Source organism: Phocoena phocoena, chromosome 6 (assembly GCF_963924675.1).
Source record: "Phocoena phocoena chromosome 6, mPhoPho1.1, whole genome shotgun sequence".
NCBI classification, from domain to species: domain Eukaryota; kingdom Metazoa; phylum Chordata; class Mammalia; order Artiodactyla; family Phocoenidae; genus Phocoena; species Phocoena phocoena.
Window position 1 is genome coordinate 65,738,156 of NC_089224.1, and position 144,179 is coordinate 65,882,334.

Genomic DNA, 144,179 nt, shown 5'->3' on the forward strand with positions numbered 1-144,179 from the left:
AATGGAGCGTGTGACTGCAGATTAGCATTATTTTTGTTGAAAAAGATGAAAGTAGGTTCAAGTGATAGGGTTTGAAAAGGGTTCACAGTGCCAGGGAAACTATTGTAACAATGTGGACAGAACCCTTTGGATGGATTCATCATGTTTTTGTTTTTGTTTTTTTGCTGCTTCAGAATCTGTAGTAGAGATTGGTGTGTTCCATGATGCATTCCCGCTTCTTATAAGTTTTAGGTGGAATACCCCATTAGGAAGAAGTGCACGTAAGGAAGGTTAGTGAGTCAAACTCCTCTGCCCTCTGTCAGCAGTGGGTGCAAAGGGATTTAGACCAAGTGCTTTCATCCTTTGATGTGCAAAGTTTTCACTGTATAAATGATGTTTTGTTTGTTTGCAGGTCAGGAGCCTTGGTCTCAATATCCCTGTTTAAAAAGTGTTATCACATGTCTGCCAGAAAGAATTGCTGATGATAATGGAAAAAATTGAGAGTTATCCTTAACAATTAAGGGTTTTGGAGAAACATGGATGGACCTAGAGATTGTTATACTGAGTGAAGCAAGTCAGACACATAAAGACAGATATTATCATTTGATATTGCTTATATGAGGAATCTAAAAAAGAAAAAAAAAGGTACAAATGAAGTAATTTTACACAACAGAAATAGAGTCATGGATATAGAAAACAAACTTATGGTTACCAGGGGTTAAGTGGGGAAGGGATACTTTATAGTATCCTGCTTTATAGCACAGGGAACTCTACTCAGTGGTGTGTACTGGCATATATGGGAAAAGAATCAAAAAAAAACCAAGGGTTTTGGGATTATATAATAAATATAAATGTGCAGACCTTTAACATGAAAGGAAAAATCAGTTAACTCTGTGGTCCCTGTTATGGTGTAAACATTTTGTACCTATAAGTTTAATATTTTGAAACCCAGCTCCCATGTTGATGGCATTAGGAAGTGGGGCTTTTGGGAGGTGATTAGGTCATGAGGCCAGAGACCTCAAACATGGGATTAGTGACCTAATAAATGTAGCGCACAGAAGATCTCATGCCCATCACATGATTTCATTGCCGAGCGAGAAGACCCACATTATGAACCAGATATTCTTCCCTCACCAGACACTAAGTCAGCTGGCAACTTGTTCTTTTTTTTTTTTTAATTAATTAATTAGTGTTTGGCTACGTTGGGTCTTTGTTGCAGTGTGCGGGCTTCTCATTGGGTGGCTTCTCTTGTTGCGGAGCACGGGCTCTAGGCGTGTGGGTTTCAGTAGTTGTGGCACACGGGCTCAGTAGTCGTGGCCTGTGGGCTCTAGAGTACAGGCTCAGTATTTGTGGTGCATGGGCTTAGTTGTTCCATGGCATGTGGGATCTTCCTGGACCAGGGCTCGAACCCGTGTCCCCTTTATTGGTAGGCAGATTCTTAACCACTGCGCCACCAGGGAAGCCCCTGGTAACTTGTTCTTGAACTTTTCAGCCTCAGCAATTACGAGAAAACAAAAATATTCTGTTGTTTATAAAATACCAAGTCTCTCGTATTTTGTTTTAGCAGTCAAAGAGCTGGCTGAAGAGAAATATCTGTGAGCTTGAAGACATATCAAGAGAAACCTTTAAATCTCAAAAGAAAAGAGAAAATGGGCAGGAAAGAAATCAACAGAACAGAGTAATCAATAATTGTGGAACAATGAAAATGCTGTGACCTATACATAATGGGTATAGCAGGAGGAGAATAAAGATAACAAAGAACAGAAGATATTTTTAAAAAATGACTGAGAATCTCCCCAAATGAATGTCTGACACTAAATCAACAACATCCAAACTTAGAGGAACATATGAATAGTAAAGAAAACTGACCAATATCTCTCAGGAACATCAATGCAAAAATCCTCAACAAAATATTAACAAATCGAATCCAACAATATTTTGAGAGAATTTTATATCATGAATGAGAGGGAATAATCCCAGGTATGCAAGGCTGGTTCAACATTCTAAAATCAAATAATTATATCCATCATATAACACCCTAAAGATTATCATTAGCATATCAATAGATTCAGAGGACCTTTGAAAAAATCTAACAGCCATTCTTCATAAAAACTCTCAGTTAAAGAAATAGACTGGAGCTTTCTCAAGTTGATAACAAAGATCTACAGGAAACTTTTATCTTACATCATGATTAATGGTCAAAAACATGAAACTTTTCCACTAAGTTCAGGTAAAAGCAAGGATGTCCCCTTTCATGACTCCTTTCCCATATTTTACTCCAAGTCCTTGCTAATGCAATAAGGCACGAAAATAAATAAACCAAATACAGATTGGGTAGGAAAAAATGAAAGCAGCCTAAATAAAATGTGGACCAATATACTTTATGGACACCTCACCAAAGAAAATAGACACTATGCATATAAGTATACAGAAGAATAATCCAGATTGCATGCTGCCATGAAAAAGCAAATTAACAATACAATCACATACGATTTTAGCCATTAGAATGGCTAAAATGTGAACAATGACAAGAACAAGTTCTGTAGGGGATGTGGAACAATAGGAAATGTCATTTGTTATTGGTGGAAATGAAAAATAATACAGCTACTTTGGTAGTCTGATTGACACTTGCTATAATATTGAACATCCCGTTACTGTACAATCCAGCAAGTAGGATACTGAAAGTAGTTTAAAACATGGATATTTACTGAAAGTAGTTTCAAACATACTTCCAGACGAAAACCTGCATCTGGATATTTATAGCACCTAATTCAATATTGCCAAAATGTGAATGGAACTAAGGTGTCCTCCAATAGGTGAATGAAATGATATAGTATTAAGATAGTCTGGGAATGGGATAATATAGAGCACTAAAAAAGTAACATATCAAGCCATAAAAATATATGGGAATTCTTTTTTCTTTTGAAATATAGGTGATTTTCTTTATTTTGTAATTTAAATTTTCTTGGAGTATAGTTGATTTACAATGTTGTGTTCATTTCAGCTGTACAGCAAGTGATTCAGTTACACATATGCATATATTCATTCTTTTTCAGATTCTTTTCTGACACAGGTATTCCCAGAATATTGAGTAGACTTCCCTGTGCTATACAGTAGGTCCTTGTTGCTTATCTATGTTATATATAGTAGTATTCGTATGTTTCCCCCAAGTTCCTGATTTGTCCCTACCCCCCACCTTTCCCCTTTGGTAACCATAAGTTTGTTTTCCAAGTCTGTGAGCCTGCCTCTGTTTTGTAAGTTAGTTCATTTGTATCAATTTTTAGGTTCCACCTAGAAGTGATATCATACAATATTTGTCTTACTGTGTCTGACTTACTTCACTTAGTACAATCATCTCTAGGTCCATCCATGTTACTGCAATTGGCATTATTTTCTCCTATTTTATGGATGAGTCATATTCCATTATATATATGTATCACATATTCTTTACCTATATTCATACGTTGATGGACATTTTGGTTGCATCCATGTCTTCGCTATTGTAAAGAGTGTTGCAGTGAACATTGGGGAAGATGTGTCTTTTCGATTTATGCTTTCCTCCAGATATGCGCACAGGAGTGAACTTGCTGGATCATCTGGTAGCTCTATTTTATTTTATTTCATTTCAGTTTTTTGGAGTATCGTTGATTTACGATGTTGTGTTACCTTCTGCTGCACAGCAGAGTGAAGCAGTTGTACATGTATCCAATCCTTTTTGGATTCCTTTCTCATACAGGTCATTACAGAGTATTGAGTAGAGTTCCCTGTGCCATACAGTAGGCCCTTATTTGTTACCTCTTTTATATATAGTGGTGTGTATATGTCAATCCCAATTTCCAGTTTATCCCTCCCGCCTCCCCTTACTCTGGTAACCTCCATTCTGTGCTCCATAGTGGCTGTTACTAATTGGCATTGCCACCAGTAATGTAGTATTGGTGGCGCAGTGGTTAAGAATCTGCCTGCCAGTGCAGGGGACACAGGTTCAAGCCCTGGCCCAGGAAGATCCCACACGCCGCAGAGTAACTAAGCCCGTGCGCCACCACTACTGAGTCTGTGCTCTAGAGCCCACGAGCCACAAGTACTGAGCTCACGTGCCACAACTACTGAAGCCCGTGTGCCTAGAGCCTGTGGTCCACAACAAGAGAAGCCACTGCAAGCAGAAGGCTGCGTACCACAACTATGAGTAGCCCCTGCATGCTGCAACTATAGAAAAGCCGCACGCAGCAACGAAGATCCAACACAGATTAAAAAATAATAATAAGTAGTAGGTTTCTCTTTTTTCCGCACCCTCTGAAGCATTTCTTATTTCTAGACATTGTGAGGATGGCTATTCTGAGTAGTTCCAGGTGATACTTCTTTGTACATCTGATTTGCATTTGTCTAACATAAAGCAATGGTGAGCATCTTCATATGTGCTTTTTTTTTTTTTTGAACAGTGTGAGTAAAATTTACCCCTTGAAAAAGGGTTATTGAAAGGTTGCCTTGTTTTGAAGTCTATTTCGATTACCTACCCCAAGACATTTTTTGAGGGCTGTTGTCATTTACAGCTCCCCAGGCATTGTGAATATGAAGTGCCTATAAGGTCCAGTTTTAGAATTGTTGTTATGGGAAACAGAAGGCGGCAGGATTTCTACTGTCCCTCTCTGGTTACTGACACAACCTTAGATGTGGGGAAAGTCCTGTTCCTGGGTTTTAAATTAGAGTGGAATGTGCCTGACCAAACATGTAAGGGCTTCTGTCCCAGTCCTTCTTCCCCGTTACCCTTCATCCCCCGAACTAGTATATACCCCTGCAAAATCACCTGTTGAGGGTGCTGTCTTGTAGAGTGGGATGACCCTAACGAAGGAGTCAGGAGGTCGGAACCCAAACACCAGGGTATGTTGAGACCAGGTGATTTTCCAAATGTCATCCAGCCCAGAGAGTCCACCATCCTTTGGGTGTCAGAGGGTTGGTTTAATAGTATGAGGGCACACTTAGATCTGGAGATTGTGATCCCATGCAGAGGGGACCAGGTACTACATGTTCAAGGGGTTGAATTAGCTGGTATATCCTCCCGAGGTCCTCAGGCCCACAACAGTCCAGCCTTGGGACCAAATTGGGTCTATGTCCAGGGATGTGACACTAGCACATTCACCGCGACTAAACGAATTTAGTGATCATTTTTCTTTTCTATAATTTAATTTTAAATTTATAATGGAGTATAGTTGATTTACCATGTTGTATTCGTTTTTGATATACACAAACATTCATTTATACAGAGATGACTATATATTCTTTTTGGAATTATTTTCCCATTGAGGTTACTAAAGGGTGTTGAGAAGAGTTCCAAGTGCTCTACAGCAGGTCCATGTTAATTACAAGTTTTTCTCTCTGTAAATATGTATATACTAACTCCAACCTCATGATTTATGCCTCCAACACACCTTTCTAGTTTGGTAACCATAAGTTTGTGTTCTAAGTCTGGGACTCTGTTTCTGTGTTGTAAGATAGTACCTTTGTATCAATTGTTAGATTCCACCGATAAGTAATATCATATGATATTTATCATTGTCTGATTTATGACACTTAGTATGAATGTATCTATGTCCTTCCGAGTGGCTGCAAATGGCCTTATTCCATTCATTTCATGGCTGAGTAATATTCCATCGTATATATCTACCATAATTTCTTTATCCAGTCTTCCTTCCAAGGACATTTAGGTAGCTTCCAATTAGAGGCTCTTGTAAACATGGCTGCATAAATTTTGGAGTGCCTGGGTCCTGTCAATTTACATTTTTTCCAAGATATAGGCCCAGGAGTGGAAGCGCCATATGCTCTGAAGCTCTGTTTTTTAGATTTTTAAGGAATCACCACCCACTTCTCCACAGTGGCTGTTAGCAATTTACATTCCCACCATCAGCTTGTCAGGGTTCCCTTTTCTCCACGCTCTGTCCTGCGTTTCAGGTTTTGAACTTTGTGAGGTTGGCCATTCTGACTGGTGCGAAGTGATACCTCTTTGTAGTACTAATTTACATTGCCGTCTGTTTTGTTGGCCAAAAATGGAGTAAGGGTTTTTCCTGAATATACTAAGGAATAACGCATGCGGCCTTTTTGGCGAACTGCATCATTGGCGATGTTCAGCACCTTGCATGTGCTTCAATGGCGAGTGCAAACTACCTCTTGAAATCCCTTTCCTGCAATTCTGCCTTGCTTACAAGGCCTTTACGAATACTTGACTCAAGAAATGACTCCATTAGAGGTGTCAGTTACAACCCTGCATGTTTGTGAATTGCAGTGCCCCTGAGCACCAGTTTTCAACTTGTTGTTTAGGGAAGCAGCCACAGAGGGGCAGGATTTCTACAGACCCGTTCCGGTTACTGGGGCACCTGAAGGATAGGGAAATTCTTCTTCCAGATTAGGAAGCTAGAGTGGCATATGCCTGTCCAAACATCTAGGGCTTGTGTCTCATTCCATCCCCCCATTCCCCTTCTTCACACGGAAAATTCCAAGCTGTGCAAAACCGGCTGCTGAGTGTGCTGCCTTCCCAAAGTGGGGAGACTCTAAGCAAAGGAGCTGGGGAACCCGAACGCCAGGAAAAGTGGAGATGAGGTGACTTTCCCAAACTCTTCCCGAACAGACGGTGTACAATCCTCTGGATGTCCCATTCATGTTTTAGCTGTAGGAAGGGTCCCCTGTACCTGGAGATATAGGACCCATGGAATGGGGGACAGGCAGTATTACTCTAAAAGTGCTGCATTTGCGGTCCCATCCTCACCAAACCTCTCAGACCCAGGAGTGTAGAGGCTTAGGTCCCATCCAGCTGTGTGTCTAGATGTGTTCAGTCCAGGTTGCATCACAGCCCTTGAACAAATTTTGTAAGAATTTCTCTCTCTCTCTCATTGTCTTTTTTTTGGTTCTTGTTATTTAATTTTATAATGGGGTATAGCTGATTTTCAGTACTGTGTTTCTTCCTGCTCTACATCTATCCACTTGATTCACTTAAAGAGAGACATCAATAAATTCTTTTACAGATTCTTACCAGTCTTCTATGTCCTTTTCCAGTGACAACAGTGTGCTGAGTCCAGCTCTTTGAACTATACAGTTGGTCCTGTCAATTACCTATTTTGTTGCTGGAACCGTATCTATGCTAATTCCAACCTCCTGGTTTAAGCATCACCCCACCCCACCATTCTCCTTTAGCAACCATAAGTGTGTTTTCTAAATGTGTGACTCTGTTTCTCTTTTGTAATTGAGTTCATGTGTAGCCACTTTTAGATACCATCCATGAGTGATGCCTTATGATAAGTCTCTTTTTATGTCTGACTTATGTCACTTAGAATGATCGTACCTCAGTCTCCACGAGTTGCTGCAACTGGCCTTATTTCACTGATTTAATTGCTCAGTAATATTCCATCATACATAAGTACCACATCTTCTTTATCCATTTTTTACTTCCAGTGACATGTAAGTTGTCCTGAAGTCGAGGCATTTCTAAACAGAGCAGCACTAAACGTAGGGGTGCCTGTGTCCTGTCAATTTTTGGTTTTCCCAAGATATACGCCCATGAGTGGAAGTGCCCTGGGCTCTGTAGCTCTGTTTTTAGATGTTTTAGTAAACACCATACACTTCTCCAGAGCAGCTGTTGGCTATTTACATCCCCCCCTCCATCAACAGAAAAAGGCTCCCTTTTCTCCATGGCCTGTGCTGCTTTCTGGTTTTACACTTTTCCAGGATGGCCCTTTTGACAAATGCGAAGTGACACTTCTTTGTAGTGCTGATTTGCATTCCGCCATTGTTTGGATGGCCAAAAAGGGCGTATGCGTTTTTCCTGAATATATTTATTTTTATGACGGGGTTTAACTGATTTTCACTGCTGTATTTATCCTGCTTTACACCCACTTGATTCACTTACAGAGAGATATCAATAAATACTTTTTAAGATTCTTACTGGACAGATATATTCTTCTGCGGTGAATAGGGACTGTTGAGTCCAGTTCATTGAGCAATGAGTAGGTCTTGTCTATTACATATTTGGTTTATGGAATGGTATCTGTGCTCATTTCAAACTCTACTTTTATGCATCACCCCACCTCACCTTTCCCCTGAAGCAGGCATAAGTGTGTTTTCTAAATGTGTGACTCTGTTCTGTTTTGTAATTCAGTTCATGTGTAGTGATTTTTACATTCCCTCTATAAGTGATATATTATGATAGGCTTCTTTTGCTCTGTGACTCATTTCACTTAGAATCATCATACGTAAATCCAGTCATTATGATGCTACTAGCCTTATGACATTGATTTCATGGCTGAGTGATATTCCTTTGTACATAAGTACCACAACTTCTTTATCCATTTTTCTCTTTCTTGGGATATATAAGGTGTACTGAAGTCGAGGTTCTTGTAAACAGAGCAGTCCTAAACTTTGGGGTGCCTGAGTACTGTCGATTTTTGGTTTTCCGAAGATATACGCCCATGAGTGGAAGTGCCCTAAGCTCTGTAGCTCTATTTTTTTGAGATGTTTTAGGAAACACCATACACTTCTCCAGAGTGGCCATTGGCAAATTACATCGCCACCATAAGCCTAACAAGGCTCCCTTTTCTCCATGGCCTGTCCTGCATTACTGGTTTTTACACTTTTTCAGAGTGGGCCTTTTGACCCATGTGAAGTGAGACTTCTTTTTACTGCTGATTTGCAGTGCCCGCTTGTTTGGTTGGCCAAACATATGCCTGTCGAAACACCTACAGCTAGTCTGTCATTGCTTCCCCCAATTCCCGTTCATCCTCTGGAAAAATTGCAAACTGTGCGAAACAAAGGGGTTAAAGGTACTGATTCTCCAAGTGGGGAGATTGTTAGTAAAGTGGCTGGAATGCCAAACCCGAGCACCAGGAGATGAAAAATGAGGTGCGTTGTAGAAACTAATTTACATCCCGCTCATCAGCGTAACAAGGCCTGTTCTCCATGGCCTGTTCTGCCTTTCTGGTTTTTACACATTTTTCCGATAGCCCTTTTGACCGGTGGGAAGTGAGACTTCTTTGGAGTGCGGATATGCATTGCTCGCTTGCTTGGTTGGCCAAAAAGGGCGTATGCGTTTTTTCCTGAATATATTCAGGAAAAAATGCATACGCCCTTTTTGGCCAAGTGCATCATTGTCGAAGTTCTGCCGCTTTTCATGTGCTTTAAAGGCGACTCCAATCTACCTCTTGAAATCTGTTTCCTGCAATTCTGCCTTGCTTTCAAATCCTCTTCGTTGCCTTATCTCAATATATTTTTGGACGATAGTTGTCCTTTATAACTCTGCAGGTTTGTGAATTGCACTCCCCCTGAGCTCCATTATTCAACTCGCTTTTTTGTGAGCTGGCCGCAAAACCGCAGGATTGCTTCAGGCCCTATTCGGGTTCCGGCGTGGCAGGCTGAGCCTTTGGTTAATTCTTCTTCCTGATGGGAAATTAGAGTGACATGTGCCCGTCCAAACGCCTACAGCCAGTCTCTCATTGGTTCCCCCGCACTCATTCATCCTCCGCAGAAATTGCAAACTGTGCGAAACAGGAGGTTAAAGGCGCTGACTCTCCAAGTGGGGAGATTGTTAGTGAAGCGGCTGGAATGGCGAACCCGAGCACCAGGAGATGAAAAATGAGGTGTGTTTTAGAAACCTTTCCGGAACACATGGTGCACCATCCTCTGCATTCCCCATGCATCTTTTATCTGTAGGAAGATTCCCTTAAACCTGGAGATTTGGGACCCATGGAATGGTTAGCACGCAGAATTTCTTTAAAGGGTCTGCCTTTGCTCACCCAACCTCACCAATCCTGTCAGACCCAAGAGTGTCCAGCCTTATGTCTCATCCAGCTGTGGGTGTAGATGTGGTCATTCCGGGTTGCATCACAGCCCCTGAACGAATTTTCTAAGAATTTTTCTCTCTTTCACTGTCTTTGTGTTTTGTGTTTGAAATTTATTTTTATAATGGGGTTTCCCTGAGTTTCACTGCTGTGTTTATGCTGCTCTACACACACTTGATTCACCTACGGCGACATATCAATACATAGGTTTTAAGATTCTTACGAGTCAGATATATTCTTTTGCGGTAAATAGGGGTTGTTGAGTCCAGTTCATTGGCGACATATCAATACATAGGTTTTAAGATTCTTACTAGTCAGATATATTCTTTTGCGGTGAATAGGGGTTGTTGAGTCCAGTTCATTGAGCAAGGAGTAGGTCTTGTCTATTACATATTTGGTTTATAGAATGGTATCTGTGTTAATTTCAAACTCTTGTTTTATGCATCACCCCACCTCACCTTTCCCCTGAAGCAGGCATAAGTGTGTTTTCTAAATGTGTGACTCTGTTCTGTTTTGTAATTCAGTTCATGTGTAGCGATGTTTATATTCCCTCTATAAGTGATACCTTGTGATGTTTCTTTTTCTGTGTGACTTATTTCACTTAGAATCATGGTACCTAAATCCACTCATTATGCTTCTACTAGCCTTATGGCATTGATTTCATGGCGGAGTGATATTCCATTGTACATAAGTACCACAACTTCTTTATCCATTATTCTCTTTCCTGGGATACTTAAGGTGTACCTAACTCGAGGTTCTTGTAAACAGAGCAGCCCTAAACTTTGGGGTGCCTGTGTCTTGTTGATTTTTAGTCTTCCCAAGATATACGCCCCTGAGTGGAAGTGCCCTAGGCTCTGTAGCTCTGTTTTTTAGATGTTTTAGGAAACACCATACACTTTTCCAGAGTGGATCTTGGCAGTTTACACTCCGCCCATCAGCGTAACAAGGCTCTCTGTTCTCCATGGCCTGTCCTGCATTTCTGGTTTTTACAATTTTTTCGGATGGCCCTTTTGACTGGTGGGAAATGAAACTTCTTTGTTGTGCAGATTTGCATTACTGGCTTGCTTGGTTGCCCAAAAAGGGCGTATGCGTTTTTTCCTGAATATATTCAGGAAAAATCGCATACGCCCTTTTTGGCCAAGTGCATCATTGTCGAAGTTCTGCCGCTTTTCATGTGCTTTAAAGGCGACTCCAATCTACCTCTTGAAATCTGTTTCCTGCAATTCTGCCTTGCATTCACATCCTCTTCGTTGCCTTACCTCAATATATTTTTGGACGTTAGTTCTCATTTATAACTCTGCATGTTTGTGTATTGCACTCCCCCTGAGCTCCATTATTCAACTCGCTTTTTTGTGAGCTGGCCGCAAAACCGCAGGATTGCTTCAGGCCCTATTTTGGTTCCGGAGCGGCAGGCTGAGCCTTTGGTTAATTCTTCTTCCAGATGGGAAATGAGAGTGACATGTGCCAGTCCAAACACCTACAGCTAGTCTCTCATTGGTTCCCCCTCTTCCCGTTCATCCTCCGCACTAATTGCAGACTGTGGGAAACAGGAGGTTAAAGGCGCTGATTCTCCAAGTGGGGAGATTGTTAGTAACGTTGCTGGAATGGCAAACCCAAGCACCAGGAGAGCAAAATTGAGGTGCATTTTGCCACCTTTCCCGATCACACGGTGTACCATCCTCTGGGTTTCCCATGCATGTTTTAGCTGTAGGAAGATTCCCTTGAACCTTCAGATTTGGTACCCATGGAATGGGTACCAGGCAGTATTACTTTAAAGGGTCTGCATTTCCTCATCCAACCTCACTAATTCTCCTAGCGCGAACAGTTTCCAGCCTTATGTCTCATCCTGCTGTGGGTCTAGGTGTGTTCAATCCATGTTGCATCACAGCCCCTGAGCAAAAGTTGTAAGAATTTTTCTCTGTCTCACTGTCTTTTATTTTTTTTAATTTATTATTATATTGGTTACAGCTGATTTTCAAAGCTCTGTTCTTGCTGCTGTACATCCAGTTGATTCACGTATAGAGAGACATCAATAAATTCTTTTTCAGATTCTTACCAGTCGTATATATTCTTTTCCAGTGACTTGAGTGTGCTGAGTGCATTTCTTTGAGCTACCGTGTAGGCCCTGTTGATTATCAATTTGGTATTTGGAATGGTATCTTTGCTAATTTCAACCTCCTGGATAATGCCTCACCCCTCCCCACCTTTCCCCTTTAGCAGCCTTATGTGTGTTTTCTACATATTTGACTATGTTTCTGTTTTGTAATTTATTTCATGTGTAGCCATTTTTGATTCCACCTTTAAGTGATATCTTATGATATGTGTCTTTTTCTTTTTGACTTATGTCACTAGAATGATTGTACGTAACTCCTCCGGAGTTGTTGCAACTGTCCTTATTACATTGATTTCTGGGCTGAGTAATATTCCACTCTACATAAGTACCACATCTCTTTTATCCATTTTATCCTTCCAGGGACATTTAGGTTATATCCTAGTCGAGGCTCTTTTAAACAGAGAGGCGGTAAACGTTGGGGTTCCTGTGTCCTGTCGATTTTTGTTTTTCCCAAGATATATGCCCATGAGTGCAAGTGCCCTATGCTCTGTAGCTCATTTTTTAGATGTTTTAGTAAACACAATACAATTCTTCAGAGTGGCCTTTGCAATTTACATTTCCACTATCAGCCTCACAGGGCTCCCTTTTCTCCTCGCCCTGTCCTGCATTTCTGGTGTTTACACTTTATGAGGATGGCTCTTCTGACTGATGCGAAGTGATACATTTTGTAGTACTGATTTCCAGTGCCCACCTGTTTGGTTGGCTAAAAAGGGTGTATGCCCTTTTTTTGAATATATGCAGAAAAAACACATACGCCCTTTTTGGCCAGCTGCATCGTTGGCGATGTTCAGCCCCTTTTCTTGTGCTTTAATGGCAAGTCCTTTCTACCTCTTCAAATCCTTTTCCTGCCATTCTCCCTTGCTTACAAGTCCTTTGCAGTGACTTACCTCAAGACATTTTTCGACGATAGATATTTTCAACTCTGCAGTTTCGTGAATTTTAGTGCCCCTGAGTTCCATTTTTCAACTTGTGTTTTTGGGAACTGGCCACAAAACAGCGGGATTTCCTCAAGCCCTATTCTGTTTCCGTGGGCAATCCTAGCCTTTGGTCAATTCGTCTTCCTGATTTGAAATTAGAGTGACATGTGCCTGTCCGAACACCTAGGACTTGTCTCTCATTGTTCCTCCTCCTTCCGCTTCATCCTCTGGACAAATTCCAAACTGTGCACAACAGGATGTTGACGGTGCTGACATCGACAAGTGGGGAGATTGTTAGGAAAGACGCTGGAGGGGTGAACCCGAGCACCGGGAGATGCGGAGATGAGATGCCTTTTCCAAACTCTTCCCGATCAAACGGTGTACCATCCTCTGGGTGTGACAGGCATGTTTTAGCAGTAGGAAGGGTCCCGTGCATGTAAGGAGAACACCAGGGATTTTTCCAAATCAGTGTCTCCCCGAACCCCAAACTGGGGAATTTTTAAGCTACGGCTACACGTATGTTCATTAAGGGCCTTGGGCAGTAGGCAGAGTCCGAACTTCAGATGATTGAAGTCTTCAGGGTCAGAAGCGGTCACCATTGGCTTCCCTTAGGTTACATTTTATCTGTCATTGACAGATGATGTCGATAAAAATATCTATTCTTTTTCAGATTATTTCCCCTTGTAGTTTATTGCAAAATACTGAGTGTAGTTCCCTGTGCTATACAGTAGTTCCTTGTTGATGATCTATTTTATACATAGCACTGTGTATATGTTAATCCCAAACTGTTAATTTATCCCTCCTCCCACCTTTCCCCTTTGGTAATAATAAATTATAAGATTTTATACTTCTCAGAAATGGGGGAGCTGAAAGAGAGGTATCATTTTCAATGGAAAAGAATTCAAAACAAGATTGAAGCTTAGATGTACATCCTTGGAAAGAAATCACTTCATTTCTCTAATGTTGACCTGACAAATAAGACAAACCTCTTCACTGAACTTGCTTATAATAAAGTGATGGAAATATCAAATGGAAGTGTTAGAAACATCTTATTTTACCCGAGCCTTATACACTGTTCTATGTTAATTGCAGTTTGGCTCACACATCTGTTCATTGAAGTTACAATGTTCTCAATTTCTGTTACTGATCCTCCAGAGTGGGCCCCAACACGGGTCCCCCTGCCCAGTGTCATTGGAGCCAACAGATCAAGACTGAGTTTGGTTCAGAAGCAAAGGAAACTATATTTTGATCAGAGAATGGAGACGTGAGAGCATGCGCTCCGCAGCGGGCTGTGGGCGGGGCTGTTGTGTAGGGATCCCGGCAGCGTCAGCGGGAGGGAGGGGGCGGAGCTCTCGAGGGCCGGATTGGCTGCAGCTCAGGCTCTCTGTCGCGGAGTCTGCTTGGGACCCCGCGAGCTGAAGTGTCGACCCAACCATTCTGCATTAGGAAATCGGGTCTGAATTGATAGGTGTGGGACTTCTGCATGCGGAGCCCTAGGAGCACGTAAAATTAGACAAAGCACAAAGGAAAAAAAGGTTAGACTTTATTTTATTGCCCAGATTCTATTTTTATCTCCCAGGAATTTTTAATGGGCTTTGCCGGTGGCAAACCCCTCCTCTGCCTTTAGTCCCGTTCCTCATTGTTGGGGTGCTGAGGGTGCAGACCCCTCTTCTGTAACTGCTTCGTGCCGAGTTGGGAGTCCTCATACCCGGGGGGGAGGGGCAGAACTTCTCCCCAGCAGCCTCCAGGTGAGGTTGATTGTCCCCAGGCCTCCTGCCTCACTGCTCGTCCGCCTGAGCGCCAGCATTGGAAGTGCTATAGATTCTAATGACCTTTAAGGGTCCAAGAAAGAGATGCGCAGAGACGCTGGGGGGGCCGGTTGTACCCCGCCCCACATTTGTTCGGCCACCTAAGGCTGACGGTTTCTGCCAGCCTAGATGCTCTGACCGGTAGTCTGTGCTTTCTTCAATTAGGACCCTGAATTAACGTACAAACAGCACCAGGTGTCAGAGCCCTGCCTGCTCAACTCCCAGTCCAGGGTCGGTGGTGATCCAGGACCATGACGGCCATTGAGTCAACGGCCTTTTGAAGTAGCCAGGAGTCCAGCCGGTCTTATTGGCCGCCGTCACCGCGGTGTCTGTAGGCTTTTCTATGGTGATAGCGTGATAAACGGTTCCCCCACCAAACTAATTAGCTCCCCTCTGGGTGCAGTAAGTCCTGCAAGCAGCAGTCTGCTCTTTTGGGGCACACTTTTGTTGTTTTCTGAGAGAAACTCCAGGTCAAGTGATGGTCACACGAGTCGTCATGGGGGCCCGTTGCCCCCAGTTGTGTCTCTGGAGGTTGGAGTTGGAGGGCCTCCTCACTCGAGGTCAGTGTGCCCACGGAGCGACCCCTGCAACTTCAGGGCATGGTGGGTGGTTAGGATCACCACGTGGGGTCCTTTTCCCTTAGGAGGGAGCTGGCCTTGCAGGCTGCTGATTTCCAGGTTTTTAGACACCGCCAGTATCCTGGCCGGATGGGGCAGGAGGCCAAGTCCTTGGTGACCGTAGTTTATCCTACCTGGATGGCATTCTTGCATTGTTCCATTTCAAGTGGCCCCAGTTTTTGCACTAATACTCCAAGGGTGATTCACCTTTGACCGGGAATGTAAAGGTCAAAGGGTTTAGCTAAATTAGGGAGTTCCAGGGCAAGGATCTGAATTAACTGCTCTTTCCATTCTTGAAAGGCCGCTTCTGGATTCTATTCAAAAGGATCATCATCTTTTCCTTTCAGTGTTTCATATAGAGGCCCAGCTATTAGACTGTAGTTAGGGATCCAGATGCAGTAAACCCCGGCCTCCCCAGGAACCCCTAAGCTGTCTTCTAGTTTTAGAAGGGGTAAGGCTGCAAATGGCTTCTTCCCTTTCCTGGGATGGGCTTCTCCGACCTTCTGTGAGAATGAAGCCCAGGCAGGTCACCTTAGTCTGTGATATTTGAGCCTTTTTCTTGGACACCTTCTATCCTTTACTGGCTAGGTAGTTCAGAGGCTTCCTTAGTAGGGCTGGCGATCAGAATGTCGTCTGCATATTGAAGGAGGGTTCCCTTTTCCAGAGGTAGAACTTTTAGGTCTTTAGCTAACATTTCCCCAAAGATGGTGTGGGAATTTTTGAACCCTTGGAGCAGGACGGCCCAGCAGTATTGTTTTTGTTGTATGTTGACTCCTGGCACTCACAAGCCAAAATTTCTTGTGACTCTGGGACTAATGGAATACAGAAGAAGGCATCACTGACGTCTAATACAGAATACCATGTCCTGGTGGATGGTAGAATGAACAGCAGTATGTAGGAATTAGGGACTACTGGATGTATATCCTCGGTCGCTTCACTGACTGTCCTGACATCCTTTACTAGGTCCCCAGTAGCCCACGGGGCTCTCATGGTCAGGCCAAACCCAGGATATGGAGCTCACCTGGGCAGGTCCCCAGCAGCCCAAGGGGCTCTCGTGGTCAGGCCCCTCCCAGGGCATGGAGCTCACCTGTGCAGCTACCCAGCAGCCCATGGGGCTCTCGTGGTCAGGCCCCTCCCAGGATACGGAGCTCCCCTGGGCAGGTACACTGGAACCATGCACATAGCCCTCATTGTAGAGCACTCCCAGCTCACCTGACGCTCAGAGCTGACACAGAGCACCTCAGAGCAGGACTTAAACTAACAAACAGCAGCTCCGACAGGTCTGTGACCCTGGGCATCACTCGGTGCGGCCTCCCTCCGCCTGGTCTTCCAGAGACTTCCACTGCAGCCAAGGCACCAGGCCTCTGTCTCCACCCACCACCCCTCCTCTCCCTGAGTCCTGGGTTCCTCTCATTAAGAGTGTGTCTTCTTGAAGTTGTCTCCCACGTATGGGCCAGATAAAATGATTAGAAAACAAGCCGGAGCTGCAACCCCTTGTCTATCCTGACTCTCAGGAGCCCACACCTGTTCCTTGGACCTGGCCGGTTCAGCAAGGTCCATTTTCTGCAACTGTGAGCCCCTGAGGGGTGAGGATTGGCTGACCTGGGCAGCCTGACCCTGCCGGCCAGCCCTCCCCAGGTGTACCTGGGTTGAGGTCAATATAAACACCGCTCCAGGCAGCAAGAGCCCCTGCAGCTGTGCCTGACGCCGTATTCTCTGCCCCGTCAGCAGTGTCGGGGCTGGGCTGGTGGGAGGGAATGAGGGGCCACGGCTTTGTGGGTAGCCCGGTGTGAGTGGGGCTCTGCTGGACTTTCTGCAGGAGTTGCCAGGCTGCCACCTGCTAAAGAAGAGGATGTGTCACCCATACCTGCCGCTGGAATTTCTCCCCGGGCAGAGGTGAGGAAGGAAAAAAGTAGTGGGGGCCGGGACAGGAGGGGTATCTCAGGCAGGGAAATGGAAAGTTTCCAGAAGAGTGCCTGAGGCCAGGACCATCCTGGCTGGTCTGCAGGCACCAAGTTGGACGGCGTGCTGTCGCTGCTGTGGCTCCACGACCCTTCCTCTAGGCTTTTAAGTCCTTGTACATATTCAGGTGCTTTACCTGGGAAGGGTGGGAACAGTTCAGCAGCAGCTGGCCTGGGGCTCAGCTCACGTTTACTCAGAGACACTTCGGCACAGTCCCCCAGCTTTGCAATGAGGACACTCCTTGCTGGGGGGGGGGGCTGCTAGATGCATGGGAGACGATTCCCCACCTCTGACCAACTTCAGAATTGTTTACCACTGGAGCAAGTGCCCTGATAGGGTTTTCCTCTTTATAACTGGTGGGTTCTGTTTTTTTTTTTCTTTTTTGGTTCAAGGTAGATTTTATTCCTCTTTTTTGTATTTATAGATATAAGCATGGAAATAATTCATTCATATAAATACATCTATGTGAAGGGAAGAACTTTTTTTTCTGTTTTATTTTTTGAATTTTATTTATTTTTTATACAGCAGGTTCTTATTGGTTATCTATTTTATACATATAATTGTATACATGTCAATCCGTTTGTTCTCTACATCTGTGTCTCTATTTCTGCCCCGAAAACCGTTTCATCTGTACCATTTTTCTAGGTTCTACATATATGCATTAATATACAGTATTTGTTTTTCTCTTTCTGACGTACTTCACTCTGTATGACAGTCTCTAGATCCATCGACGTCTCTACAAATGACCCAATTTCATTCCTTTTTATGGCTGAGTAATATTCCGTTGTATATATGTGCCACATCTTCTTTATCCATTCATCTGTCTGTGGGCATTTAGGTTGCTCCCATTACCTGGCTATTGTAGATAGTGCTGCAATGAACATTGTGGTGAATGTGTCTTTCTGATTTATGGTTTTCTTTGGGTATATGCCCAGTAGTATGATTGCAGGATCATATGGTAGTTCTATTTTTAGTTTTGTAAGGAACCTCCATACTGTTCTCCATAGTGACTATCAATTTACATTCCCACCAGTAGTGGAAGAGGGTTCCTTTCTCCACACCCTCTCCAGCATTTATTGTTTGTAGATTTTCTGATGATGCCCATTCTAACAGGTGTGAGGTGATACATCATTGTAAGTTTGATTTGCATTTCTTTAATAATTAGTGATGTTTAGCAGCTTTTTATGTGCGTCTTGGCCATCTCTGTGTCTTGGAAGAAATGTCTATTTAGATCTTCTGCCCATTTTTGTATTGGGTTGTTTGTTTTTTTTAATATTGAGCTGCATGAGCTGTTTATATATATTGGAGATTAATCCTTTGTCCATTGATTCGTTGGCAAATATTTTCTCCCATTCTGAGGGTTATCTTTTCGTCTTGTTCGTAGTTTCCTTTGCTTTGCAAAAGCTTTTACGTTTCATTAGGTCCCATTTGTTTAGTTTTCTTTTTTATTGCATTACTCTAGGAGGTGGATCAAAAAAGATTTTGCTGTGATTTATGTCAGAGTATTCTTCCTGTTTTCCTCTAAGAGTTTTATACTGTCCGGTCTTACATTAAGGTCTCTAATCCATTTTGAGTTTATTTTTGTGTATGGTGTTAGGGAGTGTTGTAATTTCATTCTTTTACGTGTAGCTGTCCAGTTTTCCCAGCACCACTCATTGAAGAGACTGTCTTTTCCCCATTGTATAGTCTTGCTGCCTTTGTCATAGATTAGTTGACCATAGGTGTATAGGTGTATCTCTGGGCTTTTTTTTTTTTTCCTTTTACACCTTTATTGGAGTATAATTGCTTTACAATGGAATGTTAGTTTCTGCTGTATAACAAAGTGAATCAGCTATACATATACATATATCACCATATCCTCTCCCTCTTGCATCTCCCTCCCACCCTCTGTATCCCACCCCTTTAGGTGGTCCCAAAGCACTGAGCTGATCTCCCTGTGCTATGTGGCTGCTTCCCAGTAGCTATCGATGTTATATTTGGTAATGTATATATGACCATGCCACTCTCTCACTTTGTCCCAGCTTACCCTTCCCCCTCCCCGTGTCCTCTAGTCCTTTCTCTATGTCTTTGTCCTTAATCCTGTCCTGCCTCTAGGTTCTTCATAAACTTTTTTTTTCTTTAGACTCCATATATCTCTGTTAGCATACAGTATTTGTTTTTCTCTTTCTGACTTACTTCACTGTGTAGGACAGACTCTAAGTCCATCCACCTCACTACAAATAACTCAGTTGCGTTTCTTTTTATGGCTGAGTAATATTGCATTGTATATATGTGCCAGATCTTCTTTATCCATTCATCTGTCGATGGACACTTAGGTTGCTTCCATGTCCTGGCCATTGTAAATAGAGCTGCAGTGAACATTGTTGTACATAACTCTTTTTGAATTATGGTTTTCTCAGGGTAAATGCCCAGTAGTTGGATTGCTGGGTTGTATGGTACTTCTATTTTTAGTTTTTTAAGGAACCTCCATACTGTTCTCCCTAGAGGCTATATCAATTTACATTCCCACCAACAGTGCAAGAGCATTCCCTTTTCTCCAATAAATGCCTCTCCAGCATTTATTGTTTATAGATTTTTTGATGATGGCCATTCTGACTGCTGTGAGATGATACCTCACTGTAGTTTTGATTTGCATTTCTCTAATGATTAGTGATGTTTAGCATCCTTTCATGTGTTTGTTGGCAATCTGTATATCTTCTTTGGAAAAATGTCTATTTAGGTCTTCTGCCCATTTTTGGATTGGGTTGTTTGTTTTTGTGATATTGAGTTACATGAGCTGCTTGTAAATTTTGGAGATTAATCCTTTGTCATTTTCTTCATTAGAAAATATTTTCTCCCATTCTGAGGGTTGTCTTTTCGTCTTGTTTATGGTTTCCTTTGCTGTGCAAAATCTTTGAAGTTTCATTAGGTCCCATTTGTTTATTTTTCTTTTTATTTCCACTTCTCTAGGAGGTGGATCAAAAAGGATCTTGCTGTGATTTATGTCATAGAGTGTTCTGCCTATGTTTTACTCTAAGAGTTTTATAGTGTCTGGTCTTACATTTAGATCTCTAATCCATTTTGAGTTTATTTTTGTGTATGGTGTTATGGAGTGTTCTAATTTCATTCTTTTACGTGTAGTTGTCCAGTTTTCCCAGCACCATTTACTGAAGAGACTGTCTTTTCTCCATTGTATATCCTTGCCTCCTTTGTCATAGATGAGTTAGCCATAGGTACATAGGTTTACCTCTGGGCTTTCTATCCTGTTCCATTAATCTATATTTCTGTTTTTGTGCCAGTACCATATAGTCTTGATTACTGTAGCTTTGTAGTACAATCTGAAGTCAGGAAGTCTGATTCCTCCAGCTCTTTTAATTTCCCTCAAGACTGCTTTGTCTATTCGGGGTCTTTTGTGTCTCCATACAAATTTTAAGATTTTTTTGTTCTAGTTCTGTAGAAAATGCCACTGGTAATTTGATAGGGATTGCATTGAATCTGTAGATTGCTTTGGGTAGTATAGTCATTTTCACAATACTGATTCTTCTAATCCAAGAATATGGTTTATACCTCCATTTGTTTATATCATCTTTGATTTCTTTCAGCAGTGTCTTATAGTTTTCTGAGTACAGGTCTTTTACCTCCTTAGGTAGGTTCATTCCTATGTATTTTATTCTTTTTGTTGGAGTGGTGAATGGGATTGTTTCCTTAATTTCTCTCTCTGACCTTTCATTGTTACTGTATAGGAATGCGAGAGATTTCTGTGCATTAATTTTGTATCCTGCAACTTTACCAAATTCATTGATTAGCTCTAGTAGGTTTCTGGTGGCATCTTTAGGATTCACTATGTGTAGTATCGTGTCATTTTCAAACAGTGACAATTTTACTTCTTCTTTTCCAATTTGTATTCCTTTTATTTCTTTTTCTTCTCTGATTGCTGTGTCTAGGACTTCCAAAACTATGTTGAGTAATAGTGGTGAGAGTGGACATCCTTGTCTTGTTCCTGATGTTAGAGGAAATGCTTTTAGTTTTTCACCATTGAGAATGATGTTTGCTGTGGGTTTGTCATATACAGCCTTTAGTATGTTGAGATAGATTCCCTCTATGCCCACTTTTTGGAGACTTTTTATCATAAATGGGTGTTGAATTTTGTCAAAAGCTTTTCTTGCATCTATTGGGATGATCATATTTTTATTCTACAGTTTGTTAATATGGCATATCACATTGATTTATTTGTGTATATTGAAGAATCCTTGCATCCCTGGGAGAAACCCCACCTGATCATGGTGTATGATCCTTTTAATGTGTTGTTCAATTCTGTTTGCTAGTATTTTGTTGAGGATTTTTACATCTATATTCATCAGTGATATTGGTCTCTAATTTTCTTTTTCTGTAGTATCTTTGTCTGGTTTTGGTATCAGGGTGATGGTGGCCTCATAGAATGAGTTTGGGAGTGTTCCTTCCCCTGAAAATTTCTGAAGAGTTTGAGAAGGTTGGGTGTTAGCTCTTGTCTAAATGTTTGATAGAATTCACCTCTGATGCCATCTGGTTCTGGACTTTTGTTTGTTGGAAGATTTTTAATCACAGCTTCAATTCCATTACTTGTGATTGGTCTGTTCATATTTTCTATTTCTTCCTGGATCAGTCTTGGAAGGTTATACCTTTCTAAGAATTTGTCCATTTCTTCCAGGTTGTCCATTTTATTGGCATAGAGTTGCTTGTAGTAGTCTCTTAGGATGCTTTGTATTTCTGTGGTGTCTGTTACAACGTCTCCTTTTTCATTTCTAATTTTATTGATTTGAGTCCTCTCCCTCTTTTTCTTGAGTCTGGCTAAAGGTTTATCATTTTTGTTTATCTTCTCAAAGAACCAGCTTTTAGTTTTATTGATCTTTGCTATTGTTTTTATTTCATTTATTTCTGCTCTGATATTTATGATTTCTTTTCTTCTACTAAGTTTGGGTTTTGTTCTTCTTTCTCTAGTTCCTTTAGGTGTAAGGTTAGATTGTTTATTTGAGATTTTTCTGGTTTCTTAAGGTAGGCTTGTATTGCTATAAACTTCCCTCTTAGAACTGCTTTTGCTGCATCCCATAGGTCTTGGATCATCGTGTTTTTGTTGTCATTTGTCTCTAGGTAGTTTTTGATTTCCTCTTCTTTCTTCAGTGATCTCTTGGTTATTTAGTAACGTATTGTTTAACCTTCATGTGTTTGTGTTTTTTACGTTTTTCCCCTAGTAATTGATTTCTAATCTCATAGCATTGTGGTCGGAACAGCTGCTTGATATGATTTCAGTTTTCTTAAATTTACTGAGGCTTTATTTGTGACCCAAGATGTGATCTATCCTGGAGAATGTTCCGTGTGCCGTTGAGAAGAATGTGTAATCTGTTTTTGGATGGAATGTCCTATAAATATCCATTAAATCTGATTGGTCTAATGTGTCATTTAAAGCTTGTGTTTCCTTATTAATTTTCTGTCTGGATGATCTCCATTGGTGTAAGTGAGGTGTTAAAGTCCCCCGCTATTATTGTGTTACTGTCAATTTCCTCTTTTATAGCTGTCAGCAGTTGCCTTATATATTGAGGTGCTCCTATGTTGGGTACATATATATTTATAATTGTTATATCTTTTTGGATTGATCCCTTGATCATTATGTAGTGTCCTTCCTTGTCTCTTGTAACATTCTTTATTTTAAAATCTATTTTATCTGATATGAGTATTGCTACTCTAGCTTTCTTTTGATTTTCATTTTCATGGAACATATTGTTCCATCCCCTCACTTTCAGTCTGTATGTGTCCCTAGGTCTGAAATGGGTCTCTTGTAGACAGCATATATATGGGTCTTGTTTTTGTATCCATTCAGCGAGCCTGTGTCTTTTGGTTGGAGCATTTAATCCATTCACGTTTAAGGTAATTATCGATATGTATGTTCCTATTACTATTTTCTTAATTGTTATGGATTTGTCTTGGTGGGTCCTTTTCTTCTCTTGTGTTTCCCACTTAGAGAAGTTCCTTTAGCATTTGTTGTAGAGCTGGTTTGGTGGTGCTGAATTCTCTTAGCTTTTGTTTGTCTGTAAAGCTTTTGATTTCTCCGTCAAATCTGAATGAGATACTTGCTGGGTGGAGTACTCTTGGTGGTAGGTTCTTCCCTTTCATCACTTTAAATTTATCATGCCACTCCCTTCTGGCTTGTAGATTTTCTGCTGAGAAATCAGCTGTTAACCTTATGGGAGTTCAGTTGTATGTTATTTGTCGTTTTTCCCTTGTTGCTTTCAATAATTTTTCTTTGTCTTTAATTTTTGTCAATATGATTACTGTGTGTCTTGGCATTTTTCTCCTTTGGTTTATCGTGCCTTGGACTCTCTGCACTTCGTGGACTTCTGTGGCTATTTCTTTTCCCATGCTAGGGAAATTTTCGTCTATAATCTCTTCAGATATTTTCTTGGGTCCTTTCTCTCTCTCTTCTCCATCTGTGACCCCTATAATGTGAATGTTGTTGCGTTTAAAGTTGTCCCAGAGGTCTCTTAAGGTGTCTTCATTTATTTTCATTCTTTTTCTGTTTTCTGTTCCACGGCAGTGATTTCCACCTTTCTGTCTTCCAGGTCACTTATCCGTTCTTCTGCCACAGTTATTCTGCTACTGATGCCTTTCAATGTATTTTTCATTTCAGTTATTGTATTGTTCATCTCTGTTTGTTTGTTCTTTAATTCTTCTAGGTGTTTGTTCCTTAATTCCTCTAGGTGTTTGTTAAGCATTTCTTTCATCTTCTCGATCTTTGCCTCCATTCTTTTTCCAAGGTCTTGGATCATCTTCACTATCATTATTCCAAATTCTTTTACTGGAAGCTTGCCTATCCCCACCTCATTTCGTTGTTTTTCTGGGGATTTATCTTGTTCCTTGATCTGGTATAAAGTCCTCAGCCTTTTCATTTTCTCTATCTTTCTGTGAATGTGGTTTTCCTTCCATAGGCTGCAGAATTGTAGTTCTTCTTGCTTCTGCTGTCTACTCTCCGGTGATTCAGTCTATCTTAGAGGCTTGCGCAAGCTTCCTTATGGGAGGGACTGGTGGTGGGTAGAGCTAGGTGTTGCTCTGGTGGGAAGACCTTTAATCTACAGAAACCTCTGGTGGAGGGGACTAGTGCTTGTATTCTGGTGGATGAGGCTGGATCTTGTCTTTCTGGTTGGCAGGTCCACGTCTGGTGTTGTGTTTTTGGGTGTCTGTGACCTTAGTATGATTTTAGGCAGCCTCTGTGCTAATGGATGGGGCTGTGTTCATGTCTTCCTAGTTGTTTGACATAGGCTGTCCAGCACTGTAGCTTGCTGGTCATTGAGTGGAACTTGGTCTTGGTGTTGAGATGGAGATCTCTGGGAGATTTTCGCCGTTTGTTATTATGTGTAGCTGGGAGGTCAGTGGTGGAGCAATGTTCTGAACTTGGCTCTTCCACCTCGGAGGCACATCCCTGATACCTGGCTGGAGCACCAAGAGCCTGTCATCCACACGGCTCAGAATAAAAGGTCGAAAGAAAGAAGATAAAATGAAATAAAATAAAAGTTATTAAGATAAAAAATAATTATTTTAAAAAGTTTAAAAGTAATAAAAAAGAGAAAAGGAAGAGATCAACCCAACCAAAAAAGAAATCCACCAATGATAAGAAGAGCTAAAAACTATACTAAAGAAAAAAAGTCGGAGAGAAAGAATCCTAGGACAAATGGTAAAAAGAAAGATATACAGAGAAAATCACACACAGAAGCATACACATACACACTCACAAAAAGAGAAAGAGGGAAAAAAATATCTATATATCGTTGCTTCCAAAGTTCACCTCCTCAATTTGGGATGATTCGTTCTCTATTCAGGTATTTCACAGATGCAGGGTACATCAAGTTGATTGTCGAGATTTAATCCTCTGCTCCTGAGGCTGCTGGGAGAAATTTCGCTTTCTTTTTGTTCGCACAGCTCCTGGGGTTCAGCTTTGGATTTGGCCTCGCCTCTGCTTGTAGGTTGCCTGAGGGCGTCTGTTCTTCGCTCAGACAGGATGGGGTTAAAGGAGCCGCTGATTCGGGGGCTCTGGCTCACCCAGGTGGGGTGGGAGGGAGGGGTACGGAGTGCGGGGCGAGCCTGCGGCAGCAGAGGCCACCATGACATTGCAGCAGCCTGAGGTGCGCCATGCGTTCTCCCGGGGAAGTTGTCCCTGGATCCCGGGACCCTGGCAGTGGCGGGCTGCACAGGCTCCCGGGAGGGGTGGTGTGGATAGTGAGCTGTGCTCGCACACAGGCTTCTTGGTGGCGGCAGCAGCAACCTTAGCTTCTCATGCCCGTCTCTGGTGTGTGCGCTGATAGCTGTGGTTTGCTCCAGTCTCTGGAGCTCGCTTAGGTGGCGCTCTTAATCCCCTCTCCTCGTGCACTCCGAAACAATGGTTTCTTGCCTCTTAGGCAGCTCCAGACCTTTTCCCAGACTCCCTCCCGGCTAGCTGTGGCGCACTAGCCCCCTGCAGGCTGTGTTCACGCAGCCAACCCCAGTCCTCTCCCTGGGATCCGACCTCTGAAGCCCGAGCCTCAGCACCCAGCCCCCACCCACCCCCACGGGTGAGCATACAAGCCTCGGGCTGGTGAGTGCTGGTCAACACCGATCCTCCTCCGTGCAGGAATCTCTCCCCTTTGCCCTCCGCACCCCTGTTGGCTGTGGTCTCCTCCGTGGCTCCGAAGCTTCCCGCCTCCGCCACCCCCCTTCTCTGCCCATGACGGGGCTTCCTAGTGTGTGGAAACCTTTCCTCCTTCACAGCTCCCTCCCACTGGTGCAGGTCCCATCCCTATTCTTTTGTCTCTTTTTTTTCTTTTTTCTTTTGTCCTACCCAGGTACGTGGGGAGTTTCTTGCCTTTTGGGAGGTCTGAGGTCTTCTGCCAGCGTTCAGTAGGTGTTCTGTAGGAGTTGTTCCACGTGTAGATGTATTTCTGATGTATTTGTGGGGTGAAAGGTGATCTCTACATCTTACTCTTCTGCCATCTTGAAGCTCCTAGATCTAACCATTTTTAAGTGTATAGTTCTGTGGCATTAAGGACATTCCCACTGTTGTGCAGCCATAACCACCACCCGTCTTCATGACTTTTCCCATCTTCTCAAATGGAAATTCCATACCCATTAAACAAAACCTCCCCATTCTGCCCTCCCCCAGCCCGTAGCAACTACCATTCTTCTTTCTGTCTCTATGAATTTGTCTTCTCTAGATATCTCCTTAAAGTGAGGTCATGAAGTATTTGTCTCTTTGTGACTGGCTTATTTCACTTGGTATAGTTGTATTAAGGCTTCTTCCATGTTGTAGCATGTGTCAGACTTTGCTTGCTTTTAAAGGCTGTATCATATTCCATTTTATATGTATACCACATTGTTTATTGACTAACCCTTTGTTAGGTACTTGTGTTGCTTCCATTCTGACTATTGTGTATAATGCTGCTATGAACATGGGTGCCCAAATATCTGTTCGAATCCCTGCTTTCAGTTCTTTTTCTGTGCTTTATTTTTCTGTATAGCATTTATTATCATCCAACAGTTCTCCTTCTACCCCCAACTAGAGATGCAAATGATTTTTGCTTAGAAAAGATAATCCCAAAGTTATAGTTGTAGGTCCTTAAAGGACATTAACCAATTATATCTAACCTAGTAATTTCATTCTAATTCCTTTTTTAAAAATCTGTAAATACTTAATTCTTCAAAATACTCTTTTGAACAGCTTTACCATCTTACTTGTTTCATCATAAATAATTAATAAATCTTTAATGTGTTCATTCTATATTTGTATGAGTTAGATTTTTGTTTTTTAATTATTTATTGAAGTATAGTTGGTTTACAATGTTGTGTTAATTTCTGCTGTACAACAAAGTGATTCAGTTATACATATATAGATATATATAGATATATAGATACATTCTTTTTTAATATTCTTTTCCATTATGGTTTATCACAGGATATTGAATAGAGTTCTCTGTGCTATACAGTAGGACCTTGTTGTTTATCCAGTCTATATATAATAGTTTACATCTGCTAACCCCAACCTTACACTCCATCCTTCCCCAAACCTCTTCCCCCTTGGCAACCACCAGTCTGTTCTCTATGTCCATGATTCTGTTTCTCTTTCATAGTTAGGTTCATTTGTGTCGTATTTTAGATTCCACATATAAGTGATATCATATGGTATGTTTCTTTCTTAGTATGATAATCTCTAGTTGCATCCATGTTGCTGCAAATGGCATTATTTCTTTCTTTTTTATGGCTCAGTAGTATTCCATTGTCTATATACCACATTGTCTTTATCCATTCATCTGTTGATGGACATGTAGGTTGTTTGCATGTCTTGGCTATTGTGAATAGTGCTGCTATGAACATAGGGGTGCATGTATCTTTTTGGATTAGAGTTTTGTCTGCATATATGCCCAGGAGTGGGATTGCTAGATCATATAGTAGTTCTATCAATATTTTTAGTTTTCTGAGGAACCTCCATACTCTTATCCACAGTGGCTACACCAACAGTGCAGGAGGCTTCCCTTTTCTCTCTCTAGCATTTGTTATTTATAGAGCTTTTAATGATGGCCATTCTGACTAGTGTGAGGTACTACTTCAGTGTAGTTTTGATTTGCACTTGAGAGTCAGATTTTTGACTTTTAAAATTATGCATTGACATTCCAGAAGTGTTTACTAGGAACTAAAATCTGCATTTGTGGAAAATTAAATGAATTAGTAGTTCCTAGTGCTCTACAAGCAAGCTAGGCTGGGGCTGCAGGTGTGCTGGTGTCCCCTGAACTAAGTGGAGACACCAACAGCATATACTCTCACAGGGTTGGGGGCCCTCCTGAGTCGTGGCCACTGCTTGTACAGTCCGGGGACATGCAAATCCTGGGGGAGCTTATGAAGACCTGGATCTCTGGGGCCCCTGATCCTCACATAGTCCCCATGAGGTAGATGCCATTTTGCAGATGAGGAAACAAGCTCCGAGGGATTAAGTAACTGAGATCGTGGTATAAGGGGAAATTAGAGACGAAAGACTAAAGTGAAAGTTCTGTGATGGTTCTCAGTGAATGGTTCTGTGTGCATTGCAATGGTTGGGTGGATTTTTTCTGTCTTCTGCAGTTGCAGCAGAGATAAAAGCTGAGAGGGGAAAGCATGAGGTCTTATCTGTGGTAGAGGCAGCCTCAGCCATGGGGGCAGACACCACCCGCAGGGGACAGCACACCTCCAGGGGGCTTGCTTAGAGGTGCCAAAGAAGAGGATCCATCACCAGCTGCCGCTCCCACGTCATCCTGGCGACATGAGGATCGCGGCAGGGTGCTGCCATTGGGGGGAGGGCAGAATGTAGGAAAGGAGCTCTTTACATCCCTTCTTCTCATGGGGTGAGGAAAGAAGTATTTCTCCTGCCCCAAGCCGAGGGAGGCGAACCCCAAGAGAATCACTTGTGAAGTTTGGGTGCCCCAGCCCTCCCCCCACACTGGTGACCATCTTATCTGAGGGACTGGCTGGTGGAAAGCATTGTTGGTGGAGACATGGTTCATGGGATGGCCAAGTGAGAGAGGTCAAGGGTCCCTGGCCACGTGTCCTCTGAGGGATGAGAGAAATGGATGTCACATGAGTTTGCTGGCTGGTGGGACTGGGGGCTGCAGACTTGCTGGGGACACAGATTGGGTTGAGGATGTGTACACTTTAGAGAACTATGGCCTGAGGGGCCAGTGGGAGGATGGGGTCGAGGGCTGGAGGGACCCCCAGTGCCTGGGGGCTGCTCACCGTTTGTCTACGTGGAGTACCTAGTCAATGAACTGGATCAGCAGAAGGACCCAGACAGGGAGAGGCCTGTGACCTTTCCAAGCCCAGCATCTAAAGTTGGGAGATCTCTGCCCAGCTCCCACCCATGACCTTTCCTTAAAGGGGTCATGCAGAGAGGGAGGGAGATGGTGGAAAGCTAAGCCCCACCCCCAGAACCTGGAGCCAAAGTCTAGCCTGGAGATGGGGCAGCTCTTTTCTTTTTTTAATTGAAGTATAGTTGATTTACAGTGTTGTGATAATTAACTACTATACAGCAAAGTGATTCCATTATACACATATATACATTTTTAAAATATTCTTTTCCATTATGGTTTATCATAGGATACTGAATATAGTTCTCTGTGCTCTACAGTAGGATCTTGTTCTTTATCCATTCTATAATAGCTTACATCTGCTAACCCCAACCTCCCACTGCATCCTTCCCCAACCCCCTCCCGCTTGGCAAACACCAGTCTGTTCTCTATGTCCATGATTCTATTTCTGTTTCATAGATAGGTTCATTTGTGTCATATTTTAGATTCCATGTAGAAGTGATAGCATATGGTATTTGTCTTTCTCTTTCTGACTTACTTCACTTAGTATGATAATCTCTAGTTGCATCCATGTTTCTGAAAATGGCATTATTTTGTTCTTTTTCTAAAATAAATTTATTTTATTTTTTGGCTGCTTTGGGTCTTCATTGCTGCATGCAGGCTTTTCTCTGGTTGCGGTGAGCGGGGGCTACTCTTTGTTGCGGTGCGTGGGCTTCTCATTGTGGTGGCTTCTCGTTGTGGAGCACGGGCTCTAGGCGGGCAGGCTTTAGTAGTTGTGGCTCGTGGGCTCTAGAGTGCAGGCTCAGTAGTTGTGGCACACGGGCTTAGTTGCTCCAAGGCATGTGGGATCTTCCTGGACCAGGGCTCGAACCCATGACCCCTGCGTTGGCAGGTGGATTTTTAACCACTGAGCCACCAGGGAAGCCCCATTTTGTTCTTTTTTTATGGCTGAGTAGTATTCCATTATATACATATACCACATCTTTATCCATTCATCTGTTGATGGACATTTAAGTTGTTTCCATGTCTACGCTATTGTGAATAGTGCTGCTATGAACATAGGGGTGCATGTATCTTTTTGAATTGTAGTTTTATCTGGATATATGCCCAGGAGTGGGATTGCTGGATCATATGGTAACTCTATTTTTAGTTTTCTGAGGAACCTCCATACTGTTTTCCACAGTGGCTGCACCAACTTACATTCCCACTAGCAGTTAGGAGGGTTGCCTTTTCTCTACACCCTCTGCAGCATTTGTTGTTTGTAGACTTTTTAATGATGGCCATTCTGACTGGTATGAGGTGGTACCTCACTGCAGTTTTGATTTGCATTTCTCTAATAATTAGTGATGTTGAGCATCTTTTCATGTGCCTATTGGCCATCTGTATTGCTTCTTCAGAGAAATGTCTGTTTAGGTCTTCAGCCCATCTTTGGATAGGGTTGTTTGGTTTCTTGTTGTTGAGGTGTATGAGCTGTTTGTATATTTTGGAAATTAAGCCCTTGTTGGTCGCATTGTTTGCAAATATTTTCTCCCATTCTGTAGGTTGTCTTTTTGTTCTGTTTATGGTTTCCTTTGTCGTGCAAAAACTTGTAAGTGTGATTAGGTCCCATTTGTTTATTTTTGTTTTTATTTCTGTTGCCTTGAGTGACCAAATTAAGAGCACATTGGTACGATTTACATCAGAGAATGTTTTGCCTTTGTTCTCTTCTAGGAGTTTTATGGTGTCATGTCTTACATTTAAGTCTTTAAGAGGTGAGGCAGCTTTGATTGAATAGGAATTGAGGTTTGCAAAAGATAGAAACCTGGAAAGAAAACAGTGTAAGAACCAAGAGACCAAAACGTATAATGCTGAGTTCATCAGCTGTGACAGAACGGGAAGTCCTAGCACAGTTGGGAGCCGTTGGAAAAATAAACATAAGTCCTTGAATTCTCTGTGCCTCAGTTTCCTCATCTACAAAATGGGCATACTAGTGGCATCTACCTCTTTCAGGTGCTGTGAGGATTAACTGAGTTAATCTGTGTAAAGTGCTGGAACAGTGCCTGGCACATAGAAGGTACTTAAAGACAGGCTGTTGGTCATTTTCCAAGTTGTAACTTCTCCACACATCAGTAAGATGTGTTTTCTTTCTGATTTCCTTGACAGCAGGCATCTCTATGTGGTGAGATCTACCTTCTGTGAGAGGGGAGAAAGGAGGGGAGGGAGCCCCTGGGGCCAGGCTGCAGGACAGTCAGAATGGACATAGGCTGCAGGACAGCCAGAATGGCCACATTCTTTCAGCAGCCCTAACTCATGGACCCTCAGGAGCTGGGACTAGGCTTTATAGAGGGAAGACTGGGCAGTTGTGTCCATAGAGGAGAAGCATTAAGGGCATTTTGCTTTAGAAACATGGCTAGATACTCTGTGTTGGGGAACTGGTTGCCCCGAGCCCATCATTGGCAGCAGGGAAGTCATGCGCAGCAAGCTTAAAAAGCAGAATTGTAAAGAGCACCACAAGAGCCTTCAGCCAGGCCAAGTGGGGGAAACGGGACAGGGCAGAGTTTCCCTTCCACTATCCACTTAACCAAGGCTACCTCCCCTATTGGACATTTCTTGAGGGAGGTAATTAACCTCTATTTCTCTTCCTTCCCTTAGAAGTCCAGAGGGTTCCTCTCTCCCATTCAGAGTACTCCAAGGAGGCTGACAAGACTGTGGATTATCGGCTTTAACAGGTGACATAGCCTATTATGTTTTTTTTTTCTCTTATATGTAAAAGTTTTCTGAGTTGTGGTATACAGATGAATTTATTTTTTATTGGGGTATAGTTCTTTTACAATGTTGTGTTAGTTTCTATACAGTAGGTTCTCATTAGTTATCTATTTTATACATATTAGTGTATATACATTAATCCCAATCTCCCAGTTCATCCCATGCCCCCCTTTCCCCCCTGGTGTCCATATGTTTGTCCTCTACATCTTTGTCTCTGTTTCTGCCTTGCAAACCAGTTCATCTGTACCATTTTTCTAGATTCCACAAATATGCGTTAATATATGATATTTGTTTTTCTCTTTCTGACTTACTTCACTATATATGACAGTCTCTAGGTCCATCTATGTCTCTACAAATGACCCAACTTCGTTCCTTTTTATGGCTAATATTCCATTGTATATATGTACCACAACTTCTTTATCCATTCATCTGTCGATGGACATTTAGGTTGCTTCCATAACCTGCCTATTGTAAACAGTGTTACAGTAAACACTGGGGTGCATGTGTCTTTTTGAATTATGGTTTTCTCTGGATATATGCCATTGTTACTCAACATAGTTTTGGAAGTCCTAGCCATGAATATCAGAGAAGAAAAAGAAATAAAAGGAATCCAAATTGGAAAAGAAGAAGTAAAACTGTCACTGTTTGCAGATGACATGATACTATACACAGCCACCAGAAAACTACTAGAGCTAATCAATGAATTTGGTAAGTTGCAGGATACAAAATTAATGCACAGAAATCTCTTGCATTCCTATACACTAACAACGAAAGATCAGAAAGAGAAATTAAGGAAACAGTCCCATTCACCATTGCAACAAAAAGAATAAAAATGCCTAGGAATAAACCTACCTAAGGAGGTAAAAGACCTGTACTCAGAAAACTATAAAACACTGATGAAAGAAATCAAAGAAGACACAAACAGATGGAGAGATATACCACGTTCTTGGATTGGAAGAATCAATATTGTGAAAATGACTATACTACCCAAAGCAATGTACAGATTCAATGCACTCCCTATCAAATTACCAATGGCATTTTTCACAGAACTAGAACAAAAAAATCTTAAAATTCGTATGGAGACACAAAAGACCCTGAATGGCCAAAGCAATCTTGAGGAAAAAAAAAATGGAGCTGGAGGAGTCAAACTCCCTGACTTCAGAACATACTACAAAGCTACAGCAATCAAGACAGTATGGTACTGGCGCAAAAACAGGAATATAGATCAATGGAACAGGATAGAAAGCCCAGAGGTAAACCCATGCACCTACTGTCAACTAACCTATGACAAAGGAGGCAAGGATATACAATGGAGAAAGGACTGCCTCTTCAATAAGTGGTGCTGGGAAAACTGGACAGCTATATGTAAAAGAATGAAATTAGAACACTCCCTAACACCATACACAAAAATAAACTCCAAATGGATTAAGGACCTAAATGTAAGGCCAGACACTATCAAACTCTTAGAGGAAAATATATGCAGAATACTCTTTGACATAAATTGCAGCAAGATCTTTTTTGACCCACCTCCTAGAGAAATAGAAATAAAAACAAAAAATAAATAAATGGGACCTAATGAAACTTAAAAGCTTTTGCACAGCAAAGGAAACTATAAACGAGATGAAAAGACAACCCTCAGAATGGGAGAAAATATTTGCAAATGAATCAACAGACAAAGGATTAATCTCCAAAATATACAAACAGCTCATGCAGCTCAATATCCAAAAAACAAATAACCCAATCAAAAAATGGGCAGAAGGCCTATATAGACATTTCTCCAAAGAAGACATACAGATGGCCAAGAGGTAAGTGAAAAGATGCTCAACATCACTAATTATTAGAGAAAAGCAAACCAAAAACTACAATGAGGTGTCACCTCACACCAGTTAGAATGGTCATAATCAGAAAATCTACTACAATAAGTGCTGGAGAGGCTGTGGAGAAAAGGGAACCCTCTTGCACTGTTGGTGGGAATGTAAATTGATACAGCCACTATGGAGAACAGTATGGAGGTTCCTTAAAAAACTAAAAATAGAACTACCATACGAGCCAGCAATCCCACTACTGGGCACATACCCTGAGAAAACCGTAATTCAAAAAGACACAGCCTATTGTGTTTTACAGCTGTGTTGGTTTCACAAAACCTGCCCGTTTAGGAAATGGTTTCTGGGCTGTGAGCAGGTCCCACGGGATGGGTAGGAGGTGGCCTTTTGGGACGACGACATCTTTCCCCCACTTTCAGTCTTGTCCCTCCCCCGAAACAGTTAAGACACTCAGCCCGGGCCAAGAGGTGAAGTTCTTGTTTATTGTTGCAGCAACTCTTACAGACATTAGCGTTCAGTTAAATAAAGGAAGAGAACACATTAAATACATCACAACCCCCAAAACGGTATGGAGGAGGGGAGGGAGGGCCAGCCCGGTGACCAGACTGTCAAGAGGAAGTACATTCAGTGGGTGTGCGGCATCAACATTCCAGGCTCACGTGTATATAGATCTTATTTATATATTTATTTATATTTATATATAGAGATCATTGAGTTTTGTGTATACAAAGAACCATATTGTTACAAATACAATACTATACTTCTCCCAGCGCTTTACAATAAGCTCTATTTCACCCTCTTTACAGAACAATAGTACAAGTTCATACTCTAGGGACTGCTGAATATGTACACGGAATTTCCTTCCCACACGGTCCTCACGACTGCCTTGATGGAGGGTCGGGACGTAAGGTCAGTGTTGTGTGCTCAAGTCGGACTCAACCAGGGAAGGAGCAGACAGACATGAAACTCAAACCAGCAAGTGGCCTTGTAAGTGGGAGAGTAAACACACCTAAGAGGAGGTGCCCTTGGTTGTAAACATTGTTAACAGCCTCACCGCTGGGCTGAGGGACCCAAGAAGGGCTTGTGGGTGGGTATCATCTGCATGCGGACGGGGTGACGGGTGTGAAAAGGGGTGGTGGGAGTGATGGGGAGGTAGTAGGTTACTCTGGGACTCTCTGAGGCCAGTGCTGATGGGCAATGTTCAGAAAGCAGACCCGGCTGCAGGGACTCGGAGTCCAGTGCCCCGTGTCCAGTGAGGGGAGCAGGCTCCAGGCATTGGTCTCTGGGGGCTTCGTCCTCTCGTGAACCCAAGGCTGATGGTGGCTCCCTGAAATGCTCACATTTGAGAAGGCAGAGGCAGGGTGGGTTCTGGTGCATCCTGGCTGGACCAGGAGGGGTCGACGGATCTAGGAACCTGTCCCCAAATCTGAGTCACCAGCATGTCCTAGCCAAGTGGCAAGAGGGGCTTTCTGCCTGGGGCCATGTTTGGGAAGGCTGTTCTGTACATAGTCTTCCCCATTACATGGGGTTTCAGATATTTACATATGTAACTATATATACTGGGATGTCAGAAGGGAAACAGACCACCACTTCCCGTGGGACTTTCAAAAACAGAGTTACTATTAAGATTCTGGCTCCTTGGTTAACTTCCATATGTGGGCTGATTCCCTCCATCCAGTGGGAGCAGGGAAAAGAATACACTACAGCCCGCTGAACCTGGACCAAGCTCCGGAAACATTCACTATCTGGGCGTGAGGAGCCACTTTTACGAACACAGAGGTACGTGGTGGGTAATCTTATGCTGAAATGTTGGCCTTCTAGGAGAGTTCACCACACTGGCCTTTTCAGCACCTGTCAAACTTCCCAAGATTTTTGTGCAGTTGCAATAGAAAGTATATTCTGTCTCTTCTCTCCTTTGGGTGAAGAGCCTTATATAATTATGTGGGAGGCTGCCCAGGGACTTGCTGGTGGGGGTTCCCGTCCCCTGGCCGAGTGCGGGGGCTCGGAATGGGCCCTCGGGTCACCCTGGGAGCAGATGGCATGAGCCTCTCTCCAGTGACTTCCCAAGGCTCCTCATGCCTGAAAATACCACCCAGAACGCTTCATTCCTATTTTACCCGCTCCTTCTGGCAAAGGAAAGATGAACTTAGGACTCTTTAGTATTTAATTATATGTCATCAGACACTACGGTTAGTAAATGGAGCTGAGGTTCCCGGCTCCTCACGTTTGCAGTGGCTCAGCCTTGAGGCTGGTCTCCCAGCAGCATTCAGCTAAGTGTCCTCAAAAGTCATCCAGGGGTCCCAGACTGCCCAGCCTGGACCCTTGGAGAAGGGGCAGCCCCTTCCTAAAGGGGACATGCGGGCAGCACAGCCACTCTTCAGCAGGGCCTGTCCCACGGTCACACTGGGAGTCCAGCCACTGACGCCACTGAAACAACCGGCTTTCCTGACTCTAAGCAGAAAACTCAAGATGGCACAGAGATCGCAGGGGCACTGACCACACAGCTCTCTGGCACAAGTATCTTGTTCCCAACCTTTTCATATTCACTTTCTCCCTCCCTGAAATCCCTCCATTCGATGTATAAATCCATACTATCCAACACGTGCTCACCGGGTTCCTATTTCCATGGACACAACATAAATAACACAGATGTTGAGAAGAGGGACTATATTAATATCACAAAATATATTAGTTTCTCTTCCCCTGTCTTTGCAGAGGTCACGAGCAAAACAAAACAAAAACCAATCCAAGCCACACCCCACCCGCATGAAAACAAAATGCTCTTTGGACCAAGGGTAAGTGAAAACTGGCTCAGAATCATGATATTACTAAAACATCTGCACCAAACTGAGACAAAAACCCATGGACATGAGGCACCTGATAAAACACGTAATGTTCCACACCAAATAAAAGCTTTTTCAGGCCCACAAGGCAGCAAGACATTTCTGGAACACATTTGGGGCTTCTTAGGCATCCCCTGAGGTCATTTTTGTGGTTTATTTACTGTTCTGGGCCCTCAAATGTCACATCCTGCCTCATGGTCCTGAGTGGAGAACAAGGCTGGTCCCACCTTGGGCCAGGAAGCATAACATGATTCCACCGGGCCTCACCTTCAAGGGGAACAGTCCATCGCTCCCAGACTCCCAGTGTGGGATGTGTGTGTCGGGTGGAGGCGCGAGGGGAGTCCACCAGAACACTTCTAGCCAAGGCGGTGCTGGCAGGGCCAGGCCTCAGCCTCAGCGGGGCGGTTCTCTCCAGACAGGGCTCACCAGTCCCTGCAGGCCTCACCTGCTGGGGGAAGGGGCCTCACAGGGAGGTGACGTGGGTTTTCCAGGGGCTCTGGGTGCCTCACTGGCGGAAGGGAGGAGGGAAGGCTGAAATATGTGCAAGTGAGACTGTGCACGTACGTGTGATGTAGAAGGAGGCAGGAAGCACCTGCCTGTGTTTAGCTAATGGTTGCTAACCTTGGGAAGCCACGGGTGCCCTGGGAATCGCCCAGTTCTCTGCAACACGAAGGTATTCTTGTCCACGGCAGTTCCCCTTCTATCCTGGGTGAAAAGGTTTGCATTAGAAAACACAATTATGTTGAAACTAAAACTACAGAAGAGGCATAAGGTTGGCTCAGAAATTCTGGGCAGAAATAATGTATGATGCCCCACGTACATGGTGGGCAGGCATATCCATAAAGACACAGGCTGGTCCTCCCTGTTACTACCATATTCCCAGAAATTGACTGGAAGAGAGCAGAGATCAGTGGTTGGATCGTAGGCACTGCTGAATCGGCTTTTTCACCACCCCTAGGAGTTCCTTCTAAGAGGTCTGCACCTCTTGGGAAGGGAAGATCCTTCCTGAGCGGTGACAACCCTCTCCAGGACCCCCAGGGGTCCTGGGCAGATTCTGGGTGGATACTGGCTGCTCTCCAGCCTCAAGGGAGTGCATACAAAACTTCCCTGGTGGTAAAAACAACAAAAAAACCAAACTAGAGAGAGACAGAGAAGGAGGTCTCTGTGGATTCTTTTCCTTCTGTGTCAAACCGAGTGCTGGGTATGAGAGGGGAATGTCTCAGTGGGCACACAGATGTAGCACGAGAAACACAACCACAAGTGAGGAGAGTCCTCCATGCATGCTGCCCGGGGGCGGGGGCGTGGCTTCAGATGTAGACGGGCTGTTCCTGGGCCGTCAGCAGCCTGTACATGGCAGCCGGCATCGTCTTCATGTGAATCTGAGGGCAGAAACGCACTTTAGCGGGGGGACCGAGGCTCTGAGAGCTGTGTGGGCACTGCCCCAGGGCTAGCGGGAGAGGCAGCACCTCTTGCCGTGGGACGCCTTTGAAAGGTACACCCCTCATCCCCCCACCATTCCTAACAGGGGCCTGACCCAAGTGGCCTCCAGGAAGTACGGAATCCATGGGCTTCTAAAAAGTTAGGGGTGACAGAGAGTGAACAATGAAAACCAGGTAAGGTGGTTTATTTCCCAAAATCTCTTGCTCTCACCAGGCCTGTTTTTTTTTTTTTTTTTTCCAAAAGGACAAAACCCTTAAAACAGTAGGACCACTGTGGGGTTTTGCTGCTCCTGCCTCCCTCCCTCCCCCTGGCAGGAAATCAGCCCCAGAACAGCTGTTCTGACCCCTGCCCAGCCATACCAGGGAACTGTCTCTGGGGAGCTGTTGATTAGATTTGAATCTGACTTAAAATCTTCCAGGCACGTTTGGCAGGATTAGCTGGGAAGAATGGAGAGAACTTGGGCAGCTATGGCGGGAAGATGCCCAGGTCGGAGAATTAAAAAGAGGAGGTGGGCAAGTGATGCCAGAGGAGAAGGCTGAGGGTGACGTGACGGGATTTTGAGGAGCAGCTCTAAGATAACCACTCGTTACCAGGTTTAAATTCTGGTCCGAGACAGACTGTTCAGTGTGGAGGTGTGCTGAGGACAGGGAAGGACACTCAGGAGGGCTTCGTGGAGGGGGCGAGCGCACCAGGGGACCCCCAGCCCCCGACTCTCCCTTACCTCCCCAACAGCATTGGAGAGGATGTACACGATCTTCTCGTGTGGGGTGGCGACCACGCTCTGCCCGTTGATTTCAATGATGCGATGTCCCACGCGGACACCTCCTCTCTCCGCTATTCCCCCTCGCATGAGGCTGCAGATCTATCAGAGTCAAAGGCCAAGTTACCCACCCTGGCCTGCATCGCCTGCTAGGGAACTGGGTGGGGGTGGGAGACTATCTTTTCTAGAATCCCCCATCCCCAGCACTGTCATCTCTGAGGAGCTGCCATGGTCAGGCTGTGGACATTTACATCTCTTTGTTTCTTTTTATAAGAGCTAGGACTCTGGATGCCCAGATGGCCCCCTTGTTCTCGCACTCTGCACAGGGGACGCAGCACGTCACTGGATGTCACGGCACAGTGAATTCTGAGTACTTTTCATCCCAGCTCAGTCTTGGTAAAAAGAGCTGTTTGGGCCTGTCACAGAGCTGCCAATGGTTTCAAACTGTCAGCCTGTGTAACACAGTTTAGTATTATCTGGGACTCAAACACTGAACTGTGTAATGCTAGCAGCCCACTTTTTAGGGTCACAGTTACCTGAGTTAAAATGGGGCTAGAACCTGCTAGAACCCCACTTCGTGTTCCAAAGTGTGGCCACCTAGAAGGCAGAAGCTCCCTTTGGCTGTCCCAACTCAGTGGTTCTTGTTCAAACTCCCTCTGGCAGAAATGATAACATGGCTGGTTTTCGTCTCAGTGCAGCCAGGCACTGCGGTGGGCAGAGGCTGCAGGCTGGGGGAGGGCTCTGGGCTCAGCGCTGCAGGCTATAGCCACCCCTACCTCACACACAAAGCAATCGGAATTTCCCAAAAGAACGTGGTTTGAATTTACAGAGCTGACCTTTTCACTCCTGACCGTGCACCTTTCTTTAAAAGCCTATGCAGGGGACTACCCTGGTGGGGCAGTGGTTAAGAATCCGCCTGCCAATGCAGGGGACACAGGTTCGATCCGTGGTCGGGGAAGATCCCACGTGCCACAGAGCAACTAAGCCCGTGCACCACAACTGCTGAGCCTGCACTCTAGAGTCCGCGAGCCACAACTACTGAAGGCCGCACGCCTGGAACCCATGCTCTGCAACGAGAAGCCACCGCAATGAGAAGCCCACGCACCGCAGCGAAGACTAGCCCCCGCTCGCCGCAGCTAGAGAAAGCCCATGCGCGGCAACGAAGACCCAACACAGCCAAAAATAAATAAAATAAATTTATAAAAAAAAAAAAGGGAGGAAAAAGAATAGGGTTTTTCTATCTGCAAAGATGAATGCAGAGAGAAGGAGGGCACATCCAAAAGCTATAATATCAAGAAGGTTACAGATTTGTCGCAACGAAGACCCAACACAGCCAAAAATAAATAAAATAAATTTATAAAAAAAAAAAAGGGAGGAAAAAGAATAGGGTTTTTCTATCTGCAAAGATGAATGCAGAGAGAAGGAGGGCACATCCAAAAGCTATAATATCAAGAAGGTTACAGATTTGTCACCGAAGCCCAGATCTACTATGAGTCCAGAACAAGGCAAACCAGGACAAAAAGGGAGTAGTCTTGACTATGGAGTTTGTGTTTGGGATGAAGAAAAAGTTCTGGAAATAGCACTGATGGACACAACCACTTTTGGAATGTACTTAAAGGCACTGAACTGTATGCTTAAAAATGGTTTAAATGGCAGACTTAATGTTGTGTATGTTTTATCACAATAAAGGAGAAAAAAAAGGAAAGTATTTGAAGGCAGACATCCAGGTGATGAAAGTACTCTTTATCTCCCAAGTGCCAAATTCAGGTTAAAAAGGCAAGGCAGAGATCATCCAGGCATAACCCACAGGGCTGGGTTCTCAGCCTGGGCTGCGCTGGTATCACCAAGGGTTTGGAAGCCCAGCCCCCAGGGCTCTTTGCCCACCGCCCTGGGAAGCTGCTGGCTGGGGGGGGGGGGGGGGGGGGCGGGGTTGGGAAGGTGCGTACCTCAAACTATCTCAAGCTGGCAGCTGGGAGGGTCACCCTGCGCATCACAGAGTCGCTGGGCTCTGGGGCACATGGATCTGGGAGGGTCCCTCTCTTCCCCCACAGAAGGCACAGAATTCTCTGCCCATGGAGGAAGTGAGTCTGCCTTCAACCATTCGTCCCTTCCTTGCTGGATTCTTTCTGGAAAATGACCAGCTTTCAAGAACAGCCCCAAAACCCAAACCCTGGGCCACGGTTTCATGTGACAGACTTTTGGAAAAGGTGTGGGGTTGTACTTACGATTCCGTTCTGGACACTGAACCCCAGCTGGTAGCGAAGGTCTGGTCTCCTGATCAACACGGTGGTCACTGGGGGACACCTCACGATATTCAGCTTGACCCGGGCCTGATTCTTCAAGCCCTGAAATGTGAATAAAGCACAGGGGATTCGATGACCATTGATGCCAACAAGAGATAAATGCAGACGGCACCAAAGGCAAAAGATGCTGCACTGAGCCTCGGTTTCTTCGTCGACTCCACAGTGCCCCGCGTCCAGCCTGATAGCGCCTGCGTCGGACAGTCCAAGCTAGATTCTGTCAACCTAGGGGAGAAAACCATTAGGTTTACGTGGAGCCCTTTCAGCCCACGCAGAGACCAGTTTCCGTGGGCAATGTCTTCATTTTGGGAAATGGGCTGCATTCAAGGCATCTGAAAAAGGCGATCGTCTGTACAGCTAAGAGGGAAACTGCCGCATGTGCATTTTGGCTTGAAAGATGAAGGACGCACAGTCTCTCTCCTGGTCAGGTGGGAGACAAGCACGAAAGGAACTTTTTCTCTGAAACGCATACTCATAGCAATTCCTCCTTTTCTAACAAAGGACAACGAATTCACACGACAGCCCAATTCATCAGGGCTTGCTGTCTCTCGCCCCTGGTGGTCCTGCTTCCCCATTCTCTCTGCCTGTCAGGGATTCTACAGTTTATCGACATTCCCACGAGCATCTGGGGGGAAGCAGGGCACAGAGGCAGGACTGCAGTCAGTGAAGGCCTCCTTGGGAGAATGAATAGGGTGGTAGGACCAGCGCTGGTGGAGAGGGAAGTAGGAGGAAATAGGGCTTAATGGTCATCTCCGATCTCATGCTCCCTGGTAACTCGTCCCTCCCTCTAAATTGGAATGGAGTATAGAGGCAAAATTGGTTTTTAAAGATAAAGAGGGACTCCATCTGGTTTCTGAGCCTATTTAGAGAGCTTCCTTCACCCCACTCTGATCTAAGCGGAGCTCAGGCCTGTCTTCCTGCCCCTTGAACACACGCTCAGCAGGGACCAGAGCCCGGGTCTGCACAGGAGAACCCCTAGAAAATCATCACAAAGCTACGCTTTCCCTCATTCAGGCGGTGGGAAGCTGCTTCTCCTGCTGGTCCCGCCACCGACTTGTGAGCCTCACCCAAGAGGAAGGTGCCAGACAAAAGTAATTCAGTCCCGAAATGAACTCTCCCCGCCCCCCGACATCTCCCCAGCCTGTGTGCTCTGCCTCAGGCAACTCCCACTTGCCAGATGGTCCAGACCAAATGGCCAACAGCAGGTGCTTTCCAACCCGCTTCCATCATGGCACACAGGGAAAGGGCCAGGGTAGAGAGACCACACCGCTTGTGACTGGAGGACCTGCTTTGAGAGCTGAGGCGGGGAGAACTCAGCACTCCCGTCTGATGCCTGTCCCACTGCACTCCCAGCTCGCGAGGCCAGCTGATTGGGAAACAGCGCCAGGCCTGCCAAGGTCCACTCCTCCAAAGGGCCAGAGCTGAGGGGAGAAGCTCTTCCTAAAAGACGGTACTGTGGGGTGAGTGGACAGCCTCTGCACCAACAGAGGAGGGACTGGCAAAGGTAGGCTCTATTCCACCAAGTCCGTCGTATCCCCTGGAGATGCCCCCCTCACCCCCCCTGCCCCATCAATTCACAGACCGGTCCAGTGTGTGCCCTCTATCGGCGAAGTGGGAGGACAATGACAAATCCATTTCAGCCCAAAGGGTGATCGCCTCTTAGTCTATAAATAGAAATCTGTAAATTCCACAACCGCTGTGGCCAACTGTCACCCTCCGAACAGTCTGCAAACACTGTCTCTGCAGGAGGTCAGGACTTCTGCTTCACATTTTACGGATGAGGACACAGACGTGGACATTAAACCTGCCTCGTCTGAGGCTCAGTGGGGGCCGGATGGGGATAAGGGAGCCTCTGCCTTCCTCACAAGCACCTTGGCAAGCAGAGAGGTGAAAGTGGTGTTAGATGACTTTGGTGCCAACAGAATTTGTGGCAAGAGTGTAACATGCCCCTCTGAGTGGCAGGAGGGACCAACAACAACTTTTGCTTCTAAGTAATGAGGATACACTCTAGACTGAGGGATGGATAGGGGCTTTTTTGGCCCCTGTGCTTGGCCAACAGGTCCTCAAAGTGGGGACACCCCACACCAGCAGCACCAGGACAGTTTTGTTAGAAATGCAGGGTGGGGGCAGGGGTAAATTAGGAGGCTGGGATTAACATATACGCACTACTATATACATAACGTAGATAACCAACAAGGACCTACTGTATAGCACAGGGTACTATATCCAATATTTTGTAATAGCCTATAAGGGAAAAGAATCCGAAAACGAATGTATATATGTATACACACACACACACACACACACACATATATGGATAAATGAATCACTGTGTTGTACACCTAAAACTAACACAATATTGCAAATCAACTATACTCCAATAAAAAAAAAAAGCAAGAGTCTAGGGTCCACCCAGACCTACAGAATCAGAAACACCAGGGGTAGGACTCAACAATCTGTGTGTTAATGAGTCTTCCCAATGACTTGATACACACTTCCTGGCGACACACTCAATTTTTGATAACTGGTACAGACCACTGCCACAGAACAATGAACTCACATGCAGTCAGGGATGATCAGAGTCAAAGATGTCAGTTTACTACTCATACCTGTGGCCAGTGTGCTACATGAGAGCATGGGCTAGCCACGCCAGGGGGAGGGTGACAGAGCCAGTTGGCCTGGTGCTCAGTCAGCCACCCCCATGTGTGTGAGCACCCCTGAGGTCACTGTCCATTAAAACCCATCCTGATGACGAAACTGGCCAAACCACCTGTCACTGCACGCTGACTCTTGCCAGGCACCGACCTGGAGTCACAGGAGCTGTCTCCTTTAATCTCCTTGGCAAACTGGCAGCTCTAATTATGCCCATTTTATAGAGCAGGAAACTGCGGCTTCACCACTCACCCAAGTTCACCCACAGCAAGATTCTGTCCCACGTCTATTTGTATTCAAACCCAGAGCATTTTCACCTACACCGTGATTCCCCATATAGACAATGGGAGGGTGTGTGTTATTCATGAGTAAAGCCTACTGGACAGAGAAGCCAGGGAGAGTGACAGAAGGATGAAGCTGTGCCCCCAACCTTTTCGCCCAGCCTTGCACGGGGCCGTGTTTTTAGTTTACTCGCCTACCTGGCGAGACTTCAGGGCTCCGGCTCCCTGGCTGCCCCACTTCCTTTGGGTGATTCCAGCTTGTCCTCTCAGCGTGTGAGTTTTGAGGAGGTCAGTTTAATTCCCCACCCCCAGCTGTTTCCTCAGTGTCCTGAGTTGCTGTTTTCTGCAGGACGGGAGCCTCCCAACGGCTGTGATTTGGCTTGTGGTGACGTGTGCGCACTCGCAGGCAGCTGTTACCGGCATCCCTCCGTGGTTTCTGGAACAGCTCTAGGAAACCTCTCCGGTTCAAGACACGTTTTCAAATGAGAGCAACAGAATGTGCAGAGGGCGACTCTCCTGGGGTGAAGGAAGTCTGCGGAGGTCCGGGCCTCCCGCACAGCAGCAGGTCCCGTCACCCATGCCCACGGGGATGTGCTGGAATTCCTCCCCTAACAGTGGGACCGGCGGGGCTGGGTGAAGAGGCCTCTGCTTGGTCAGGAGACCTGGGCTGCAGCTGTGTTTCCTCCACCACAGCCCGGAGGGTCTTAGACCCTCTATTCCACCTTCTACCTCAGTCTCCACATCTTCAAAACAAATGCTGAAACCTACTAAGAGCTCTTCCACTTCTAATTGCTACGATCTCAGCCCTTGTTATGCATTTTTATTCTTTCCTAAGCATGTCTGCTGACAACACCACATCTCAACCATCATGCTCAGAAACAGCTATTTCTAACATTACAAATTGGCTTCTCTTTTGGGGGTGTTGCTCAGATACCATTCGTGCATATATTTCTTTTTCCCTTGAGAGCCCCCTCTTTATCACTCAATCAGTAGATATGTATGGATCACCTGCAATGTGCCAACACATGTGTTAGGCGCTGGGAGTTGGCGGAGCCAGGCCTCCGGAAGCTCAGGGGAGGGCTGCGGGCACAGGCAGGGCAGCCAGAATCCATTCCCCTTTCTCTCCCCACGTCACAAACTACAAGACCAGGAGTGTGTGGGAAACAAGAGCAAAGGATGATGAAAATAAGGAGCATGTTGTCAGAAACACAACCCTCCAGATAGAGCTACCCGCTTTAAATATCTGCACCTATGAAACACTGGGGTTGTTCAGGTATGTCTGTGAGGTACAGGAAAACCTTGGAGAGCTCCTGAAAAGCAAGAGAATGACTCTATTTTCTCTGTTACCTAAAAAGTCCACATCGCTCCGGTGGGTTCTTTTGTGTACATTGATTTAAGATGCTGATCTGTCCCTCAGTGAAAGAATTTCTAGACTGGGGATATCTGCTGCAAGATGAAGCCCAGAGAGATGGCAAATCTGAAACAACCAGACCACGCACTTGCTCTGCTGTTCCCCATCAATGCTTCAAGTTGGGTCCCATTAACTCGGATTTCTCAGCTGCCACTTTATTGGAGGTGCCAATTAAATAAATGGTCATTTCGTCCCCATGACAACAGTGGAATGGTGTAGCAAATTAAGAAGTATGGTGGGAGGAAAGAGTAGGGAAGAGGGAACGGGAGAGGAGAGAAGCCAGAATGGTCTCTATAGCAACGGGAAAGCAGACCCGTGATGATCCTGTGGAAGGTAAGGAAGCGGTGCTCTAGTTTCAAAAAGAAAACAAATCTGGAGGGCACGACCATAGAGGCGATGGCACGAACAGGCGGTCTGCTAACATGCTTTGCCTACCAATAATTATGCTTTAGGAACTATGACAGGAAATATAAGAGCTAGGGAAGAAAGAAAATAATTCAATACCTGTAATCTATTCTAGAAACATACTCTATTCCCTATAGCCAGGGGAGAGAAAAGGTCAACATGCATTAAAGTGGCAAGATGCAGAACACTCGAAGCCCATTATTGGCGATGTCATCACCGGGGAGTCTGTTGAAAATGCAGAAGCCCACCCCAGACCTGCCGAATCAGAACCTGCAGTTTAATAAGATCCCTGGGTGATTCAATCCAAGTTTGCTAAGCACTGATTTTCCAGGATGAGAGCTGCTCGCTAAACTCATCGCAAGGAGCACTGACGTAACACTGAAACAAGCGATACTGATGGGAAGCCTTGAAGAAGCCCAGAATGCCCCCCTGCGGGGGCCTAGGGGTGAGGGTGGGGCAGTCTGAGTACCTGCTCAGGGGCAGGCAAAAAAGATACGTTTTTACAGAACTTAAAAACAAGGAGACAACCCATTAAACGTCTTCTTCGGTACTGGCAATTCTAGCTGGAATCAGTAGGAAGATTCTCGGGGTTGGGGGGAGAAGGGGACAGGGCCAATCACCCTTTTCTATTCGACAAGGCAGTGCATCCTGCAGTGCTGAGAAAGGGCAGCTGTGTCCCAGCTGGGGCCTGCCTGCTAAGTACTTCTCTGCCGAGGGTGGCCACAGAGGTGCTGGCTTTCTTCCTCTCCATCTTCATCAGTTACATCTCTTTCATCAACACATGGCCTTTTAATTTTCCGATTCCAGAGAGACTCCATTTATAGACATCAAAGGTCAGCTACTCTTGCAAACAAACCTTTTCCCCTTAGGAAACTGCTCAGACAGTGCGCCAATTACGCCCTGTGCTAGTCTGTTTCCACCTTGATGTGTGATGCACTGGACAGAAGACCAGTCCCCGTGTGGTACCAGGGGAAGGCAGGCCATGGGTCTCACAGCCTCCCTCACCTCGTCTGCCTCCTTTGTGCAGAGGCAGGGAGGGGTGGACGGGGATCTGGACTCCGTCAGCTGGGGTGTCCTGGGCATGCTGTCTGCACCTTCTGAGTAGCTGATGACTCATCTGTGAACCAGGCATTTGCCATCACCCTCCCTCACAGGCTGTTTTTTATGAAGAGGAAGGGAGGTGACCAGTGCCAAGGGCTGGGCACTGCCGGGCAGGTGTGTAAATGGGCTCAGGCATGCAGCCTTGCCAGTCCTCAGGAAGGTCTGCTTATTCCCACCCAGGCCCCAGCCCCACCTGCACTCAAGTTATCCTCTCTTCTGGCTCCTCCTCCCCAAGCCTTTCCTGACGTAGATCAACTCCCCCGCCCCGACCCTCCCTCCCTCACTGACGTCCCTTTCTCCAGATTTCTCTCCCACACCTGAACTATCTCCCACAGGCAGGCTTTCTCAATCTGTTGACATTTGGGCTGGATAATCTTTAGTTGTGCGGACTGTCCTGTGCATTGTAGGATTTCTGGCAGCATCCCTGACCTCCACCCACTGGATGCCAGTAGCATCTCCTTCTCCCTAGTCGTGACAACCCAAACTGTCTTCAGACATTGCCAAATGACGCCCCGGGGGTCAAGGGGTCAGGATCCCCCAGGTTGAGAACCACTGCCCCAGGGTCTGACCACAGACACCGCTGGAACGATATCAGGGTGGCCGAGTGACCTGGCTGCACTACTGACACACTGTGTGGCCTCGAATGATTATATCATCTCTCTGTGCCTGTTTCCTAACTTACACAATAGTACCTACCCTACAGAAGGCTGCTGTAGGGTTCTGCGAGTGAACACACACATTCTCAGAATGGTCCAGGCGCACAGCACTCAGTCACTGTTATCATCAGTCCTTTCATTCCCTTCTCCCCATCGAGGCCAAGCTCCTTAGGGTGCGGATTGTGTCTGAGGCATCTCTGGCTCCCATGGCCCCTCGACAGTTCTCACACGTGCATCGGTGTTTAATAAGTAACTTGCTCCCTGGTGTGAGAGGGCATCTGTGAACCTTGGCATGTGTGAGTGAGAAGCCAAACGTGGGTGGGTCCTTTCTCCCTACTCCTGGCCCTCCCTGGCTTCCGCACATTATCACACCATCAGATCAGCCTTCTCAGGCTGGCTCAGACCTACCTCTCCCAACACAAAGCCAGTCCACCATCCATCAATTCCAGAAGAAACTCCCAAAGGCCACTTTCCTTTCTGCTAGCCACCTGAGTCTAACTCCTCCTTCAAGGCCCACCTTAAAAATCAGGTAGGGCTTCCCTGGTGGCACAGTGGTTGAGAGTCCACCTGCCGATGCAGGGGACACGGGTTCGTGCCCCGGTCTGGGAAGATTCCACATGCCGCGGAGTGGCTGGGCCCGTGAGCCATGGCCACTGAGCCTGCGCGTCCAGAGCCTGTGCTCCGCAACGGGAGAGGCCACAACAGTGAGAGGCCCACGTACCTCAAAAAAAACCCCCCAAAATCAGGCAAGATTTTCCGCTCCCCCACTCCAAATACTCTTAGCATTTCACCTCTATGTTGCCATTAGGGCCCACTGAACCCTTTCAATTATAAATTATCCTCCATGTGCATACTGTCATTCTGGCTTTTTATATTTATTTTTTTTCATTCTGGCTTCTTCACAGTTCAGCTCAGGCTAACAGAAACCCAATTAAACATGTTTGAATGAATATACATGTTCAAACTAGGACCTTTAATCTTATCTTTAATGTACGTTAAGCAAGAGGTAGAATTTATTTATAACAAAAAGAAATGAGCCCAAAAAGAACTATTTCTTTCTGGGTGTGATTATCTTATGAGGATTTAGATTTGTTTCATTAAAAATAAACAGGCAGGGCTTCCCTGGTGGCGCAGTGGTTGGGAGTCCGCCTGCCAATGCGGGGGACAGGGGTTCGAGCCCTGGTCTGGGAGGATCCCACATGCCACGGAGCAACTCGGTCCGAGTGCCACAGCTACTGAGCCTGAACTCTAGAGCCCACAAGCCACAACTACTGAAGCCCGTGCACCTGGAGCCCGTGCTCTGCAGCGACAGAGGCCACTGCAATGAGAGGCCCTCACACCTCAACGAGGAGTGGCCCCCGCTCGCCGCAACTAGACAAAGCCCCCATGCAGCAGCGAAGACCCAACCCAGCCAAAAATATATAAATAAACTTAAAAAAAATAAACATGCAAAACAAAATGAAAAGACAACCTACAGAATGGGAGAAAATATTTGCAAACAATATGACTGACAAGGGCTTAATTTCCAAAATATACAAATAGCTCACACAGAAACAAAAAAACCCAATCGAAAAATAGGCAGAAGACGTAAACAGACATTTCTCTAAAGAAGAAATACAGATGGCCAATAGGCACATGAAGAGATATTCAACATCGCTAATTATTAGAGAAATGCAATCCAACTACAATGAGGTACCACCTCATACCAGTCAGGTTGGCCATCATTAAAAATTCTACAAACAACAAATGCTGGAGAGGGTGTGGAGAAAAGGGAACACTCCTACACTGTTGGTCAGATAGCCACTGTGGAAGACAGTATCGAGGTTCCTCAGAAAACTAAAAATATATAGAATTACCATATGATCCAGCAATCCCACTCCTGGGCATATATCCAGATAAAACTATAATTCAAAAAGATACATGCACCCCTATGTTCATAGCAGCACTATTCACTATAGCCAAGACATGGAAACAACCTAAATGTCCATTGACAGATGAATGGATAAAGAAGATGTGGTACATATACACAATGGAATACTACTCAGCCATAAAAAAGAAAGAAATAATGCCATTTGCAGCAACATGGATGCAACTAGAGATTATCGTACTAAGTGAAGTAGGTCAGAAAGAGAAAGACAAACACAATATGATATCACTTATATGTGGAATCTAAAACGTGACACAAATGAACCTATCTATGAAACATTAACAGAATCACAGACATAGAGAACAGACTGGTGGTTGCCAAGGGGGAGGGGGTTGGGGGAGGGATGGAGTGGGAGGTTGGGGTTAGCAGAGGTAAACTTTTATATATGGGATGAATGAACAACAAGATCCTACTGTATAGTACAGAGAACTATATTCAATATCCTATGATAAACTATAATGGAAAAGGACGTATTAAAAAAAGAATGTAAATATATGTATAACTGAATCACTTTGCTGTATAGCAGAAATTAACACATTATAAATCAACCATACTTGAATAAAAAATACTGATAAAAAAAGCAGGAAAAAGAAAGAAAAAAAGATGAATTCCTATATAACATAAAAAACAAACAAAAAATGCAACGAGGTAGACATGTCTGGCCTATACACTCACCTTGACCTCCCCTCCATCCCAGGGCCCTTGGCCAAGGATGTTCTTTTGTGATTTTCTTCTGCTTAGAATAACTATTCTATACATTCACATTTATTCTCTCTCTCTCTTTCTCTCACACACACACATACAGAGCTATATTCTAGTTAGCAGTCTTTCAGGAAACCCCAAGGAACCAAAGAAAGTCATAGGATCCTAGTCTGCCTGTACCACACTGCTTGGTACAGAGCTGGCAGGGTCTACAGATACTGTAGTGAAGGAAAAATATACTTGTTCCTACTTCCCATGCAATCAGCGAGTTCCAATGCACTCAAGAGACTACACATGGATACTTCACTTCTAAGAAAATCTAATTTCTTGCCCTCAAATACTCATATTCAATTTTCCTTTAAGTAGCTCTTCTCAGCCTCACAGAACAGTATCAATTCAGGCTGAACAAGAAGTAATTATGTTCAGGTTTTAGAAGGAGTACACAGACCGTACCAGTTTCCTTCCTTCTACGTGGCATGTGTGGATCATGTTAGGCAGGCTCTGGGGAGGATGCACTCACCTGGATCACAGTAAAGGAAAGTGCCCGGGGATCTGAAGCATTTCCATGATTTGTAACAGGGATGGCAAGTCATCTCAAGAACACCCAGCTGGCTATAAGTGATTGCCTTGATTACTGAGCTGAGGAAAATTCTGTTGAGGCTGAGTGGGGGCTTAATGGGACAGAATGCTGTGATTGATTAGTGATGTCTGCGAGGGCATGGTGTTAGTGAGTGATGCCATGTGAGCCAGATATACCATCCCTGAAAAAACAATTTCAGGGAGGAATTGGTAAATAGCAACTTGATGGTAAACAACCCAAGTGCAAGTCCATGCCTTTTGTATTTGTGTCCTTCTCAGTGCCTGACACTTAAAATACGCTCAAATGTTGATGACTTCATATCACTTCAGGTCTACAAGAGAGTTTGATTTTTCCCATCTCCAGTTACCTTAATAATGCTCTGGCAGGTCGACAGAGGCAGGCCCACCAGGCTGGTGCCATTTATGGACATGATCTGGTCCCCAATATTCAGCTTCCCCGATTTCTCCGCTGGGCCTCCGTGCATCATGTTGGCTATGATCACGGTTGGCAAGATGGATCCCCAGCCAGACTCCACAATCACCACACCTAGGATTTCCCCTTTCTGCTTCTCTATGAAGACCTGAAAGGAGGAAAACATGTAGAAAGCCTGAATCAGCAACCATCCAGGGTAGCAACAGAAATCAAAGCATTTTCCCTATTCCTGTCTTGACTAAACATGACAGACATTTCCCTGATGACTCCAACCCAAATGCGTCCTGTCCTCTCTATATTCCATGGCATATATTACCTTGTTTGGAGATAAGATCTTCTCACAGGCAGTCAAGTTAAAATAAAATAATTAGGGTGGGTCCTCGTTCAATATGATAGGTATCCTTACAAAAGGGGGAAATCTGGACACAGAGACATGCACAGAGTGAAGACACAGGGAGAAGATGACCATCTACAAGCAAATGAGCGGCCTGGAATGGATCTCCCCCCTCAGAAGGAACCAACCCTGCGGACACCTTGATCCCGGGCTTCCAGCCTCTAGAACTGTGACACAATACATTTCTGTTGTTGAAGCCCCACCTGTCTGGGGAACTTTGTTACAGCAGCCCAAGCACCCTAACACACCTCCGTCTGACCTTGGTGTCAATGATTGATTAGTACAGGCTACAAAGGCCTGCTAGCTCTTTTGGCTCTAGGTGGGACAAGGTCCGTCCTGCGATGTGTGAGCTGGAGCTTCCCTTTGGATCGGAATGATGCTCATCTCCAGCAAGGTCACATTGCTCCCTGGCATCCCCACCACCCTGCCGCCCACACTCACTTTTTCCTGAGTGCACCCTTCCCCCAAATCCCATGTACAAGAATTCCCATCTCAGGCTCTGCTTCCAGGGAGCCTAGGACACTTAACATTCATTAGTGGATAGAAAGATCACTTTCTCACACCTAGTGGATAAAGTCCAGGCCCCTCACCACAGCTGGACTCTCAAGCCCTCCAGTTCTGACCCAAAGCCTGTACTGGCCTCTTCACATCCTCTCCTATGCACAACCCCTGCTGCAGCCTGGCTGCCTCATTCGTGGCTCCCCAGACAATTCCTGAGCTTTCGGACCCTCATGCTTCTGTTACTTTGGCTCAGCCCTCTGCACTCCTCTACACTTTCCAAAGAATACTCAGACCTCAGACCAGATCAGATGGCCCCGTTTTCCTCCAGACACTCCTGCAGAGCTCGGTCCCTGGGGGAGCACAGCACTTATCATCGGAGACCTGAGAGCCGAGATCGGCTCCAATCTGCCAACTACAGCTGTCTCTGACGAGTGCCTGTACCAGCACCATCATCTAAAATCTGTGCCCTTTCCTAGACTGTGGGCTTGGTAAAGGGCAGGGTTCAGGTCCCGTTTGCCTCTGGAACCCACCCCAAAGTCAGCTCTGGATTGCAGGGAGCAGACGACGCCCTGTCTCACTGGCCACGGCCCTCGGCTGCAGTCCTTATCGGGCCTCATGTGAGGTGAGACAGAGATGGGCCTGAGCTCACTCTTCAGCCCAGCCACTCTGCCTTCACTTCTATCGCGGGTGGGCCCGGCTGGCCCAGCTCAGAGAACAGCTTCTGGAAAGCACCTACATCTTTGCAGTTTTCCGACTTGGAGAAGTGGATCAGGTCATCGTTGTACATGTCCTGGGTGTTGAGCAGGTCACTGTATTCCTTCTGGCTGAGATCTTCGGGGTTAATCCCGTTGGCCCTGAGGAACTCCTGGTATGCCACGCTGAATGCCTGCCCGATGGACTGTGCAATCAGCTGCGCCTGGAGAGGAGCCGGAAAGGGGAGACGGGGTCAACAGGGCAGCACTGCTGGTGGGCGACCTGGGTCCCTCAGGACTACAGAGCCCTAGGCAGCAGCTGGCCCAGTGGGTCGCCATGGGGCAGCAGTGCCTGCTAGAGGTCATTTTCAAAATTAGTGGGGACAATTTTGTCTATGACAATGGTCCTGATGGAGCTCCTGGCATTTGACGGACAGGAGTCAGAGATGCTGGACCTACTGCCGTGCAAAGGATAGTCCTACACGGGACAAGCTGTTTTACATCCTGCACAACTTTCAAATATCCCACTGGACATTCATGTACATATAACAACTGTGTCTAAAGGCTGGGACTCAACTCTAATTTATATAAAAACACAGGACTTTAGCTGCATGCTCTAATACACACTGAACAGTCCAAGAATACAACTATTCTGTAAATTGAGAGAAGACGGTATTTTGTTTTGTCCAACACTTTACCACGAGTAAGCTTCATGACTTTGGAAAATCGTCAGCATCAATGCTATTCATGGGATGTGGGTTGCCAATAAATCACATTCCCATCAGCCTGCACACTGGCCGTAGAGCATGGTGGTTTCTGCATGTGTGTGTGAGTGTGTGTCTGTCAACCTATTTTATTTAGCTTGCTTTCCTTTTATTTCTCCCTTGTGTTATATTTATGGCAATACTTTGCTTATTTTGTGAAAAATTTTTCAAAAAGGGAGGTTACATTATCTATGAATTTCATTTCATTCATATTATCTATGGATGGGACATTACAAATTATTATGCATTTTCCAGGTGAGGAGATTGCGGCCCGAGACGTGAAGGAACCTGTTCAAGGAAGGTCACACCGCTCACAGGACAGGAGCTCTGCTTCTGTTGTTCTTTCTCCTGCACTGGGCTTTGATAACCTTTCCCTGCGTTAATTAACCAACATTACAACCTGGGAGACACACCAGCAACTGAGCCTGTGCTGTGTTAAATGCTGTAGAAGCACCGTCACGTAAATCCTCACAGCAAGTCTAAGACGTCAAGTATGACTGGTCCATAAGCCCTCATCCTAAGCTCTGAAGGCAGTGTTTCAGAATTCAGAAATGTTCACATTTTAGAAAGGTAACAGGGTGCATTTATCATACATTGTGTAAAAACCCCATTAGAGCCTGAAGAAGTGCCTAAACACAGTAACGTTCCTGCAACAAATGTGTAAGATTCATGGTAAGCTGGACAAATCCTATAAAGTGTCTCATGGCAGCTCAAAGCAGGTTTATCAACCAATCGAGCACAAAAATCCCTTGTTTCTCAGAGCTCTTAGACTTTGGATCTGTTTCCTTTGCTCCCATTGGGCAGATCAGGAAAACGAGGTTGAGAGCTTAAGCTGGGGTGGGGATGGCGGCTGAGAGTCCTGGCAGCCTGATTCCGGAGCCCACCTCCTGCCCACCACTGGGACTGCTGCTCTAATAGTAGTGGGTAGAAAGCCCGCAAAACAACAAAAAGCTCTAGGGCAATGTTTCAAACACACACAACTCTAATCTGCACTCCTCCTTTCCCTACCTTTGGTAATTTTTGCTGAAAGCAGCTAATTAACTGTGATATCGGAAATTTCTGCGTGGCTGGCGGTGGGGAAAGAAATGCTCAACTTTTCTCACTCTGAGGACCTGGTGACGTCACATGCCACAAGTCACATCAAGGACCACCATGCTGCCTCCTGCCGAGGCATCACCGAGGGCCTCAGAGGCTCGTGTGAACAGACGAACTAAAAAAAGTGTGTCTGAGAACACGGCCAGCGGTCCTCCCGACCGTCACGTGTGGATGCACCGGGCAAACACACACAGGCTACTTATATCCCTGCCGTGTCCACCTGAGCCGCACGGCAGCCCGTTCTACAGAAGCTCAGCAGCTGCACAGCCTAAGCTTCTGTAGAATGGGAGACGGGATCCACCAACAGTCCTCCCAGTTCTGCAGCCCGTGCTCTCCCCGTTCTGTCCTGGCCTTTGGAAGCAAAGCAGTAAGATTCCCAGGTGCACCCTTGCTTCCTCATTCTTCCCCTTCATCATCTCCCCCTACGGACCCAAAGGAGCCCCAAGGGAAAGAAAGCCCTCCTCAGGAGCACCAGGCCAGAGGGAGGTGGCAGAGGGTCGTACCGGGACCCTCACGTCTGGTGAGCAGAGCTAACTCCACCTTTTCACGGGCCTGCAGAACACATGAAACTTAAGATTCTAAATGTAACTCCTTTGGAACTTTCCGAGAACCGTCTAAACTCATTTTCTCCCAGTTTGCAGGTCTGGCCTCAGTTTTAAAGGAAAAGCGGGGAGAATGGCCAGGACAGGTGCTTCAAGCTCTCTGCCTTCTCAGTGACCGTGTCCCTGGGACTGCTTTCTAGAGAACCAGACAAGTAAAAGATGGTACAAAAGTGTAAGCGTCTCCTCCTGTCTGTGGCTACAGCCATGTCAGCTCTGTTTCCCTGGAGAAAAGCAGCTCGCCTCAGACTCCTAACTCCTCAGAGGAAGGCCATTTAAAGCAGCTGCATGAACACTCTTCTGGAGAAAAATGGCCCCTTTTAAGGAGCCAAGGCTACTGTAGGCAATTTTCTTTGAGTATATAAAGGTTCCCTGCTCAACATGAGAAATACAGCTTATTCCACTGTGGCAGGAGGAAAAGTTAGACCAGTCAACGGCACCAACACGGCCCTCTTGGGGAGGCTCTGTAGCTCAAAACCATCGTGGGGGGAATCCCCTGGTGGTTCAGTGGTTAGGACTCTGTGCTTTCACTGCCGAGGGCCCAGGTTCAATCCCTGGTTGGGGAACTAAGATCCCGCAAACCTCATGGCTTGGCCAGAAAAAAAAAAAAAAAAAAAGCAAGGCCCAGAGTGAGTTTCCAAGGCCTGTCGAGCTTTGGGGGAAGCACGGTGCTAACACAGCTTGAAGCCTGGTGTTCTCGCCGGCAGTTCTAGGGACAACTGGGTAAGGAGGCTGAATGGAAGAATGGGCCACACCTCTGTTGTACGCTGATTTCCTCTGCTGACTTTATCACCTGGAGCGATGGGCGTTAGGGATCACTAGCTTTGTGACTGGAGGAGCAGCTGGTTTTGCTAAGGAGCGGGTGGCTGGTGCTCTTGCCATTTGGTGGGAAGGGTCAGGGATGCTAACTTTCCTGTTAGGAAAGGGCAGTCCTGCACATCCAAGAACTGTCCTCCCCAAATGCCCTAGTGGCCAGGTGAGACCTGTTCGGGCCCCTGTGGGTCTGGCTGAATTCTTCCCACCCTTCTGTCCTCTCTAGTGGCTTGCCTCCTTGCCTTTCCTCAACCTCTATCAGCAGGTCCCTGTCTCAGGGCCTTTGCACCTGCTCTTTCCTCTCTCTACTCAGGTCTCTGCTCAAATGTCACCTCAGAAAGGACTTTGTTCATCACTCTACCTGAAATAGCCCCTGGCCCCTCTATCCCTTGACCTAGTTTTTCCTTATCAAAGCTTCCACTACCTAACTTTATATTAAGTATATTTATCTATCTATTTTCTGTCTCTCTACAAGCTTTACAATGAGTATCTTGTCTATTTTACTCGGCCTTATATCCCTAGCACTAGAACAGTGCTTGACACATAATGAGTGCTCAATAAGTATTTGTCTCACATATGATTAAGGTTCTGAGAACTAGAGGGAACCTGGCCACCCAAGGGCAGCCCAGATCACACGGAAGGGAGGCCGCCCTTACGTCCTCAGATTCAAAGACGTGGCAGATCATCTTGTACTGCCTTTTTCCATCCTGGGATGGGTGGGAGGCTTCCACGTTCTCCTGGGAGTTGGAGCGGGGCATCCGCCGGCGGGCCATCAGCACAACGATGTTCCCGATGTCTGCAATGTAGGAAATGGTCCTCAGAGGGTGGTCCATCATTGTCTCCTGGAAGGCAGCAGGGAGAGGCTGGTATGTCCAGTGTGGCATCGAATGACCCATGAGACAGCCTGCCACCCCACAGCCCAGCCAAGTGCAGTCCACACGTGGGAGCTCGCTGCAAACACCCTGTTGGCAGACTTACATGCACCCACCCAGGCCTGGGAGCAATTCCCTTGGCTTGTGATAACCCAGAGCAGGAAGTGGTCTGTAGTATGTGAAAAGGAGTTTCAATCATTTTACAACCAGTAGAATCTCTGGTGGGGAAGTTAAAAAATAAAAAATCTGCATGTGATGACTGGATGATTGTAGTGTGTGTGTGTGCGCGCGCGTGTGTGTGTGTGTGTGTGTGTGTGTGATTTTAAACAAAATTTCTTAAAAGGCTAGTTTGTTCATGAATCTTCTGATAAAAACTTATGAGAATTATTAGCAAACAATATCCAAGGCTTATTTTTTCCTTTGATCTTTAATAGCCCCAATCCTCCCTACCAAGTCCCTTCCCATCCCCCAGCCCAGCAGCAGGCACTGCATACACAACCTTCTAGCTTGTGTGGAAGCCAGCATCTGGGGACAGCTGCTCTACAGACAAGGGCACAGTCTCCTAGTTGTCATGCTAAGCTTCACCCCCGAGGAAGGTGGGAGCCAGCTAATACCTGCGTGTCGGCGTTCAATACTTTGATTCTCTGGGTAGAAATGAAGAGATCCACTTCAGTCATTGGCTGAGATTCACCTTCAGGGGCCTGAGAAGGAAAATGCACAAGAGAAAGCTCAACACGTTACTCTGACCCAGGTGCGTGCAAGCGAGGTTAGCTCGTACACAGAGGCATTGAGACACAGTCACCAGAACAGGGATGCAGACTTCAGAACTAGACTGCCAAAGCTGAAGGGACCACACAGAGGATGACACGGGGACGGGAGTGAGCATCTCCAGGTTACAGGGAGAAATGCAGACCCCTCCTTGCTTCTTCCGCCATGGAAGCAGTAACTGTAGTAGATCTGACTCCACGAACAATGATCGTGAATGGCACTGTCTGCAAGGGTTTCAGAGCCCAACAGATTGAAGGAACAAGGGCAACTGACTCATACCCCCAGGACCTTGGAGACGTCAGAGTTTGCTCCTGGGGGACAATGCTTACAGCAGGTGCAAACAAGGCAGCTGTGGTAAGAGGGTCTTCGTGTTCCCACACACCACACACCACAGAAGCAGTACCCACTCCTGAAGCTACCCCAGTAAGAGCGAGCCCCAATGCCTCAGTGTCCCATGGGTAGCTCATAAGCACCTAGAAGCTTCACAACCAAAAAAGCACATTAGTCTGCTTCACTCAGGGCTTGACTCTGCACACGTGTGGTTATTAGCGAGTTTTCTTTTTTGCATCCAGCAATCTGACAGATCCACAAATCAAACATGACTAGAATTGAGCAGACCCAGGTCCCTGCCACGTGAACGCTCCTGAATGGTGGGCACTTCCCTTCAGCATCCCCAATCTGCTCCCTGTCATTCCTCTGGAGTGAGATGACTAATGAGCAACAGAAAACAGCCACTTTGGGCAACCGAGCTTTGAGAAACGTTGGCTTATGGAGCGGTTCAAAAAGAAATCTGAACAAAAACTTGCTGGATGCAGAAAACAAAAACACGAAATAAGAAAAAAGGCAAAACGTAAATAAATGGGAAAAAAAAAAAAAACAGGCAAAACATCAAGGTGATGACGTTGTTTGTACTGCACCTTCTTCCTGCTTTTGGCTAATTTCTGGGCCATCTGCTTAGCATGGAACAAACAGAGACAGGAGAACAGTTAGAAAAGAATTTGCAGAGACTCAGTTGAAAAGGGAATCAACAAACTAATACTGACAGTGGTATAAAGCATTTCTGTGGGAGGAGGACTGGCTTAAAAAAATCCCACTCTGTAATCGATTTCCTAGATCAGAATTTAGTAGCTGCCAGGGGTAGTAGTAGGACGGACATGTATTGAGGTGCTTCCTACACTTCACTGCACTTGATGTTTTCAAAGAACCAACTTTTGATTCTGTTGATTTCCTTTACTGTATGCCTGTGTTCTATTTCGCTGATTTCAGCCTGTACCTTTATTCCTTCTTTTTTCTTTGGCTTTAGTTTGCCAGTTTTTTTTCTAGCTTAAGATGAAAACGTAAAGTATGGATTTTCAAACTTTTTTCGTTCCTGATATATTTATATAAAACTACGAGCCTCCTCTAATCTCTGCTTTTAGCAGTATCCCACAAATTTTGGTGCTGCAATTTAATTATCATTTCATTCAAAACACTTTCTAATTTCCACTGTGATTTCTTCCTTGAACATTATTTAGCACTGTGTTCTTCTTAATTTTAATATATTTGAAGATTTCCTAGTTATCTTTTTGTCACTGATTTCTGACTTGTTCTCCCTCTTTATCTCTAGTAATACTTCTTGCCTTAAATTTGTGTAACATTAACAGAGCCTCTACCTAACTAGAAATGGATGTAATATTTATTCAAGATAGAATAGTTGATAAAAAGTAGAAACTCTGAGGCCAGACTGTCTAAAACTGAATTCTGGCTCTGCTACCTACTAGTTGCGTGACTCGGAACAAGCCACTTAATGTCTCTGTGCTGCAGTTTCCTCAACTGTAAAATGAGGGTAAAAACAGTACCGACTTCATAGGGCTGTTTTGAGGATAAAATGAATACAATTGACTCTTGAACAATGTGTGCGTTAGGGGTGCCAAAACCATCGCAGGTCAAAAATCTGCGTATAACTTACAGTCAGTTGGCCCTTTGTATATGCAGTTCGGTTCCTCTGAATCTACAGTTCCACATCCTCGGATTCAACCAATCACAGATTCAACCAATCTTGGAACATACAGTACTGCAGTATTTACTACTGAAAAAAACCCACATGCAAGGGGACCTGTGCTGTTCAAGGGTCAACTGTATATACAATGCTCTCAGAACAGTTCCTGGTGCATTGTAAGCACTCTATTTGTGTTTGCTCTTATATGATTATGATGTTAGATGATTATAATCTGCCCATGTCGGGGTGCAACCTCTTGGCTTTGGTAGGGCTTGGTACATATACAGAGATCTTACTCAAACGATGCTGAGTCAATGGCCAAACCATGTAACTGCTGTGGGGATGGGGGTGGGGTACAGGGAGAGCTGCTCCCTCACATCCTTGGTACTCACCTGGTGGGAAAGCTCTTGCTCTCAGCAGCGCGTCACTATTTCATTAGGGACTACATGTGTTGTCTGTACTACCTAAACTGGATGAGTCAGCTATCCAAACACCAAATGGCTAATCTTGGTGCACCAGGAGACTAGGGCAGCCCCACTCCCACAGAGCCACCCCACAGCTTGTACTGCTGGTCATGAGTTCGAGGTGAACAGCCTACTCTGGAAAAGTCTGAAGGCAGCAACTGCAAGCATCATCCTCACCACTGTGCATGACGGTGGAAATACCCGCACATCTGAGGAGTGGCCCTGTGCTCATGCTGTGCCGCGGGGATTACTGGGTGGGATCTTAGCGTTCTGCCAGGGATGCTCTGATCTGCACCAGGTATAATCCTCAAGATAAACAACTGCTGTGAGATCCTAACATCTGTTTGTCTTCTACTACCTCCCCTGAATGATATGGCAGTAGTATATAAATTTCCTTTATTTTTGATGCCAAAACCTAATAGCTATTGGTCAAAATTCTTCACTCTCGGGAAGAGTGATCTGAAAGGGCCCTTTTCAAGGGAAAGTAAGTCTGCCACCAATGGAATGCGCACATTCTGTTTTTTACTGGAATGGGTGATGAGGAGGAGAATCCAAAGGCAAACTGAGTTTCATGAAAGGCATTCTGAGACAATTTTTATGAAGCTAAAAATATTTTACGCACTTAGAGTGACACCACCTTTAAATCGCTTTTGATATTCAAGTGCCCTGAAACAAATTAAAAATTTAGACATAACATTGGAAATGATGATGGGGTTGGGGTCAGAATGAGAAGCTGGAACAGCAGAGAAAGGTCTAAGAGAGCCTTAAGGCCAGCATGCATCTTGAAGCAGGGAGTGACAACATCCATTTAAATCCTTGTGTTTCACGAGACTGATTATGGCTTACCACCAGCAGGCTGTGGTGCACAGGACATACTGCAGCACCGTCCAACCTATCACTCGATCTGCAATGTGTACTGGGTATCTGCTGTTGTTAAGACCCTTCAAGTTTAGTTATGCTGGGGATCCTCCTGGCTATTCTAGCTTTTCTTTCCCCAGCTGACATTTACTGAGCACTTGGTATATGCCAGTATCCTTCTAAGCATTTCATGTGTACCAATGTAAAAGCTTACAACAACCCTGTGAGGTAGGCGCTACATTATCCTCATCTTTCAGGAGAGGAAACTGAGGCACAGAGAGGCTAATTAACTTGCCCGAGGTCACACAGCTATTAAGTGGCAGAAGAGATATTCCAACCCTGGAAATCTCACTCTATATTCCAAATTGCTACTGTGCCATCTGGACAATTTTCTCATCTATAAACTTCTAAGGCTGTCTGTAAAATGGGGTTAATGATACCTACCTCACAGGATTCCCCACCCCCTCCATTTGGAGGAGTAAATGAGATCATGTACGTGAAGGGTCTGCTACCAGTGTCAATATCGTCTTTATCAACCACAGACTTCAAGTCAGATGGGAAATCAGATGGCTTAGACAATGCTACACTGATAGAAATTTTCATTCTACAATTAAATCATAATTTTTAACTCTTAAAGAAAATCTCTCTATAAAAGAATGGGAAAATCTGATCTTTTGGGGCAGGCTAGTAAAGACAGAATAATATTTGATAATGCATGCTTCTTACAAAAATGCATGGACCAAAAAATATCAAAACGCCATTTGTGAGCTTCACAAATGGAGAAAGAAAATGGAGACAAACACCACACTCTGCATGGACATGAAGCAGTTTCTACGGCTCAGGCAGAATTTAGCACATCACCCCGTCTTCCCGCTGAGGAGCAGAGAATGAAGTGGGAATGAGGGTGGAACAAAGCACGAGATGTAGTGAGAGGAAGGGAGGTGAGTGAGCTAGCTTCACTGGCTTCCCGTTTGGTTCTCTAGGTAGGGTTAAGGCAGGATTTCCACCCTGGGCTGGGGTGGGGGGCTGTCTCTGCATAGTGCACTTTTTTTTTTTTTTTTTTCGGTACGCGGGCCTCTCACTGTTGTGGCCTCTCCCGTTGCGGAGCACAGGCTCTGGACGCGCAGGCTCAGCGGCCATGGCTCACGGGCGCAGCCGCTCCACGGCCTGTGGGATCTTCCCAGACCGGGGCACGAACCCGTGTCCCCTGCATCGGCAGGCGGACTCTCAACCCTGAGCCACCAGGGAAGCCCCATAGTGCACTTTTGATACTGATAGCATGTAGGGCAAAGCTCTCTCCAGAATTTTTCCCTAAAACGTGTTTAAAAGAATCCTCGCAACAAGACTATCAGGTACCACCACAGCGATAATGTATTCTGCATTCAAGTAATTGTGGAAGCATCTGGTTAAACAAACTGAATTAAATTTCCTCAGTACAGGACTTCTCAGAGCCTTTACTAGGAAAACACATGTGGCAAATACCCAAAAAGATCCGTTTGGCAGCGTTTCTTGCGCTTATTTGCCAATGGAACCCCGTCAGCGAGAAGCACTCGGCTTGCCCGGAACGTGCAGAGCACAGCTGGAGAACAGAGGCTCCTTCAGGCTGGATGACCCACCCGTCTCTCAGGCAGTGGCTCCCAAACTATAGCATACATCACAGCCTCCTGGAGGGCTTATGGAAACAGATTCCTGGTCTCTACCCCCATGAGTTTCTGACTGGGGTGGGGCCTGAGAATCTGCATTTCTAACAAATTCCCAGGTCCCACTTTGAGGACCATTGCTCTAATGCATTTCTAAATCATATGGGAAGCTTCCTGGAAGGATACTACTACTTCTCAAAAATTAGGAACAAAGGCAGAAAGAATATATTAGGGAGGGTGCAAAGATGAAAAAAAAAAAAACTTAAAAAAAAATGGCAGATGTCCTGTGATTCCGCTATTGCATTCAGATGCACCTTATTTCTTACATTTTGGTGGATGGAAATGTCTTTTAATTTCAGATTCCTCAGCCTGCCTTGTATTACTGTTACCTAAACATACTTCTTGGCTCCCTTATTAAAATGCATGTTTCTCAAGGTCAAGGAATTGGTTGATTTTTATCTCCTAAGATGCCTATCACAGGATCCTGCACAGGGACAGTTTGCTTTTTGAGCCAAATTCATATCTAGCCAAACCACAACTCCAAATTCGCCTCCCATTTTGGCAAATAAACCTATAAATTCTTTGTTAAATTAGGAAAATCATAATTCTTAAGACTCCAAGTATAAATTCAGTATCATTATTCAATTCCAGTGCACGGTTGCTGCTATGTGAGTGACAGGCACCATGTAATTGACGGACAGACCAGAAATTAAAGCCTGCTTTGAAATGGAAACCCAAACGTCAGGTTCAGTGCTTGCTCAGAAAGAAAGCACCAAAAACACACAGCCACAACCGGACTCCTGGTGAGGTAGGTCTCACTGGCATCCACGTCAGGTCAAACAAAGAATGCAGGCAGAGGAAAGAGAGGGGCAAGATGGGATCCCTGCGGGGAGGAAGGGAAGAAGGAATCGGAAAAAGAAAGGAGGAAACTCCTCTGTCTCTGTGCAGGTGAGAGCACCAAGCCAGGAATTACTCATCAGTTTGTGGTGAGGTTATTACTGAATGGACTTCCAAGTAAATTTTTCCCCCTTCCTTCCTGGATGGACGTGGCTATAAACTCTGTAGCCTCATTCTGTTCTGCGTGTCTTTAGAGGTGGCCCAGAGTAACTCACTCCTGAAAGGGCAGCCTCTCTTTAGGAAAAAGCGTGGCACCACCTCCCTCAGAGAAGGGAGCTTGAGTGGGCACCGCAGTGCACACTCCCCTTGAGACCACCTGAGTGATCTGGAGAAATGCTCTCGGCCCCTCGGTTCCCTGTGCATGCAATGCAGTCTCTGTTCACGATCCTGACGGTAACTTTCTAGAGGGCGTGGAAATAAACCATGGGTTCTAGACGCAGCCTTCTCCACTTACAACTTGAAAAAGCGTCAGGCTGGGTGTAAAGGCAAACAATCTGACAGGCATTTAAACGGTGTAAAAGGAACATGAGGCAGAAAATATTTAATGTTAGGCGACAGTTCCTTCAGATGCAAGAAGCACATTGTGAAACGATACTTATAAATGAAATGCAACCATTTAATCTTACTACTCTATAATGAATTCCTCACACTAGAGTAATTTGCTGTAAAAATAAATATACGTTTTCCAAATGCTTTCTCTGCTCTAGGCAGGTCTAAAATGGATTTATAATCAGAGAGCCTCTGTGTTGCCTGTTCTGATCGACAAAGCTGTCTAATTTTTTATTCAAATGACCTGTGGAACTTCTGGATACCAATCCTTTGAAGATTCAAAGTAAGCTTTCTGGTTTTTCACTAGGGAGCTGCACTTTAAAGAAGGGGAAAAAACACTGTCAGAAACCGCTGTGGAAATCAGAAAATGCACAGAACACTTGGCACTGGGCAGGATCTGGTACTGAGACGCGGCATCTTTCCTAAGCGCTGCTCTATGTTCAGGTGATGTGTCTGTCTGTGCCTGCTCTCCCCTCAAGGTCACTGAGTACACATATGTGTCACAGGGCAGGGGAAAGACAGAGAGACTCTAACTGCAGGAGTCAAGGGGACCTGTCAAGAGGCCAGTAAACAGAACCTAGGAAAAACTCATCTAAAAGCAACGTGCAGTTTTTGGTCTCAGGGGTCTTCAGTACTATCTGGGGGGTGGACTGTTGCTTTCTTCTGGAGGATTTACCTGAATGGGCCCTGGTAGTGTTCCTTGACAGGGAAGTGTTCTGGCATTCTGGAGGAGATAAATCTCTGTCATGTGGCTCCGTTCTGGACATTACAGGGTATCAAGTATTTCTGGTTCTGGCCACTAATGCCAATATAAATGTCCCAGACACTGTGACAACCAAAAGCACCACCCCATTTCCAAACACATGGTTCTCTGACAGGGGGTCCCCGTCTGTCAGAGAACCACGCCGGCTCATTGCACTGACCCTGGGGGAGCTGACAGTACCACTAACCTGGGAAACTAAGTGCTGGGTTAAGAGTTCAGCTAAGTTACTCCACGGTATTACTGCCTCAGCATCCATTTGGTTTGGCCAAGCAGCTGGCGTGGGCCTTAAAATGACATTGGCTCCTTCATGCAAGCAAATGCTATGGAGAGCAGCCCGCAGAGTCACGTGCAAATGGAAGCTCCTGAAAAGGACCCCCTCGATGGCCCTTGTGAACAAGTCTCCCCCTGCCTCCCAGGGCCTTCCCCGTTGGTGCCCCTTAGGTAAGACCCCCATGGAGCTCACCAAAACCCCATTTTGGTTTGAAGTGAACAATCCGGCCTTAGTCTGGCAACCTCAAAGCACTCCACCCACAGACCCCAATAAAGAAAGGCTTATGCCCAGGTCCTGCCTTGACCTCCCCACTTGGCCCCTCCAGGTGTGCAGGTACTTCCTCCAGGACCTGTGAGTCATAAACTTCTCTATCTCAATTTCTCTTGTGGTGTTTTGCTCACCATCTGGCACCCTGGGGGTTTACTTAGCAAATGTTAATGTAACAAAATCATAACATGTTTGGAAACTGTGGGACAGGAGGGGTCAGAAGTACGTCCTTAAAGACTATGTTTTTAAAGTTCTCTGCTCTGTATGAAATAAGGCAGGACAATGCCTGAAAAGCAGCTTGTTCTCTCAGAGAGGTTTGTGTGTTCTTGTTCTGAACGTTGTGCCTGGAAGATACTAAATTAAGATGGAGAAGGCTGTGGGGACATCTGTGGGTATTACTGTCACCTCTTTATGATAACGGAGACAGTGAAAAAGAATCAGGCCAAGCTTGGATGGGCAGCTCAACAGGAACCTGATGTTCTACCAGCAGCATTACTGAGTCTGAGAGATGCGGAGGGCAGGAAGGTCAGCTTGATACATTGTCAGGGAGTTGTCTTGTTGGGAGTCGCAGGATAAGATGCATCTCTGGGGGTAAGATGTAGCTGTAAATTACTCTCTGGCTTATACATCCTAATTCCTAAAATGTCGATAATATTATCAAAAGTTGCAGTGTGGGCTTACTGTGCTGTGATGGGTAGTGAAGGGAAGGGCCAGCGCTGCCCTTGTTTAATATTCAGGGCATGGCACAGCCTGGGCATGTGAATAAGATGGGAATCAGCCCCGACCGGAGGACCAGAAGCACGGCCCCTGCTGTGTGACCTCTGTGACCTCCGTGGTTGCTGCTCTCCCCTCCCTTGGGCTTTCAGGCAGCATCTCATCTCTCAAGGTCTCTCCGCACTCCGGTGGCCCTTAGTTCCTGACACCCCTCTCTCCTCCTCTGGCACCCCCTGCACGTGCGCTGGCTTGATTCACTGCTCATTTGTACTGCTGAGCTTGAGGGTAAGGATCTCACTTTACAAATCACTATTTTCCCTCCCTCAGGGGACCTTGCACAGCCTTGCACACATAAGCGCTCAAGAAATATTCTTCCCTTGATGGAGACAGTAAAGGACTCTCACGTATGGCCTTCTACTCGTGCTTCTCATTCCACATGCCACACGAAGCCCAGGATGGAACTTGGGGATGTGTGAGAGAGAAGACATGAAAAAGGGACTGGTCCCTTGAGGAGGGAGTTGATTCTGGCCAGTGGACACCAGACAGAACCAAATCTGGGAAGTCATAACCTATCCCAACTCACTCGAAACACCCGGCTCTGATTTCAATGGTGATGCGATGCCTGTGGCTCTACACGGAAACAGCCTCAGGGGTTCTAGGTGCTGGTGGCACTTAATGGCACTTGAATTACGTGATGGCACCATGAGGGTCCCTGTCCTCTAAGCTCGGGACATGAGGTTCTAGGTGGCACTAGCATCGTGGTGGAGATTCTAGAGCTCTGCATTTCCATGGGATCAAACCAGCTCTGGCTGGTTCAAACTAGCTGTGAATGATTTAAACTAGACAAAAGTGCTTCTTCAGGGATCAAACAGGCTCGCTGCTTTTAAATCTTGATAAGGCAGATTCAAACAGGTTACGACTGGTTTGCACCGAGTTACCCTTGCACTGACTTGGTTCAGACTAGCCAGGGTAGATCTGATCAAATGGCTCGTTTTAGGTGAAGCAAGCCAGTTCAGTCTAGCTTGAACAGGATCAACCGGTTCGAATGCAGTGACAGCTAGTTGGAACCACACTGTATCACGGACGTTTTAGTCACTGGTCTCTAACCGTACAAGGAAATACAGAGATACAGCTCTCACATATTATATTGGAAATATAACACTTGCAATGTTATCCTTCCTCAACTTTTCAACTTTTCAAAGCTTTACACTCTTTCCTCAAGACTGGCCATTAAGAACAACCAAATTATGTAGCATTTATACATCAGGACTCCAGCATACTTTGGAAATCTTTTTTCCGTTTAGAACTGTTGGCAGGTACGTGTATAAGCACTGCCTGCCACGTCACCTCAATCTCCTCTCCTCTAAGCTCGGGACATGAGGTGTGGGGTGAGCACTACGGCCGGCTCAGGCGCCCACATCTGCCCGCCGCCCCCCTCGGAGCACACGGTGCGCCCTCACCTTGATCCTGCTCACTGCCTCCTGGGCCTGCATCATGCGCACGTTTTTGGAGGGGGTTTTGTCTGAGAGGAGCTGGGTGGAGCCCAGGTAATTGGCAGCAAAAATGATTCCATCGATCAAGTCCTCAGGGTCACAGGGTCCAGGAACTGTAACACACAGAGCCACAGCGGTGAGTGAAGCCACGCTCTACACCCCGATCACACCACCTCTCCCCCACCGCTCACCTCCAGCACAGGTGGGCCAGTTCCAGAGACCCCTGAGCAGGTGCATCAACCTGCGAGTCTAGAGCATCTCTCTGGTCTACCTTCACTCAGCCCTCATTTGCAAATAGAAGGAACGATTTCTTCCTAGAGAAGCTTATTTCACCCGGTCCATTTATTGTGAGAAACAATGTGAATATTTATTTAAACATGAAGCATAAAGTTCAGTGATAAAGGAGCTCGCAGTCTAACAGTGTTTTGCCTGTTAGACTGCGAGCTCTTTGGGACAAAGAGCTCGTCACAGTCATCTCTGGCTGTCCTGTGTCTAGTCAGTGTCTGTCACCCACGGGGTATCAAATAAATGTTTGCTGGACAAATGGTTAGGTGAGCAGAAGGCCGTCTTATTAGAAAAACTCATTTTACAGCAGTTCCTTTACTCGCCACCCATGCATATCACCCCCTTCCATCTTATCCATAATGGGGGAAACAGATTTTATAAATCAGAAAAATGAGTACTTGTTGCCACATGTTTGGATTCCCAAAATAGCCTCTAACCTGAAATCTGCAAGACAGGTAACATTACCCTAAAGCCATGGTCTCATGCTGCTACCTTGCTGACTCACAGGCTGCAATGTTCCCGGCCTGCGTCTACATACATATCAATTCCAAGGAAAACTGGAATTTTCTGTTCTCATTCACCAGCCTTTTAAATCAAACCTTAGTTTTAAATATTTAAAATGGGGGCATCTGATTCTAACCACGATCACCTGTAAACCCTACTGGAAATTAAAACACGTTTCGGAATAATATATAACTTTACAACAGATGTGCTAAGAAAGGCGTTTTAATTCTGCAATGAAATTATATGTATTTTCTTTGGCTCGAATGCCATATTTGGAAAGACTGTTAAAACCTCAGCGTCGTAAATTAGATAATTTGAAATGGAAACAATTTGCTTTTTCCTCTTGGAGAGCTAATCTGAAATGGTTTTTATCTTTATCCTTACACATCCAGCTCATCTTGAGCTTAAACAGCTGCTTCCCACGATAAGCTACTTATCAGGGTACAGCCTTAAAGTAATCTATTCATTTTCCTAAAACCAAGTTGGTGGTGGAAAAAAAGAAATTTAACAATGTTTTAGGAAAGGCCTTCACAAAGCGTGTGTGTAGTAATTAAGTCAGGAAACCTGTTAGTTTTCTGATTCTCATTCTTTCTGAGACTCTGGATAAACACTGAGTGGTACACAGCCAAAGCTGCCTCCACCACATACCAGTCACTTACATGCTTCTCAACAGCTACACCCTTCCTACCCTGAAGCTTTTATAGATGTGAGAAGGATGCAGGTTATTTACAATGTACAACTTTAGGTATATAGCAGGGAAGCACTGTCAACCTAAAATAATACATGGACAAGTTTGGATCCACACTATGCCTTGTAAAAAGTAAGAGATTATCAGTCTTCTCTCAAATTCCAGCGATAGATTTATAACGTTACACAAACATAATCATTTTTGACAACCCGGTATTGAGGAAAAAAAGGTCTCACCTGGAATAGCAACTTTTAAGAAGCTTCCATTTATTTTGTGAAAATAATGAATGTTAAAAGAAAAACAAAAATGCAACATCTTCTCTATGGGACTTCCAATATCATATATTCATCAGTGGATTTAGCTCTACTTACTGAAAAGGGTCCTTCTTTAACCATAATGAGTATGGATATGCAGATATATTTAAAAGCAATCCAGATATATTTAAGTGACTGTATAAATGTCAGGCAGCCAAGAGACAGAACTATTGGACCTAAACAAATATATATTTGAGATATGATCTTATGTCAATTATCCTCTGGGGAAACTGACTAAAATCAAATGTCACGGTATTACACTCACAAAAAACAGCCTGAATTACATAAGTTCATTTTAGGCTCAGTGCTAGTGGATTTTTTTAAAGTTAAAAAAAAAAAAGTTATAATGGTCCTAAGTCAAAGAATTGCAGGTTTTCCTTTTCAGTGATGCGTTTATGCTGCTCTGTGGGTGAACGAGCACACGTTGTATCTTCACACTCATGTTAATGCCGAGCTTGAAAATCTCTAGGCCTAGAGGGATGGATGTGAAGAATAGTTTTGACTATTCTGAAACAGTCAACTTCTGAAAACTCCCCGAGGTACTCTTGTGGAGTTTTGGAGCTTTGCAAAGATGGTGGAAATAATTTCCAAGTTACTCAAGAAAGAAACCTGAGTAACAACCAAACCTATGAGCTTGTCCTGGGCTTCAGGCTGGTTTATGAATCCAGGTAATTCATTCTTGGGCAGTGGAACACACCCACGGTTCATGCACAGGACCCAAAGGCCAGACACGATGTCCGGGCATCCTCTGGCTCCCAGAAAATCCTCCTTCAAGGGAATGACAATCTACCCTGCCCCCCAAATCATCTGCTGTCCTCCCTGGTAGAGGATCAGTAGCACGCTCCAGTTGTGTGGCCTGACCTCAAGCTGGGATGTCTAGCCTCGATTGAGTTGTGGCCCCACCAGGCTTGTTGACAGGATACATTTGTGCAGTGAACAACCTGCACAACCATGTGTGGCAGTCCTGCGTCAGATATTTTTTTTTTAGGTTAATAAATTGTAATTTTATTATAAATGAATTGAGAAGTCAGAGGAGGGTGTTAGACAAACATTTACATAATTTGTTTAGCATTAAAAAACTACTTTGGAGGGTTCTAAGAAGATGGTCGTAGTAGCATAGTTTTTTATTCTCTCTTAATCACCACCTAAAACAAAGAAACTAGATAGGGAAACCAAAAACCACTGGAATATATTTACAACAAAACTAGGTGACAAGATATTGCCAGGAACACCAAACTACAAGCAAATCGCCAGAAACCATAGGACCTGCATAATATCAACATTTGTGTGGCAGAAAACAAAGGCACTGCATCGGATATTGATTACAGGGAGAATGGTGGAGCCAGACTTCTGGTTCCCAGCCTGTCTCTGCTACTCTAACTGTGGGATCTTGGGAAGGTTGCTCACACACCGCATGCCTCAGTTCTCTCGTGCATAACACGGGGATAATGATAAAACCCACTTCACAAGGTCAACGTGAGGATTCAATTAGTTATTACATAGAAAGTGCTTAGAACAGTACCTGGCAGACAGTAAGAAAGAGCTTGATAAATGTTACTATCACTAGCTCATCCAAGCAAGAGACGGGAATTACTGGGAAGGTCTTTTTATTTATTTTTTAAATGAAGAGCAAAATTTCTCCCTTAGTTAAACATCATTCCCATTTGAATGGGCCTTGATGGATGCAAGAGGTATATTGGACTAGAGATAAGGAGACTTGGGTTTTGGATCCAATATGGCCAGTTCTAGGCTGGGCAAAGCCCCCAGCCTCAGAGTCTCCTGGACAGAATCAGCAAAGGCAGGGAGGAGGGTCTTTGAGAGGTTCACGGCTACTGCTGTTTTAGTCTAAGATTCTAAGACTTAAGACTGAGAATAGGTGACTCTGTGGTCTCTTTTCCCCACTATCGTCTTACAGCCCAGGGCTTCCAATACCCAAAATGCTAGAAGATTCATGAATGACTCGGTGTTCAATATTTCCTTCTCAGCTCTTACCTTCGACGTAGGTTGGGAATGAAGCCAAGCTTTTTCTTGACTGCAATTAAGACAAAGAGGTTTCAAAAAGAGCAAAGCATGATGAAAAATGCATTAACACAGCCATCTGTGCAACATGAAAAATAAATACATCCCCAATGACAGATATTAACCAGTTGTCAACCATTTTGGGCTACAAAAAGTGACGTGTGAATAAACATATGCATTTATTATTAAAGGTTACCCAAAGCCCAGAACCACCCATTCATATTTTAGATAATCTAAAAATCCTACATTCTACAATCAGAGAGATGTCTGTCATCTTAAAAAATAACCCATGGGCCAAAATTCATAATCAGTAATAGCAATAAAAAGGACTCAATTTGTATTCTTAAGAATTTGGGTGTCTAAGTGAGAAACTGCCGATTAGTAAAGGCACCAATGAAATGATTATATGCTAAAATTAAGAATTCCCTTTGAGAATTTTATTCCACTTTATGTCTTTGCTACACTGATCTCTAACTGTGCTAAAAATGATTGCTACAGTTTTTATCTCTTCCTTTCATCCCTTACTGATGTATTTTAGTTTAAAAAACCCATTACATAAGTTATTATTGTGTTACCTTAAAATAAGAACCCAATAAACAGAGAGGTAATTTAAAAACCCTGGAATTTCTTATACTAAGTAAAACCTCAAAGCAAACGTCAGTCTCCCAGAGCATCCTTGGAAGTGGATATAATCAGCTAGAAACCTTCTAGAACCTGATTGGATGGCAGTTTAAATGCTAGCTCTCAGAGGAGCAGTACTTACCACTTGGTTCCTTTCACAAGCAAATGTCCTAGAGTTAACTCTCAGTGGAATAAGAATAGGTAATTCATTCCTGCTCCAACCAGTGACAAAATTTGCAGCTGGTTTGTCTAGGGCAGGGTGATGAGAGCATTACAGGAGAGTGGAGAGCTAATGTAAAAGACAAGAGTCCCTAAAATGGGCAAAATCAGGGTTTGCATGGCCAAGGGTTATCTTCAAAAAACCTAAAGATTTTCATTGCCAAGAATCTACCAGGTGTTAGGTGATCATTTCAGAACAAGACTACCTAGTACAACATAGCTGCTCAGTAGGTTGACTTGAATTGATGGTATACTCTGAGGTGCCTAGTGGACTCGAAGACTGAAGGGCCCTAGATGATGGCTGGTATATCATGGGAAACAACTCCATATCATAGCACTTTATACAGTGCTCTTCACTTGGAAGATGGGAATGGCTAAGGAATGATTAATTAGTTAATATTTGCACAACATGCTAAAAAATATTAGTGTTAACTGTTATGTGAAAAATTGGAGGCAGTCGAAGAAACCATTTTAAGACTCTAAACTCAATCCAGGACAATGACAAGAATTCAACACTAATCACACAATACACAATGCAGATGAGTCTCAGTAAACCTGCTGCAGATGTGCTCACTGGGATGAAATGGTTCCTCACACCAAAGAGGGTGGGTTTCTGGTTTCAGAAAGGATCACCTTTAAAGAAACTAAGGACACAAGATCACCAGGAACGAAAAGTTACTGGCTGCTAACGCATTTATGGAAAGAGGCACACCTAGTGAAAGCCAAGATTATGTGGATAGGAGAAAAGAGGCCTCCAATTTCAATGGTGCTTCACATTAATTTTACTTTCCATTTACTCAAGTGAGAAGATAGGCCCAGCTGAGTGCCTGTTGGCTTAAACTCTGTTGCTTTAAGGAAAAAAAATCCGTAACTTCATGGTATGCAGATGAAAGCTAGCTTCTTCATAAGAGCCAAAGACTTTTAGATTATTATTCCCCAACCATTTCCCCGTCCTTGCCCTCAGCATCTAGGGGCAATGAGGGCTTTACTTCATCTAATCAAAATGGTTTAGCCTCCAGGTACAACCAAGAAGCCAATTTATATTTATATTTTCTTGGGCTATTAGATTTAGATTTTAGCAGATGCTACAAAAGAACTGCTTTAGTCTATGGCTCTAAAAGCTGCTGTTTTATTTAGAGCCACAACGGAGGGCATTTGGTACATTCACTTATTCTCTATTCATGAACTCATGACTGGCTTTCTTTAATCTCTGGAGTAGTAAATTTTTTTTTAAAGAGTTTTGTGAAACGAAAGAGTCTCTAATCTCTAATTATTGCACACAAAGAGGATTTTCATCGTTATTTCTAAAGATATGCAGAAACGTGTGCCAAATGAGAAACTTGCTTATTGTATCTGATGAATAATCAAACGCTGAATATTCAGATGTCTGATTAGCCCTGTGTTTTCCCACATGTGGACAGAGATGAACATTAGTTGATCCTTAACATTCAAGAACTAATAAAGCCACATTCAAGAACTTAAAGGCCAAATCTCTGGGATGTTCCAGGAGGTCACATAAACCATGTGTAGAGTCCGGAGGCTTGAAAACTGCAATAATAACATGCAAGCTACCCTGTCCATTCAGTGTGTGACCGGCAAGTACTCTTCATTGCAAGGATAGCAGATTCTGGTGTTAAGAGCCTGGGCTCTCCGGAGCTCTGGATTCAAAACCTGGCCCTACCACATGTGAGATCTGGGACCTCAGGTAAGTTACTTAACCTCTCAGCTTCCTCCACTAACAAATGAGGACATTAATTCCTACCTCGCAGAAGTATTTTAAGGACTAAATGAGATACTATGTGACTTGCTTGGCCTGGTGCCTGAACACCATAAATGCTCAAGAAATGGTAACTCTCATTACTGTTATTATCACTGTGGCTTTTCTTCTTGCCATTTGTTCTTACCTATTCGTGTGCTATGAATAATAAAGTACAAGGTGACGTTGTAGGATGCAGGGCCAGCAGAAACCGTAAGCCCATTACTCCAGTTCCTGTGGCCTGATGAAGACCAGAGAAGGACAAAGCATATTTCAAATCTAAATTCTAATGTTGGTGCCGTTTCAGAGAAGGTCTCCTCATGTTTGTTTGGTTTAATATGAATAGATTAATGAAAAAAATACTTCTCCCCTGCATGAATATTTAATGGCAAACATACGTGAATTCAATGATATTTTAAGGGTAAATTTTAACTAAGGCTCCTTTTGGAAGCGATCTGCCACTCAGGTTAAAATGGAGGTCGCTTTCTTCCATCGAATTTAATGGAAAATTATTAGCAAAAGGAAGGAAAAATGAGACACTTATTCATCATGTGGTTTAGCTCTTTAACGCCTGTCCTCAGTGTTACTTAGGCAGCATCTAGATTTAGAATGAGCTGAGCCCACATGCAGATGATGGTGCAGGCCAGTGTTTACCTGTTGCTAGTTCATAAGTAGGTGAGGGTAGCGGTTAGTCAGGTGTCAAAGGACAACAGGTGCTGCAGAGGGCAATGGCTCCCTCTCAGGGGAAAAACACCTGCCCGTTTCTAGCCCCAGAACCCTTAGTGGGAGCAAAGCAGCATCTTCTGTCTTCAATATTCTCTGCCAGTGCTCAGCATGGCCTCCATCAGTAGGGTGACCATACGATTTGCTGTCCAAAGAGACACTTTAAGGCTGCACTGTCCAGCAGCCCCTAGCCACACACAGCTATTGAAGCTAATTTAAATGGAATAAAATGCAAAATTCATTTCCTCAGTGCCACTAGCCACACCTCAAGGGCTTGCTAGGCACACGTGGTAGTGTCTACCATATGGGACAGTCCAGAAGTAAAACATTCCCTGCATCACAGAAAGTTCTCCTGGACAGCGCTGCCGCTTTCAAACGTGAGACGGGGTGCTCACCAGGTGTACTGCTTGGACAACAGGTGTGAACCGGAACCACCCCAGGTAAGCCAGGACAAGCAGTCATCCTGTTGTCATGAAAGATATTTCACTTGGGCCTGAAATAAATTAGTATTTAAGAAACCAGCCCATTTCCCAAACCACAGAGCAACCATAATGCCATGGCACTGAGGCTCATATCACCTCTAGGAAGGATGCTGCTAAACAGAGCTTTTGACGTCCCACGTCCAAGAGAAGCTTCTGCCATCATGGCAACGTTCAGTAATCTCTGCTTCCAGTACAATAGCCACTAGTCACGTGTGGCTGCCGAGCCCTTGAAATGTGGCTCGTGTGCCTGAGGAGGTGACTTTTTCATTTTATTTATGAATTAAAATAGACACCTGTGGCTAGCGGCTGTCAAACTGGATGGCATGGCTTTATCACCGAATTCCACGCTGGAGAGATCAGAATTTTTCTCCGCAGGGTAATCTGGGTCAGCAGCTCTGTTGGAGGCTGGAGAAAGCATAAACCAGAAACAGAATAAGACATAACTTTTGAAACAAAATGGTACCCTACCTCTTTATTTGTGGAGGCTTCCGTGGGGTCACTGGGATGAAGGGGTGTGCTCGAAGACTCTGCACCCAGGGGTGAGGAACTGCCAGGAGACGGGGACTGCAACACAGACAGCAGAGGAAATCACAGTGAGCATCACAGAGTGAGGGACTGGGTGAACCGCCCAGCCCTGGGGGACACAGAGGTCATATCTGAGGCACATTTCAGCAGTGAGAAAACTTTCTTGGAAAGGAACTGCCAAATGTACATAGAAGCCTTGGATTTGTCGAGCTTTCGTTAGATTCCTGCCCTGTTTCCAAAGGAGCCCTTACAGTTCAGCCTCACCCGGCCCCGCACCTTAGGCCAAGTGTTCAAGCATCGCGAAAGTTGAATATCAAACTTAAAGCCCTAGGTGAATAAAGCTAATAGTGATACTCAAATGTTTCCGTTTTTAAAACATTTTTCTTACTGAGGGAAACAAAAGACTTTGGGTGCTAAACGTCTTATAAAATCACCTGCCCAAGATTACCTGAAAGGAAAGGGGAAAATTAAAACATGAATTTTTAAAGAGGCAGCCGGGACTGATTCTGATGACTGGAAACCACACCGCCTGTGAAATATTCTGTCTGAAATAATCCAAAGGCCACTGAAAACACAGAGATATTTCGGCATCCAAAAAACATTACCGTGATACTCTTAGAAGAGTTAAAAAATTCTTTGTTAAATGGTATGTTTAAAAATAAGGCATAGAAAAGGTTTGGAAAGCATAGTCCCCAACCTGGTGATGGGCTCAGGCTCCCTGTGCAGGTCCTGCTTGAATGGATTTGAAGCTCCAGGCCAGCGCCCTTTAAGCCCTGCTGATTGAATGACCAAAGAAAGAAAACAAGCACAGGGATGGGAACAGTGCAGGCGCTGAAAACCCTCCCCAGCTGGTTCCCAAACATTTCTGCACGCTCCTGAAATCTGGGGGGATGAAGAGAACCTTCAGGGGAGCCACAGGGATGCTTACGAAATCTGCAGCCATGGTCCTCTGAGAGGAAGGACATGCAGCTTCACAGTCTGTTGGTGATGTTTGATAGAAGGCATAAAACCGAACCCAGTCAAGGACCTATTCTCTGAGGAAGCGTGGGGCTGTGACTGAGGAGAGGTATGTTCTGGGTAAAGAAAGCAAAATCACACGAGCAATAGCTAGAACCTGCTTCTGACCTCTGGAGACTGAACCTCACGGGGAAGCGGAGGCACAGAGACGTCAGTAGTACGCCTCTGCGTGGGAAGGGAGAATGTCCCACGGAGCAATGGTGCTCAGGGAGGGAGGGGGCACGCTCACATACAAGGGGGCCCCCAGCAAGCACTGTGTGAAATCATAAAAACAATAAATCCTTTCCAAAGAGTCTTAATGACAGGAAACACCAAATGAGCTGAAGCATGATATGGTGAAATGCAGTATTATGCACACAGATGTGGTACCATCCCAGTCTATTGCTGTGAAGCCTGGATTTGTTTCCCATGAGCCCATATACCTGATCCTGAGCAGGGAGGTGAGGACCAATGAGCCTCTTCAACACTCACAGGCAGCAATCAGCTGCTCCGCAGTTAAGTCAAGACGATGAGCATTAGGGTAACATCAGACACGAAGTACCCAAGCCCCACGGTCCCCGGACACAAGAAAGGTGCCCTGTGTGCCTTTAAAAAGAACACACAGAATTTTTCATTCGGCACCCAAGAGAGGTGGTGGGGACTTGCTGAGTTAGCTCTATGTCTGGCCTACTCAAAATTAATGTAGTCAAGTTTTCATGATAATTTAATGCCTTTAAATTTTCCCAGTTTTTCAAACTTGAAGAGCTTCCTTGGACATTTATGTCTATTTTTCCCCAAGTAGTTTTCTCTGTCACAAAAATTTTAAAGGTCTAGTCCCTGGGGAAGCTAGAGCAGCTGCTTTTTCTTTAATTGCTTGGTTTGAGAGCCATGTATAGCACCTTCGTTGAAAAAAATAAATGCTCCCAAAGTATCCCACAGCGCCTATTTCTCTAATTATTTTCTGTTGCAAATCTTCTGAAAATGGAGTCTTTGCAATGTTGTGAGCACCAGGTCATCGCCGGATGATGTGAGAAGACAGATTATCTGGAGAGCAGGCTGGGATGCAGAAGAGGCAGGTCAGACCCCACAGTGAGGCTCGATGGCCAGTCCCAGGTGTCCACCATGGGACACTGGAGAAGAGGCACAAATGTGACTTTGGTGGGCACTGCTCTCACCGAGGTTCTCAGGGGACCCACACCAGCCTTTATCAGGCGGCACTTCCCCTCAGACACTCATGCCCTAGCCTTCTGCATGCAAATGAGGCCCCTTGTGCTTCCTTCTGTTTGCATGTGCCGTTACTGACCTCCACCTAGAGAGTTCTCCCTCATTCTCTCCTTCGAAAGCACTCATCTTGCTGAAGCTTTCTCAGACTCTATTCAAGGTACCATTCTCCCCTGATGGCATGTTTCGGGTTTTGTAATTATCTGTTTATGTGTCTGCCTCCCCTCTCCCAAGAACTCTCCGGAGGGCTCTTGTCTTATTCATCTTCATAGTCCAAGTTCCTAGCCTTGTGTCTTATAAACAGTAGGCACCCAGTAAACATTTACTGAATAACTGATGTCAGTGGGGTGTCCAGCCTTACCATGTTTTCCAACTTGCACAGAAAGCAGTCAACCACTACTCTCTTGCATTTTTTTAGTGATCAGTGGTAAGCCTCTTTCTGATATAAGACCTCTACGCTGTTTTGTGTAGAATGTTACATCTGCATTTTGAACTAGAGAAGTGGCCTTTGCCTGTGAAGACTCAGACCTTAGCTCCAGCTAAGCTCCTTTAAAGCAAAAACTGTCCCCAAACAAGAGAGTACCCTACCTGGTGGAAGCCCACTACCCACCACACCATTGCTGACAAAGTCAAGGTGGACAAACACCTTCAGAGCAGACACAGGCTCCATGGAGCCCAAACAAGGGTGTTAACATCAATTCAACTTCTGCCTTGTTATACGCTCAAGAGTGGAAAGAAAACCAGAAATTGGATAATACTTTTTATATTTCAAAGATGTACTGGAGGCAAAATTTAACCAACAAAATGATGCAAACAGTAAAAACTATCATTACATATTTCTGTCTGGAGTCTCATGCCTTCTGGGTTACTGAACAGATATTCAGTTTTAGGCAAATGAGACAAGGGTGGGAAGCAAATGTGGGCTTGGAAATTCACAAAGGTTAAGTGCCACACAGGGTGTCTCTAGGGAGGTAGTGTTCAAAGATGACTCAACAATTCCCTGTGTTGGTAATTACAGGAGGTCTCCTTAAGCTCAACAATACGTCTTCTGCAAATTATGTTTGCAGAAGATTTCCCACAGATTTCCCACAGCTCTGGGGTTCCACAAAGCAGAGCTGTCAGTCTTAAGACTTAGGCTCTTCAATGCCAGGACAAGAGATGGACAGTCCCGATCTTACGCCTAAGGATGCAATAGCATCCCAAGGGAAAGCCGATCATTCATTTTCATTCCAACTGGACATCTCCTTGGGGCAAACTAACGGCTGGTGGTAGAGGTGAGAGACAAACAGTTCCTGGAATTTTCAGGCTATGCATGAAGGGGAAAAAAACAGTGCACAAATAATTACTATTAACTTATTCCTGCAACAGACATTTCAGTGCCTCCTTGTGTTCCTAGCACTGGGCCAGGGAAACAAAGAGGAAAACGATGTTGTGGTTCTGTCCCCCACTCCTTTCCAGGTAGTGGGAGGAGACACGTAAAGTCAGCGTCGTGCCAGGTGGCTAGGATATGAATCCATACATAAAGACACAGGGTTGGGAGGGTGTCTCTCTGCAGAAGGGGAGGGGTGTCTATCAGCAATGCTACATTGGGAAGGAATTGCTTCAGCTGAATCCTGAAAACGGGATGGTATTCATGCAGCAGGATGGGATGGGATAGGGAAGAAGTGGAAGGTACTAGAAACAGAGGCAGGGAGGGAAGCACAGCTCTGCAGGGAAGGGAGAGATGAGCTGAAGGGCAGGGACGAGTCACCGGAGCCCCACTTGGTGACAAACTGCCTACTCTCTGCCCAGAGGGTATTTTCTTTGTGAGCCACTTGGCCTACTGTCCTCATGGAAGAAGCACAATGTAGGCACTTTAATAACTATTTCCTGAATTAAGGTGGAAAATCTAGAGGGTTGAGGGGTTTGCTCTTCCCTTCCCTTAATCCTCTTTCATCCTTGGACATCAGCATGAAGAGAAGATTACCACCCAGAAAAGTTGACAGGATGGTAATAGGAACACCCCAAAACCATGGGTAAAGGGCCCCTGGCTCTTTCCAAACGGGCAGTGTTCTTTTCAGAAAGGCCTAAGGACTGAGGCAGGACTGAGAGTAAAGCTGTGATCTGGAGAGGTGTACAGTGATCTTGAAAGACTTTTGGAGGAATTCCAGTCAAAAGACACAAAAAAGTGAGTCTGACCTGGGCCATTCACTCATTTATTTAACATGAAGTACAGACAGTGTCTGGGGAGCCCAAATCCCTGACTGTGCCCAAGGAGCTCCTGATCTAGCAGGGCAGACAGACCCACAAACAAATGCAGTGTGTCCTCTGTAGCAATGTCTCTGAGTCCCTGAGAAAAATAAAAGTCACCATAACATAAAAACAGCCGCTATGGAGCTGACTACTCGCAAGGTTAGTGTCCACCTTAATAGCCTCCCTCCAAAACACTAGCATCTACCTGGTCCATGTCTTTGTCAGCTGGTCTCTGTTGACTGTTGGGACCATCTGGCATTTCTAGGCAAAACCAAAACAAAACAGCAACTGCACTGCAGAGCAGAAGTGCAAATACTGCAAAAAGAAATAAAGAAAAAGCAGAATCTCAGAAAGTTGAAGGTGGCAAAGTTGGAGAACTGCTCAAACCCACTATGGACCATTGAAAAGTTGGTGGAGTTACACCAGTTAACAATTAAGAGAAAAATGGAAGGATGACAATGTTAGAGGTGCTTTAAAAGAGCACGATCTGAACATCTGATAATAAAGAGAGGCCCTTGGCAAAACAGTCTTTAAATATTTCTGCTGAAATGGTCCTCTTTATGATTGAAAGGACTGTTTCTGATCACGCTGTGCAAGTCACGTGTGAATTGAAGGCAGTTCTTCTATCGTATGATTCAATGACTCTTTTTGAGACAAATTACAACTCCCCAAGTCAATACTTCTCTTCTAAGCTCATACAACTCAATAACAAAAAAACAAACAACCCAACTGAAAAATGGGCAGATCTAAATAGACATTTCTCCAAAGAAGACATACAGATGGCCACGAGGCACATGAAAAGATGCTCATCATCGCTAATTATTAGAGAAATGCAAATCAGAACTACTGTGAGGTACCACCATCATTAAAAACTCTACAAATAACACATGCTGAAGAGGGTGTGGAGAAAAGGGAACCCTCCTACACTGTTTGTGGGAATGTAAATTGGTGCAGTCACCATGGAAAACAGTATGGAGGTTCCTTAAAAAAATAAAAATAGAGCTACCATATGATCCAGCAATCCCACTCCTGGGCATATATCCAGACAAAACTATTAATTCAAAAAGATACATGCACCCCTATGTTCATAGCAGCTATGTTCATCATAGCCAAGACATGGAAACAACCTGAATGTCCACTGACAGATAAATGGATAAAGAAGATATGGTACATATATGTGGTATATACCATACCATTCCATGTATATGGAATACTACTCAGCCACAAAAAAGAATGAAATAATGCCATTTGCAGTAACATGGATGGACCTAGAGATGATCATACTAAGTGAAGTAAGTCAGAAAGAGAAAGATAAATATCATATGATATCACATATGCGGAATGTAAAATATGACACAAATGAACTTATCTACAAAACAGAAACAGACTTACCGACACAGAAAACAGACTTGTGGTTGCCAAGAGGGAGAGAGAGGGAGGGAGGGATGGATTGGGAGTTTGGGATTAGCAGATGCAAACTATTATATATAGGACGGACAAACAACAAGGTCTGACTGGGATCAGGGACAGGGAACCTATATTCAATATCCTGTAATAAACCATAATGGAAGAGAATATGAAAAAGAATATATATGCATAAAAATCACTTTTCACTGCAGCAGAAATTACCACAACATTGTAAATCAACTATACTTCAATAAAATAAATGAAAAAATACTTCTTCTCTAAGAATTCACATATAGATGAAATTATAACCAACATGTTGTTAGTCAAAAGATAAACTAAGCTTATGTTTGTAATTTTTTAGTACTGTCTTTCAAGGTAAAGTTCTAATCAAATCCCTTTCTCCCCATTCTTACTTGAAACTTTGGTCTTTGTTGTAAGTGAATTAATTTTAAGTAGGCCTTTGAAGGTACACTTACATAGGGATCCTTTGGGACACCCCTCCCTCTCCTCTGGTGGTTAAAATGTGACATGACAGCTTCCATAAGAGTCAAGAGTAGGAGGGAGGAGAGACCATCTGGGTCAAAGAAGGCTTCCAGTGGAGAAGACACAGCCTTTCCTGCCACAGTGTCTGGTACTTGGAAGGCCCTGAACAAAGCCTGTTGGTTGGCAGAAGTAAAAAAAAGAAAAAAAAAAAAAGGGCTTCCCTGGTGGCGCAGTGGTTGAGAGTCCGCCTGTCGATGCAGGGGACACGGGTTCGTGTCCCGGTCCGGGAAGATCCCACATGCCACGGAGCAGCTGGGCCCGTGAGCCATGGCCGCTGAGCCTGCACGTCCATAGCCTGTGCTCTGCATCAGGAGAGGCCACAACAGTGAGAGGCCGGCGTACCGCAAAAAAAAAAAAAAAAAAAAAAAAAAAAAAAAAATCAATTCCTAAGACACTGTGTCTAGTCTTCAAAGCCATCATGACCTGGCTTTCCAATATTAGGGTCTATTTTCAAAAGTATAGGTGATTACAGGGAACACAAGTTAACATTTCTCCTTTGAAAAAGATTGGCGTTTTATTTTGTATTGTGGCAGAACAAGTAAAATTGCAACTGAGGTTTCAGGATACTGAAGGGGTTAACTGCTCAAGCCCTAGCATCTGGCAGAGCTGAGTGTGAATTCTGCCTTTACCACTCACAGCTGAGACCCTGAGCAGGTTCCCAACCTCTCTGATTCTCCTGACAATTGAGGAAAACAGTAATTACCTGCCTCTCGGGATTGAGGTGAGGATTAATTGGTGACAAAGCACACAGAGGGTCAGCTCAGTGCCTGGGCACACACAATGCACTCAATCAATATTTAATAAGTCTTTTAAGATCCCAACAGTAACAAAAGTGATTTCACCCCTATGGGAGAGTGTTCACAAGGACAACACATACCCATTGGGATGTTCTCTTCATCTCGTTTCCTTCCTTATTAACATTTTATTCATGAATAAAATTAAAAAGCACACAGAAGGCTCTATAAAAATCATACCACAAAGATTTTAAGTTAATTTATAAGCCCCAAGACTCTTACTTGTATACTGGCAAGAATAGCTCATTACTGGCTATGGTTGGGGGTATACACGATGGCTGTATGCAATTTCTGACATGCCCACAGTCTCCCATTCAAGGTAGCACATCGGAATATGAGGGCTGAGCATGATGCTATTACGGTGATTGATTTACAAAACAGAATCGTGTGCATATGCATAGCTCTAATGTTAGTTGAGAACACAGCTTATGTATAACCATAACACACCGAGATACTCCACTGTTTAGGACACCTGATGAAAGACCCCAGCCAGCTCTAGCCAAGTTTAATGAGTCTCAGTACCCGTGGATCCAAGTACACATTCCCTCCAAAGGAAAATTTCACTGCAACGAAGGCTAGATATGGAGCAACTCACAGAACCTGAGAATAAGTTTATTTTTAAGGTCACCAAGCAGTCGACATACTACATGTGACCCAAACACTAAGAACTCGTGAACCTTCTTCACCAGTGTTACAGACTGTGTCTCCCTCCAACATATATGTTGAAACCCTAGCCCCCAGTGGGATGGTATTAGGAGGTGGGGCCTCTGGGAGTTAATTAGGTCATGAGGGTGGGGCCCTCATGAAAGTGATTAGTGCCTTTATAAGAGAGACAAGAGAACGTGCTTCCTCTTTCCCTGCTCTCCACCCTGTGAGGACACAGCAAGACGACAGCCATCTGCAAACCAGGAAGAGAACCCTCACCAGAAGCTGACCATGCTGGTACCCTGATCTCAGACTTCCCAGACTCCAGAACTGTGGGGAATAAATTTCTGTTGTTTAAGTCACTGGGTCTATGGTATCTTGTTACAGCAGCCCAAACTAAGACATCCAGAGGCTTCTCACTAAGCACCTATTGACTCTCATTTTTAAAGACAGTTTTAACAAGCTCTGAGCAATTCACTCCTCAATTCAAAAACTTTAGTGGTTCCTTTTTGCTTAAAGAATAACTCTTAGACTCTTTACCTTGGCACTCAAGGAATCCAAGGATTGGCCTTAAGTTCTTTACCATTTTCTACCCTTCCAGTTCCTATTCTCTGTCGTCAAGCCAAACTGAACTCCTTTCTGTTCCCTGTATATAACCTGTGAGTTTCTGCTCAGAGCCTTTGTTGATGCTCTTGTCTGAACTCCACATGTCCACAACACACCAAAGGCCCATTTCAAATGTTAACTCTTTCATGAAGTCTTTCCAATATCTTAGGTGAAAGGAATCCCTCTCCTATGAGAGCTGCTTGTATTTTATCTGTGCCATTCTTATGGTGCATCACTTTCTCCCTTATATTTTATAAAATTCTAATGCTATTGAATAATATTTTAATTACAATATTTTAATAAGCACCATGAAGGCAGGATTTATGATTAATTTACATTTTCTTCTTCAAGGGCTTAATATGGGATTCCCCATGAAATATACAACAGGAGTTCAGTAAGTGTGTTGAATACATGGAAGGATGCATGAACACCAATCCTCTAGTATCAGAGGAAAAAGGACACACAAAAAGGAAACAGGTTTATATACACAGTAGGTTCTGGACACATGCAGCATTGCACTTATGTGCTCATGTGGAAGTTTGTACCCACATATAGCTAGGGTTCTTGCCCATATTTTTTTTTAATTTTACTGAAGTACAGTTGATTTACAATGCTGTGTTAATTTCTGCTGTACAGCAAAGTGGTTCAGTTATACATATATAATTCTTTTTCATATTTTTTCCCATTATCATTTATCACAGGATATTGAATACAGTTCCCTGTGCTATACAGTAGGAGTTTGTTGTTTGTCCATCCTATACATAAGTTTGCATCTGCTAATCCCAAACTCCAACTCATCCCTCTCCCCACCCTCCTACCCCTCATCAGCCACAAGTCTGTTCTCTATGTCTGCTCTTTACTCTTTTTTTTTAAGGCTGATTTTATTTTATTTTTAACAACTTTATTGGAGTATAATTGCTTCACAATGTTGTGTTAGTTTTTGCTGTATAGCAAAGTGAATCATCTAAACATATACATATATCCCCATATCCCCTCCCTCTTGCATCTCCTTCCCACCCTCCATATCCCACCCCTCTAGGTGTACACAAAGCACTGAGCTGATCTCCCTGTGCTATGTGGCTGCTTCCCACTAGCTACCTATTTTACATTTGGTAGTGTATATATATCCATGCCACTCTCTCACTTCGTCCCAGCTTACTCTTCCCCCTCCCCATGTCCTTAAGTCCATTCTCTACGTCTGTGTCTTTATTCCTGTCCTGACCCTAGGTTCTTCATAACCAGCTTTTTTTTTTTTTAGATTCCATATACATGTGTTGGCATATGGTATTTGTTTTTCTCTTTCTGACTTACTTCACTCTGTATGACAGACTATAGGTCCATCCACCTCACTACAGATAACTCAATTTCACTTCTTTTTATGGCTGAGTAATATTCCATTGTATATACGTGCCACATCTTCTTTATCCATTCATCAGTCGATGGACACTTAGGTTGCTTCCATGTCCTGGCTATTGTAAATAGTGCTGCAGTGAACATTGTGGTACATGACTCTTTTTGAATTATGGTTTTCTCAGGGTATATGCCCAGTAGTGGGATTGCTGGGTCATATGGTCGATGTATTTTAAGTTTTTTAAGGAACCTCCATACTGTTCTCCATAGTGGCTGTATCAATTTACATTACCACCAACAGTGTAGGAGGGTTTCCTTGTCTCCACACCCTCTCCAGTATTTGTTCTTTGTGGACTTTCTGATGATGGCCATTCTGACTGGTGGGAGGTGATGCCTCATCTTTACTAATGCTTCATCACGGTCTGTCTCCCTTCTTCGGCAGATTCTGCTTGCACGTCTGCACCCTCAGATGATTAGAGTAGCCTTGCAGACACAGCAGGAACAAATGTGCTCAAAGGTGGTATTTCATAGACCGTAATCAAGCATTTGGTCACTCAAGTCCTGTCCAGCCTGAACATTCTGGTTCCATTCCCTTTTCTATATGGACTTTCAAAGGTGGGGGCATTACTCAGGGCAGGCCACAGTACATGCTCTAGTTTTCCTGGGAAACTTCCATTTCGGGGGCTGTATGGAGCTTCTGTGCTTCCTGTGTCCTCACATAGCTTTTTCACTACGCATGTTGGTTTAAACAGCATAATCCTTTTTCTCAAGTCAATGTACATTGTTTTCCTCACTGATCTAAGGTGTTTTAAATTAACCTACTCCATGTTACAATTATTTAAAAAAAACAAATATATGATTAGTTTCTCCTTGCTCCAAGATATGTTTGTGCTTCTGAAAATTGAAACTGCTGAAGAAACCCATAATTATTCACTCTCAATTCAAACTATATTATCAATGCACGTTTGTATTTCCTTAATGTGGTGAAACAGGAAAGTTAGCATAGGCATTGTAGGGGCATAATTATGTCATTAAAATGATAATAGCCTGGGCCTAATGAAGTATTTTACATACACATTTATAATGGATTCAATTAATACCAATGGAACATTTTGAGATAACTGTCAGAATATTCTATTTCCATCCTCTTTTCCCACAGGGAAAATGCTAGCATTCCCATCTCCAAGTCTGTTAAACCCATGGCAAGGCTGTAGTGTGAAGTTCCGGCCCACCTCGTAGCTCGGAGAGAACCTTGCACTGCAGCAATCTCCTCAGATAGAGGCCGCTTTCATCTTGGGGGGACCACACAGATCACTCATTTTATCACCATCTAAAGGGCTCCAAGCTTCTGAAACCATGTTCTTAAAGGCAAAAAAGAAAAAAAAAGAAAACCCACAAAACTGACTAGTTAACTATTAACTAGAGTCATCCCTGCAAGGTGGGATAACTTATCTGATAAAGTTGATCTATAAACCGATGTTATCTTTTCCCAAAAATAGCCTCACTGTATTTATTGGAAAGGTATTACAACTTGTGATGGACTCATTTATGGAGGAAGCCTGCTATTCATGTCTCCATCTAGGTCCATATTCCCTGATGGTTCTCCTACACTGGCTTCCTCAGGCCACACTGAACGGTGAGAGGAAAACCAAAGTGACTGTTAGTTTGTATTAAGAGATGCAGCTGAGAGCACACTATTTGCTGTAATAACACATTATCTGCTAAGAACAATAACAGCTACCATTTGCAGATGGATTACTATGTGCCAGGCACTGTACAGGGTTCACTATGCCCATTAGTTCATTTATCAGCAAAACAGTTCCTTATGTGCAAGGCACTAATCTCCATTCAGTTTCATTAGCATCACGGAAGCAAAAGACACGACACAGAGCCAAGAATTAGAGGCTACAGTGCCCAAAGGAACTCATTTTCACAGCAAATAACAATGCCACACTGTTGGAGAGGAAGCAAAGTGCACCTCTTTCTAAGTGATCAAACAGCCTTTTCTCTTTTCAGGTCATCTTGGACTTGTGAGCAACAGGCAAACCTGATTACATTTCTTCCCGTCCTATTCCTATTCCAGCTCTGTTCACTTACTCCTACTATCAAGGGAAATGCGGAGAACTCACAATCTGACAGGACTAGGAGAAGAAAACCAAGAGCAAAGCAGCAAACATAATTTTGAAGCCCGAGGATCCACCTACCTCGTCTTCGTGACACTCAAATTGGTACATCCAAAAATTCTCCATCTTTACTGGTATTCTTTGGGTAGAAGGGCCAGCTCTTGTGTGTCCACTTGTGAGCTGAGGCTAACTCCTGACCTCAGTGTGTGTCTGATGGATTGTTTCTAGTGGTGTTAGATGTTCCCTAGTCAATAATGCAACTTGTAACAGGAGATGTGACCACATCCCAGGGTGTCTGACCTAGCTGCATTAACTAACCCCTGGGTGCCCAATGTCCCCGGCAGTCGTGCGTCACTGGCGTAGCATCATCACCTGATGTTTCTGAGAAGGGGCAGACGTACCCCTTCTGGCAGCGATGCCTACTGTTTCTGGGAAAAAATAAACTCGGTTCTGAGGTGCTACCAGAAACTTTCACACACTCTATAAACTCTGCTGCGTTTACAGAACCTGTGAAAAAAGCATTTAGTTCATGTGGATGGAAGGAGTGGGAATTGGGAAAAAGAGGCTCTCTTAAAACCTGCGTCAGAATGCACCTGGGCATGTGGCCAGCGGAGGCTACAAGTGGACCCTCCCTACCTCTTCACACTTGCTGAACATTCTTGCGCTCTAACATCCTTGCACTGCAATCTGAATAAGGGGAAATGGCGAGCCAGATACACAAATACAAAAAGAAGCTGTCCCCAGGGTCGGCATGGTTTGACCCAAACCAATAGGTAATCCCAAACTGGGTTTGAGAGCTGGACCAGGTCCGTGGTTCTCAGAAAAAGTCAAGACAAATATGAGTGGAACTGAGCTGGAGGGAACTAATGGAATCAGAGGTGGGCAGGGTAGTTCTGAAGCCTGATGACAGGAAACAGAGAGACCTCCCAGAGCCAACGTACCTCTCAACCAGCCATGGCAATGGGGGAGCACATGGGTCACGAGACGTGAAAGGCACAGAACATTCAAGACACTCGTTGTAACGGATGGCTTCGGCCTTGTTTCTCACCTAACTCTTCATGAGACATGCTGACAGGTCTCTCTCCCTGAGCCTACCTGATGAATTGTAATAGAGTCAAAAGGTAGAAAAAAGAGAAGCAAAGGACCTGAACAATCCACAGCTGGAAAACCCACCCATGCTAAGTGACAGTTTCCTGTGCTGTGGACAACTCTGCAGGCCAGACCAGAGAGAGAGGGTCCTCGGGGCTTCTCTGTCCCTCCTCTCTTGTTCTTGTGTTTCTGACCGCTCTGCGCGCAGCCAGATTGTACCTACTATAATCTGGGTCAGTCTGATGCAATTCCTGTGGCTGTCAGCCCCATTCAAGGAAGCTTTTTCAAAATGGTGGGCAGTGCAGGAGGTATTTCTTCTGAATTTACAGCACTGGGCATATCTCAAGACACTGTCTTCTTTCCAATGAATTAGTTAAAAGATAGAAAGCCTCTGGGTGTTGACTCTCAAAGTGTCCAAATTAAATAGCCCCTACCACTGAACTCTCCCTGGCTCGTGTGTGAAGCCATTTTCTCCATTATCACTCTTAAAAATTGCTTTGGTTTGGATTCATGAGCCACTCAGGCCAGACTGAAGCCATCAGAATCTTCACTGCTGCTGTGGAAAGCTTGTAATTTTTTCAGTTATTAACCAGAGAACCACCATCACACATAAGACTGAAAATCACCAGAGAGACTGCAAAGAAAACAGACCTTCTGGAAAGTTACAGAAAGCATCTACACACGGTGTTCTGTTTGTGCAACAGAATCCAGAATTCTTTCCCTGGCTCTCATCATTCTTTCCTTCCTTTTAATGTTCAATCTGCACCTGAAACCTGCTTAATTATTCACCACGGCCTTCTCCAGACCTCATCCATAATGGATAACACCTGCGACTCAAACCGCATTTTTTCCCCCCCCCCCCGCCCCCCGCTCCCGCCACGTACACAGCCAAGACAGCGGTTGAGATGGGAGCATAAAGAACAGGTGCCACACCCCACAGCTGAGGTCAAGAGTCAAGGCACCAGGATGCCAGCCAGCCTCAAGGCCTGTTCTCTCAGCACCGCAAGACCCCCTAACTTGGTGCCTGTCTACCTCCTTTTGCGTCATGGCGTACAGAGAGATGACAGCATTGGGACAGCACGCTGGGTCACCCGGAGAGGGTCTGGAGCCCCGAGTGCAGCTGCCGGAGTTGAAGGCAACATAGTCGGTGGTCCAGGTCGCCCCTGTCTCCAAAATCCAGCTGGATCATCGGCACAGTGGTTGAAAGCTCTGCCTTAGCTTATGAAGGGCTCTGTACAGAAAATTCTTTGGGCTCTGGAAGTCCCTTGAGAATAAAGTTAAAATCCTTCTACTTAAGAATCCACGTGGTCGTGCGTGTTCCTTCCGGACAAAATCCTTCCTCTTTCCCATTTCCACAGGCCCTTCTGAGCCCTAACCTTCTCCGACACAGCCGCCCGCCTCACCTCGGTGCTGGCTCACACCCCGATTCCCTTTTTCACCACTTTGGCTTCATCCTCTGCCAGTCACGTCAGGATCTGTAGATCTGCCCATTCCCAGCCAGACAACTATATTCATACAGCCCAGGAGCTGGGAATGGCTGACCAGGTCGGCTGGGGGTAGGAGGAGGCCAGCCACTGCTGTGTCCTCAGGCTTTAAGCCCAGCAGCTCTCTGCTGGCACAAGGTAATGGCAAGACACCAAATGCGGCAGGTGGACTTCTCGAGTGGCCCCTGTGACCCCCAGCTTCTGGTATTCAGGCCCTTGTGTAATCCCCTTCCTGGGGAGGGAGTGTGGGCTAGTGACTTACTCTAAGCAACAACTCTGTGATGGGAAGTCACAGTCCTTTGTAACCATCTCGCTATCAGACTCAGCCTTCTTGTCCGGCACACTTTACTAACACAAGCTGCCATGGAGGAGAGTGCCCAAGTGGCAAAGAACCTAGGAGGCCTGTGGCCAAGAGTCACTTGGGAACTGAGGTCCTCAGTCCAACGGCCCAAGAAGAGCTGAATCCTGCCAACAAGTGCATGAGCTTGGGAACAGGGCTTTCCCCAGGTGAGCCTTAAGGTGACTACAGGCCACTGACACCTTGACTGCAGTCTCTGAGAGGTCCCAAAGCAGAGGACCGGTTAAGCCATGCCAGATTCTCGACCAAAGAAACTGTAAGATAATCAACATGGCTTGTTTTATGCCACTAAGTTTTGGGGCAATTTTTTTACACAGCAGCAGATTTTACACAGCTAAGACACTAAAGGCGGCTTCAGAGGAAAGCCTCAAGAACAGAGAAGACCTGAGGTCTGGCTGAGGGCTCAATAAAGAACTAGCCTCGAACAGATCATAAAGCCTGCACAGGTAGGCCCTGTGTCTGTTTTAGCCAGAGCCTGCATCTCCGTGGCTGCTGTATCCCTGGTGTCTTGCATGGTGCCTGAGCTATAGAAGGAACTCAGAAGTATTTGTTAAACGAGTGGATGGTAAGTTGAGAGACTTTCAATTTGTGATGAGATAAAGTAGTCACAACTCTCTTTGGTTCACTGACGAAACTAAGAATAGTGTGGCTATGTGGCCAAGCCCTATTTCTTACTCATAGACAGTGTCCTATATGTAGCCTGTACTCTATTAAACCCAAAAGTGTTAGCAAGGGAACAACTGTCACAGCTCAATCCAATCACTTTATGACAATTTGCATGGCAGATGCTTGAGAGCACATTTATTCCTCTGATATCATTCATTTGTCTAAGACGAGCTTTCCTATTGGCTTCTGAGTTCTATTTAGCAAAATATCCTGGGGCCCATTTTTGACGTCCTGACAGCAGATCCTTTGGTTCTAAAGTTATGCTTCTGGGTAAGTTTCTGGGATGTTAACCTAGAGGGTCTGCCAGCCCCCCTCTTCTAAACAGTATGAACCATATAACAGAACAAAGTTGGTTTTAGAGCCAATACGGGGATACTGGTATACTCTTCCACAGCAGGCCGGGAGAACACTCTGAGTTAAGGATGCTTGGGGTCTAGTCCTTTTCAAGCCACAAAAGGACACAGAATGGAGCTGACTATCCTAGGAAAACTCTCCTCCCTGCCCCCCACCTGCCAAGAATCACATTCCAGCTAGGAACTGATCTACTCAGGGAAATCAGGCCCCAACAGAATACATATTCATTCTAAAGTCTGTCTGCTTGACTGCAGATCTCATTTCAACTCCATCCTTTGCTATTCAGATCCTGGAAAAACTATTGCTGGCCAGAGCTCCCTAAGGAATGTGGATTGGCAAAAGGACCTCTCAGAGAAGGATACCTTAACAAGAATCCTTCATGAAAACAGAATCCTTCAGCAGCAAAAACATTTTTTTTTTTTTGGTCAAAAACGGTTCTTTTCACTCACCCCTGTAAGCTTGACAACACAACCATAACAGGATAAGATGCTGCCAACAAGCCTTAATGAATTAGCATGTATACTTGACCTTGGTCAAGAGTTTCCTAGCAACAACAACAATCCATGTAGGCTGATGTTGGATTCAGGATAGAGGGAAAGGGAGAGAGGATGGGGGGAGGTGATGTCAAGGAAACCAAGGCTCAGATGAAGCCAGGATGCTTCTCCACCCTCATTACATCATCTTTCTCCAAAAAAAATAACAACTAAAAAAAAGAAGGTGGGCACAAAAGTGCACATGATCAGGGCAGGTGTTAACATCAAGCCCTCACACTTCCCAGGATTTTAGCAATATCTCACTCTCAGCAGGAAAGTGGCTGGTTTCTGTCTAAGAAGTGTTAGTGCCGGAATGGTTTCCTCCCTCAAAATACTTTCACCAATTGGTCTCTGGAACTGGGGATGCCAATAAAAGGTAAATGTTATGTTAAGGGGGTGGTGCATACTGCCATCATCACTAGTTAGCAGTTGAGTTTGACTTAATCAGACCAGCCCTGCAAAATAAAAGCTGATACTAAAGTGTTGCTCAAAGTGGAACTGGAGACCCTAGGTTATTCAGAGTGCCTGACCAGATGGGCAGTACCGTGAGGGCACGGGAGGGATGTGAGTGCTGGGGGAAGCAGAAGGGCAACACCAGGCTGGAGAAAGTGAGGAAGGGGTGCTAACAGCCAACTCCTCTAATTCAGTTTGCCACTGACCAACCCTAAATGTTAAGTGAGTATTGGCCGACTAAGGCAACTAATACACCAAACTTGTAATTCTGATTTCACATTTCCATGGAGGACTCGATCTCTGCAAAACCATTTTCGCTCAGCCATTCTGGGAAATAAATCTGATAACTTGTTTTACAGATGAGGAAACTGAATCTGAGGAAGAAAGGAGGTGAGCAACTCAACGTAGCTGCAGCAGGTCGATGATAGAGCTAAGATTTACATATAATGAATGCTTACTGAGCGCCAGCGTTGTGACTTCCTCTGAGTTACAAGAGGAGGAAAAGACACTATGCCTTCAATAGACCTGACAGTGACTTACAGAGGCAATAGGCGAATGCACGTGAGACAAGGAGAAAGACGGACAGTAAAGAATCAAGTTTTAAACTGTAGTTTGCAGTTTAAGTTGGTGGTTACCAATTCTGACTGGGCCTCAGGAATACTCATGATAAGACCCGACGTCCAGAGATTTCAATCAGGAAGTTTGGAATCTGGAATCTATCTGTTCAAAGACTGGGGCCCTGACTGCACTGAATACGAATGGGATCTGGTCAGAAGTGAGAGCCAGTGTGGTAAGGAGTGGGGTATGGAGGCAAGTCCGCATAAACAGAAGCAGATGTAGAATTCGTAAGTACAAGGCCAATGAGTAAGCCAATGCAGGGTGGGGGCGGGGGGGGGTCCTTACATGCCAAAAGCGCCATCTGGTCTCGGTCCAGTGGGGTCTGCCTAGTCCCATGAGGAAATTACTGCCTGGAGGAATCTGTCTTTGCCCAAGACAAAGGGGTGGAGACATCTTGGATAATTTGCGCTCTAAAGCTGTGAAATGTGTCACAGACCATGATTGGTAGGTCAAGGCTGCTGGGTCACATAACCCAGCTATTTTCAGCTATTCTGTCTGTGGAAACTTGAGGCCAAAATGCCCAGCCTGGCTCCAAACCTCCTTCAATCCATTCCCAGACTTCGTCCGTTTCTGGTGTCCCACGGGCAGGATGTGACCAACTAAAGAGGTCAGCCAGGCACACCAAGTGGGCAGCTGAGTGCCCGTTGTCTTCCTGTGCAAAGCAGCGGGAGAGAGAGATTGCCAGTGGGACTCTTGAGGAGAGTGAGGTGGCCTCTGTCAAAAAAACCCAACATCCTCGCCATGCCTGCTCTCCCGTGAAAACCTGTGTTTCAAAGAAAGTGGACTGACAAGCTACATCTTTGTATTAAGAACATGTTGTCAGATACACCTGTAATGGGAGTATTTCCCATTTTGAAGATGATCACATTTACAGATAAATCGCAATTCATAATTCCATGGGCCCAGGATTTAACTGGGTTACATATGGAATTCAATTAGCTATGATCTATCTGCTCCCCTCCCTGCACCTTCCCTTCCTCCCCTGTACAGCCCCAGTCCACTGACAGAAAATACCGAGAGTGTACAGTTGGGAGAACTAACACAATGGTTTCTAAAGACTCCTGGGAACTTTCCTGAGCTCCAACTTACTAAGCGGGCATGTGAGACACCCAAACCATGGCCCTGCGCGCTGCGTTTCTACCTGGAAAGTGATAACAAAATGCTCTCTGGCAAAATCATGCAGTTCCTTCCCTGTGGTTCTCCCCAAATTTCTTGGCACAGCTTCACATACACACTGACTAGTGAGACAATCCATTAAAAAGTTGAGAAAGATTCCTCTGGGGAGTGGGGTCAGGTCAAGAGAAAAAACTGGAGCCTGGGGGTTAAAAAAAATCAATCTTCCCATCACGTATCTTCATTCCACGCAGCACAGAGAATTGGAGACCTCGCGTTCTGCTGTGCAGATCATCAGACTGGTTTGTGCCAGTGATTCCAATATGGTGATGCTCTGATGACAGTGGGGAGATACCTGCCTTGCCCGGTAAACAGGGCTGGTCTGGAGCTGAACTGACAGGTAATACTCAAAAGGTGAGCTAAAATAATCAGGAATACTTCAAATCCAGGAGGAGAGAGCAATAGCACACATACTCCTACCTCCTTTGGCTTTTTCATGATTGAAATAAATTACATATTTGCTCTCTGATAGGGACTCCCAGGTCAGGCCTTTTCATTTCCAAGTTGTAACAGTAAGATTATTACATGTTTAAAAACATTACCCTGGTCACATCAGGTCCTCACAGTTCACAGAAAAGTGAATTTTTTTTAATTGACAACACGGTTCTGTTATTTAGAGCATTACTCCCCATTGCCAAGGATATGGCCATTTACCGCTGACCCTAAGTTGCAGAATGGGCCGTTATATGTACCCTACCATGGCTTATGGCACCTTGAAAACATTTCATGTTTAAAGTACAGACCATTAACCTAAGTGAGTATATAAACCTGAGGAGGAATCAATGCATCCACTTTGTTTTTTTTTTTTTTGTTTTTTTTTTTTTTTTTTACGGTACGCAGGCCTCTCACTGTTGTGGCCTCTCCCCTTGCGGAGCACAGGCTCCAGACGCGCAGGCTCAGCGGCCATGCATGTGGGATCTTCCTGGACCGGGGCATGAACCCGTGTCCCCTGCATCGGCAGGCGGACTCTCAACCACTGCGCCACCAGGGAAGCCCAATGCATCCACTTTGACCTCAGCAAACATCCTTCTCACTGCAGCTATTCGTATTCTAGCTGCCATCCTTCCCATGTATGTTCAGCAGTTTCTAAACTCTAAGCCCATTATCCAACCCACAGTTCCTGAACTCTTCAGGTTATTCACTGTCAAGATGCAAATCCACTTACCAATTAGGGTTCTTCACCTTAAGCAGTACAGCCCTATCCTTGACCTACTTTTTACCTCTTTACTCTTATGTGTGTAACATAAGCCAAATGTAAGTGTGTGTGCCTAGTACATACACAAACACAGCATGAAATTAAAATGAAAAACTCAGAACACTCAGCTCACCATATAACAGTTAATAAAGCAGTCACTTTCTATAAATTGTGCACATAAATATACAGAAGTGTTTGCCTTTCTCTGTTTTTCCAAGAAAATGGATGATAACATTGAGACAATCCCTTTGTACAGTTAGTGATCTCTGAATAATGATTCCAACTCTTATTTTCTTTTTTTTTGCGGTACGCGGGCCTCTCACTGCTGTGGCCTCTCCCGTTGCGGAGCACAGGCTCCGGACGCACAGGCTCAGCGGCCATGGCTCACGGGCCCAGCCACTCCGCGGCATGTGGGATCTTCCCGGACTGGGGCACGAACCCGTGTCTCCCCAATTGGCAGGTGGACTCTCAACCACTGCGCCACCAGGGAAGCCCCCAACCCTTGTTTTTTTAATAAGGCAAAGAGATACCGAAATCGAGTTTTAAAAGTCAAACGGTACTATATGGCTTATGGCAAAAACTGAAGTCCTTTTCCCTACTCCTCCCCACCCCCTTTTAGCATTTCTTCTGGTATTTACTTCCACATCATAAATAGGGTGTTTACACTGCCTCTCCTTGATTTTTCAATTGCAGACATTATTTCCTGGCTTCTACTATAAAAGACTAGGATTTACCTATTTTATACTATACCTTCCCTTATCCTCTCAATATTCCCATTTTTGGTTAATCAATATTAAGTGTTTGCATGCTGAGGACTACGCACGTGGTACTCCCTGAGGCGCATGCATTACATTATCGCATTTCGTGCCTGCATAACAATTGTTTTTAGTGAGGTAAATAGCTGCATTGTTTTTCCATTTGTTTAGTTTTCTGTATACTGATCAATAATTTAAGCCAAACTCTCTAAGACAATCTAAGATTCCTCTCAGTACAAACATATTAGAAAATCTCAGATGGAGACAAGATGGAGTAAAAGGACTTGAGCGCACCTCTTCTTACAAAACGCCAAAATCACAACTAACTGCTGAACAAACATCAACAACAAACCCCCCCCACAGAACCTACTTAAAAAGATACCCTACATACAAACACAAAGAAGCCACAAGAAGACATTAGGAGGGGCGCAATCACAATAAAATCAAATCCCATACCCACCAGGTTGGTGACCCACAAACTGGGAAATAATTATACCACAGAAGTTCTCCAACAAGAGTGAAAGTTCTGAGCCCCACGTCAGGCTCTCCAGCCTGGGGGTCTGGCAGTGGGAGGAGGAGCCCCCAGAGAATCTGGCTTTGAAGGCCAGCGGGATTTGATCACAGGAATTCCCCAGGACTGGGGGAAACAGAAACTCCACTCTTGGAGGGTGCACACAAGGTCTCGTGCATACCAGGACCCAGGGGAAAAAGCAGTGACCTCATAAGAGACTGGGCCAGACCCACCTGCTAGCACTGGAGGGTTTCCTGCAGAGGTGGGGTGCAGCTATGGCTCACCATGGGGACAGACACTGGCGGTGACAGTTCTAGCGAGTACTCATTGGTGTGAGCCCACCAGGAGGCCGCCACTTTCTCACCAAGACCTGGCCCCACCCAGCAGCCTGTAGGCTCCAGTGCTGGGACACCTCAGGCCAAACAACCAACAGGGTAGGAACACAGCCCCACCCATCAGCAGACAGGCTGCTTAAAGTCTTCCTAAGCACACAGCTTCCTGCTAAACACACTGCTTGACAGAGCCCTGCCCACCAAAGGGACAGGACCCAGCTCCAACCACCAGTGGGCAGGAACCAGTTCCTCCCACCAGGAAGCCTGCACAGCCTCTTAGAACACGGGGCAGACAACAGAAGCAGGACGAAATACAACCCTGCAGCCTGCAGAACAGAAACCACAATCACAGAAAGACAAAATGAGACAGCAGAGGAGTATGTCCCAGATGAAGGAACAAGATAAAACCCCAGGAAGAACAACTAAATGAAGTGGAGATAGGCAATCTATCTGAAAGAATTCAGAGTAACGATAGTAAAGATGATTGAAGATCTCGGCAAAAGAACAGAGGCACAGATCTAGATGTTTAACAAAGACCTATGAAAACTAAAGAACAAACAGTGATGAGCAATATAATAACTGAAATGAAAAATACACTAGAAATCAATAGCAGAATAATTGAGGCAGAAAAATGGATAAGGGAGCTGGAAAACAGAATGGTGAAAATGACTGCCACAAAACAGAATAAAGAAAAAAAATGAAAAGAAATGAGGACAGTCTAAGAGACATCTGGGGACAACATTAACTGCACCAATATTCATATTATAGGGGTCCCAGAAGGAAAAGAGAGAGAGAAAGACCTGAAAAAATATTTGAAGAGATAATAACTGAAAACTTCCCTAACATGGGAAAGGAAACAGTCACCCAAGTCCAGAAAGTGCAGAAAGTCCCAGGCAGGATAAATCCAAGGAGGAACACGCCGAGACAAACAGTAATCAAATTGACAAAAATCAAAAACAAAACATATTAAAAGCAACAAGGGAAAAGCAACGAATAACATACAAGGGAATTCACATAAAGTTATCAGCTGATTACTCAGAAGAAACTCTGCAGGCCAGAAGGGAGTGGCGTGATATATTTAAAGTGATGAAAGGGAAGAACCCAGAACCAAGAATACTTTACCCAGCAAGGTTCTCATTCAGATTTGATGAAGAAATCAAAAACTTTACAGACAAGCAAAAGCTAAGAGAATTCAGCACCACCAGATCAGCTTTGCAACAATTTCTAAAGGAACTTCTCTAGGCGGAAAAGAAAAGGCCACAACTAGAAACAAGAAAATTACGGATGGAAAACCTCACCACTAAAGGCAAATATAAAGGCAGGAAATCATTCGCACACAAATATATCAAAACTAGGAATTGTGAGAAAAGGAGGGCACAAACGCAGGATACTGGAAATGCATTTGAAATTAACAGACCAGCAACTTAAAACAATCTTGTTTATATACAGACTGCTTTATCAAAACCTCACGGAATATCTATGATACACACAAGAAGAAAAAGCAGTCCAAATACAACACTAAAGTTAGCCACCAAATCACAAGAGAACAGAAGAGGTAGGGAAGAAAAAAAGACTTTGAAAAACAAATCCAAAACAATTAACAAAATGGCAGTAAGAACATTCATATCAATAAAATTACCTTAAATGTAGATGGATTAAATGCTCCAACCAGAAGATACAGACTGGCTGAATGGATACAAAAACAAGACCTGTGTATATGCTGTCTACAAGAGACCCACTTCAGATCTAGGGACGCATGCAGGCTGAAAGCGAGGGGATGGAAAAAGGTATTCCATGCAAATGGAAATCAAAAGGAAGCTGGAGTAGCAATACTCATATCAGACAAAATAGACTTTAATAAAGGCTGTCACAAGAGACAAAGTAGAACACTACATAATGATCAAGGGATCAATCCAAGAAGAAAATATAACGATTGTAAATGTATCTGCACCCAACACAGGAGCACCTCAGTATATCAGGCAAATACTAGCAGACATAAAAGGAGAAATTGACAGTAACACAATAATAGTGTGGGACTTTAACACCTCACTTTCATCCATGGACAGATCATTCAGACAGAAACTCAATAAAGAAACACAGGCCTTAAATGACACATTAGACCACATGGACTTAATTGATATTTATACAGCATTCCATCCAAAAGCAGCAGAATACACATTCTTTTCAAGGGCACATGGAACATTCTCCAGGATAGATCACACCTTGGGCTCAAATCAAGGCCTCAGTAAACTTAAAATTGAAATCATATCAAGCATCTTTTCTGACCACAATGCTATGAGATTAGAAATCAACTACAAGAAAAAAAAAAACTAAAAAACACAAACACATGGAGGCTAAACAATATGCTACTAAACAACCAATGGATCACTGAGAAATCAAAGAGGAAATTAAAATATACCTAGAGACAAATGAAACTGAAAGCATGACAGTCCAAAACCTACAGGGTACAGCAAAAGCAGTTCTAAGAGAAGTTTACAGCAATACAATCTTACCTCAGGAAAAAAGAAAAATCAAAACCAACCTATCCTTACACCTAAAGCAACTAAAGAAGAAGAAACAAAACCAAAAGTTAGTAGAAGGAAAGACATCATAAAGACCAGAGCAGAAATGAATGAAATAGAGAGGAAGAAAACAATAGCAAAGATCAATGACACTAGAAGTTGGTTCTTTGAAAAGATAAACAGAGTTGATAAACCTTTAGCCAGACTCATCAAGAAAAAAAGGGAGAGGGCTCAAATCAATAAAACTATAAATGAAAAAGGAGTTACAACAGACACGAAAGAAATTCAAAGGATCATAAGAGACTACTACAAGCAACTATATGCCAATAAAATGGACAACCTGGAAGAAATGGAAAAATTATTAGAAAGATACAACCTTCCAAGACTGAACCAGGAAAAAACAGAAAATATGAATAGACTGAAATTGACACTGATTTAAAAAAAACTTCAAACACACAAAACTCCAGGACCATGGCTGCGTGCACAAATTCTATCAAACATTTAGAGAAGAGTTAACATCTATCCTTCTGAAACTTTTCCAAAATATTGCAAAGGAAGGAACACTGCCAAACTCATTCTATGAGGCCACCATCACCCTGATACTGAAACCAAAGATACCACACACAAAAAAGAAAAGTACAGGCCAATATCATGATGAACACTGATGCAAAAATCCTCAACAAAATACTAACAAACCAAATCCAGCAATACATTAAAAGGATCATACACCATGATCAAGTGGGATTTATCCCAGGGATGCAAGGATTCTTCAATATCTGCAAATCATTCAGTGTGTACACCACCTCAATAAATTGAAGAATAAAAACCATATGATCATCTCAATAGATGCATAAAAAAATTCTGACAAAATCTGACACCCATGTATGATAAAAACTCTCCAGGAAGTGGGCACAGAGGGAACTTAACGTAATAAAGGCAATATATGAGAAACCTACAGCAAACATCATACTCAATGGTAAAAAGCTGAAAGCATTTCCTCTAAGATCAGGAACAAGACAAGGTTGTCCACTCTTGCCACTTTTATTCAACATAATTTTGGAAGTCCCAGCCATAGCAATCAGAGAAGAAAAAGAAATAAGAGGAATCCAAATCGGAAAAGAAGAAGTAAAACTGTCACTGTTTGCAGATGATATAATACTACTCATAGAAAATCCTAAAGATTCTACCAGAAAACTACTAGAGCTCATCAATGAATCTGGTAAAGTTGCAGGATGCAAAATTAATACACAGAAATCTGTTGCATTTATATACACTAACAACAAAAGATGAGAAAGAGAAAGTAAAGAAACAATCCCATTTACCATCGTGTCAAAAAGAAAAAAATACCTAGGAATAAACGTACCTGAGGAGGCAAAAGACCTGTACTCCTAAAACTATTCACATAAGATGCTGATGAAAGAATCTAAAATGACACAAACAGATGGAAAGATATACCATGTTCTTGGACTGGAAGAATCAATATTGTCAAAATGACTATACTACCCAAGGCAGACTACAGAGTCAATGAAATCCCTATCAAATTACCAATGGCATTTTTCATTGGAAAAATGAAACAAAAACAAAAAATCTTAGAATTTGTATGGAAGCACAAAAGACCCCAAATAGCCAAAGCAATCTTCAGAGAAAAACGGAGCTGGAGGAATCAGGCACCATGACTTCAGACTACACTACAAAGCTACAGTCATTAAAACAGTATGGTACCGGCACAAAGATAAATATAGATTAATGGAAAAGGACAGAAAGCCCAGGAATAAACCCACACACTTATAGTCAATTACTCTATGACAAAGGAGGCAAGAATATACAATGGAGAAAAGACAGTCTCTTCAATAAGTGGTGATGGGAAAACTGGACAGTTACATGTAAAAGAATGAAACTAGAACACTGTCTAACACCATACACAAAAATAAACTCGAAATGGATTAAAGACCTAAAAGTAAGGCCAGATACTATAAAAACTCTTAAACAGAAACACAGGCAGAGCACTCTGACATAAATTGCAGCACTATCTTTTTTGATCCACCTCCTAGAGTTATGAAAATAAAAACAAAAATAAACAAATGGGACCTAATGAAACTTAAAAGCTTCTGAACAGCAAAGGAAACCATAAACAAAACAAAAAGACAACCCACAGAATGGGAGAAAATATTTGCAAATGATGTGACCAACAAGGGATTAATCTCCAAAATTTACAAACAGCTCATGCGGCTCAATATCAAAAAAAAACAAACAACCCAATCAAAAAAATGGGCAGAAGATCTAAATACATATTTCTCCAAAGAAGACATACAGATGGTCAAGAGGCACATGAAAAGATGCTCAACATTGCTTTATTAGAGAAATGCAGATCAAAACTACAATGAGGTATCACCTCACACCGGTTAGAATGGCCATCATCAAAAAGTCTACAAACAATAAATGCTGGAGAGGGTGTGGAGAAAAGGGAACCCTCCTACACTGTTGGTGAGAATGTAAATTGGTACAGCCTCTATGGAGAACAATATGGAGGTTCCTTAAAAAACTAAAAAAAGAGAGCTACCATATGAACCAGCAGTCCCACTCCCAGGCATATATATGATGAAAAACATGGTTGGAAAGGATATATGCACCCCAATGTTCACTGCAGCTCTATTTACAACGGCCAAGCCATGGGAGCAACCTAAATGTCCACCAACAGATGAATGGATAAAGATGCAGCACATATATACAATGGAATACTACTCAACCATTAAAAGGAATGAAATAATGCCATTTGCAGTGACAGGGATGGTAAGTGAAGTAAGTCAAACAGAGAAAGACAAATATCAGATGATATCACTTATATGTGGAATGCAAAAAAATGACACAAATGAAATTATTTGCAAAACAGAAAAACTCACAGACTTAGAGAATGAATTTATGGTTACCGGGGGGAAGGGTGCAGGGGAGGGATAGATTAGGAGTTTGGGATTGACATGTACCCACTGCCATATTCAAAACAGATAACGAACAAGGATCTACTCTCCAGCACAGGGAACTCTGCTCAATGTTCTGTAAAAACCTAAATGGGAAAAGAATTTGAAAAAGAATATATACATGTATATGTATAACTGAATCACTTAGCTGTACACGTAAAACTAACACAACATTGTTAATCAACTATACTCCAATATAAACTAAAAAAATTAAAAAGTAGTATATCCTTCAAAGATAAAAAAAGTTCTAATTAAATACAGATTTAAAATATTTTAAAAAAACATATTAGGAAATCTCTCATTTCCACCATTTCTGGAAACCTCCTACCTGGAGCTCTCCAAGTTATGGTCCACCCTAGACTGTGATGCCTTGTCCTGCTACACGGTTGTCATCTCCTCCCCCATCACCCTGGGCATTGCTTTGCCTGTTTCTCCTGTTAGATTCCGTTTCCCAGATCCCATCTTCTTTCTTGAGTTTGATTTACACGCCCATTTTGGGGAAGCAATCCTTTAGTAGCTTCCTGAGAAAAGGTGCTTGGGAGGTAAATTTTCTGGGATTCTGCGTAACTGAAAATATCTTTATTCCACCTTCACACTTAATTGGAAATTAGACTGGGTGTAGGCCTCCCAGTACCCAGTGTTGCTTTTGAGGAGTCCATCACCATTTTGATTCCTGATCATTTGTAACCTGTTTTTACCTCTCTGAAAGCATGGAGGATGTTCTCTTTCTACCTTCTGTTCTGAAATTTATGTGGATCTTTTTTTTATTTCACTGTTCTAGGCACCCAATGGAATCTCATTTTCTTTTCTTTTTTTTGCTGTATGCAGGCCTCTCACTGTTGTGGCCTCTCCCGTTGTGGAGCACAGGCTCTGGATGCGCAGGCTCAGTGGCCATGGGCCACAGGCCTAGCCGCTCCGCGGCATGTGGGATCTTCCAAGACCGGGGCACGAACCCGTGTCCCCTGCATCGGCAGGTGGACTCTCAACCACTGCACCACCAGGGAAGCCCGGCCAATGGAATCTTTTAATCAGGAAACTCTCACGTCCTTTGCTTCTAGGAAACAGTCTTTCACAATATCTCAATATTATCTATGTTCCTACTTCTTTCCATCCATTACCTTAATTATTCTACTTTCTTGAAGATCTCCTCTACTTTGTCTTCTAAGCTTCCTACTAAAGGATTTTAAAAATTCCTGCTGGCATTTTTTGATTAAAAATTTTTGGGGACTCTAGGAGGGCTCACGCCAGGGAGTGCTTCCCAGAACTTCTGCTGCTGGTGTCCTTGTCCCCATGGTGAACCACAGCCACCGCCCACCTCTGCAGGAGACCCTCCACTGCTGGCAATCCCCTACACCAGGAAGCCTACACAACCCACTGAACCAACTGTAGCCACTAGGGACAGACACCAAAAACAAAGGGAACTACGAACCTGCAGTCTGCAAAAAGGAGACCCCAAACACAGTAAGATAAGCAAAATGAGAAGACAGAAAAACACACAGCAGATGAAGAAGCAAGATAAAAACCCACCAGACCTAACAAATGAAGAGGAAATAGGCAGTCTACCTGAAAAAGAATTCAGAATAATGATAGCAAAGATGATGCAAAATCTTGGAAATAGAATAGAGAAACTGCAAGAAACATTTAACAAGGACCTAGAAGAACTAAAGATGAAACAAGCAACGATGAACAACACAATAAATGAAATTAAAAATACTCTAGATGGGATCAACAGCAGAATAACTAAGGCAGAAGAATGGATAAGTGACCTGGAAGATAAAATAGTGGAAATAACTACTGCAGAGCAGAATAAAGAAAAAAAGAATGAAAAGAAGCGAGGACAGTCTCAGAACCTCTGGGACATTAAATGCACGAACATTCAAATTATAGGGGTTCCAGAAGAACAAGAGAAAAAGAAAGGGACTGAGAAAATATTTGAAGAGATTATAGTTGAAAACTTCCTTAATATGGGAAAGGAAATAGTTAATCAAGTCCAGGAAGCACAGAGAGTCCCATACAGGATAAATCCAAGGTGAAATACGCCAAGACACATATTAATCAAACTGTCAAAAATTAAATACAAAGAAAACATATTAAAAGCAGCAAGGGAAAAACAACAAATAACACACAAGGAAATCCCCATAAGGTTAACAGCTGATCTTTCAGCAGAAACTCTGCAAGCCAGAAGGGACTGGCAGGACATATTTAAAGTGATGAAGGAGAAAAACCTGCAACCAAGATTACTCCACCCAGCAAGGATCTTATTCAGATTTGATGGAGAAATTAAAAACTTTACAGACAAGCAAAAGCTGAGAGAGTTCAGCACCACCAAACCAGCTTTATAACAAATGCTAAAGGAACTTCTCTAGGCAAGAAACACAAGAGAAGGAAAAGACCTACAATAACAAACCCAAAACAGTTAAGAAAGTGAGAATAGGAACATACATATCAATAATTACCTTAAATGTAAATGAACTGAATGCTCTGACCAAAAGACACAGATTGGCTGAATGGATACAAAAACAAGACCCATATATATGCTGTCTACAAGAGACCCACTTCAGACCCAGAGACACATACAGACTGAAAGTAAGGGGATGGAAAAAGATATTCCATGCAAATGGAGACCAAAAGAAAGCTGGAGTGGCAATTCTCATATCAGACAAAATAGACGTTAAGACAAAGACTATTAGAAGACACAAAGAAGGACACTACATAATGATCAAGGAATCGATCCAAGAAGAAGATATAACAATTGTAAATATTTATGCACCCAACATAGGAGCACCTCAATACATAAGGCAAATACTAGCAGCCATAAAAGGGGAAATTGACAGTAACACATTCATAGTAGGGGAGTTTAACACCCCACTTTTACCAATGGACAGATCATCCAAAATGAAAATAAATAAGGAGACACAAGCTTTAAATGGTACATTAAACAAGATGGACTTAATTGATATTTATAGGACATTCCATCCAAAAACAACACAATACACATTTTTCTCAAGTGCTCATGGAACATTCTTCAGGATAGATCATATCTTGGGTCACAAATCAAGCCTTGGTAAATTTAAGAAAACTGAAATCGTATCAAGTATCTTTTCCGACCACAACGCTATGAGACTAGATATCAATTACAGGAAAAGATCTGTAAAAATACAAACACATGGAGGCTAAACAATACACTACTTAATAACAAAGTGATCTCTGAAGAAATCAAAGAGGAAATCAAAAAATACCTAGAAACAAATGACAATGGAGACACGACAACCCAAAACCTATGGGATGCAGCCAAAGCAGTTCTAACAGGGAAGTTTATAGCAATACAATCCTACCTTAAGAAACAGGGGACATCTCGAATAAACAACCTAACCTTGCACCTAAAGCAATTAGAGAAAGAAGAACAAAAAAACCCCAAAGTTAGCAGAAGGAAAGAAATCATAAAAATCAGATCAGAAATAAATGAAAAAGAAATGAAGGAAACTATAGCAAAGGTCAATAAAACTAAAAACTGGTTCTTTGAGAAGATAAACAAAATTGATAAACCATTAGCCAGACTCATCAAGAAAAAAAGGGAGAAGACTCAAATCAATACAATTAGAAATGAAAAAGGAGAAGTAACAACAGACACTGCAGAAATACAAAAGATCATGAGAGATTACTACAAGCAACTATATGCCAATAAACTGGACAACCTGGAAGAAATGGACAAATCCTTAGAAATGCACAACCTGCCAAGACTGAATCAGGAAGAAATAGAAAATACGAACAGACCAATCACAAGCACTGCAATTGAAACTGTGATTAAAAATCTTCCAACAAACAAAAGCCCAGGACCAGATGGCTTCACAGGTGAATTCTATCAAACATTTAGAGAAGAGCTAACACCTATCCTTCTCAAACTCTTACAAAATACCACAGAGGGAGGAACACTCCCAAACTCATTCTACGAGGCCACCATCACTCTGATACCAAAACCAGACAAAGATGTCACAAAGAAAGAAAACTACAGGCCTATAACACTGATTAAAATAGATGCAAAAATCCTCAACAAAATACCAGCAAACAGAATCCAACAGCACATTAAAAGGATCATACAGCATGATCAAGTGGGGATTATCCCAGGAATACAAGGATTCTTCAATATACGCAAATCAATCAACGTGATGCACCATATTAAAAAATTGAAGGAAAAAAGCATACAATGATCTCAATAGATGCAGAGAAAGCTTTCGACAAAATTCAACACCCATTTATGATAAAAACTCTGCAGAAAGTAGGCATAGAGGGAACTTTCCTCAACATAATAAAGGCCATATATGACAAACCCACAGCCAACATCGTCGTCAATGGTGAAAAACTGAAACTATTTCCACTAAGATCAGGAACAAGACAAGGCTGCCCACTCTCACCACTCTTATTCAACATAGCTTTGGAAGTTTTAGCCACAGCAATCAGAGAAGAAAAGGAAATAAAAGGAATCCAAATCAGAAAAGAAGAAGTCAAGCTGTCACTGTTTGCAGATGACATGATACTATACATAGAGAATCCTAAAGATGCTACCAGAAAACTACTAGAGCTAATCAATGAATTTGGTAAAGTAGCAGGATACAAAATTAATGCTCAGAAATCTCTGGCATTCCTATACACTAATGATGAAAAACCTGAAAGTGAAATCAAGAAAACACTCTCATATACCACTGCAACAAAAAGAATAAAATATCTAGGAATAAACCTACCTAAGGAGATAGAAGACCTGTATGCAGAAAATTATAAGACACTGATGAAAGAAATTAAAGATGATACAAATAGATGGAGAGATACCATGTTCTTGGATTGGAAGAATCAACATTGTGAAAATGACTGTACTACCCAAAGCAATCTACAGATTCAATGCAATCCCTATCAAACTACCACTGGCATTTTTCACAGAACTAGAACAAAAAATTTCACAATTTGTATGGAAACACAAAAGACCCCGAATAGCCAAAGCGATCTTGAGAATGAAAAACGGAGCTGGAGGAATCAGGCTCCCTGACTTCAGACTATACTACAAAGCTACAGTAATCAAGACAGTATGGTACTGGCACAAAAACAGAAATATAGATCAATGGAACAGGATAGAAAGCCCAGAGATAAACCCACACACATATGGTTACCTTATCTTTGATAAAGGAGGCAGGAATGTACAGTGGAGAAAGGACAGCCTCTTCAATAAGTGGTGCTGGGAAAACTGGACAGATACATGTAAAAGTATGAGATTAGATCACTCCCTAACACCATACACAAAAATAAGCTCAAAATGGATTAAAGACCTAAATGTAAGGCCAGAAACTATCAAACTCTTAGAGGAAAACATAGGCAGAACACTCTATGACATAAATCACAGCAAGTTCCTTTTTCACCCACCTCCTAGAGAAATGGAAATAAAAACAAAAATAAACAAATGGGACCTAATGAAACTTCAAAGCTTTTGCACAGCAAAGGAAACCATAAACAAGACTAAAAGACAGCCCTCATAATGGGAGAAAATATTTGCAAATGAAGCAACTGACAAAGGATTAATCTCCAAAAATTTATAAGCAGCTCATGCAGCTCAGTAACAAAAAAAACCAACCCAATCCAAAAATGGGCAGAAGACCTAAATAGACATTTCTCCAAAGGAGATATACAGACTGCCAACAAACACACGAAAGAATGCTCAACATCATTAATCATTAGAGAAATGCAAATCAAAACTACAATGAGATATCATCTCACACCAGTCAGAATGGCCATCATCAAAAAATCTAGAAACAATAAATGCTGGGGAGGGTGTGGAGAAAAGGGAACACTCTTGCACTGCTGGTGGGAATGTGAATTGGTTCAGCCACTGTGGAGAACAGTATGGAGGTTCCTTAAAAAACTACAAATAGAACTACCATATGACCCAGCAATCCCACTACTGGGCATATACCCTGAGAAAACCATAATTCAAAAAGAGTCATGTACCAAAATGTTCATTGCAGCTCTATTTACAATAGCCCGGATATGGAAACAACCTAAGTGTCCATCATCAGATGAATGGATAAAGAAGATGCGGCACATATACACAATGGAATATTACTCAGCCATAAAAAGAAATGAAATTGAGTTACTTGTAACGAGGTGGAAGGACCTAGAGTCTGTCATACAGAGCGAAGTAAGTCAGAAAGAGAAAGACAAATACCATATGCTAACACATATATATGGATTTTAAGGGGAAAAAATGTCATGAAGAACCTAGGGGTAAGACAGGAATAAAGACGCAGACCTACTGGAGAACGGACTTGAGGATATGGGGAGGGGGAAGGGTGAGCTTTGACAGGGCGAGAGAGAGTCATGGACATATACACACTAACAAACGTAGTAAGGTAGATAGCTAGGGGGAAGCAGCCGCAAGGCACAGGGATATTAGCTCGGTGCTTTGTGACAGCCTGGTGGGGTGGGATAGGGAGAGTGGGAGGGAGGGAGACGCAAGAGGGAAGACATATGGGAACATATGTATACGTATAACTGATTCACTTTGTTATAAAGCAGAAACTAACACACCATTGTAAAGCAATTATACCCCAATAAAGATGTTAAAAAAATAAAAAGAAGATGTGGCACATATACACAATGGAATATTACTCAGCCATAAAAAGAAATGAAATTGAGTTATTTGTAACGAGGTGGAAGGACCTAGAGTCTGTCATACAGAGCGAAGTAAGTCAGAAAGAGAAAGACAAATACCATATGTTAACACATATATATGGATTTTAAGGGAAAAAAATGTCATGAAGAACCTAGGGCTAAGACAGGAATAAAGACACAGACCTACTAGAGAATGGACTTGAGGATATGGGGAGGGGGAAGGGTAAGCTGTGACAAAGCGCGAGAGTGGCATGGACATATATACACTACCAAACGTAAAATAGATAGCTAGTGGGAAGAAGCCGCGTAGCACAGGGAGATCAGCTCGGTGCTTTGTGACCACCTAGAGGGGTGGGATAGGGAGGGTGGGAGACACAAAAGGGAAGAGATATGGGAACATATGTATATGTATTACTGATTCACTTTGTTATAAAGCAGAAACTAACACACCATTGTAAAGCAATTCTACTCCAATAAAGATGTAAAAAAATTTTTTTTGGAATGTTCTTTTTTAGAATGGCATCCTAATTTAGTGGCTCCCCTGTCTTCCCCTACTCTTCTGAGAATACTGATGAGTGTTTTATAGTTTTTTCCTGCTCTGAGTACTGCCTTTATTTCTCCAAGTTCCTTTTCCATTTGCTTTTTCTGTGTCTTTGTCTTTCATGATAAGAGATGTTCGTCAAATGTCCGGAGATCCTTGGATATCCACTCATATTTAACAGTGGGTCCCAAAAAGCCTGTTGGAAGGTCCATGAGCAGCAGTAACCTTCATTGCGTGGTGATCAGGTAGGGAACCAGATTTTATGCTGGAAAAGCCCCAAACATGAGTAACTGTAGGTACCTACTCTTGCGTCTTTCTGTTTCCTCAGAGAGGAATGTTCTAATCTCCAGCTGGGGCTGGGGGCTGCGAGGGGGTAGGTTCTAAGCCTAAGGCTTAGAGGCTAAGAATTCCAAGGCTTTCTCAGAGTCTCACTGCTTAGTGGGTCCTGTGTTCCATAAGGTACCCCTTAACCCCTTTTTCAGCTGTGGCTAGTTCCAGCACTTCTCTGGTTCACCCTCTCTTTACAGTAAACCTCCCACCTTCTGTGGGGGGTGGAGGAGAAGTGGAAACTTGGTGGCATGGGCTGGAGAAGGGATTTGGAGTCTAATTTCTCCTGTGACACACCTTCAAACAATCCTCTTGTTTTTCAGCCATACTCCTGCCATCGGCGGTATGTGGTGTCTCAAATTCCTTAGCCTTTCTTGGGGGTCCCCGGCACAAATCCTCACAGAGTAGGGAACACAGAAACCTCATCAGTGTATGAGTGAGAATCGATCAGGCTGTGCTGTGGCAACAAACCACCCCAAATCCCCAAGGCTTAAAACAACAAAGGTTGCTTCCTCTCTCACACTACATGTCCACAGGGGCAGGAGAGAGCCCGGCTCATCATGGTCACTTGGGACCCACATGGACAGAGGCTCTGCCATCCTGTGACACCGCCATCTTAACCTGAGGCTTCAGGGGAAGAAGGTGCTCTGAGCTGCTCCTGCCTAGAAGCAACATCACATTTCACTGCTCCCGTTTCCCTGGCCTTGTCTTGCTCCTAGGGTATGAGGAGGTGCAGTGCAGTCATCCTTGGGCTTGAAAGCAGAGGACAACTGGCAATGTGGGGGAGGGGCACTAATGTCTACCACAGCCAGTCACCACTATGGTGTTCCAAAATTTTGTTGTTCTCATCTGCTGCTGTTTCCTCTGTCTCCTGGTGATTGTGGCTTTACGTATTTTTATTATTTTACTGTCATTTTAGTGTAGCTTTTTTTCCCGAATTTTATTTATTTTTAAACAGCAGGTTCTTGTTAGTTATCCATTTTATACATATTAGTGTATGTATGTTTAGTGTAGCTTTAAGAGGGAGCAGTGATAAAGACCAATTCAAACTGTGCAACACACCACTCCAAGTAGCCAAAACCCTCCCATTACGCTGTGTGCTTGCTCCCATCCATCCCTGATTCCACCCCCACTCTGTTCTCTACTCAGAGTGAGTTTGTTGCCTAAAGAGAGACGGGTAGGCTGCGGAACTTCTCAGAACTGGTCATTCATTAACAATACTTTTCAAGAAGGGGGCTGGGTGGTAGTTTTCAAACATGTATCTAGAAAAGAGCCTTTACTAGAAGCAAAGCATTTATAAATACTTTTTTTCAGAAAACAATTATATTCACTCACTGCTGAGCATCTAGTCTACGTTCAGTAAGTCCTTGCTAACGAGCAATCCTATTTTCGCATTCTGTAGGATTCACTTGCAAACAGATGCCAGTTTCCTCCAAATATGAGAAAAATGCTAAAGATCCGAGTGAATTAAAAGTAGTGTTTAGAACTAACAAACGTAAGGTAGATAGCTAGCGGGAAGCAGCCGCATGGCACAGGGATATCGGCTCGGTGCTTTGTGACCGCCTAGAGGGGTGGGATAGGGAGGGTGGGAGGGAGGGAGACACAAGAGGGAAGAGATATGGGAACATATGTATATGTATAACTGATTCACTTTGTTATAAAGCAGAAACTAACACACCATTGTAAAGCAATTATACCCCAATAAAGATGCTTTTTTTTTTTTAAAAAAAGTAGTGTTTAGAGCAGATTTAGCTATCAGCAGATACCTCTGGCACGTAGTAGTACAGATGGTTTTTATTACCATCTATTTGCATCACTGTAGTTTCTGATGTTGCTATTTTGAGAATGCGCTGCTTCTGTAACAAGAATTCCAGGGCCCCTTTTCCAGGCCAGTTGACCAAAACCACAGTGGGAGAGCCCCTTCCATGAAATCACACCTGTGGTTTACGTCTAGGTCTCGAGTTAGCTAGGTCTCTAATCCACAGAGCTAACATGGGGAAACTACCCAGATGATACTTGTCCTTTAAATCAGTGGTTCTTAATTTTTTACATACTCAAGAATCACAGGGAGAATTTACAAAACGAAAACAAACCTAATGAACAAACCCCCAGATCACTGGACCCCATCTTAGTCTGGTTTGGAAAAGAAAGGTAGTAATTTGTATTTTTAACAAGTACCTTCCAGAAAGACCTCAGGCCACGTGGCTTTTAATAGGGCTTTTCCATTTTCTACAACAGTATACACGGAATGAGCATTCAGTAAATATTTCTTGATGCTGAGGAAGAAATCCACAGAATGTATGTATTTCCCCCATGATACCATCAAAGAGGTAGCAAATGAAGGTCTTTCCTATAAATGTGGCATGACCGATGAAATGCAACCCACAAATTCAAATGGCTTAAAGACAACTGGTGGAATATTTTAAAGCACAGGTCTTGGGGTTTGCTTTGTATTAACTATTCATAACCCAGAAAGCCCTTCTAACCAATTTCTTACTGTCAAGTTGAATTTCTGACTGGATGGGTTTCTAAAGCATCACCCAATATTCTGGAATCAATTCTACCTCCTGAATGAAACATCTTGCAAGAGGGTTAAGCTGTTTTCCTAGTTCAAATGGATAAAAGTAAGCCCCCAGCCCTAGTGGAGGCTGGGTGATGGGCTCATCGTGAGGCTGCAGGGACCAGGTGGTTAAGCTAGTAGTTTCATGGAGCTGGTGCAGGTGAGAGAGCTGAAGGAAGAGGCCAGCATCTGGACCGAATGCTCCTGCATCTTTTTCTCGGATGGCTTTCCAAGTTTCTAAAAAGGGTGTAGAACCCGGCCTCTTGACAGCTCCCTACTTTTAAAAACCTGCTCCATTTCCACTACATTTGCAAAATACTTGCTGCACTCCATCCCTCCAAGCCAGAGGGAACCTGGAGACAGCGGGAGGTCACCGACAATTCTGCACGTGAGTGCACCTATTTTTAACTGTTTGACTGTGAAGCCTGGGAAGCAGAGGGAAACACCAAGCATGCTAAACTAACTGACCCAATGTCGCCCCCTGGCTGGGAGGATGCAGATCCCTTCCCAACCCATTTCCAACCTTGCCTTAAAGGTGCCAGCGATTTAATCAGCTAACAGCCAGTGCTGACTGTTACTAAAAGAGCAGGCGACTGGTACCTTTCTGACCCGCATAGCCCTTTACCTATTTAAGTAAAATGAACAAACAGCTTCCAATAATTGTTTCTCACTCCAAACGATATACCGAGAAATAGGCTGTTGCAATCATAAAATGCAGAATTAAATGAAACCGAATTTAACCACTTGACCCTTCTTTTACTCCAAGCTCGCATTTTAAATGAAAGTGCTTAAAAAAAATGAAAGTGCTTAAAAATTATTCAAGAGAATGGAAAAGTGAGAGTCAGAGGAGAAAGAGAATCTTTAGAGCCAGGTAGTGGGGGTAAAGGTTAGCCTTCTTGATTTATTTTGAATAGACTGTGGTGACACTCAAGCTTGCCGAGTTATCAAATTTCTTAGGTATTTCAAACACAGAAAATAAAATGCAGACAGGGCAGCAATAGCTTTCTGTAGCTCTTCACAAGAAAGTGTATTTCAGTTCAAAAACATGTCTTTTGTGAGGTGAGAAGGACACTCTGGTACCACCAGAGATGAAAACTAAGCCCTTCCTGAAAGTCACAGTGAAAAAACTGCAGACACCCCCGAAAGGCAGAAGGATTTCCTTGATTTCCTCCGAAGAGGCCACACTATCCATCCCAAACTTTTAAGGGTTGCTTTAAGGCAGTAGTTCTCAAATTATGGTCCTGGGACCAGCAGCATTAACATCACCTGGGAACTTATTAGTGACAACGTTGAGTTTCACCTGAGCCCTGAGATCCTGGAAAACAGCAAAGGTTAAGGGCTCCCCTCCCCTCGTTTTGTGTTCTGGAAATGGCTTAGGCAAAGAACCTACCTTCCCATTAGACTTGAGTAGCTCACAGGTGCTCCCTTGTTTACCTATGACAAGGCCAGACACAGACCCTCCAAATTTACATTCTTTGCCTGACAAATGGTTAGCTGAACTGGTGATTAATCAAGACAAAATGCTTATTAACCAGCCTTTGATGAAGCTCCTCGCCTTCTTCCAGGTCCCTGAACTTTGGCCAGCTTACCACCCCTACTCAACAGCTCCTCCTGGGAATAGGCTGATGTCAGGTTAAAACACTCTTTCATGGGCAATGCGTTCAAGCCGTGCTTCATCCCACTTCCTCACACCTTGTTCTTCCAAGCCTTGTTTACTCCTCCCTCCAAAAGAACCCCCTTTGTGCCTAACTCTAGAGACGCTTGCAGATCTTACAGAGGTTCTGCTACTGCAACAGTCCCCCTTCCCCTGTTACAATAGGACCTTTCCCCTTTGCAATAATGCTTTCCAATAAAGTCTCTCCTTACTCAATCCAGACCTGTTTTTTCATTTGACGTTAGAAATACAAACTCTCAGGCCCCGCCCCATACCTTCTAAGTGGGAAACTAGGGGATGGAAAGCGGTGCGCCTGGAAATCAATTTCTGAACAAGTGCTCCAGGAACAGTTTGAGAACCACTGATTTACGGCAACTTCTCAACACTTAACTCCCTCCCACCTGTGTCTCACTCAGGCGCGCTTAAGCACAAGCTGTTTCTGAGCATCCCCACAGATCGTTTCTCTCATCAAGTAATTTCCCAATGACAAACGATGCCACCGAGCGCCCGTCTCCCCTCCTGGCCGCGCGTGGAGCTGAGCGGGCCTGAACCCGCACACACTTACATCTCCATCCACCGGCCTCTGGTCGTCACAATCCCTGGTGGGACTAATGTCCTGGCGCATGACCCAGATGGGCTCTTTGGGCTCGTCGGGGGTATAAGGCGAGCGTATGGTCCTGGTTTTCACCTCCTCGATGGCCTCCTTGATGTCCTTGATGGCCAGCGAGATGGCATCCCTCTTCTCCTTGCTGTACCGCTGCACCGCCTCGCTGCCAGCCGCCCTCTGCTGCCCCGCCGGCGCCTGTAGCCCGGGGCTGTCCGGGCGGCCCCCGCCCGGGGTGGGGGCGCGCTCCAGGTCCTGCTCGGCCTCAGGCATGTCCTCGGCCGCCTTGTCGAGGCTCTGCGAGCTCATGCTCTGCTTGACCTCGGCCACGATCTGGTCGATGTCCTCTTCCTGCTCGTAGCTGTCCATGCGCGGGTAGGGCGCGAACTCGGCCTCCTTCTCGGGGCTGTCGGACTCGCCGTCGGAGCGCTCGTCGTAGTGGTGCAGCCGCGCGCCCAGGGCCTCCTGGCGGTAGGCGGCCGCCTCGTCTCGCTCCTGCTCGTACAGCCGCAGGCCGTCGCGCGCGTCCAGCTCGGGTGCGTCCCCGATTTCCTCGTACACGTGCTCCTGGAGGCCCCCGTAGTCTGCGTAGGGCTCGGCATAGGGCTCGTCCTCGCCGCGGTGGAAGAGCCGGTGCGTGTAGACGTAGCCCGAGTAGGCAGCGTTCATGGCCTCCTCGTGCTCCAGCGAGTGGAAGTGCAAGTGGTTGGGCAGCGCGCGGCGGTGCGTGGCCTCGGCGTGCTCGGCCTCCGCCTGCTCCGTGTACTCCTCGGCCTCGGGCCGGTACTGCACTGCGTACGCGCTCTCGTCCTCGGGGTCCTGCGCGCGCTCGGCGTCGTAGCCCTCGCGCGCTGCGGCAATCACGTCGCCCTCGGCCGTGTCCGTGTGGTTGTGGAAGCCGCTCTCCGTGCTGGCGGAGCGCGCCAGGCACTCCCCGCGCTCCTCCTCCTCCTGCTGCTGCTGCTGCTGCGGCCCGGGCTGGGCGCGGAGGTCCTCGACGGCGCGCCCGCGCAGGGGGCGGCCCGCATGGTGCTGCTGCTCCTCCTCCACCTCCGGGTGCTCCAAGTCGGCCTCCACCGACTCGTTCACCTCCCCGCCTGCCGCCTCGTCCGTCACCTCCACCTCCGCGGCCGCCTCCAAGTGGTTCATGGTGGGCGTCGGCGACGGCTGGGAGAGGGGCTGGGCCGGCTCACTGCGCTCTCATTCTGCTCCACCCGGCTGGAAAAACAAGAAGGGGGGAGGGGCTATTACGTGGTTCAGACTGTAGGCGGGAGCTGAGTACCAAGATACCATAAAAACAGCTGTTATTGATCCCATCTGAATCTCGGTCACTTCAAAAGTGATTGCAAATTTAAGCTCAGCCTGAGAGCACATAGTTCATCTTCTTCGTAGCACGTGTCGTAATTTGTAATTACATATCTCCTTGTGTAATTGCTTACTGGCTTTCTCCCTTCCCCACCCCTCAGACTGAGAGCCTCTTGAGCCGTTAGTTCCCCACCATGCTTACTATTCTGTTTCTGATGCATATGAATAGAGAGTACTACCAAATTGAATGAGACAATTGACACATTTTCCATCTGCTAAGGGATAAATCTAAGTTATACTAGAAACGATTTTTAAAATAAGTTTCAAGGGAAAAAAATAATCTTGGAATGTTTTGGATCCGTTGCTGTCAATACAAATTCGCAGCCATTCTGGGGGAGGCTATCAACCATCAATGGGGTTCTCGTCCTGGCACTGCTGGCTCTGTTGCCTCCGGTTAAGTGGCTCAATTTTCTGGACCTCCACCATGAGACTGGACTCATTTCCTATAGCAGGATGTTAACACCTATTACCTAGACAAGAAAAGACTCCGTGGTCAAATAAGTCTGGGAAATGCTGACTTCGAGTTGACTTTTCATTGTGAATATTCAAGGGGAGGAAGATACAGGATGCTCGGTTCACAAACTTGTTTGACTGGGAAACACTTTTTTCCTACAGGCCAGTGTCCTGACAAATGCACTTAAAGAAACACAGACTAGCTAATTTCTAATACTCACTTCCCTCATACACCCTGGATCTACAATTCTTTGATTCTATGAATTAGCATTATAGCTGATATTGGATAACACGCTTATTTCTTTAAAATATGGCTAGGTCTCTTTCCCTATTTTCAGAGGGACTTGCGGCTAGAGACACAGCTTTGGTTTCAACCTCTCAATTCTTATCACAAAATAGCTTTATAGCATAATCTGTGTACAGTGTATGGAAATAAACACAAAGGATGTAGAGAACAGCAAAAACAAGCAGGATCCCTATGATTTCAAGACATTTATGGTAAATAGGTTCAACATGTGTAAACTTTTAGGGGCTTCCTTGGTGGTCCAGTAGGTAAGACTCCGAGCTCCCAAGGCAGAGGGCCCAGTTTCGATCCCTGGTCAGGGAACTAGATCCCACATGCATGCCACAACTAAGGAGCCCACATGCCACAACTAAAAAGATCTTGCATGCTGCAACTAAAGATCCCGTGTGCTGCAACTAAGACCCGGCACGGCCTAAATAAATAAATATATTTTTTAAATGTGTAAACTTTTCTCATAGTGTTCTTTTGGAGAGCTCATCTTACAAATGGACAAAAGTGGGAAGTGAACTCTTTAATGTAATAGCAGAAAGCTCCAGGAGGACCAGGAACATCTGATGGACTCTCTCATGTTTTGATGCATTATATTCTATTCAACTCCCACCACAATGAAAGCAATTTCCTTCAGGCACTATGACAGTCCCAGTAGTAAAGGAGGCCATTTTGGAGCTACCAAGTTCATCTTAAAGCAGAAGTATCATCTTTCTGCCATTCTTTGATGGATCCACCACTGACTAATACTCACTAGAAAACAATTGTGGTTTAGCAGAGATGATCAATCCTTATTGCTTCCTTCCTTGATAAGAGTCCCACTTCATACAAATTAGACCCTGTCTTCTTTGAAAAACTGTGGCCTCCTCTCATTTAACCCCTGAGAACAGTGACTGTGAACTAGGTATAAGAAAGTGTTCCAAGTACGAGTCTCCATTCAGACCAGATGGATGGTTAACGCACTGAACAGAAGAGGCAAATGCTGGTGCTGAGGGCCCCCAGGTTCGGTGGCCTCCAGCGGGTCACGCAAAATACAAAACAAATATTCAATTCAATGCAACACATGGACGACAACAGTCTATCCAAGTTTCCTTTATAAGGACTCTCTGGAAAAGACAACAGATAAAAACCACACTCATGTACAAATCTAAGTCTGCTGAGCACAAAGAATGCATTCACTGGGAGGGATACCAAACATGCCAGATACTTCCCGGGGTACTGTTGCCCTGCAGTGTGTCAGCTGTGCGTGCTTAGCGTTAGCAATGCAACAACCACCATCCAAAACACCTGAACAAGCCAAGAATTCATGATAACCATGTGCAGAACTGATCAAAACACTGTCCTCAGTGAAAATGGCACTTTCCCTTTTCACTTTGATGAAAATCTATCGATATGTGCATCAGAAAGAGATTTTAGTTTATTCTGGGTTAAAATTGTATTTGACCAGCAAATGGTGCCATCTCATAGAGCACTGATCCAAAGGAAATGAGATTTCCATGCATGTCCATACACTGAGTTACGGTAAACAAAGTCACAAGAAACCACTACTTTAGGGAAAAATACTGTCAAAATAATGCAGTTTTGCTACAGTGGAGCTTTCTATTCACTGGGTGCCTTGTCCTTATACCCCCTCCCCCGGCCTCAGGGGAGTATTCCCGCACGCACGGAGCATTTCTATTTCACTCACCACCGTGGTTTCAAGAATATAGTTTGGGTTGTGGTGTTTGCGGCATGTTAATTAATAACAGACATCGATTTGAGGGATTTCTCTAGGACAAAGGCAAATACCAACTTTTAAAGATGGAGCTGACGTTGGTGGTCGGGTCCATCGGTAGCGCACGAGAGGATGGTTCCCTGTACCCTGGCAACTTTGAGGGTGATATTTATTTAAAAACCCCACTGAGGCTGTTTTGAAAGAATCCAAGGTTATTGTGGGTATAGAGATTGGTACCACCTTTTTGAAAAGCAATTTGGCAAGATGAATTAAAATCTTAAAAAGGTAATCTACCTTTGCCCCAGTAACTCTACTTATAGAAATCTCAAAGGAAAAACTCAGATGTGGACAAAGATGTTTCTCACGGTATTTGCTTAAAAAGTAAAGATTATAAACACTAACTATTAAGTGCTAACATTAAGTACGAATACGTACAGTGCTAATAAGCGTGTTAGCATCATATTGCAGTCCAGGAAGGGGTGGGGCTTCTCTGGCTGGCTAGCTCCACCTGGAGTTCCCACAGCACTCAATCTCAACCTGCCGCAGCTGAACATCTCAGCGCCCAAACCTGGCCCCGCCTCCTGTATTTCCTGTATGGCTGAAAGGCACCACCAAGTCCCCAGTCCAGGAATCATTACTGAGTTGTCTCTTTCCCTAACCTCCTTCCCCAGACTGAGGACCAAGTCCATTGTCTTCATAGCTCTCGCATCATCCTCACTGCCACTACCTTGTCTCGGTCCCTCTCGCCTACAAAATTTCCTTGACTAATTTCTCAGTCCCCTCCAGTCGATCCTCACCTCACTATGAGCCAACCTGCTCATCTTTCTAAATGCAAATCTGAATACCATAGCCCTATTTCTCAAACTCTTCAGCGATCTCCCTCCAGTACATAGTACAGATGCTTTGCTAACTATCTACCAGACATTACTAGGCACTTGCCACATAACGACTCGTTTAATCCTCACACTAGCCTATGAAGAGTACACTCTTCTATCGTCTTTAGAGAGATTATTGTCAGCTCTTTTAAAAATGAGGAAATGGAGGCGGGTGGTGTTAGGTGATTGCCTAGGTCACACACCTGCTGGCAGAACTGGTGTCACCCCCTCTAGCCCACCCCCGCCCCTGCCCCCGCCTCTAGGCTCTGGTGCTTGAGTCCTACTCCTGACAAACAGAGCCCTTGGGCCACATCACTCCTCCTAGCCTCATCTTCACGCTTCACCTCCACCCTGTATTCTAACACCCCGAAGTCCTGACACTAGCCCTAACTGCCTTCCCTATCCTCAGCACATTTTTTTTTTTTTTTTTTTGCAGTACGTGGGCCTCTCACTTTTGGGGCCTGTCACTGTTGGGGCCTCTCCCGTTGCGGAGCACAGGCTCCGGACGCACAGGCTCAGTGGCCATGGCTCACGGGCCCAGCCGCTCCGCGGCATGTGGGATCTTCCCGGACCGGGGCTCGAACCTGTGTCCCCTGCATCGGCAGGCGGACTCTCAACCACTGCGCCACCAGGGAAGCCCGACCTCAGCACATTTTTCACCCATCTTTTCTTTGGTGAATCTGTCTTATCTTCCCGAAAGCAAGTTCATACCTAATGAATGTTTATTACGTGCCAGCCTCCAGGCAATGTTCTGGGCGTAGAGGCAGAGCAGTGGCCAAGCCAGACAGGCTGTTCTGTTCTCAGGAAGCCACCATTCTAGTTCATGGGGGTGGAGAGAAAGGAGAGGGGAAGAGACAATAATTATGTTAATAAACAAATAAAATAACACCAGGGAACAAAAAGTCTTATGAAGAAAATGAAATAGGGTAATGGCAGAGAAACTGACCGAGGAGAGAGGGCCTCCTATAGTGGCCAGAGGAGGTGATATGGGCACTGAGGTCTGAATGATAAAGAAAGAGGCAGCCAACTAAAGATCTGAGGGCAGGGCCTTGAGGTGAGAAAGGACTTGCTGTGTTCAAAGACAGAAATAATGTTTGTGAACTGAGCAAGGGATGATGTGGTAGGAGATGAGGACGGAAAGTTGGGAAGGGGCTAGCAGGGCAGGGCCTGGTACATCACGGTAGAGTTATTTCAAGTGCACTGGCATGCTACTGGGAGTGTTTAAGCAGGGGAGTAATAAAGCCTGATTAACCCCTCCCATCATCCTCACTGTACCCTTTCTATCTATCTATCTATCTATCTATCTATCTATCTATCTATCTATCTATCATATTATGGCCCCTGTCATTCTGAGTAGCAATTCTTTATAAATATGAAGTCCTTGAGAAAAGAGGACATGTCATTTATCTTTGATTCCCCAGTGCCAAGTACAGAGGGAACATAGTAGGTAGTCAGTAAATTCTTAGTGATTAGAAAGAAAATAATTATCCTCCCACTTTCCAATATCAGGGGCCTTCTGGACTTTGGCATGCCCAGCCTTTGGAGAACTCATTTCTTCTTTCCACCTTGAATCTTTACTGACCTCATCTGCCCCTGCGAACTTCTCCACCTTCTTCTGATGCTTTAAGTGCCCAAAGAACTCCAGTGATTCAACCTCTGCCTATATTTGAGGGCGCTGATCCAGTTGGCATTTATTGGATATGTACCAGGCACTGTGCAAGGCAAGGGGGATGCAAGTTTCTAAACCATGATCCCAGCCTTCAAGGGCAGACAGCTTTGGCGACTATAATACCTGGTGATGAATGCAAAACAGAAATAGGTTCCAGCTACCAAAAGAAGCTAGAGTTAAAACAACAACTGCATCACCTTTGTGAAACATATGAGTACTACTGTTCTTATACGTTCTGGATTTCATAGCTCGTACACATCCTAGGAACTGAGGCCTAGGAGAGGAGTGCCATCATCCAGCCAATATTCTTGATTATGACCCATGTGCCACCGGAGGCTGGGAGAGTAGAAGGGAGGAGTTACAGCTGATTGAAGAAAATCCCTCCCCTTCTACAAAAAGGCTGGATGACCTGGAAGACACAGGCAAGAGAGTCTCCTCTGCAGAAGCAGCCATACGACATGAAAAGGGGGTGCTACGGCATCTTGGATGCAGAAGTGAGGGAATCCAGGTTGTGGTGAAGCACAGGTGGCTTTCTGGCTCTTGGTTCTGGAATGTTCCACAGCTGAGTTGGAAGAAGTGAACAGAGGGAGGGAACTCCACTGCAGTGCACCATTTAGAAATAAAAACATTTCATGATTCAGCAATTGAATCCAGGTAGCTCATAATGTTAGCTGAGGCTCCTGTTGGTTTGGCATGAATAGAAGGGGAGGCTATCATTACTTTGGTTGATCTGTCCTTAAGAAGTTGTTAACAACAATGTCCGATAGACTGTTTCTTTTAACACATTCAGAAGTAGTTTTAGAAGGGCCTGACTGAAGACAAAATGAAATGTAAAACAGAAAAAAAGAATGACACCAGATTATTAACCTGGAGAGTATTGTGTGAGTATGGGGAGGGGGTGGGATAGTAATGCAGGTGTAGGGAAAACACACGAAGGTAGAGAGGAGAGAAGTGGGAAAAGAAGAAGAAAGTCTGTACTAGCCATTCTCTCCTCTGAGAAAACTAGAATGACCAATATGATTCCATTTATGTAAGTTTTTATATGTTTGCATATATTTAAAGTAGTACAACTACCTCCTGTGGACTTGCTGAATGTTGCATGTCTTGCCCTGCTGGAGTTGGAAGGGAAGTTCTATTTCTTGGGACTGCAGCCTATCCTAATCCACCCACACACATACTGTTCCAGTCAACATGACGTCTGCCACCAAGCCACTGGAGGGGCCGTCTATGACACTGAGACTATTAATTTCCATAACAAAAGCTGTGGTTGCCAAACAAGATTATGCCCTGGATGTAGTGGGCATGTAAACGTGCGTGCACACACACACACACACACACACACACACACACACACGCACACACACACACGCAATCTGCATAGGCTGGGAGATTAGTGGTTCTCATTAAAAAAAAAAAAAAAAGATGACAGAATAGGAATACCCAGGTATTCTTATCTACCTTCCCTAGCCTATAAATGTGTTTCCCTTCCATGAGTTAGATCAATCATAAAACATCTACTAGGGAATCCAAAGGACATCAAGAACCCTACTCAAATCATCAGCTCTTCTAAACACAATACGTCTATTTATAAGAGTAACATATAAAAGACAGAAATAAAAAAGACTACAGTTTATTAAAGCTTAATCTCCTTTGAATCATTTGGAAATTAAATTTAATGATACTGGGAGCCAAGATGGATACAGAACACACATTTCACCTTCCTAAAATCATTACCAGTTTAAATAGGCTTACATGGTCAGAAAAAGCCTCCTCACACAGAGTTATCTTGCCTCAGCAAACTATCATTTTGTTTTCTCTGATATCCTTATGCCTGAAATTGTGAAGCATGGCTCGGGAGATAGTATTGGTAATGGTTTCAGAATGAGTTGAGTACCAGATGTCAACCAGACTGAGGTCTCTGGTTGGACCTCAGGACTGTGTCCTTGACCCTGTCCAGCTTTGATGAAGACATGGGGGCTGGACATCTTGTTTCCCTCTTCAGATCCACTCTGCACCTTCCCCACCCTGCCTGTGCCCTGCGAGGCTGGCCTCTTTGGGCTGCATCAACAGCTCCCTGTTGCTCTGGCTTCTGTTTGGGTTTGGCCAGTGGAAAGCTCTGGTGGATCTGTCCCTTGATCCAGTGATCTGGGTTCTTCACCTGTGGACAGACTGACCCAATGTTGGCTGCCTCACCACCTTGGATACCCTATTTTCTGGATCAAGAATGCCAACGGATTGTCTGGATGGCCACTTGTTGATCCCTTAGAGATAGTGGACTGCCTGCTGGACTACACTTTTGTCCATACTGCAGCTGGATTTGCCTTCTAGCACCTGCTCAACACAGGTTGGTGGGTCCTGGTCCTTCTCAACTAGCCATTGTAGACTCTTTATTTGCATGTTTCAAGGCCACTGCCATTGCTCAGAACACTTTGGCGGGCTTCCCTGGTGGCGCAGTGGTTGAGAGTCCGCCTGCCGATGCAGGGGACATGGGTTCATGCCCCGGTCCGGGAAGATCCCACATGCCGCGGAGCGGCTAGGCCCATGAGCCATGGCCACTGAGCCTGCGCGTCCAGAGCCTGTGCTCTGCAATGGGAGAGGCCACAACAGTGAGAGGCCCACGTACCACAAAAAAAAAAAACAAAAAACACTTTGGCCACTCCTTTATGGGAACAGCTTTCGAAGTTAATTTATGGGGTTTGAAGTTACCAGCAAATTGTTCTCAATATTCTATTCTCATACTTAGTCATATTTGACTTTTGACTCCAAAGGATTATCCCCTACCTTGTTTACAAGAGTTGGCTATAAATGGTGCTTATTAGTTTTCAAATACCACATTTACCCCTAAGGGATCATCCTGTCATTCACTATCCTTAATGAGGCATTGTAGTAGTGTGGGGACAGGTGTGGGTGACATACTGCCTGAATTTGCATCGTGGTGTCATCACTTACTAGCTCTTTGACTCTGAATAATTTAATCACAGAAAATATTCCAATTCTACCATCTCTAAAGTGGGCATAGTAATATTGGGTTGACCAAAAAGTTCGTTCGGGTTTTTTCGTAACATCTTACGAAAAACCCAAAAGAACTTTTTGGTCAATCCAATAGTACTTACATCACATGGTTACTGGATGATACAAGTTAATAGATATACTACAAGTTAACATTTTATATATATGTATAAAACTTAGAATCATGTCTGATACGTTTTAAGGGCTATTTAACATTCATTAGTGCATTTTCTGCACATACCATAGTTAGTATTTAACAGATCAATATACTGTTTTTAAAAAGCAAAAAAAAAAAGTTAATATAATGACTGGAGCACATGGTACATTTATTATTACCCTTTCCTAAATAAGGCTACGTAGAGGTGGAAAACAAGCAGTTAAGCTACTTTTAATCCATTTTGAAATAAGGCTCGGTATAAATAAATCCATCAAATAATCACAAATCCTGTACTATGTGTAGGCCAGTAATATATGTGGTGTTTTACATACTGTATTTCTAACCCTCACAAACAGTCTCAGTGGAAATTATTATCTCCAATTGCTAATTTTGAAGCAGAAGCTAAGACAGCTTAAATAACTTGTCCAAGGTCACTCAGAGCCAAAAGGAGTGGAAGTGGATCCCTCTGGCTTTCGCGACTCTTCCTATTACATTTCACTGTGCACAGAAAGTGATGCGATTGATTTTTTAAACAAACATCTAAATTGGTGTAATCCATTTTAGAACAGTCACCTTGGCAGACTCTATACTTCCATGTTCCAAGGGCACTGTCTTTGCTCCAAATACTTTGGCCACTCCTTTATTGGAACTCATTTCAAAGTTAATTTGAGGTATTTGAAGCTACTAGCAAAACGTTTTCAATATTCTATAGTCATATTTAGTCATATTTGATTTCTGACCTCAAAGGGTGTCATCCAAATTCATCATCCACCTCATTTACAAGATTTAGCTGAGAATGCTGCTTGATGTTTTCCAAATACCAAATCTATCCCTAAAGGATGAAGACATGCGACAGCCAAGATTATTAAAAAGAGTCTATTCAGGCTCTGAAGTCAATTCCAAAAGAGGGCTTTAAATACTGTTTTGGCCAGTGGCCACATCTTTCACATATGCTTTTATCCTTGCAGAGTGAACAGAGGGACAGAGGCCATTTGGAAGAATACATTCTTGTGTGATGGCTACAAAATCAGGTTCATTACTTTCATCCACCTTGAAATCTGTATAATTGTGGCTAACACTAAACAGTCAGGAAAATTAATTCATCCACTTGGATTAATTCAGCCATTCCAACCTCAAAGCTCTGATCACAACCCAGCCTTCGATTAAAGAGAAAATTCTGAATTTGTGCAGACTACCTTATTGTCTGGCTCTTTGTCTAACACTTTAACAATCAAATCATTCATTTATTACTCTGATTCCAATAAAATACATGAAATAAGCTTAAGGCAATCATGGAAACTCAGGGGAAATCTTGAAAATTTTATAAAAATTCAAGGGACATTCTCTGGAAATCAAAGCCGATTAAAAGTCTATCTGAGGACTTCCTGGGTGGCACAGGGTTAAGAATCCACCTGCCAATGCAGGGGACACAGGTTAGATCCCTGGTCTGGGAAGATCCCACATGCCGCAGAGCAACTAAGCCCGTGAGCCACAACTACTGAGCCTGCGCTCTAGAGCCCGCAAGCCAAAACTACTGAAGCCCGTGCCTAGAGCCCATGCTCCACAACAAGAGAAGCCACTGCAATGAGAAGCCCAGGCACCACAACGAAGAGAAGCCCCCGCTTGCTGCAAATAGAGAAAGCCCGCGCGCAGCAAGGAAGACCCAACGCAGCCAATAATAAACAAACAAACAAACAAACAAATAAATCTTTTTAAAAAAATAAATAAAGTCTATCTGAATTTCAGTGAAATGTCCCTGGTTTAAAGTCAGACATATCTACAAAATCCATATTTACTGATGGTTACACAAAATAGACATTTTTTCCCATTTCAATCCCTTTTTTCATGCCCCTACATAACTTCCTTTCCTCACCCTCCACTACATTTACTATCTCTGTTGCTACACTACATTCAGTTCAGGGGCACTAAATCACCCGTTATAATCAACCTGGACCATTTTCCTGATATTTCAGTTATTATATAGAAAGCCATGCACACACCACACTTTAGTGTTAAAGACAGTAAATTTCTAAAATCAGTTCAGCCATGTTAGTTTTCAGAGGCTCATTACTTCATCCCGCAAAAGGAGATGGAAATGGGGGAAATACCAGGCTAAGGATGAGTTGAACAGTAATTCATTAGAATGTAGTCCTTCCTTTGAGACCACATCCCCTCAAATTTACCGCTACTGTTACTTTTACAAATTACTTGGCTCATTAGAAAGTCAGTTAACTTCCTTCTCTCTATTCCCTCAAGTTTTCTGTAACTTCCTTTAGCATTTTCCTTCCCAAAATTCACACCAGAATGTCAGCCACAATCCTAATTACAAAGCTTCAGATTAAGTTCCTGTTTCTGACATTCTTCTTATTCACAGGTCAAGAAAGCAGAGTCAGGTATGCTGGCCACTGTCCGCAAACATCTTTTCAGTTATGCCTCAAATCTGATATGCAAGATGATTAAAAACAGCTGTATCCCGGAAGGTTCACTCCCTGACAATTCAGCTTCAAAACTCCCAAAGTACAAAATTCATTAAGCAACTATTAGGTAGCAACATTGGTGATGACTTGAATTTGAATTTGATGAGCCAGCAATCCCATATTGATTCAAAGCCTCCCTCGACAATCAACTCTCTCAATCTGGCCACATTAGCAAAAAGTTAACAGGGAAAAAAACATATGTGGGGAAAGAAGAAAACTACTTTCTCTTAAAAGTGACTCAAGGATAGTCTGGAAACTCTTGAGTTCATTGGACATGTTGGCTAGAATATAAAGAGGCAGAGTATCTGTAACTCTTTTTCTAGTTAACTGATTTCATTTAGGCCCCAGATATAGGCCAGTGAAATTCAAACACAGTTTTGCTAGGACCCAGAGGCTTTTAGTCACCTCAAGAGAAGACATGAGTTTCTCCAAAGGAAATCATTTTTAATTTGTTTTATTAAAAAATAATGTGGATTTTACTAAAGATCTCATAGGGAAGACTGGAGTGAGAGACTACATTGTGCATCACACCCATTACCCTCCCCAAACCTCATCGATTAATTTTTCCCACATCTTGCTTTCTGTCATCAGCAATAGGGCTTCCCTCTCTCATGAATTTTCCTCTACAGTCCTGAGTCTTCATGGTTCTTGTCCCTTCCTTCTGGATCACCACAGTCCAGTAGAAATATAATGCAAATCAAATATATAATTAAAAAAATTCTAGTAGCAACATTTAAGAAAAGGTAAAGAAAGTGCAATTAATTTTAATAATATATTTTATTTTACTTAATATACCCAAAATATTATCATTTCAACATATGTGCGATATAAACAATTATTACTGAGACAGTCTGCATTCTTTTTTCCCTACTAAGCCATCAAAATCCAATGTGAATTTTACACTTACAGACATCTCAGTTAGGACTAGCCACATTTGAAGTGCTCAATAGCACATGTGGCCACCATACTGGACAGTGCAACTCTAGATCTTCCTTTTGGGCTTCCTAAACTCTCTCCTTTTCTTCTGCAGAACAATTTAGCTGTGTTCAAGCTCTTCCAAAAGCATGTAACGTCACCCTCCTCCATCACCCTTTTCAACAAACAAAAGACCCTCCAATTATCAGAATTTTCCCTCCGAATAACAGGAGATTATGAACAAATAAGTGAATGAGTGAAAAGCCTGATTGTTGCTGTGACCTAGAGCCAGAAGTCCCATACTGTCTGTTCTTTGGTCTCTCAAAGGGACTGGTCCCATATTCTTCCCTCCCCCAAATTTCACTGCTGTCCTTTAATCTCAGATCTCTTTGGACGCTGAGGCCAGTGCTGCTGTACTGCTCCTTTCCCCTCTCGATCACTCCCAGCCTCATTCTCCCTTTCCCCTTCTGTCCTCCTCACTGATAACCCTCAGGGTCATGGCCACAGCACCCAGGAATCTATGCTAACCTGTGCACCTGTGCTAACCCACAGCACCCCTGCTGTGGAGAACGACAGAAGTTGTGCGAAGATTCCTCAAACAGGCAGTGAGGCTCTGGGAAAGCCAGGTAAGTAAGAACAGAGGGAGCCCTTTTCTCTCACCTGGAGGAGTAGTGGGAAGAGGAAGAGAACCCCAGGTACTGGGGAATCAAGTTAGAGGCAGTAGAGCATAGCAGTTAAGAACACATGCTAAGCCACCCTGCCTAGTTTCAAATTCAGTTCCAACACTCACTAGATATGTGACCGTGGGCAAGTCACTTAACCTTACATGCCTCAGTTTCCTCTTCCCTAGATGGGGGTAATAACAGCACCGACCTCATAGTGTTACTAGCTAAATAAATGTGTTAATGTAGCACTAAGAACAAGAATAAAAAATATACTTGTCAACCCACAGAATGTACAACACCAAAAGTGAACCCTAATGTGAACTGCAGACCTCGGGTGAAAATGACGTTCAATGTACGTTCATCAGTTGTAATAAACGTACCACTCTGGTGAGGATGTTGTTAATGGGAGAGACTACGCATGTGTGGGAGAGGAGGCATATGGCAACTCTCTGTACTTTCCACTTAATTTTTCTGTGAACCTAAAATTGCTCTAAAAAATAAAGTATATGAAAAAAATTCCATTATTTAAATATTTATGTAAATATGTATTTAAAATATAATTTATATATAAATATGTATAATTTATGTTTGTATAATTTATATATGTTTATACGTATATATAATTTATATATGCATATATGTATTTAAAATATACTTTATATTATACATGTTATATATATTATATAAGTAAAATATATATGTGACTACTGTATATAAATAATATAAATATATAAGATATTTAGATATATTATATATAATATAAATATTATATAAGAATATATAACGACACACATATATATCAATACATATTTTATTACTTAAAATATGCAAGCAAGGCTGCTCCACTTTAACAAAACTACCCCACTAGCCCTCACTGACGCTTAAGTGACATTGTGGTTGGCCACAACTCTGCCACTGCCCTATCACTGTCCCAAATCTAAGACCCAATGAACCCAGGTGTGGGTAGCAGGAACCTGACCGGCACAGAGAGCCACCTCCTGGCCACCTGGCTCAAAGGCTACCCTGTAATGTGTGTGTAACTGCTATTTCTGGAGCCTCCTACAAGCCAGTGCCCACACCCTGGGCTCCTGGCTCACAAAGTGCCTGCTCAGACATTGGAAGCGCTCAGCTCACATCTGCCCTGTGACCTCCCAACACGCAGCAGCCAAGCTTCACTCCTCCAGCTTGCACTCTGGTGAGCTGTCCTGCTTGCCCACCTCACGGCAGCCGGCGTCAGCTTACAGTACTAGACCTACTCACACCCATGCAGCTCCAACTCAGGAAAATCATACCTGTGAGCACCAAGCTGTGTACTGCCCTTGATTTGCAACCATAAGTTCTTACCACCTTTGCTCATCTATCAAATGGGTCAACGAAGGGCAATTTGAAAGTATCTATCAAAACTACCACTCTGAGGAATTTATGTATACCTTCATACACAAGTGTGTGAAATGACTTACGTACAACTCTACTTAAATTACTAAAGCATGGTTTGTGTTCACAAAAGACTAGAAACAAAGAAAACTGATAAAATAAATTATAGATAGATTTCTATAGAACATAGGTTGATTTTTATGTACAGATAATAGAAAGAAATCTCTGATAAATTAAAGCAAGGTCAGAACAGTGTATAATGAATATAAGAGGAGGGAAACGAATACATATGTGTGAAAGTCTCTGAAATGACAAAAAACTAAGACAAGTACTTATTTCTTTCGGGGCTGGGGTGGGAGGATGGGGGGTGAGAACTGGGCAGATGGGGGACTTTTCAACACATGCATTTTTGTACTTTTTTTTTTTTTTTAAAGAAGATGTTGGGGGTAGGAGTTTATTTATTTATTTATTTATTTATTTTTGGCTGTTTTGGGTCTTCGTTTCTGTGCAAGGGCTTTCTCTACTTGTGGCAAGCGGGGGCCACTCTTCACTGCGGTGCGCGGGCCTCTCACTGTCGCGGCCTCTCTTGTTGTGGAGCACAGGCTCCAGACGCGCACGCTCAGTAGTTGTGGCTCACGGGCCTAGTTGCTCCGCGGCATGTGGGATCCTCCCAGACCAGGGCTCGAACCCGTGTCCCCTGCATTAGCAGGCAGATTCTCAACCACTGCACCACCAGGGAAGCCCCTGTACTTTTTAATGTTTGAACCATGAACTTATTTTAAAAAACCCTAAATATGTAATGAAATTAATAACCTATTCTGCTTACCTTGTGGGGATGGTGACTGCTTTATGAACTGTTAAGTGCCTGGGAAAATTTATCACCCTTTTTGTTGAGGAGGGCTTTGTGGTGGGGCTGATGAGCTGAATCCCTATAAAAGCTTTCTCTGCTGGTACTGATGGAGATTTCTCATCGTGAGGCAGATTCCTTGCTACCACACTGTCTCTCAACCTCTGTTTTTCTTTAGAGTCTCACTATTCAAGTTTGATGTCTCTGTGACAGATTGCAGGGGTGGCTGTGGTGAAAAGGACTTTAAGAGTTGCTATACTTATGTGGGAACTTCTAGTCCAGGCTGTGGTCACTCTGACCGCACTCCAGAAACTCAATATGATCAGTTCACTGATGGAGAGAATTATAAAGTAATAAAACTTTAGAACAGAAAGGGTTGGCAAAGCCCAACAAGTCCCTTATTTTACAGATAAGGATACCAAGGAGCGGAGAGGTTCCATAACCAGTTCAAAGTCACACACGTGTTACTGAGGCTGCTACCAGGGAGCAGCATGTTGCCCGGTCTCTTTCCACACCTCCTTCCACTGTCCCATTATAACACTGATTTATTAATTTACAAACAGGACATCTAGTTACAAGAGACAGATCTACTAAGTGAAAGGAAATGACTATAAAAAGGTGCTTGGTTAAATGATATCAGAGCAAGGGAAAGGAATAAATATTCAAACAACTCAGAGCAAATCTGATCAACACACCATCCTTTCTATCTGCAGGGCACTTGACTTTGCAGTGTCTGGAACCCACATGCCCTTCTGAGGAGGTGCAAGGTGTACATGCCATTTATACATAACTATATGGATACAGAGTGTGGCAGAAATGGTTTGTTGCCCACCAAAAATTTGAGCTCACCCTTCATGACATAGAACTGTCACCAAGAACTACATTTACAAGCCCTCCTGACATCTAGATGGGGCCATGACTAGTTCTCTCCAAGGGAGTGAAAGTGGAAGTGAGGATGTCCTTTGGGGGCCAGGTCATTTAGGAAGTGAGTCTGCCTTTTTCATGCTCTCCTTCCCCATTCATGCTACGTACAAAAGAGTCCAAGACCTGCAGGATATCACAAGAAGGATAGAAGTGGCCTGGATCACAAGAAGAAAGTGGCCTGGATCCCTGAATTGGAGGAAAACTGCTTACTGACCAGAAATAGCCTTCATTGGACTGCAACTGTTAGTAAATTAACTTTTAATGTGTTATGACAATAAAATTTTGGAGCTTGTTTATGTTATTCTAATCTGTGCACAGGGACATTTCAGTGAGACCTCAAAATAAGTCATTACCTCTCAGCTTTAAAAAAGAATCATTGAGGGACTTCCCTAGTGGCTCAGTGGTTAAGACTCCATGCTACCAAATCAGGGGACCCAGGCTCGACCCCTGGGCAGGGAACTAGATCCCACATGCATGCCACAACTAAGAGTTTGCATGCCGCAACTAAGGAGGCTGCCTGCTGCAACTAAGACCCGGCGCAACCTAGTAAATAAATAAATATTTTTAACAAAAGAATCATTGAGTAACAAGAGGAAAAAAATATCCTGTTACTATTTTTAGTTCTTCTAAGGCTTACTTCCTTAACTCTACAAAATATATCACAATTTACTGACTTAATAATTTAGACAATATCTATTGACTTCCTGGTATGAAAGATGATGAAAGATGAGAATTTAGTTCACTTAATCTCTCCTTTTCTTGCTGTCTTCCAATGTTTAATAATTATATTTTTATTGGTTACATTTATAGCTTTAAATACCACCTTTTAAAAAAAGAAAGACTATTCTTAGAGCAGTTTTAGCTTTACAACAAAATTGAGAGGAAGGTGAAGAGATTTCCCATCTACTCCCTGCCTCCACACATTCATAGCCTCCCCCATTATCAACATCACTCACTAGAATGACAAAGCTTTTGTATTCTGCCTTAAAGTGCTTTGATTCTGTCCTTATACTTGACTGATCATTGGGCATAGAATTCTTAGTTCATAATAATTTTTTTCTCATACCATGAAGTCATCATCCTATGTGCTCTAGCCTGTCCGTGTGCACATGAATCACCTGGGATCTTGTGAAAATGCAGATCCTGACTGGTGGGTCTGGGGTGGGCCTGAGACCTGCAATTCTTTTTGTTGTTTTAATAAATTTATTTATTTTTGGCTGCATTGGGTCTTCGTTGCTGCGCGTGGGCTTTTTCTAGTTGCGGCGAGCGGGGGCTACTCTTCCTTGTGGTGCGCGGGCTTCTCATTGTGGTGACTTCTCTTGTTGCAGAGCACGGGCTCTAGGCGCACGGGCTTCAGTAGTTGTGGCACGCAGGCTCAGTAGTTGTGGCACGTGGGCTTAGCTGCTCTGCGGCATGTGGGATCTTCCCGGACCAGGGCTCGAACCCGTGTCCCCTGCACTGGCAGGCGGATTCTTAACCACTGCACCACCAGGGAAGTCCCTGAGACCTACATGTCTAATAAGCCCCCAGATGATGATCTTGTCTGTGGTCTGAGGCCCATGCTTGAGCAATGAGTTTCCAGCATTTAATGCTGCTGATGAGAAGGCTGGTATGAGCCCAATTCACATCCCTCTTCAGTTCTCTCTCTCGGGTATCTTTTAACATATTGTGCTTATTCTTAGTGTTTGTAAATTTCAGAGGATGAGGCTTTAAATTTTTTGTTAATCATTGTCCTCTGCTCTTGGTCGGCTGTTTCAATCTTAAGGTTTGTGTCTTTCTCCAGTTTTGGGGAATGTTCAATTATTTCCTTCAAAATGTCTTCCCTTTCCCCCTGGCATTCTCTCTGGATTTGCTTTTTGAGACTCCTATTGGTTAGATGTTGGACCCTTTTCTTTTTCCAGCTCTATTGAGGTATAATTGAGATAAAACATTGTATAAGTTAAAGGCGTGCAACATGTTGATTTGTTAACATTCTGTATAACAAAACGATGACCACTATAATATTAGCTAACACCTCCATCATGTCACATAATTAACATTTCTTTTTTTGTGGTGAGAATAAGATCTACTCTCTTGGCAACTTTCAAGTATATAATACAGTATTATTAACTATAATAACCATGCTGTACATTAGATCTCCAGAACTTATTCACCTTATAACTGGAAGCTTGTTCCCTTTGGCCAACATCTTTCCACTTCCTTCCCCTGCCCCGCCCCTTCCCCCAGTCCTGGTAACCATCATTCTACTCTTTATTTCTACGAATTTAGCTTTTAAAGATTCAACTACATATGATGTCATACAATATTTGTCTGACTTATTTCATTTAGCACAATGCCCTCAAGGTCCATCCATGTTGTCACAAATGGCAGGATGTCCTTCTTTTCATGGTTGAATAATATTCCATTATATATATTATATGAAAACATAATAGATATAGAGAGACAGATCTAGATACTTATCTCTATCTATCTAGATTTCTATATCTTTATCTGTCTATCTATATCTATATCACATTTTCTTTATTCATCCACTGATGGACAGGTAGGTTTTTTCTATATTTTGCCTATTGTGAATAATGCTGCAGTGAACATGGGAGAGCAGAGATCTCTCCAAGATAGTGATTTCATTTCCTTTGGGCAAATACCCAGAAGTGGAATTGCTGGATCATATGGTAGTTTTATTTTTATTTTTTTGAGGAACCTCCACAGTGTTTTCCACAGTGGCTGTATCAGAGCTTTTGGACTACCTTGACTTCTCTTTTCTCTACTGTCTCTATTCTCTTTCCCTTTTTTTCTCTATGTCTTCATCTTATTTTCCTCAAGACCTTCTATTGAATTTCTGGACAGCCTATCTTTAATCTCTAAAAGCGCTTTCTTTTTCTATTACCTGATTTCATGTCATTTTTAAATGGATATTATGAATTCTTGGATTGCTCTGAACATACTAATGAGAGCTGTTGTTTGAAGTTTCCTGTACTGTCTTTGCCTCCTCTAGGGTCTGTTTTTCTGTTTACCTTGGCCCTTTCTCTTTCATGCTGCAATTTTTTTCCCCTACATATTTGGTGATTCCTGTCTGTTCATACTTAAGAATAAAGGATGAAGTAGATGGTGTGAGTTTTCCTCGATGTTGCACAAAATTGTTTCCCCTTATTTACTCTCCTTAATAAGGTCAACATATATATTGTTTATATAACCATTTTCTTATTAATGATCATTATGTTATTTCCATATTTTTCCCATACAGTGTTTCAATAAACATCCTCATAGATATATATCCATAAGGGCTGATACAGTTATTTCTATGAAATAAATTCCTAAAAGTGAGATTGCTGGTTGGAAGTAATACACATTCTAAAACTTTTTATTATGGAAAATGTCAAACATGTGGAAAGCTAGAGAGAATGGTATAATTATTCTCTTAATTTGATTGAGAGGATGCAAAAACTTGCAGACATGAAAAAGGCTGGTCTTAATGTATCTATACGTCTACCCACTTGCACCCCTCCTCTTGGACTATGTTGAAGTAAATGCCAGACACCAAATCATGTCATCCAGATGAATACAAGTTCACATTTTAATAGATACAGCTGTAACCAGGCAGGACCTTATGGGGCCTCCCAGGGACAGACGCCCCCTGCCCCGCCCACTCCTCCATCTGCTTCTTGCTTGTGGAAAAACTTTAGCCTCCTACACCTTCCCCAAATTCCAAAGAATAACCTTAATCAGACAAGTGAGAAAATGCAGAAACAAAGGAAAATAGTCAAGCAAGACAAAATAATAATAGTTTAGCCATTAAGCAAAGTCAAGTACCTTTAATTCTCCTCAAAGGCTATAGATAATTCTCCGAGCCATGTCCTTTGAGCTGTTTTGCAGATACTGAAACCCCCACCAGGTGGAAGAAGTTAACTGCATGCTGACCACAAGCACATAGAGCTCCAGACTGACTGGAACCAGAAGGTTGATGATATTGACTTCTAGTCACCTCACTACCAACCAGTCAGAAGAATGTCCTTGAGCTGATCACATACGCTGAAACTCTCTCCCTCACAGTCTTTAAAAACCTTACCTGGAAAGCCATCAAGGAGTTCAGGACTTTTGAGCATTAGCTGCCCCATGCTCCTTGTTGGCACCTGCAATAAACGCTGCACTTTCCATCACCACAACCCAGCAACAGTAGATTGGCTTTACTGTGCTTGGGTGAGTGGACCCAAGTTGGGTTTGATAACGCTGCCAGGTACTTCCCCCTGAACTTTAGTAATTCTCTTCCAACTCCAAGGAATTTCAATTTTTCCACATGTAGCCATGGACATATGTATTCTTTTTTTCTGTGAGGAGGGGCATACAGGAAACAGGAAACATTCCTCTCTTTTCTCCCCAAATTCTGAACCAGCAAAGGGATATAGGAGCCACACAAATGGAGATTTTAAAATGTCATCTGAAAAGCTGGACTGGATGATTTGCCTTTATATTTTTAGCCAAATTGTCTTACTAACACTTCACCTCTGCATTAAATAAATGGACCTCAGGGAGTCACTGGGATAGTGGTCAACCACAGGTGTCTCCCACAGGTGTCATGCCTGCCGGGGGAAGCTTGCCATATGGCTGGGAGCACGTCAGAATACCCTATCACAGCAGGCAGGCAGGCAGAGCTGGAGAAGAGACCCAGATGGCACCAATCCAACACAGTTTCCTTTCCCAAATTCATGAAACAGTCCTCCTCTTCTGGAGAAAAGGGAATGAGGGGCAGGGAGAGGGGCCACCAGTGTTATTCTACAATGAATCACGAGACAGGGAAATGGAGTTCCCCCCAAAGATGTTATCAATATATTTCATTTTTGCCAATCTGATAGGCTGTGTTTTACCTTGAGTTTCCCTGACAACTAGCAGAATGGTCACTTTTTCATAGGCTTATTGGTCATTGCATTTCCTTTTCTGTGGACTGCCTGCTTTTCTATCAAGTCCTTTTCTTATGCACTTGGAGGAGGATTTTTTTAAATATTAAGAATATTAACCTTTTTACTGTCACACTGTTGCAAATATCTTCTTCCAGTGTATCATTTGGCTTTTGACTGGACTTATAGGTTCTCTTTCCATAGAGAAACAAAATTTTTATTTAGTGATGCCACTCAGCAGAGATGAGGGCTGCTTTGCTGTGATGAAATACTACAAAAGAATCTCGGGCTTATCGACAATACTGTAAAAGCCCATTGAAAAAGCATGAAGCCCCCACCCCCACCCTTTTTTATTGATGCAGTAAAAAGACATGCTATAACAGCTTTTACCTTTCTTCCTTGCTTGACAAGGGTAAGCTCATTAAAATCTACTAGCAGTTCCCCAGCTATCCATATGTCATCTGGCCACTTACATGGGCAGAAAATTGTAAAATCAATTTAAACAGTTTGGGAAGTGAATGAGGTCGCTTCAAAATGATTTTAATCTACTGCACTAATTGCACCTAAAGTGCCTGCACACATTTCTCCCAATTTATAATTCCAACTAAGGGTTGACATCTTTAAAATACCTTGGCAATGCACCCTGGAGGGGGTGGGAAGTTTACTGATTTTCCCTTCCTCATCTGTAGGTGAAAGGATCTACTTATATCCCCAGTCCATGGAATTTAAGTATAAGAAAGGCGCTTAGAGCTTTTCTTAGCCAACCTCCCCACTTGTTTAAGAAATGAGAGGAAGAACTAAAATGTCTGCTCCACCTCTCTCTAGGAGCCATCCCTAACTTCCTTTCTCACCCCCTAGTTGGCTCAGGAGTCTGTGTTATTAATCTCTGTAGCCCTCACACCTTGTGCTGCGCCTGACATACAGTAGGACCTCAAAGAAGTTTGTTGAATGAGTTTCCAAGACTACACAGTTAGTGTCAAAGCCCCACTGGTTCCTGGTTCAGGACCCCTTCCCCTACTGTAAACTCTCCAGACTCTGGAGTACGAAAGATCTGAGTTGGAATCCTGGCTCTGCCACTTACAAGATGTGTTCCCATGAGCAGGGTTATTAACCTTTCTGAGACCATCTCTTGGTTTCTCCTTTCTCTTTTTTAGTTCTGTGGTAAGCCATCTCCAGTCAGGCTCTCATCCCTACTGCTCCACTGAACCAGCTTTTGTCCAGGTCACCCACAAGTTCCATGCTGCACAATCTGTCAGTCATTGGCTTTGACTGTTGGGCAGCACTTGAAACAGCGGATCACACCCTCGCTAAGTACTCTCCTCTCCTGGCTTCCAGGGGACCATTTTCTCCTTGTTCCCCTCCCTGGCTGCTCCTTCATCATTTCATTGCCTTGTTCATCTCCCAGGTCTCTCCACATTGGAGAGCTTAGTCCTTGGACCTTCTCTTCACCATCTACTGCAGGTGATCTCATGCAGACTCATAGCTTATAAACCATCTATACAATGACAATTCTCAAATTTATCTTTCCAGCTCAGACCAGTCCCCTGGACTCCTTTCCACACCACCTACCTCCTTGACATCTCATCATGGGTATTTGGCAGGCATCCCAAAATTATGTCTAAGAACAAACTTCTGATTTCTACTTCTAAACCTCTTCCTTCCACCATCTTCCTCATTGCCCTTCTTTCAGTTGCTCAGACGAAACCCTGGCATCATCCTTAAATCCTTTCTCTCATATCCTATATCAAATCTGTCAGCAACTCTGTCCTTCCTCCCTTCAAAACAGATCAAGAACCAACCAAGCACTTTCACTCTCTCCACTACAACCACTGCCAGTCTTATCCAGACCATTCAACAGCTTCCTCATTGGTGTCCAGGCTTCCACAATCCTGCCAAACTGTAAGCAAGATCACGTATCTCCTCCGATGATTTCCTGTCTTCTACCAAGTAACCCCCCAAATCTTTACAAAGACCTACCTTATTCGATCTGGTCCCCACTGCCACTCTGGCCTCAACTCTCAAGCTCCCCTCAGCTAATGTCTGCTCAGCCATCCTAGCTTCCTTCCTATTCCATGAAATATCAACATGTTCCTTTGTACTCTCTGTTCCCTCTGTCTAGAATGCTCTTCCCCCAGATAGTTGTATGGCTCATTCCTGTCATTTCCTCATGTTTCCTGCTCAAATGTCACCTGTTAAGAGCAGTTCTTCCCAACAATCTATATAAAATAGCAGTTCCCCCATCACTATCTGCTCACCTTACTTTCTTATTTCTTTCCCTTTTTATTATTATTTAATATTACTATATTTCTTACTTTTATTACTTTATTCTTGTTTCTTCATAGCACTTTTCATCTGACATATTACACATTTGTTTATTGGCTTTCTCCCCCACCACTACTATGTTCCCATTGTCTGGAAGAGTATGTGATAATTAACAAGTGCCCGATAGATTTCTGAGTGAATGAATGAACAAGCTTTTATTTAGTAAGGACTAAATTAATGTATGTAAAACATTTAATAGAGTATGGGCACAGTGTGAGTTGCTCAATAAATTAGTAATAAAAACATGGAAAAAAAGGAGAAAAGTTTGACAGCATATGTTTCCAGCAGAAGGGTAGATACGCTACAGAAAAGAAATTTATTAATAAGCATGCTATCTTTTATTTTCTTTTTAGTTCCAAATCAGAGTTTGTTGCTTGAGACTAAGATGACCACACATCTCTGATCCTTGCGACAATCCCAGTTTATACTCTTTTTTTAAAAAAAACAGTTTTACTTCTATAAAAATAATTTTACTTTTGAAAATAGTCTAAAAATATAGCTATTTATAATAAAACTGATTAATACATATGTCCAAACATTATATAATTAATAAATAATAGATTTTATTTTTTTAGAGCAGTTTTAGGTTCACAACAAAATTGAGTAGAAAGTATGTAGAGTTCCTACATACCTCCCTCCTACTCACCTCCCCCCAACCAAGCCTCCTCCACCATTAACATCTCCCACCAGTGTTGTACATTTGTTACAATCAATGAATCTACATTGGTATGTTATTATTACCCAGCGTTCATAGCTTACATTAGGGTTCATTTTTAATATTGTTCATACTATGTGTTTTGATAAATGTATAATGACATGCATCCATCATTATTGTACCATACAGAATAATCCCCTAAAAATCCCCTATGCTCCACCCGTTCATCCTTCCCTCCCCCTTAACTGCTGGCAACCACTGATCTTTTTATTGTCTCCATAGTTTTGCTTTTTCCTTAATATCATACAGTTGGAATCATTCAGTAGGTAACCTTTACAGATTGGCTTCTTTAACTTAGTAATATACATTTAAGGTTCCTCCATACCTATTCATGGCTTCAGAGCTCGTTTCTTTTTAGTGCGAAATATTCTATTGTCTGCATGTACCACAGTTCATTTATCCATTCACCTACTGAAGGACATCTTGGTTGCTTCCAAGTTTGAGCAGTTATGAATAAAGCTGCTATAAACATCCATGCTCATGTTTTTGTGTGGACAGAAGTTTTAGACTCCTTTGGGTAAATATCAAGGAGCGTGACTGCTGGATCATATGTATGGTAAGAGCGTGTTTAGTTTTGTCAAGAAACTGCTTAAGTGTCTTCCAAGAAAATCTATATAATTTTAATTATGCTTAGTGCTTCCTTTTATTCTCATGCCCAAGCTTTATTCAATTTAAATTGAATGGTCATTCTATTTAAGACACATAATCTCTCCTGAATTATAGAAAAACAGTATTTCACCCCACTATAGTGTTTCTGTAGTTGTATTTCTTGGAACCAAATCAAAATGAATCACAAGTAGCAATTAAGCCAAGGACTACTGGGGAGAGCAGAGAGGGCAAGTGAACTGGCTCTCATTTTCCTTGCGGGGGAATCAGGACAACGAGGTGAAGAGGCTTCTGCAGGCCCGAGCCAGCCAGCTGCGGAGCAGGAGTGCAGTCAGAATCTCTGCAAACTCCATTAAACGCACCGTCGTCTCTAGACCAAAATCTTCTTTTATTGTCCAATTAGTTAGGGTTCCTCAGCTCCTAAGGATGGCGCTCGATGGATTTAAAATGGAAGTGTGGCAGCCCTGAGAGGGACAGTAGTCGCTAATTGGAGATAGGCCCCCGACAGGTCTCCGAGCCTGGGTGGCAGCCTGGGCTGGGATTGCCCCTCCCGACCTGTCCTACACAGCCTGCACCATGCCTGGGCTCCCGACTGCTGTGTTGGTGCAAAGAGGTCTGGCAACCATTAGAAAGTGGAGAATCGGGCTTCCCTGGTGGCGCAGTGGTTGAGAGTCCGCCTGCCGATTCCGGGGGCGCAGGTTCGTGCCCCGGTCCGGGAAGATCCCACATGCCGCGGAGCGGCTAGGCCCGTGAGCCATGGCCGCTGAGCCTGCGCGTCCGGAGCCTGTGCTCCGCAAAGAGAGAGGCCACAACAATGAGAGGCCCGCGTACCGCAAAAAGAAAAAAAAAAAAAAAAAAAACAAAAAAAAAAAAAGAAAGTGGAGAATCATGGGGCTGAAGAAGTACTTGATGCTGTACCCTGCTGCCTTTCCAGACTGCTCCACTGCTTTGGCCACTGGGCTTACAGAAGCAGCACCAGCAGCACCCCTCGGCTGTGCTAACACACCAAGTGCACAGGTCCCAGGCCAATCAACGGACGGTACTTCCTAGGTTCCAGGAACTCGTCTATGCACTTAAATATTATTTAACCCTCATACCAACTCTAAGAAGGAGTTATTACTCATCTTCATATTAAAGAGGGGAAACCAAGGAACATACGGGTTGAGTAACTTTTCCAAGGTCACAAGGCAGGTAAGCAGTGGGGCTAGGATTTGAAAGTGCACAGTCTGGTTTGTTCCAGGATCTAGTCTTTTTTTTTTTTTTTTCGGTACATGGGCCTCTCACTGCCGTGGCCTCTCCCGTTTGCGGAGCACAGGCTCTGGACACAAGGCTCAGCGGCCATGGCTCACTGGCCTAGCCGCTCCGCGGCATGTGGGATCTTCCCGGACCGGGGCACGAACCTGCGTCCTCTGCATCGGCAGGCAGACTCTCAACCACTGCGCCACCAGGATCTAGTCTTAATGACAAAGGTATGTGTCCCTTCAATGTGCCAGCAATGTCTGAATTTTCCCCAGTTAACCTAATGGGTTAATTGGATCTCTCTGTCATCATTTCTTCCATTCAAGGGAGTATTTTACAAACAGTAAAAGCATGTTAATTTGGATCCAAGTAATTTGACGTAAATTGCAGTCTTCTCAAACTCAATTCCCTTCCCTATAAAACACGGGTAGATATGGTATTGACATTTGTTGCAAGAATAAGATGAAAACATGTTTATAAAGTACGGTGTCCTTGTATCAAGAAACCGCCACAGTAATACTAGCTTCTACTGTTATTTGATTGTTACTGTTATTTTTAGGCTGAAATGGAACTTTCCCTTTGCAATATATAGGAAGAGAGTTTGTTAAATGCTGTAAACAGTACTTTTAGAATTTAAGGTACCTTTAAGGGATATTTTAAAACACTTTAAAAGCATTTGCTCTTGTGTCAACCATCAGCAGGCAATTACAAGCCAGGCTTAAATATTGCTCCTGGCACAGTACAAAGGACCTCTTCTTATTAACCCTTTGCTGGCCAAGTTCCTGTTACAAAACAGAGTTGAAAGTAACACAAGGTCAATTTAAATATTCTTTATCAATCAGAATGGACTTTCTACAAATTTACTATATCATGCATATAAAACACTTCCGTGCAGTAAGGTATCTATAGACAAATTCATGACGAGAAAAACAAAGGAGGACTAATAAAATAAAATTCATGTGTCGAGCTTCCTGTTGACCATCACAGCCAACACTCACAACTGCTCATATAGTCTCTCAGTCCAAACCTAACCTTATACACAGGGCTCCTAAACTATCTTCCATAAAGGGGACTCTCGCACAAGAACAGCTTTACTAACAGTGCCCAGTGATTGAAAATGACCAAAAGACAGGATTAATTCACTAACACATAGAAAGGAATTTAAATTGTATTAATTGTAATAACATCTACACACAATTAAAAACCATCTACACCCATATGCTCAGGATATACTATTTATTCAGTCTATGCAGAAGGCTTGTTATCTGGGTGGATGGTTTCAAGGAAGGACCCATCAATAAATATGAGTTTCTACCCTCCCACCTGCCATTCCCCACCCAGGGCCTCGGCCCACAGGTTGCAAAGCGATGTTTTGTTCTTCAGTCAGACTAGAAGACAACTTTTGGGGTCTCTGGGCAGCTTATCACAGTTCTACCTTCTCTAAAACTGCTTTTTCATCATCCACATGTTCCTAGGGGTTGGCCTTTGTTTGTCTCATTTATTCCACTGGACCTTAGCCAAGTGACTAGGGGTGAGTCCCTTACCCATGATAGGTCAGAGTTCTTTCTGCAGAAATTTAGAAATGGGACCAAGAGGTTCCAGTTCTAATCTGGGCTGGCTGCATGAATGGAAGAACAAAAACCCATTTAGTCATCTTGGACAAAAGGGGCTTCGTAGAAGATGTGCTAACTGGCACAGAGAGACTGAAACTGAGAATCAGTGGATGAGTGAGGCAAAAACAAAATGCAAAACAAACAACAAACACCTGGCTGGATTCTTGCTAGCTTTCCAGTCCCTCCTGTAGCCAGGCTGCGTGTTCTTGGGATCCATAAGACACTATATATTCTTGACATACAGATGGCCAATAGGCATATGAAAAGATGTTCAACATCGCTAATTATCACAGAAATGCAAATCAGAACTACCGTAAGGTATCACCCCATACCGATCAGAATGGGCATCATTAAAAAGTCTACAAATAAACACTGACAAGGGTGTGGAGAAAAAGGAACCCTCCTATACTGTTGGTGGGAATGTAAACTGGTGCAGCTACTATGGAAAACAGCATGGAGGTTCCTTAAAAAACTAAAAATAGAGCTATCATATGACCCAGCAATCCCACTCCCGGGCATATATCCAGGCAAAACTATAATTTAAAGAGATACATGCACCCCTACGTTCACAGCAGCACTATTCACGATAGCCAAGACATGGAAACAACCTAAATGTCCATGGACAGATGAATGGATAAAGAAGATGTGGTACATATATACAATGGAATACTGCTCAGCCACAAAAAAGAATGAAACGATGCCATTTGCAGCAACATGGATGGACCTAGAGATTATCATACTGAGTGAAGTAAATCAGAAAGAAAAAGACAAATACCATATGATATCACTTACATGTGGAATCGAAAATATGATACAAATGAACTTATTTACAAAACAGAAACAGACTCACAGACATATTTACGGTTACCAAAGGGGAAAGGGAGTGGGGGAGGGATAAATTAGGAGTTTGGGATTAGCAGATACAAACTACTATATATAAAATAGATAAACAACAAGGACCTACTGTATAGCACAGGGAACTATATTCAGTATCCTGTAATAAACCATAATGGAAAAGAATATGCAAAAGAATATACATATATATATCTGTACCTGAATCACTGTGCTGTACACCAGAAACTAACACAACATTGTAAATCAACTACACTTCAATAATAAAAAAAGACACTACATATTCTTTAAATATATCTTCTCCCCACTTTCTTCCCTCCTT

The 144,179-nt window shown here is 43.8% G+C and overlaps 1 protein-coding gene across 1 annotated transcript; it reads right to left on the reverse strand.

The window, feature by feature from the left end:
• Positions 1–37,739: 37,739 nt before the first annotated feature.
• On the reverse strand, positions 37,740–116,031 carry APBA1 (amyloid beta precursor protein binding family A member 1). Its single transcript, XM_065878760.1, has 12 exons — positions 114,844–116,031; positions 75,551–75,646; positions 71,255–71,294; positions 67,439–67,584; positions 58,495–58,527; positions 57,424–57,510; positions 56,594–56,779; positions 52,711–52,890; positions 51,015–51,227; positions 40,858–40,977; positions 38,594–38,734; positions 37,740–37,811 (listed from the first exon to the last, which is right to left on the reverse strand). Exons 1-12 carry the CDS (start codon positions 116,029–116,031, stop codon positions 37,740–37,742), a joined length of 2,502 nt encoding a protein of 833 aa, XP_065734832.1.
• Positions 116,032–144,179: the final 28,148 nt, after the last annotated feature.

What these genes read in the sequence shown, in the direction of transcription:
- APBA1 (XM_065878760.1), bottom strand. Translation starts at nt 116,031, where the DNA reads ATGAACCACTTGGAGGCGGCCGCGGAGGTGGAGGTGACGGACGAGGCG. An exon ending in AAGCCTCCACAAATAAAGAG is followed by an intron (nt 71,295 to 75,550) that starts GTAGGGTACCAT and finishes TCTTAATTGCAG; the next exon opens with TCAAGAAAAAGCTTGGCTTC. An exon ending in ATTCCCAACCTACGTCGAAG is followed by an intron (nt 67,585 to 71,254) that starts GTAAGAGCTGAG and finishes TGTGTGTTACAG; the next exon opens with TTCCTGGACCCTGTGACCCT.